Source organism: Schistocerca gregaria, chromosome 2, assembly GCF_023897955.1.
Source record: "Schistocerca gregaria isolate iqSchGreg1 chromosome 2, iqSchGreg1.2, whole genome shotgun sequence".
In the NCBI taxonomy this organism is placed as follows: domain Eukaryota; kingdom Metazoa; phylum Arthropoda; class Insecta; order Orthoptera; family Acrididae; genus Schistocerca; species Schistocerca gregaria.
The window spans coordinates 114,217,252-114,361,430 of NC_064921.1; the positions used below are offsets into that span (position 1 = coordinate 114,217,252).

The following is a 144,179-nucleotide window of genomic DNA, read 5'->3' on the forward strand; positions in this document are numbered from 1 at the left end:
CAGCGTACTGTCCGTGTGTAGAATGGGGAAGACGCGCGATCTACCTGAGTTTAACCGAGGGCGGGTTGTGACAGTCCGGAGGCTCGGCACGAGCATTGCGGAAACTGCACGACTTGTCGGGTGTTCGAGCAGTGATGTGGCGAAACCAATGTAAAACCACGTTCAGACGTTGTGGGGGTGGGTGGCTACCCATCATTACAGATGGGGCGGCGCAGATTGGGAAAACAGTACAGGTGGCAAGCAGTGGTGGATCTAAGATCAGACTTCAGTACTGGACAGAGCACAAGTGTGGCTGAACACACAGTACAACGAATACTCCTAACGATAGGCCGCCGCAGCCGACGGCCCATGCATGTGCCACTGTTAACACCACGACATCGGCAACTACGACTACAATGGGCACGTGACCATCAGCGCTGGACGGTGGCGCAGTGGCAGAGCGTTGCATGGTCTGTGGAATTCCGGTACCTTCTTCATCATGCAGATGAAAGGGGGGCGAATCAATCGTCTTCTAAGGGGACAGTGCCTTGACGCTGGTACGGCGGGCCGTAGACAAGCTGTCGGTGTTCCCATTTTGCTCTGGGGAATATTCACACGGGCATCCATGGGTGCAGTGGATCTCGAGCAAGTGACCATGACAGCCAAGGAGTGTCGTACATTGGTTGTAGACCACTTACACGACGCTCGTGCTTCCCGAAGTCAGTGGCATTTTTCATCAAGATAATGGGTCATTTCACAAGGCCAGACAGTGGCGTGTTCCAACTGATGTCCTGGCCCCCAAACTCGGCAGATCTGAACACTATCGAACACATCTGAGATTTGACTGTAGGTGGCGTCAGGGCTCATCGTCCCCTCCCCAGAATTAGGTGACCTGTGTGTGCAAATGGCACGTCAACTCCCTTCAGCGACCTACCAAAACCTCACTGCTTCAATGCCACCATGCGTCACCGCTGTTATCCGCGCCAAAGGTAGGTGGCCACAATGTTCTGGCTGATCAGAGTACTTATCGAGCACTATGTCACCTGCTCCTCGAATCTCAAGCCCACGTTCCTCTCTTGGCTCCTGCCCTCAACTAAATGTATCAGTTCCTCGTTGGGTAACTTTAGATTACTTGGTAATCATTGTTGCTAAAATCGTCTCAAGGTCGCTGATACCCATTCAGTGTGGACATCCTCAGAGATATCGGGTCTTCTTGTTGCCACTAGATAAAGTATATTTCCATGCTGAGTGCCCTTTCGAAATGTCTTTTCTGTGCGTTAGAGAAGGTATTTGGTATTGTTTCGCAGGATATCTGGTCACGCTTATCACTTAAAAGACAATAATTATCCAACTGTGTAATGATTTAACTCTCCTCCAACGATGTCAGTATGAACGGGGAACGTGCGTTCTAGCGGGCTAAGGTTTTCTCATAGGTGCTGAGCCGCTTCTGGAGATGAGTCTGGTGGGTGATAGAACGATTCAAATTTACGTTTTGCTCGGCCTTGATACTGAGTTTCATCCAGACAAGCAAAAATGGACCTACAGTATCTTTCTCGGTATATTACAGTTTCATTTCTATTGAGGCCAATACACGGCTTCCTTCCCCCTTAGGCAGTCTTTCTGATATTCGATTAGATTTACGCCAAAAGTTTCACCGATATCAGTCGTAGGTTTTAATACTGAACAGCTGGTACGAACACATACAAAGGGTGAACGAAGACTAATCAAATTAGTTTCTGACGATAAACGATATGCAAGAAGAAAGTTGGAAATACCTAAGAAGATATGAAAGGAATCTGTGAGGACGGAACGATCTTAAAAGTCTACTCTGTGAAATGAAGAAGAATATACACTGCTGGAAATTGAAATAAGAACACCGTGCATTCATTGTCACAGGAAGGGGAAACTTTATTGACACATTCCTGGGGTCAGATACATCACATGATCACACTGACAGAACCACAGGCACATAGACACAGGCAACAGAGCATGCACAATGTCGGCACTAGTACAGTGTATATCCACCTTTCGCAGAAATGCAGGCTGCTATTCTCCCATGGAGACGATCGTAGAGATGCTGGATGTAGTCCTGTGGAACGGCTTGCCATGCCATTTCCATCTAGCACCTCAGTTGGACCAGCGTTCGTGCTGGACGTGCAGACCGCGTGAGACGACGCTTCATCCAGTCCCAAACATGCTCAATGGGGGACAGATCCGGAGACCTTGCTGGCCAGGGTAGTTGACTTACACCTTCTAGAGCACGTTGGGTGGCACGGGATACATGCGGACGTGCATTGTCCTGTTTGAACAGCAAGTTCTCTTGCCGGTCTAGGAATGGTAGAACGATGGATTCGATGACGGTTTGGATGAACCGTGCACTATTCAGTGTCCCCTCGACGATCACCAGAGGTGTACGGCCAGTGTAGGAGATCGCTCCCCACACCATGACGCCGGGTGTTGGCCCTGTGTGCCTCGGTCGTATGCAGCCATGATTGTGGCGCTCACCTGCTCAGCGCCAAACACGCCTACGATCATCATTGGCACCAAGGCAGAAGCGACTCTCATCGCTGAAGACGACACGTCTCCATTCGTCCCTCCATTCACGCCTGTCGCGACACCACTGGAGGCGGGCTGCACGATGTTGGGGCGTAAGCGGAAGACCGCCTAACGGTGTGCGGGACCATAGACCAGCTTCATGGAGACGGTTGCGAATGGTCCTCGCCGATACCCCAGGAGCAACAGTGTCCCTAATTTGCTGGGAAGTGGCGGTGCGGTCCCCTACGGCACTGCATAGGATCCTACAGTCTTGGCGTGCATGCGTGCGTCGCTGCGGTCCGGTCCCAGGTCGACGGGCACGTGCACCTTCCGCCGACCACTGGCGACAACATCGATGTACTGTGGAGACATCACGCCCCACGTGTTGAGCAATTCGGCGGTACGTCCACCCTGCCTCCCGCATGCCCACTATACGACCTCGCTCAAAGTCCGTCAAATGCACATACGGTTCACGTCCACAACGTCGCGGCATGCTACCAGTGTTAAAGACTGCGATGGAGCTCCGTATGCCACGGCAAACTGGCTGACACTGACGGCGGCGGTGCACAAACGCTGCGCAGCTAGCGCCATTCGACGGCCAACACCGCGGTTCCTGGTGTGTCCGCTGTGCCGTGCGTGTGATCATTGCTTGTACAGCCCTCTCGCAGTGTCCGGAGCAAGTATGGTGGGTCTGACACACCGGTGTCAAAGTGTTCTTTTTTTCCATTTCCAGGAGTGTAGAAAGAAGAAGCAATTGTCGAGTTGTTCCGTTTGGTTGCACGCCTGAGGAACTTTTATGGAAGATACGGCCTGTTATTTACGTCAGTCAACATGAAATTATTTTATAATCAAGTTTCATCAACGGAGAGGTATTTTATGTTTGACAGCAGGGGAATGGAGTGAGAAAGTAAGGAAGAGGCTGGGAGGGGGAAGCCGTTTAAGATAATGTACAGAATTGTGCAATGACCAAAGGATATTACATCTAATAGAGTATCCCAGTTTTGATTAAAATTATAAAACAAATTTTTAACTCTAGATACCTACAGTTTCTCATCGTCATAATTGACCACAGAGTCGTGAATGCGAAACTTCGCTACTTTACTTGACATACTTATACCCCGATGTATTAAAAAGTTCGCCTCCGTAACTGCGTCTTTAGGACGGGTGATTGCCGTGTGAAGCATCGGGGTTCGACTGGCTTTACTGCGAGGTAAGAAATGGCGAGGTTCTGCTCAGAACCAGAGAGGAAAGGAATATGTGGAAAACACTGATAGGGGACAGGATGACAGAACATCTGTTATGACACGAGGCAATGACTTCTATGGTACAAGAGGGAGCTGTAGAGGGCAAAAACTGTCGAGGCAGACAGAGATTGGAATACATCAAATAATTGAGGACGTAGGTTGGAAGTACTACTCTGAGATGAAGAGGTTGGCACAGGAGAGGAATTCGTGGTGGGCAGCAACAAACCGTTCAGAAGACTGATGACCAAGGGAAAAAAAGAAATTCGTTGGTGGTAGGACTGGAACAGCGTGCACTCTCAGCTTCGTGATGTTATCTGAGTAGCTGCTCGACGTAGCAGTAGCGGCTCCAGGTCACGGAATCTGACAACGGCCGGCAGAGCAATGTGCTGGTCTCAGGCCCCTCCACACCACATCCACTGAGGACACTGGTGGAGGCTGCCACGGTGATCGTTCGGAACCGACTGAAATGGTAGGAGCGGGAGCGGAGTAGGAAGGTGCCATGCCACTGTACAAACATACCTCAAAAACAGATTTACTGTTAGTCCCTTCAAGACTTTAAACACTTGAACATAGATGGTCAGTTCAGAGAACTTTAAACAAACTCTCATAACCACAATTAGTAAACGTTATTAACTCTACAACTCTGACTGTTGACAGTAAAATAATATTGAAAATATGTCCAAAGAATTCCAAGAATCTTGAAGCACGAATTTTTAGCCGTAAACAAATTATTACAACCCACAAGTTAACAAATGGCTGTTATCCTTGAAAATCCATTGACAACGAAGGGATAAACGATAGTACTCAACTTGTGTGTGAGTGTGTGTGTGTGTGGGGGGGGGGGGGGGGGGAGGAGGGGTTATGCGCCACAATATTGATATTAATTTTACAAATGGTGGGTCTTTTAGTGCCGATGCAGGCCTTTTACAATAGTCCGCCACTTTGCCCTACTACGTAGAATAACTTGTGACACGTGTAACAAACCTGTTAGCACCACGCACAGATGAGAAGTCACAGCGCTCAATTAAGATGTTTAATAAAAGCAACAAACATACGTAGTCCCCTTCCCCGTGCACTCGCACACACACACACACACACACACACACACACACACACACACAACAAAAAATTGGCAATTAAAGCAATTATAATTCAGGTTACCTTCCATTCAGAAAGCTGTTGTATTCAGCGACTGTTATATTGCCTTGTAAATTATAGATTGCAGCGATCAGTCGTCCTTTTCACATTTTATTGTGCAGATGTAGATTTCGGATAGAAGCTAGCCATTCTCAATGCACTATTATTTTCGGTCAGTGCAAGTAATGTCTGTTGGCCGGGCTTCATCCACAGTTCACTGAATATTCAATGAACTGCGGACGAAGCCCGGTCAACAGGCATTACGTGCATTGAGTAAAAATAATAGTGCATTGAGAATGGCTAGCTTCCAGCCGAAATCTACATCTGCAAAATAATATTTAGAAAGGATGACTGATGGCTGCAATCTATAATTTACAAGGCAATTATAATTATTAGAATGATCCCTTGGCATTAAACACCACTAATCCACTTGATTTTAACCTCCAAATTCAGCCGTCTGTCAATTGAGCCAATGGATGATTGCTCTCTTCCGGAAAAACTTAACAAACGAACAATATGAATGACTTCCAGACACTCCATGTAAGAAGTAACTATTTTACCAATACAGGCAACAGCCCTTAACTTTATGAAACGATTGTGTATCAATAGCAGTGCAAACAGTTGAAGATTACTCGTATCCACACGCACTTAATAGGTCTACAATTACTTCACAAGCATCTTCTCGGCTTGCGGGAAGCAACAGGGTCATCACAATTAATCGTACTGAATTATAAGCAATTCAGCAATCATCCGCCCGACTAATCTTCACCATAATACGTTTCTTATTCGTGTTTATGTAATTCAATCAAAGTGAAAATTTGTATATTGCACCAGTAAGAGGCCAAATGTCCGAATTGAAGTTTATTATAAAGTCTGTTTTGAGTCGAATTAAAATTCTAAAACAATCACAAGCTTGTCAATCACCAGTGTTCTCGCGCTTCCTATTTCCTTTAAATAAGTATGGTGAGATTGTGATTGTGATTTTCTAAAGAATTGAGTAGTACCACGGTTCACATCGACTTAGTGTAGCAAAAATGTGATTCACACGAAAAGCCGACACATTTCTATTCATCGACAGTCGAAACCCGATGGTAAAAGGAACTCCCTTTAAAGCTCAAAATATCTAAAGTAAGGTAAACAATAACCATAGAAAATGATAGTTCCTTAAATATGAACAGTGTAAAAAATTACAGCCAGCTTAAGTTAAGACATTTCAAAAACGGGCGAAAGAAATTTGAGTACAACGCGAGCAAATTACTAATGTTAAATAACTTAATCCAACCAGCTCTTTCATAATTTATACGCGTCAGTAGCGCAATTCGGTCACAGAATAGTACATAACAGTGTGAACGTACTCGTACTTCAACTGTGCCCAGGCTGTGGGTCACACTAATGCTTTAAACGGCCATTTAGCCACCGAACCAACCAAACCAACAAACGGTCGCCGCTGTTTGAGAACATCGATGCAAATTGGCCCCTCAGACTCGAATACCGTAACCTGGTTGACACCGTGCTCAGGGACCATCCCGACTTCTCACAATCGCAGAAGACAACAGCCCCCTCACTCACAATGCAAACAGCCGCATGACCCGCCACCTGGAGGAGCATCCTCGCACCACCGCCGAATCAAACTTCAATTACTCGAGGACAACCGACAAGCCGCGCGCGCTTAAGTAGTCTTCCAGCCAAAGATCGTCAGACCAGCGTCTCATATCGGAAGACTAAACCGCACGGACGACCATCGATAACCAGAGAGGCAATACTTTGGCCGCGAAGCCAGTGCGCTCGGCTCACCGCTGATCCCTTCGAGGCCAGCGGACTGAGTTTTTAAATCACTCTTGTGTTTTATGAACAAGTAGTCAGCAGAGGTAGTCTTTTTTAAGTTGGAGATGTAAAATCAAAATCAACTCCCAGAGACGAGCTGACGATCTAAATCTTATAAACATTTTTTACAATCAGTATCTGATGTAATATGTTTTGTATTTTGTAGTTTGTATCTGCCCCTATGTATTCCGCAGACCCGCCCATACAGCTTCTTCCACCGTCAAGTCAATCGTTTCTGGTTGTCGTTGTGGATACCCCCATTGAGGAGCCTCCTCTTCAAGTGCCTCTTTGCATGGTCTTCTTTCCTTATTTATTTTCTTTAGTGTCTCTTCATTTCGGATCTTTACTCGAGTATCTTCGTAAAATTCTTTGAGATAAATTTCAGACATATTGTACATTTTCTTTTCCGGATTCGGCAATAACATCTCACATTTCAGCACTGCGGCGTGTACAGCCCCTTTAACGAATTCTATGACTAGAGGTCCATGTCACCAAAACTCTCTGTGACACAACTAAGTGGTGGTGGTTGTTAGTGTTTAACGTCCCGTCGACAACGAGGTCATTAGAGACGGAGCGCAAGCTCGGGTTAGGAAAGGATTGGGAAGGAAATCGGCCGTGCCCTTTCAAAGGAACCATCCCGGCATTTGCCTGAAACGATTTAGGGAAATCATGGAAAACCTAAATCAGGATGGCCGGAGACGCGACTGAACCGTCGTCCTCCCGAATGCGAGTCCAGGGTGCTAACCACTGCGCCACCTCGTTCGGTACACAACTAAGTCTTTGTCATGTAAAGGAAGTGAGGTTTCTATGCTGGAGGACAGACAGCGAATTGTACATGGTGACCCAAAAGTCAGTTAACATTTGAAAATTTAATACTTCGCGGAATAATGTAAGTGGGGAGGTAAAAATTGACAGACATTCATGATATGACATGAGGTTTTATTGAAACCAAAACAGAATGCACACAATAACCAACAGATGGTGCCAAATGTCATACGAAAGCAATGATTAGCATAAAAATTGATGTTTAGCAAAGAGGATGTTTCTTATAACAATTGCTCGCCACGTCGGCCATCATTTCTCAACAGTAGCTGTAGTCTGCGGAGAATGTTTTGAACAGCACAGTACAGTATATTAGCTAGCGTGGTGAGAAACTGCCGTCGGAAGTTGTCTTTTAGCATCCCTATTCAAGATGGACGATCGCGGTGGATAATCCGACTGCAGACAACTCCACAACACGGATTGAGATGTGCGAACCTCGGAGGCCAAACATGACGGAAGTGGCGGCTCAGCACGCGAATCTCAGCGAACGACGTGTCCAGCATGTCTTACATGTAGCAGTATGGGGAGCAGCGCCATCTTGCTTGGAAGTGCTACATTCCACCAGGTGTTTATCAGTCAAGCTAGGGAAGATGCGATTCTGTAAAGTATCGGTGTACCTCACAGCTGTAACGCTGACATTTTACACACGACTCTCATGCGGCGTCGCTGACCTGCTGCTGTCCAGCGCTATCTTTTCGCATCATTTTGCACTCGTCCTTGGTGCCATTTCAGGCACTTGAGTCACATTTTACCCCCCTGCTTACGTTTTTCCGTTAGTAGTGCATTTTCGAAAGTTAAAAAACTTTTGAATGAAGTTTTAAATCGACAAATGGGTTTCCTACGACTTTGTCTAATAACAAGTAAAAGAAAAAGGATGATAGACTCTGTGACTTGGAAAACGAAGTACCAACATTAGAAACATTCGAGCTCAGTGCATGTCTTAGTGATACAGGGTGTAGGATCCTTGTGAAAGGGTTTTACAAGGATTGATGAAGCTGTGATAGTGGGTGGAGAGGGGAAAAAAAAGTGATACCGATCAGGGGTACAGTACTGAGAGTGACTTATTGAGTGGCTGTTAGCAAAATCCATAAGAGAAGGGGGGCACTAAAACTCATGACAGGACCTCTTCTTTAGGTTAAGATCAGTGACCACTGATACAACATTTAAAGAAATCAAGCATAAATAGAAACTCGGAAACGCTGTTACTAAATATACACTCCTAGAAATGGAAAAAAGAACACATTGACACCGGTGTGTCAGACCCACCATACTTGCTCCGGACACTGCGAGAGGGCTGTACAAGCAATGATCACACGCACGGCACAGCGGACACACCAGGAACCGCGGTGTTTGCCGTCGAATGGCGCTAGCTGCGCAGCATTTGTGCACCGCCGCCGCCAGTGTCAGCCAGTTTGCCGTGGCATACGGAGCTCCATCGCAGTCTTTAACACTGGTAGCATGCCGCGACATGGTGGACGTGAACCGTATGTGCAGTTGACGGACTTTGAGCGAGGGCGTATAGTGGGCATGCGGGAGGCCGGGTGGACGTACCGGGGAATTGCTCAACACGGGGGCGTGAGGTCTCCACAGTACATCGATGTTGTCGCCAGTGGTCGGCGGAAGGTGCACGTGCCCGTCGACCTGGGACCGGACCGCAGCGACGCACGGATGCACGCAAAGACCGTAGGATCCTACGCAGTGCCGTAGGGGACCGCACCGCCACTTCCCAGCAAATTAGGGACACTGTTGCTCCTGGGGTATCGGCGAGGACCATTCGCAACCGTCTCCATGAAGCTGGGCTGCGGTCCCGCACACCGTTAGGCCGTCTTCCGCTCACGCCCCAACATCGTGCAGCCCGCCTCCAGTGGTGTCGCGACAGGCGTGAATGGAGGGACGAATGGAGACGTGTCGTCTTCAGCGATGAGAGTCGCTTCTGCCTTTGTGCCAATGATGGTCGTGTGCGTGTTTGGCGCCATGCAGGTGAGCGCCACAATCAGGACTGCATACGACCGAGGCACACAGGGCCAACACCCGGCATCATGGTGTGGGGAGCGATCTCCTACACTGGCCGTACACCTCTGGTGATCGTCGAGGGGACACTGAATAGTGCACGGTACATCCAAACCGTCATCGAACCCATCGTTCTACCATTCCTAGACCGGCAAGGGAACTTGCTGTTCCAACAGGACAATGCACGTCCGCTTGTATCCCGTGCCACCCAACGTGCTCTAGAAGGTGTAAGTCAACTACCCTGGCCAGCAAGATCTCCGGATCTGTCCCCCATTGAGCATGTTTGGGACTGGATGAAGCGTCGTCTCACGCGGTCTGCACGTCCAGCACGAACGCTGGTCCAACTGAGGCGCCAGGTGGAAATGGCATGGCAAGCCGTCCCACAGGACTACATCCAGCATCTCTACGATCGTCTCCATGGGAGAATAGCAGCCTGCATTGCTGCGAAAGGTGGATATACACTGCACTAGTGCCGACATTGTGCATGCTCTGTTGCCTGTGTGTATGTGCCTGTGGTTCTGTCAGTGTGATCATGTGATGTATCTGACCCCAGGAATGTGTCAATAAAGTTTCCCCTTCCTGTGACAATGAATTCACGGTGTTCTTATTTCAATTTCCAGGAGTGTATCAAACTGTCACAAGAATCTTATAAAGGTATAGTGAAAAATAATGTTAGTATATTGCACAAGAATTTCGAGGGATTAAAAAACATAGTAGATGAACTTGTTGTTTGTCTGGAAGATTTAGAAACAGAGAATACAGCATATGTACTACGCCTGTCTGAACATCATATGGTAACTGATATGGAAAAGGGAAATGTAAGTGGGTATAAGCCTTCAGCACATGTAAGTAGAAAGGAGGAGTTGCTATACACACTGATAAGACAAAACATTATGACCATCTTCCTAATAGCATGATTGTCCGTCTTTGTAACAAAATACTTCACTACTTCTGCATATCATGGACCCGTCAATTCGTTGGTAGGTTTGTGGAGGATGCGTCTCATAGCATTTACATCAGGCGAATTTGGTCGCCGAGACATCAACTTGAGTTCTCTATAATGCTACACAAACCGCTGCAGTATGGTTGTGGCATGGGTAGCTGCCCGAGATGATTCTGAACTTGGTTCCACAGTGGCTCTTTTAAGGAGGCTGATGTTCCTCATTCCGGATTTTGATCATCCGTGGAATGTGTGTTTTAAGTGGTTTCCATGCAAATTTTTACTTGTTTTAGTTTACAGTGTCAGCTTTGGAACTGGCTGCGGTTGTGTACGTGCCCGGCAGCCGTTGAGTTAATGGTTTAATCATTTGTCACGGCAGCATTTGGTATGTTTATTTAATGTTGAAAGCGCCTTAAGGCAACTGCAAGTGATCTCTAAGTTTCCTGCTAATTTACTGGGAGACGGGTAATGTTTGAGTTTTGCTCCTTAAGAATTTGGGGGCGTGCTTAATATATATTCCAGTGTGTCTGTGATTTCACCTTGTTTTCATTGCAATCTATTTGTGCTGCAGGTCATTTGTTAAGACTGCTCATTCTCTGGCGTCGGTGTGGTTATGGATCCTTGTCAGGACCACTGATTGTGGTGCCGGTCGGATTATATATAAGTCTATACCGCCTGCTGTGTGACCCTGTGCACAAGCCGTGGAGAGTGAACGCTCGTATTGCCTGCCAGCCGTAGCGTTATTGCTTCCAAACACTGCTGTGGGCCTTAATGTTGTTCTCTGAAGTTAAGTGCAATTTGAGAATCATTCTGAGTCATTATGTTCATTAGTTGAGGCTACCTTGTTGATATTGGCGGGTCTGTAAGTCATTTTATTGGTTGAGTTATTACTAGCAGCTCTTATTTAACACTTATGTTAATCATTTGTGGGTCTTTAATGAACGTGAAGCTTGTTATTATTCCTGCGTGCAAGTTTTGCGTCCATGGTTGGCCCACTATGCATTTTTAGTGCAAGCTTGTTTCACTGTTGACCTTTATGTGGGCAGTTCAGTGTTATTAAGCTTTAAGGTCTCTTTGTTCTTCATGAAGTTGCGGTACTATGTGGCTGTGTCACTTTTGAAGGAAGTGTATAGTGTTAATATCTCTTGAGACATGGTTAAACAAGAACGATTGTTTGTGATTGATTATTCACCGTGCCTACTATCAATGATTTTGTTTGCGGACGGAAAATAATATGTTTCTTATTCGTGTATATGTAATTCAATCAATTTGTATTTTGCATCAGTAAGAGGGCAAATGTACGAATTGAAGTTTATAATGAAGTCTGTTTTGAGTCAAATTAAAATTGTAAAACAATCACAAGCTTGTCCATCACCAGTGATCCCGGGCTTAATATTTCGTTTAAATAACTGTGGTGAGATTGTATTTGTGATTTTCTAAAGAATTGGATAGTACCACGGTTCACATATCTATTCATCGACAGTCGAATCCCGATGGTCCCTTGCCCACTCTAGTCGTAACTGACCATGTCGTTGGGTCAACAAGAGAACGCGTAGCGGTGGTCTGCTGCAGAGCTCCATGTTCATCAATGTAATGAATGGTGTGCTACGAAACATTTCTGGGTGCATCAGCACTGTGATCTTTCCACAGAAATGCGACGGATCACTATATATCCTACTTTACAGGGCAGATAAGCCTTCGAACCCTACCTTCTGTGAAGAGTCGTGGGCGTCCAACCACTTAGCGCCTAGTGGTAGTTTCTCTTCCCACAGATTCTCACAGCAGTAACAGATGAACGTTCGACCAGCTTCGCCGTCTTCGAGATACTCGTTCACAGTCACCCTTTATCAAAGTCGCTTATCACAATGGATTTCCCCATCTGCAGACCGTATCTTCGCTAGGGCGATCCCCTGTCCGTGTCTGCTCCGTTTACAAACTTCCGTTACCGCGTCACGTGCCCGCAACGCCACCAGGCGGCATCCAACGTCACTGTGGGCAGTGTTCATAGTGTTTGGACTCATCAGTCATGTTAAAAGGTATCGTAGTGAGGAAAATTTAGAAACTAAAAAATTTGATGTAGGGCAACATATATAGGGTTTTCCATTAATAGTCACCGGGCCAACTATCTCTCGAAATAAGCATCAAAGGAAAAAACTACAAAGAACAAAAGTCTTCTAGCTTGAAGGGGGAAACCACATGGTGCTATGGTTAGCGCGCTAGATGGCGCTGACATAGGTCAAACGGATATCAACTGCGTGTTCTTTTTTAAGTGGGAACCCCCACTTTTTATTACGTATTCGTGTAGTACGTAAATAAATATGAATGTTTTAGTTGGGCCACTGCCTTTGCTTTGTGATAGATGGCGCTGTAATAGTCACAGACATATGGCTCACAATTTTAGACGAACAGTTGGTAACAGGTCGGTTTTTTAAATTAAAATACAGAACTTAGATACGTTTGAAAATTTTATTTAGGTTGTTCCAATGTGATACATGTACCTTTGTGAACTTATTATTTCTGGGAACGCATGCTGTTACAGCGTTATTACCTGTAAATACCACATTAATGCAATAAATGCTCAAAATGTTGTTGATCAACCTCAAAGCATTTGACAATACGTGTAACGAAATTCCTCTCAACAGCGAGTAGTTCGCCTTCCGTAATGTTCGCACATGCACTGAGAATGCGCTGACGCATATTGTCAGGCGTTGTCGGTGGATCACGATAGCAAACATCCTTCAACTTTCCCCACAGAAAGAGATCAGGGTCAACTATCCCCACAAAAATAAATCCAGGGACCTCAGGTACGGTGAACGTGCGGGTCATGGTATCATGTTTCGACGACCAGTCCACCTGTCATGAAACATGCTATTCAATACCGCTTCAACCGCACGGAGCTATGTGCCGGACATCCATCATGTTGGAAATACATCGCCATTGTGTCATGCTGTGAAACATCTAGTAGTAACACCAGTAGGACATTACGTCGGAAATCAGTATATATTGAACCATTTATATTGCCATGGATAAAATGGGGGCCAATTATCCTTCCTCCCATAATGCCGCATCATACATTAACCAGCCAAGGTCGCTGATGTTCCACTTGTCGCAGCCATCGTGGATTTTCCGTTGCCCAATAGTGCATATTATGCCGGTTTACGTTACCGCTTTTGGTGAATGACGCTTCGTCGCTAAATAGAATTCGTGCAAAAATTTTTCTCTTGTGCCAAGTGGCAGAACTGTACGCGACGTTCAAAGTCGTCGTCATGCAATTTCTGGTGCATAGAAACATGATACGGGTGCAATCGATGTTGATGTAGCACTCGAACACCGACGTTTTTGAGATTCCCGATTCTCGCGCAGTATGCCTGCTACTAATGTGCGGATTAGCCGCGACAGCAGCTAAAACACCTACTTGTGCATCATCATTTATTGTAGGTCGTGGTTGACGTTTCACATGTGGCTGAACATTCCTGTTTCCTTAAATAACGTTAACTATCCGTCGAACGATCGGGACACTAGGATGATGTCCAGGATACCGAGCAGTATACATAGCACACGCCCGTTGGGCATTTTGATCACAATAGTCATACATCAACACGACATCGGCCTTTTCCGCAATTGGTAAACGGTCCATTTTAACACAGGTAATGTATTACGAAGCAACTACCATTCACACTGGCGGAATGTTACGTGATACCAGGTAGTTATACGTTTGTGACTATTACAGCGCCATCTATCACAAAGCGAAAAATGTGGTCCAACTAAAACATTCATATTTCTCTACGTACTAAACGAATATGTAATAAAAATGGGGGTCCCTCTTTAAAAAAAAACGCAGTTGATATCCGTTTGACCTATGGCAGCGCCATCTGGCTGACCAACCATAGCGCCGTCTGGTTTCCCCCTTCAAGGTAGACAAGTTACGTTCCTTGTACTTTTTTCGTTTGATACTTATTTCATGAAATATTTGGCCCGGTCACTATCAGTGGACAACCCTGTACAACTGAAAGTAAATAACGGAAATTTTATAATCGTAGCTGTGTAAGTCCCCTTTCGGAAATATTCATCTATTCCTGAAAAACTTGGATTCATTGTCGTGCCTTCTGTCAGACAGAGGGATGCGAATTATTATTTGTGGGGATATGAGTGTGGATTTTTTGAAAGATTCCTATAGGAAGAATGATCTTGAAATATCACTCAGATCTTTCAATTTGACATCAGTTATTGATTTTCCTACTCGGATATAACATGAAAGCAGCACACTGATAGATAATATTTTCGTAGACCAAGGTGAATTTAATCAAAAAAATATTTATCCTGTTGAGAATGGTCTTCCTAAGCATGACGCACAGCTAGTTAAAATATACGAGTACTACATAGCTCCACAATTGCAAAATAATCCTCCAAAATAGTGCGTTCAGTGAACGATTTAAGTATTTTAAATTTTGGGGAAAGCTTGCAGCAGTTACAATTGGGTGAGGTGTACTGGGAACATGATGCTAATTTAAAATGTAGCTTATTCGTGAGTATTTTTGAAAACAGATTCCCAAAGAAAATAGTGAAATATAATTTTATGAAGCGATGTAAAAACCATGGCTTACAAAAGGGATAAAAATACCTTCTAACTGGAGAAGGGAAAGGTATTTAATAACAAGAAAGAGTAATGACCCAGAAACAGCCAAATATTATAAAGACTACTATATTAAGGAAAATTATTAAAAGGTCCAGAAGGATGTGTATTATGTCTGAGATTAGCAACTCTGATAACAAAATTAAAACAGTTTGGAATATTGTTAAAAGGGAAACAGGGCAACCAAGAGCACAGGAAAAGGTATTACTATCAAAATGAATGAAAAGTGTATTAACAAAAAGTAAGAGCTTGAAAATATTTTTAATAATGATTTTTTAAATGTTGTGGAGAAACTAGTATTGAGATGTTCATTAGAAATGGCAAAGTTATATACATAATAAGCAAAACCAATGCAATCTGATAAAACTAAAGTTCTACACATCTCTCTTTCTGAATTTGGGAAAAGAATAAGGAATTGACGGCTTCTCCAACATAGCACTAATAGCTTGTTCCAAAAGATAAGTAGGATTCTCAGTCACGTATATGATAGCTCATTGAAACAAGGCTGTTGTACTCACAGATTACAATATGCTATTGTTAAACTATTGCGTAAAAAGCGGGATAAGTCTGACGGCAGCAGGTACCAATCAATCTCACTGCTGACAGCTTTATCCAAAATTCGTGAAAAAGTGATGGACTCAAGAGCAGCTTCACTTATTTGCAAAAGTAAAGTACTATCAAAATGCAAATTTGGTTTTCAGAAAGGTTTTTGAACAGAAAATGCTATATGTGCTTCAATGTTCAAATATTTAATGCTCTGAATAACCGAACACATCCATTTGGGATGATCTGTGAGCTCTCAAAGGGTTCTGATTGTGTAATTCTTGGAATTCTTCTAGATAAGCTTAAGTATTCTGGAATGAGTGGGACTGTGCACAAATGTCTTAATTCATATTTAACTGGAAGAGTACAGAAAATTGAAATATAGGGTTGGCATAGTGCCCAAAAATCAGCAAATTCCTCAAGAGTTATCAAGAATAGGGTCCCACAAGATTAATTCTTGGTTTTTAATTGTTCTTAATGTATATTAATGACTTGCAATTCTAAATTAACGAAGATGTGAAGCTATTTCTTTATGCTGATGACGCAACTAAAAAATCAGACCCAACAATAAATAGCTGAGAAAATTGTAAATAATGTCTTTCAGAAAACTATCAAGTGTTCACTGCAAATGAACTGCCATTAAGTTTTGATAAAAACACAGTGAATATATTTCTGTACATTAAATGACACAGCACCATTTATAAACATAGAGATTTAAAATAAGTCTCTGGCCAACGCAGAATATTCCAAATTTTTGGGTTTGTGCTCTGGTGAGACATTGAATTGGAAGAAAAATACCTGCTCAAATGTTTGAGTTCAGCTACTTACACTATTAGGGTTATTGCAAAGTTTGGTTTTGGCGATAAACATATAAACAAATTGACTTACCGTGCCTATTTTCATCCACTGTTTTCGTACAGCATGGTATTTTGGGTTAATTCATCATGGAGGAATAAAGTATTCATTGCACAGAAGCGTGTAGTCAGAATAACAGCTGGAGCTCAGCGAAGAACATCTTGCAAATATTTATTTAAGGAATTAGAGACATTCACAATAGCTTTGAATATTATTTATTCACTTGCGACATTTGTTATTACAAACGTATGCCAATTGAAAAGCAAGAGAGTGCATAGCTACAACACTAGGAGAAGTGCTGATCTTCACTGCTTTGAGTTAAATCTAACTTTGCACAGAAGGGGGTGAATTATGCTCCCAAGGAACCCTTTGGTCACTTGCCAGATTGCATCAAGAGTCGTGCAGATAGCCAACGAACATTTAAAAGTAAATTCAAAGAATTTCGAAATGACAACTCCTTCTACTCAATAGATGAAGTTTTAGATATAAATTAGTAACCTCACAACTTTTAAAAAAAGCAAAAGAAAAAACGAAAAAAGCTAGAATTATGACACGTAAAGACACGTTTCGTTAAACAGAAACGTTCCAAATCATTAGGAAGTGGCGTATTGATAATCTATGGAACAAGTATTAATCTGATCTAACTTAATCTATTAAATTATCAACTTGGTATTATTTCAACTTTATTCTCATATTTTTACCATATGAAAATTGAGAACAAAACCAAATAGTAGTGTTATCTGTCTGATGATAAATAACACCTCGTAAATAATAACTTCAAATTTGTCCACACACGAGCAACAATGTGGAAACCGTTAAAGCTTTTTTTTCGAAATTTGAGAAGTCTCAGTAATTGTCCTTTGCCAATTGACTGTCAGCGTGTGTTGTTTGTAGCTACATTAATCGCGCAGCAACACAGTTATGCTCTCAGGCTTTCTGTGACACACGGAAGTGCAAGTACACACACGCACCCAGTATCTTTTGCGTTGCATATATTTTTGGCCAAGCTTCAACATTTTGTCACTAAAAAAAAAGAAGTATTATGAATAAGTAGGCATCCTTAAAACCAGTGACATGTAGAGTCTAGGGAGAGACGCTCAGGCCACCAGATTCGCCACGAACCTCCTAATTAATCCCCATTTTCAAGAACGACTTTCAGTGCGGCATCAAGGTGGTAGAGTCTGCTCACAGACCGCATCGGTTACAGTCCTCTGCGGACCAGGGGAACCGGACGTGGTAATTGCACAGCAGTGGAGGAGGGGTAGCGCTGAGCAGCGGTATAAAAGATCTCCAGCACCTAGGAGCAGCATCAGTCATTGCTCGCTCCCAGCAGGACACACAAGCAGCAATGAGGATCCTGGTGAGTAGTTTACCTACAGCACTATAGGCTCGTTGTTAAAACTGTAACATCCTTAAGAAATGATACTACATTTCAATGCCACTATAAATCTGCTAGTTTTTGAAACGAATTGCAGCAGAGGTTCAAACTGCGTCGTACTTTCATAAACAGAATGTGATGTTGAGGTCTACAAAACTTTTCTAACCGTTCGTACAGCTCAATCTGACATTCCTTTCTCATTTAAAAGGTCACCGGGAAAGAACTGAAACAAAGCGGGCTGTACTAGTCATAACTGTTCCGGAGTAAATGTGTGAAAAAGGCTCCTATATGAAATTATAAAAACTTTTGGCTTGATGTCTTCGATTCGTAAGACTGATCTTATAAGACCATAACAAATGTTTAAAAAATTCCTGCTCACAGGTACTTCCCTCTTTGTCTTTTTAAATGGGTCTTAAGTGTTCGCCCTGCTAGAGTTGTAAATTTATAACGAAGTACCGGCACAGACTATTTCACATAAAAATAGGAAAACGTGAAATTTGGCAGCAGACGACAGGTGCATATTTGTTAAATCGAAATATGACGTAAAAATATGGCTTTGACAGAACATGCTACCTAAAAATAGTAGTATTCATAAAATTCGTTGAAATACGTTGTCCTCTATGGGCAAATTATTAGTTTGTTCCCATTTGTTTTCATTTTTAAGAGAACGGAGGCAACAGTTGCGTTACCTTTCAGATGGTCCGGATATTACAGTAAATCTTTGCAGTATACCTAACAGGTTATTTTATTGTATTTCCTGTGAACTACGTTTGTTTTATGGTTTTACCTATATTCATACGTATACAAATTTATTTGGAAACATATAGTAATCTGGCCCTTCTTCCTAGTTAGAGGCACTACTTTTCAGACGTATTGCACCAAGCATTTTCATGAGTCTAAGAAACTCTCTCCTTGCTCCCACTTACCACTTGGTCTCTTGGTCTCTTGGTTTCCTTCTCTGCCCCACGACGCATTCACATTCTTTTCCTCTGTTTACAAAATATGAGGAAAGAGGGGCAGCAGCACTGACAGTTAGTAGGAACAATAATTGTATTCAGTGATCCACTACCACTCTTTAAAATGTTGTTCATATTTAAGGGTATTATGTGCAGTGTTTTCCAAAAGTTTGAGACGTCCACCGCCATAAATTTTAGGACGTACAGAAGCAGAATAAGTCACTTTATTACTACATCCTTTATTATCAGTTTCAGTTCCATACTTTCTGTAAGTAAATTCCAACTTAAACATCTGATAAAAGGATTATGTTGTAGCCTTATACATTTAGTAATGTGTGTCCTTTTACAATAAGTTACAGAAGTGAAAAATACACAAAGATCTTGATGCCACCACAGGAATCGTCATCCGTACGATGAGTGCTTCAAAGCACACGCGAAGAAGAAGGCTGTTGCAATGTCTGCCAAACGTTGTGTTACGATACCACGGGTAAAGTATGTACACTACAGAGGAAAAGAATATCAACGAAGTATAAACTTGCAAGGATATACTAAAGAAAGATATTCTTTTACAGTCGAATAAACACTCCAAATGCACTTTCATGTTTCTTTTACTCCCACGACCGTTCTGTCAGTGTACTGTAACGACGGTGTGGAATCCTTACCAGATAAGACTGACGGAGTACATCGAAAAAGTTCAAAGAAAGGCAGCACGTTTTGTGTTATCGCGAAATATGGGAGAGCGTGTCACGGAAATGATACATGGTATGGGCTGGAAATCATTTGAAGAAAAGAGCTTTTTGTTGCGACGTAATCTCCTCGCGAAATTACAATCACCAACTTTCTCCTCCGATTAAGAAAATATTTTGTTGACACCGATCTACATAGGGAGAAACGATCACCTCGATAAAACAAGGGAAATCAGAGCTCGTACGGAAAGGAATAGGTGTTCGTTCTTTATGCGCGCTATACGAGATTGGAATAATATAGACTTGTGAAGGTGGTTCAATGATCCCTCTACCAGGCACTTAAATGTGATTTGGAGAGTATCCTTGTAGATGTAGATGTAGATAGACATACAGCCACTGGAAATGGTACTGCGGCTCGAAACCGGTCGTGAAAATTAAAAGAAAAATAAAAGTGCTACTGGTGTTAACCAGTATTAAAATTTAATCAGTTTTAAGATTATGGAACCTGCCCCACAATGATGGACAAGAAATCAATGATGATGATGAAGTCCCATACTCCTGGACTAAGCGTAAGGGAAATATGCGGGAGACCCGCACCGCCATACTAAGCAAGGTCCTAGTGGAGGTCGTTTGCCATTGCCTTCCTCCGACCGTAATGGGGATGAATGATAATGATGATGATGATGATGACTATGACGACACAACAACATCCAGTCATCTCGAAGCAGGTGAAAATCCCTGATCCCGCGGGAAATCGAACCCGGGATCGCATGCTCGGAAAGCGAGAACGCTTCCGAGAAACCACGAAATTGAAGGATGTTATTCTCTTTACTGCATGCTGAATGGGTAAAGTTCACTGCAAAGTATGTATACAGAACGACGATTCCTGTAGTCGTAAGGAAATGTTGGAATCAATAGCACTTAAAATTAACCTACCTGACAGTTTGTAGTCCGTACTCATGTACCATTTGGCACACAAAGTAGCAGAACCGAATACTTGTTGGAAAATATTTTCCCTTTGTTAAAGAGCAAAACGTCTCATCCATAACGTGTAGAAGAAAGTGATACCAAAGGCCGTATTTTTTTAATAAAATACATAAATTACTACCAGCTTCGACGCTACGTTAGTGTTATCTCCAAACCCCTACGCTGATATCCAACCTACAGCATGAGACCAATAGATATACATGGTGTCTATCGTAATGTTCCGAGGTCTCCAGTTTGCACAGGACGGCGATTGCTGCAGTCGTAGAGAAATGTTGGGATCAATAGCACTGAAAATTAACATACATGACAGTTTGTAGTCCGTATTCATGTATCATTTGGAACGCCAAGTAGCACAGCCGAATACTTGTTGGAAAATATGTTCCTCTTCGTTAAAAAGCAAAACGTCTTTTCCATAACGTGTAGAATAAAGTAATACCAAAAGCTGTATTTTTTAAAAATAAAATACATTAATTACGCGACCAGCTTCGACGCTACGTTAGCGTCATCTCCAGATCCCTCCTCTGATATCCAACCTTCAGCGCATTCTGGCATGAGACCAATAAATATACATTGTACCTACCGTAATGCACCGAGGGTTGAAGTTCACATAGGGGCCTGAATAGGAAACTGAAGTGATGTCGAAACTGGCTGCATAACTAATGTATTTTATAAAAAGTACATCTGTTGGTATTCCTTGTTTCTAGAAGTTTATGACTGGCCACAGTCCTACCTCCACTTCAATGATGGATCATCTCAAACTTCTTGAACGTGTTTGTCAACAGGTGTGCGTGTACTTGTGCGGTCTGGCCCTGGCAGCCCTGGCTGAGGAGAAGCAGGTGAAGGAGAAGCGAGGACTCACTGGCTCTCTGGGAGGCTACGGAGGTGGACTAAGTGGCGGCTATGGTGGTAGCTATGGTGGCATCTACGGAGGCGGTTATGGAGGCGGCTATGGAGGCGGCTATGGAGGTGGTTACGGAGGAGGATTAGGAGGCGGTCTGGGAGGCGGCATCTCAGGTGGTTTTGGTGGTGCCATCGGAGGTGGAGCCCCTCAGGTGACTGTCAACCGAGTCCCCGTCCCTGTCCCAGTGCCTGTCGAGAATACCATCCCAGTTCCAGTGAGGGTTCCAGTGACTGTCCCCGTGGAGCGGCCTGTTCCCGTCCACGTACCGCAGCCGTACCCTGTCCCTGTGGACAACCCTGTGCCCGTCCCCGTCAAGGTCCCCACCCCAGTGTCCGTCCCAGTACCTCAGCCCTACGTCGTTAAGCGTCCAGTGCCCTACGTCGTCAGCGCCGGCCACGGCGGTCTCGGAGGAGGTCTCGGCGGTGGTCTCGGAGGAGGCCTGGGCGGTGGTCTCGGAGGAGGCCTCGGAGGCAAATTCGGTGGAGGCTACAGCGGCGGCTTCGGCGGAGGCTACGGCGGTGGCTTTGGAGGACTCGGGGGCTACGGAAAATATGGCCACTGAAACCTAAGGCTGAACCCAACATCTTGACCTGTACACGCTACCAGGATGTGTCCTGCAAATGGAAATAAACTCATTCAAATAATATTCATGTTTCTCTCTTTCATTGAAAATATTAGTCCTGATTTTGTTTTGTTGACTGTAAAGTGGTTGTTGCTAATGAAACACTTTCTATGAAGGTTTTTCATTGCACACCATACAGTCAAATGTCTCTAAGTACTATGGGACTTAACATCTGAGGTCATCAGTCCCCTAGAATTACAACTACTTAAACCTAACTAACCTAAGGACATCACGCATGCGGGTCGCGGTGGCCAAGCGGTTCTATGTGCTTCAGTCCACAACCACGCTACCGCTACGGTCGCAGGTTGGAATCCTGCCTCGGGAATGGATGTGTGTGATGTCCTTAGGTTAGTTAGGTTTAAGTAGTTCTAAATGACTGATAACCCCAGATGTTAAGTCCCATAGTGCTCAGAGCCATTTTTTGACATCACACACATCCATGCCCAAGGCAGGATTCGAACCTGCGACCGTAGCAGCAACGCGGTTTCGGACTGAAGGGCCTAGAACCGCTCGGCCATAGCAGACGGCACACCATATAGTCATTATCGCGCATAATTTATTTTTATTTTCTCCTTTTGGTGTTGTAGGCTAAGAATACTGCAAGGGATCGACCCTGCTATCATGGAGGTTCCTTGAAGATGCTACTGCAAGCTACTGCAACCTGATGTACACTTGATTGTAACTATGTGGTGTAGAGTTAATGATATACACAAAAGTAGCACTTGAAAACCACGCACGTTTTCTTTAGCTATTGGCTACCTGATTCAGAATGAGGGGAATTCAGGAATCTTAGCACATGATTTACTTGTAAATCTTTATGATGAAACATTAGTGTAGTCTCATGATTTTTTGCAACGTTGAGCAGGGATATGTATTTTGTTTATTTCGTCTGATACTCTGCATTTCAGGCATTTTGGGCAAAAATCAGTTCTCCGTTTACAGTAGGCAGCCATGATTCTTCTAGGGAATCACAGCAGTGTAAAAGAAATAGTATTCGGTAGGTCGTAAGAAGCAAAGGTGACAATTATTTCGCTCGTAATATGAACACTACTCTTCTCACGTTGGCAGTATGGAACAGAATCCTTTCCTTACCGCTCTCCTCTACAACATCCTAAAAGTAGCAAAGAAAAAGAGAGAAGGCAGTGTACTGTTTTCTACGAATCAAGGACAGATGGCTAAAATAATTACAATGCAATAGTTGGTATGACATGTAACTAAGTGAAAACGTAGGACATACGCACAACAAAGATAGAATTACGTAATACAGTTTTCACAATATGTACTCGACCTCAGAACACTTATTAAAGAAGAAGTCATGAAAAATTTTTGAAACAGGTATGTAATGATGTTTATGAGTTCTGTTGCAAGTAATTGAGAATCTTCCTGTGACACTGCTCTCAGCATAGTTAGTTTATTTTGAAGAGGACGACTGCTGATAAAATCTCACTCTCAGAGAGACTAAAGTCGTGAGATCGAGATGGGCTGAAAGCTGTTAAGGATATTTGTCCTCGTTATGAACCCCGTGCGACCTAAGTGTACTGAACACACTGCCACACAACAACAACTAACAACTAGGCCGATAGCCTATACTCTCTGGCTGCAAACATGTCGAATATTTACCTGTGTGCCGCCATAGACTGCAATTAACGAACGTGCTGCTGTTGCAGGGTAGATATCACCAACGACAAAACATTCTGCTCGAAAGTTAGGAGAACGTTTTTGATGGAGCTGATAGCCATGAACACACACATGTCTGTGAAATCTTATGAGACTTAACTGCTAAGGTCATCAGTCCCTAGTCTTACACACTGCTTAACCTAAACTATCCTAAGGACAAACACTCACACTCATGCCCGAGGGAGGACTCGAACCTTCTCCGGGATCAACTGCACAGTCCATGACTGCTGCGCCTCTGACCGCTCGGCTAATCCCGCGCGTAGCCATGAACAATCTATTAAGAAGGTGAGCTGGTGTCATTTAGTTCAGATTCTACAAACACAGAAGAACTGTGTTACGAAATGCTGGACATGTTGGACACATAACAGCTATATTTAAATGTGAATAATCTGAAGATCATGTGTGCAACGAAGAGATTTTTACAAGGTTTAAAAATTCAGGGGAAAATCTAAGAACCGGTATGAAATATGACGGTCAAGTAATACGAGTAGTAAGAAAGACAAATTAAAGCCTTAGATTTTTTTAAATGATTCTGGGAAGTACATCGCTAATAAAGATGGTAGTGAGATAGATTTTGGAATCAGAACCTAAAATTTTAATTTCTAGACGTTGACAATTTCATGTGCACTTTTATTTTTAAATGCGAACTAAAGAATTTAGCGTCACTGACGCTGGTAGAGCGACAAAGACTCGCATAAGGGTTCCATTTTTTCACTTTAAGTGCAGAATTCACATCTGTGTTGTGGCCGTTGGCACCACCTTCAGAAGTGACCTTTATTAGAAGCATCTTTAGATGGAGCTTCCTCCTCACAAATATGTGGAAAACAAGGTATGTCATTATAGTTTTTCACCAAGACGGAGGTAGCTTCAAAATGCCCAAGGAGACGAAATTAGCATGTAAGGAAGCGTGAAACAAAGCATGAAACAAAGCATTTATTTCAAAACTGAAAACAGCCTATGCAAGAAATGAATTCAATGAAAAACTTTTTTAAAACTTTTTTTTGGGGGGGGGGGGGAGGGGGTCCACAGCTTCAACGTGTTCTGAGAATGAGAACGTGGTCCAAGTAGGCTGTACGCTGTTTATTATCCGTGCAATTGGGCTATTTCAATCGTAGGTCATTCTCAAGCACATATGTGAAATAAAGCGTGAAACGTAAAAACTGTCTTTGAAAATTATCCAGTGTTGAAATTGGCCCACAGCGCGAATGACAAACAGATTACAGCCTTCTTGGACCATGTTTTTGTTCTCAATATTTCCTGAATAAAGTTTCACCGGCTGTGGACCCATACACATAGGAGTGCTTGGAAAACTGTTTCAGCATCTGAAGTTCTCCGAAAACGTCCTGGCAGCAGATGCTGGACGAATTCAGACGTACTGCTAGGCTATTAAAAGGTGCTATGGATCATACGCAAATATCAAAGCAGCGTTCATCACTAATTTAAACGGTAATGTTTCATCTTCATGTTTCGGCGACGCGTTGACTGATCCCTCAGATTTCAGGGGTGTAGCCGCACAAATTCAATTTCTCCAACTATTATTTAGGCCGTATATCTGTTTTGAGTCGTAAGTAGAAACGCAGTGAATCATTAAATGAGTAAATTAGAGGCGACTTATTGGGGGGAAAAAAGTTCTGCATCCTACCTGTGAATAAGATAAGAAAGGTTGTGGCGCTTACAGAGGTATCGAGAGAGCTCAACATGCAAATAGACTCTCACCATGCACTGCACGATGGTTTGCGGATTATACATGCTTTCTGACTATTACAGGTACAAACGAATGGGGCAAGAAGTGGGCAATGACACAAACAAATAACTAGAAACGAAGAGTTTAGTCTTCGTATGCGACTGTACAGTTATGTCAACGTTATAAAGCTGTTCATGTCGAAATCTGCGACTTGGATGATGCGTATGTGGTGCATGCATTATGGTGCACTGGCACAGTTTCATGTGGCTGTCCGGGAATACGTAGAACGGATCTTCGAAGCGTACCGGTCGGTTATAATTAAAGGCAGCTACTCACAGAGGTCCAGTGTGGGCTGTTATTATTAGATGGCAGCAGAACGTGGCGTATATTACAACCTGTTAATGCGGAACTGATTTCAGCTGAAAAAAAAATTGGTTCTAATTTTGGCCACCAGGTGCAAATCTGGGGCTGTGAAAGAAATTCGTCCATATGTAATGGATTACGAACGTAAGTGAACAGAAAAGGTCGAACAAATGAGAAAGGAATAATGTTGGTGTCATTATTAACCGCAGTTTGCACGATTTGTTCTATATGAGCACCGAAGACGTACACGAGATGCTGTACAGCATCGCATTTTCACCTGGTTGCCAAAATTTGAACTAATTTTTGAGCGTAAATAGGTTCCGCCTTAACGCATTACAATATCTACCAAGTTTAGCTGCCATGCGATAATTACAGCGACAGTGGACTTCTGAGAGCAGCTGACTTTATAATCTCCGGGTAAATTGGCCGTGACTCACCAATACAACGTACTCCCACGTCCCCGGACTTGAACCCGATGATTTTAATTTATTTATTTTTTGTGTGGGGATATTTCTAGCTTTGGTGTATTCCGACCCTGTTGATAGCACCGACGAACTCCTCAAACGCATTATACATGTTCTTCGAAGCATTCAAAACATCACTGGGACTTTTGAATGTGCACGTGCATCGATGAGGGTTCAAGCTCAAGCCTGCTTGCACATAAACGTGTGACACGTGGAACACTTTTCAAGTGTATCTGCAGTTCGAATCCTCTGGTACTCTGTTATAAAGTGTGCATAGATTCAGTCGTAATACTTTCCGTGTCCAGAACTACGTTCATTAGGATTGTTTTCTTGTATCATTGTCATCTACTTGTCAATTTCATTGTATCTATAATACTGAAACAAAACACTCTGCATATGTGAAAGCAGAATGGTATATTCTCTGTAGATCTACGCTGTTACAGTGCCAAGTTGTGAGTACTTGTATGACAGTCTTCAAATACACGAGGGGCGCTTATTAAATAATACAACATGTTTTCTCTGCTAATTTCGTTTAAAATATGCGATATTTATTGTGTAATATCGTGAAATATTCCCGCTTCAACCCCAATAGTTTCATGTTCTGTACTATACGTAGTCTTCAACATGGCGTCTGTAACGGATTTGCGTTCCAAGCAGAGAACTGTCATTAAGTTTATTTGGCAGAAAACCAAGTTTGGCTTTCCTTAACCTATGTTCACGGATAAATCGCAGGGTCAATACTGCCTTGCGTTTTCCTGCGTTACTCTGGAAACCGAACCCTTCTTCCCCGAGGTTGGCTTTACCATTTTTTTGTTCTTCTGTAAGGAATTTGTGTTAGTGTTTTGCTGCTTTGATGTTTTAAACTGATAGTTCGGTAATTTTCACAGCTGTCAGCAAATACTTTCTTTGGAATTGGAGTATGAGGGTACTATGCCTGTCTCATACATCTTGTACATTAGATGGAAGAGTTTTGACATGGCTGGCTCTCCCAAACCTGCCAGTAGTTTTGAAGGAATGTCGTCTACTCCCGGGCTCTTCTATCGACTTACGTCTATCAGTACGCTGTCAAATTCTCGCAGTATCATTCTCCCACCTCATCCTTATCTACATCCACTTTCGTTTCTATAATATTGCCTTCACATCCCTTGTACAGCTCCTCTACATACTCCTTCCACCTTTCAGCTTTACCTTCTTTGCGTAGGACTGATTTTCCGTCTGAGCTCTTGATTTTCATACAACTGCTCCTCTAGTCCCCAAACGTATATTTAATCTTCCCGTAGTTGCTATCTATCTTTCTCCTAGTGAAATTTACTTCTAAATCCGTACATTTATCCTCCAGCCATTCCTGCTTAACCATTTTGCACTTCCAGCCAATCTCATTTTTTAGGCTTATGTACCCCTTTTTACCAGGTACATTTGCTGTATTTTTACATTTCCTCCTTTCGTCGATTAAATTCAATATCTCCTGTGTTATCTAGTTCTACTACGTCTTGCCGTTTTACCTATTTGATCCTCTGCGGCCTTCATCATTTCATCTCTTAAAGCTACCCATTCGTCTTCTACCTTATCTTTTCCCTTGTTCTAATCAATTGTTGCCTAGTACTCCCTTTGAAAATCTCATTTTACAAACTTCCTAGTACTGCAACAAATCGACAGAACGATGACCTATAAGAAAAGTGAAAATATGAAAGGAAATATATTTACATTCGCAGTTGCTGATGTTGATGTCAAAGTCATCAGGAACGAAGACTAGTTTGATGCTGCTCTCCAAGGTATTCTGCCCAGTGCAGGTCTGATAAAGTATTGGAAAATCACAAAAAGGACTATATCTTACGAAATATATGATAATAGAAATTAAACAGGTCGTTATCAGAATAGCAAACCACTTGAGTCATCACATAGCCGAAACTGGTGTTTGAGTGTAGGATGGCACTTGGGGTAGAGGGCAGAGGCAAGACAACCGAGACAGCCATCTTAATTGAATGGCGTCCAGGTATGTTTGCCAGACGTTCGAGCCTCAATGGCAGCCCATTACCGGATTGGCAGCTTCTTGGACTCAAATAAAGGTATCCACTGTACATGTTTGTTTTCTATTGTTCGTGGACAGTCGCAGCAATTTGCAATCATATGTTCGACATCCAAGAGAGCCAGTCTGTGATTTCGGTTGCAAACCTTATACAAGTTCAGCTAAATATTTTTCGGATCTCCCGCCTCAACTATAAATTAGTACCCAATGAAACTAGGATCATCTTATATAGTTTAACCCTAGAGAGGTCGCGCCTGTGTATATACTCCAACCACAGATAACATTGTCTTCTACCGTTCCATTATTGTTTTACAATTCCAAATCGGTACCAATACCTTCATTATCGCGTGAGCTAACACAGTGATTACTTGTGTTGTCATACAAGTGAGCAGCAGTAATATACGATAAACATCGACCTAGGTGAGACAAAATTTACGTTATGTGCAAGAGAATGCGACAGATACCGAACTAGCAATTATATACGAGATAATTAGTAGTTATGAAAATCGGCGTGACGACGGTTAAGATACAGCACACATACAATCTCGCTGATCCGTTCATGAATTACATCGACATGTATAGCAAATCATGGGGTCTAGCGACTTGCTCGACAGCAGTATTCAAATAAACAGATGGAATAAAAGTAAATAGAACAAATGTTGGATAATCAGTTAATCCAAGATGAAAATTTAATTCTTCCCCTGGTTTTTTCCTTCTCCTGTCTTATCACTGTTATTGAAATCTTAAGCGAAAGTGAAACTACTTTACAATGTCCCGCATTCCCAATCTGATAAATAACGTCAGAGAAATCAGGTCATGCCGACGACTGTTCTTTTTAATGTCCAAACGTGTTTCAGTAGATTTGTGCCATTATCATTTGTGCCATTATTGAGTGCTGTGAATGTGAAGACGTTTTACGTCGTGAATTTGCCTTAAAACATGTTATATCTATTGTGATTATTACGTTCTCTAGAAAGTTAGGTGCAGTAGACCTTCTTTGCATTATTATGCAGGTTGCTATCTACAGCGAAATGATTTTATTTCTGAGTTTCCAAATCATTTTCAATATAAAAACAATTTTGTTGCGTGAAAATATTTTGTGGCTATATTTTGCGGTTAATGACAATTATTTCAATTGTACCTGGACTCATTTACATATCTATTTGTTGAAGAACACGGCTTATTTTGGAGGTTCAAAATAAAACAATGATGACTGATACATAAAGCTTGAAAATCCCTCGCATTGATCTCCTTTATCGTCTAGTCCTCTCTGTAAACTTAACCATTCATTTTGTAGCCTATAACAAAACTGAAACCACAAGGCAATTCCTATCCTTTGACCTTTAAGTGGCAGCACAACGCTGATCTGGATGCTTCTGAACATTCGTAGATCCGCTTTCTCGGTCACCAGTGGTCTGCCTGGAATGCGTGAGATTTTAATTAAACTAGATTGCCGACAGCACCCTATAAGTGTGATATCACATGCGTACAGCGGAGCAGAACTGTGTTGCGTATCGGCTGTTATGCACTAACAATATTAATTAAATAAAAATGTTTTAATTTAATAATCTTTTAAAGCTTGTACTGCAGTTTTCCTTTTACAGTTAGAGCATGACGATTGGTTTCGGTTGCTTTCTACAACACTCTTCAGAGAGAGATGTGAATATGCAATGAAAAATATCATTAACCCAGTCATGCAATGGCATGCATTCGTATTATGTGCCGACATAAGTTTCATCGATCCAAGTAGTAAACCATAATCTCGTGAGATGAAATGCCCATTATTTGGAATTATACACCAGATAATATACAGAGAAAAATATTTGCAAAGGTAACAAAAATTGTCACAGCTTTTCCATAACCTGTCTTACTAAGGAGTGATACAGCTAGGCGTATAAAATAATCTTTATAAAATGTGCACCGGCTGAAGTTTAACATTAAAACGCCATAAGCCCAATGTGAAAACGAATTGAACACATTGCTGCAGGAGGAAATACGAGGGCTAGTCGGAAGTGAGGAACCAACGGTCGCGAAATGGTACCACTGTGAAAATCCGACGAGGCCTTTCGCAGATGTTTTGGGCAGTGTCTCTAGTATGCCCGTCGGTCGCATCAAAACGCTCTTTTCAGTTGTGAGTGCACTGCGAGCGAGTAAATGTGCCTAGAACAACAATGTCTCAGACCAAGTAGGAGGGCCTGCTGAGGGGCTCCGCCTTAATGAATGCAGCCCACCTAACACAACTGCCACACGCTTCCTTCTTCGTGGCATTTCTCAGCCGCACTCTGGAGGGGCAGTGAAGACGCGCCTGCAGCTTTTTCTGTGGGAAGTGTTCGATCACCCACAACACAGCCCTAATTGGCTCGGCGTGAGTATCATCTATGTTCATATGAAACGCTGGATACGAAGACAACATTTGGGCGCAGGCTACGCGCTATGGACCAGCATAGAGAATTATCGGAAAGCACAGGCGACTACCTTCTATGACGATGGTGTTGGAAATGTAGTATAATGCTCCGAAATATGTGTAAGTCGGAGGGCGACTTTGTGGAGAAGTACCTAGAAGGTGTAGCTAAATGTACAAAGAAAACAGTTTTGATTTTCACTGTTGTTCCCATTTTGCGACTGGTCATTCCTTACTTTCCGAACAACCCTCTTACTTGTATTTGACAAGTGAACATATACAGAGGATTCCATGTCAATCACAGGTCGTTCTCTTCAGCGATGAAATATGGTTAGTTTGCAAAATGAAGCAGGAAATGTCTTTGGTGAGAAGTCATTCTTGGAGAAGATGCCATCGAACAAGAGTACGCAAGGGAAACTAGTTCCAGCGCGTCGGCGCGTGGACACTAGTCTAACTCGCCGCCGTTATGGAGTACCTGACAGCTGAGGTACTCGAATCTGACCGGAAACGCGGCCTGCGGCAACAAGAAGACGCGCACCATCCCGCACCACTTGCAGCTCGCAATCCGCAACGACGAGGAGCTCAACAAGATGCTGTCGGGCGCCACGATCGCACAGGGAGGAGTCATGCCCAACATCCATGCCGTGTTGCGGCCAAATAAGACCGAGAGGGAGGCCTAAACGGTGAACGCCACTCGCTCACGGTTAAAAAACAGGTAATGCAACACATTTTTTTACTGAACGCCGGTTGGTTGTATTCAGGATTCCCGTACACCATATTAATCCGCACTCTTTTGGCTACAGAACCTTATTTTTCAATATAATCTGCGTTCCTAAAATTCTCATTTATGCTCCGTCTCAGATACTCAATTTTAGTTGCAATACACGTTTTGCTCACTCTGGATCATCTTCAGATCGAAGTAATTGTATCGGCAACCCGTTTTGTCTACTCAGAGCCACATATCAGAACACTCTATCCAGAGTGATCCAAACATATAATGCAACTAAAAATGTTCAGTAGAGACGAAACAATAAATGAGAATTAACGTAATTACCTAAATAACTGCTGAACGTTAAGGGACGATTATGTCGACTAAAGCAATCTCCGTTCAGTGGGACAGCTTTACTCCGCCTTACTGGGAGAGTATGTATACCCACAGGGTACCACTCTACAGGTTGACGTCTTGCTGCATCAATAATCTCCCCAGCATTCATATTGGTACTGAATCCTTAGGTACAATAGGTACTAATATTGTGTTTTAAAATTTTAAACGCCAGCGGGTAGGATTAATAGAGAGAACGAGAATCTTTAAAGGAGGTCAGTGCCTTTCTTAGCAGGTTCATTTAACAACCACAGAAACTTTTGGAGAGGTTCATAAAATCCTGTGGTACACACTACAAGCTTCGCGTTTTGGATCATGGAAAATTTAGCTCTTCAGTTTCCGAGAACGTACGATCCAAGAAAAATCACTCTACATTCCCCTTTGTCCTATACGCGTCCCACTAAGCGAACATGGCCAGACGTTGTGGCCGACCGGTTCTAGGAGCTTCAGTCCGGAACCTACCACAATTTTGCACGTCAAGGCTCCCAGTGATCGGCAGCCCGCGCGACCACTACGGTAGCAGGTTGGAATCCTGTCTCGGGCATGGAAGGGTGTGATGTCCTTAGGTTAGTTAGGTTTAAGTAGTTCTAAGTTCTAGGGGACTAATGACCACAGCAGTTGAGTCCCATAGTGCTCAAAGCCATTTGAACCATTTTTGAACTCCTAGAATTTGAACTACTTAAACCTAACTAACCTTAGGACATCACGCACATCCATGAGCGAGGCAGGATTCGAACCTGCAACCGTAGCAGCAGCGCGGTTCGGGACTGAAGCGCCTAGAACCGCTGGGCCACAACAGCCGGCTATCCAAAAGATTGTGTAATGATTAAAGTCTCCACCAACGATGACAGTATGAACGGGGAACGTACTTTCTAGCGGGCTAACTTTTTCTCGTAGGTGCTGAGCTGCTTCTGGAGATGAGTCTGGTGGGTGATAGGAAGATTCGAATATACGTTTTGCTCGGACTTGATACTGAGTTTCGTCCAAACAAGCAAAAACTGACCTACAATATCTATCTCGGTATATTACAGTTTCACTTTCATTGAGGTCAATACACCGCTTCCTTCCCCCTTAGGCAGTCTTTCTGATGTTCGGTTAGATTTACGCCAAAAGTTTCACCGATATCAGTCGTAGGTTTTAGTACTGAACAGCTGTTACGAACACACACAAAGGATGAACGACGACTTATCAAATTAGTTTCTGACGATAACCGATATGCAAGAAGAAAGTTGGTAAGACCTAAGAAGACATGGAAGGAATCTGTGACGACGGAACGGTCTTAAAAGTCTACTCTGTGAAATGATGAGGAATATAGAAAGAAGAAGCAATTGTCGAATTGTTCCGTTTGGTTGCACGCTTTATTGAGGATACAGCCTGTTATTTACGTCAGTCAACATTAAATAAACTTATAAGCAAGTTTCATTTACGGAGAGGTATTTTATCTTTGACAGCAGGCAAATGGCGCGGGAAAGTAAGAAAGAGGCTAGGAGAGGGAAGCCGTTTAAGATAATGTACACAATTGTGCAATGACCAGAGGATGGACCAGTTTCTAGGATACGGCAACAATATAACTCTCTAATAGAGTGTCCCACGTCCATTAAAAAGTATGAAACAAACTCGAGGGAATGACTTCCGTGGTACTAGAGGGAGCTGTAGAGGCAAAATCTGTGGAAGACAGAGACTGGAATACATCCAGCAATTAATTGAGGACGTAGGTTGCAAGTGCTACTCTTGAGATGAAGAGGTTGGCACAGGAGAGCAATTCGTGGTGGGCGGCAACAAACCAATCAGAAGACTGATGACCAAGAAAAAAAAATTATCGTTGGCGGGAGGACTGGAAGCGCATGCACTCGGCTTCGTGGTGCTAACTGAGTAGCTGCTTGATGTAGCAGTAGAAGCTCCAGGTCATGGAAACAGGCAACAGGCGACAGAGTGATGTGCTGCTTTCAAACCCCTCCACACCACATCCAATGAAGACACTGGCGGAGGCTGCAACGGTGATCGGTCGGAACCGATTGAAATGTTAGAAGCGGGAGGGAAGTAGAAAACTGCCAAGCCACTGTACAAACATACCTTAAAAACAGATTTACTGTTAGTCTCTTCAAAACTTTAAACACTTGAATATAGATGGTCAGCTCAGAGAACTTTAAACAAACTCTTATAGCTACCATTACAAAAAGGTATTTACTTTACAACTCGGTACAATATGTACAAATAATTCGGAGAATTTTCAAGTACGAATTTTTAACTTTAAAGCAAATTATTACAAGTCACAATTTCACAAATGGCTGTCTCGAGAATTCACTCAAGAGAATCAATTAAACAACAGATACAAATGGCTGTAATCCTTGCGAATACATTGGCAACGAAGGGAATAACGGTAGTACTTTAATTGTGTGTGCATGTGTGTGTGTGTGTGTGTGTGTGTGTGTGTGTGTGTTTTGTGTGTGCGGGGGAGGGAGGGGGCGGTATGCGCCACAATATTGGTATTAATTTTACAGATGGTGGGTATTTCAGTGCAGTTGCTGCCCTTTTATAACAGTCGACCTCTTGACCCTACTGCTTAAACCTGTTAGCACCAGGAGCAGATTAGAAGTCACAGCGCTTAATTAAGATGTTTAATAACAGCAACAAACATGTGTAACCCTTCTGCCCACACACACACACATACACACACACACACACACACACACACACACACACACACACACACACACACACACACACACAACATTTGCAATTAAAGCAATTATAATTCAGCTTACCTTCCATTCAGAAAGCTGTTGCACTCAGCGACTGTTATATTGACTTGTAAATTATAGGCTGCAGCGATCAGTCGTCATTTTTAAATTTTATTATGCATTCTCAATACAGTATTATTTTTTCCTGACCAACAGACATTACATGCACTGAGCAAAAATAATAGTGTATTGAGAACGGCTAGCTTTTAGCCGAAATCTAGATCTGGAAAATAAAATTTAAAAAGGACGTCTGATGGCTGCAATCTATAATTTACTAGGTAATTATAAGTATTAGATATAACTCTTGGCATTAAACACCATTAATCTATTTGATTTTAAACTCTAAATTTAGCCGTCAGTGAATTGAGCCAATGGATGATTGCTCCCTCCCGGACCAACTTAACAAAACAACAAAATGAATGACTTCCAGACATTCCATGTAAGAAGTAACTATATACCAATGCAAAAAAGAGCCCTCAACTTTATGAAACGATTCTGTGTCAACAGCAGTTGAAGGTTACTCGTATTCCACACGCACTTAATAAGTCTACATTTACTTCACAAACACCTTCTCGGCTAACGGGATGCAACAGGGTCATCCCAATTAATCGTACTGGAATTGTAAGCAATTCAGCAATCATCGGTCCAGCTAATCTTCACATAACAGTTGAGTAAAAGGAACTCCCCTTAAAGCCCAAAATCTCTAAATTACGGTAAACAATAACCATAGAAAACGATAGTTAGTTAAATATGAACAGGATAATACATTACAGCCAGCTGAAGTTAAGACATTTCTTAACGGGCGAAAGAAACTTGAGCAGTACAACGCAAGCAAATTACTAATATTAAATCAATTCAACCGGCTTTTTCGTAATTTATATTCGTCAGTAGCGCAATTCGCTGACAGAATAGTATATAACAGTGTGAGTGTATTCGTATTTCTACTGTACCCAGGCTATGGGACACACTAATGCTTTAAACAGCCATTTAGCCACCGAACCCACCAAACCGACGAACGGTCACCGCCGTTTGAGAACATCAATGCAGATTGGCCCCTCAAACTGCGGACACCACGTCCCTCACTGCACGGCCCGTTCGCTCTCTCACTCACAATGCAAACAGCCGCATGACCGGCCGACTCGAGGAGTACCCTCGCACCATCGCTGAATCAAACTTGAAGGACTCGTGGGCAACCGACACGCCACTCGCGCTTAAGTAATCTTCCTGCCAAATATCCTCAGACCAGAGTCTCTGATCGGAAGACAAAACCGCAAGGACGGCCATCGATAAGCAGATGCACTACTCTGGACGCGCAGTCAGTGCGCTCGGCTCACCGATGAGCCCTTCGGGACCTGCGGACGCAGTTTATAAGTTACGCTTGCCTTTTATGAACAAGTAGTCAGAGTAGGTAGTCTTTTTTAAGGTCGAGATCAAAAATCAAAATCCACGTTCAGGGACGAGCTGACGATCTATATCTTCTAAAAAATTTTACATTCAGTATTTTGTAGTTCGTATCTGCCCCAATGTATTCCGCACCGTCCCTATAAAGCTTCTTACACAGTCAAGTTAATCGTGTCCAGCATGTCTTACATGTGGCAGCATGGGGAGGGGCGCCATCTTGCTTGGAAGTGCTACATTCCACCAGGTGTTTATCAGTCAAGCTAGGGAAGATGCGATTCTGTAACGTATCGGTGTACCTCGCAGCTGTAACGCTGACATTTTACACACGACTCTCATGCGGCGTCGCTGACCTGCTGCTGTCCAGCGCTATCTTTTCGCATCATTTTGCACTCGTCCTTGGTGCCATTTCAGGCACCTCCGTTTTGTGATGCTTCTGGTGTGCATATCTCTGTCCGGCACATTTTAACAGACTGCATTTTACCTCTCTTTTTACGGTTTTCCGTTAGTAGTGCATTTTCATATGTTAAAGAACTTTTGAATGAAGTTGTAAATTGATAAATGGGTTTCCTACGACTTTGTCTAATAACAAGTAAAAGAAAAAGGATGATAGACTCTATGACTAGGAAACGAAGTGTCCAACATTAGAAACATTCGAGCTCACAGCATGTCTTAGTGATAGAGGGTGTAGCATCCTTGTGAAAGGGTTTTACAAGGATGGATGATGTTGTGATAGTGGGTGGAGCGGGAAAAAATAGTGATACCGATCAGGGCTACAGTACTGAGAGTGACTTATTAAGTGGCTGTTAGCAAAATCCATAAGAGAAGTGGGGCACTAAAACTCATGACAGGACCTCTTCTTTAGGTTAAGCTCAGTGTCCACTGATACAACATTTAAAGAAATCAAGCATAAATAGAAACTCGGAAACGCAGTAACCAGAATCTTATAAAAGTATAGTGAAAAATAATGTTAGTATGTTGCACCAGAATATCAAGGGATTAAAAAACATAGTAGATGAAATTATTGTTTGTCTGGAAGATTTAGAAACAGAGAATAAATATATGTGCTACGCCTGTCTGAACATCATATGGTCACTGATATGGAAAAGGTAAATGTAAGTGGGTATAAACCTTCAGCACATGTAAGTAGAAAGGAGGAATTGCTATACACACTGATGAGACAAAACATTATGACCATCTGCCCAGTAGCATGCTTGTCCGACTTTGGAACAAAATACTTCACTATTTCTGCATATCATGGACCCGTCAATTCGTTGGTAGATTTGTGGAGGATGGGTCTCATAGCATTTACATCAGGCGAATTTGGTCGCCGAGACATCAACGTGAGTTCGCTATAATGCTACACAAACCGCTGCAGTACGGTTCTGGCTCCGGGACAGCTGTCAGTTTGTCTCCAATTGTTACCAAAGATCCCATGCATACGCAGGAGAATGTCTCCCGTAGCATAATACTGCTTCCAACAGCCTAAGGTCATGGCACTGGACATTTCGAGCCGCTGTTCACCTCGGTGAAGGCCTTTGTGGAGACGACCATCGTGAGCCGTGGCGGGTGGCGCTAGAGTGTTCGATTTGCATCGGCGATATCGATATTCGGCTGTCCTGCTGTCTTCGATTGCTCCCCCGGCGGGTTTTCCGGGCGAATGTGTAACGAGTGAGTCTGCGTTCGGCGTTCAACGAGCCAACTTCAACTGAAAACAAGCCCTCGTCCGTAACCGTGGTGCATGGGCCTCGCCGTTCTCGCCGCCCTTATCTTTTGGTGCGCACCAGATTTACGGCGCCGATAAAATGGCTCTGAGCACTATGGGACTGAGTTCATCAGTCCCCTAGAATTTAGAACTACTTAAACCTACCTAACCTAAGGACATCACGCACATCCATGCCCGAGGCAGGATTCGAACCTGTGACCGTAGCGGTCGTGCTGGGTGGTGATCACTGGGAGCCTTGACGTGCAAAATTGTGGTGTGTTCGTCGTTTCACGCTGAACAGCTTCCTAGCTCGTAATCTTCAAGCTCCAAATCACGTATGACTTCTATTCTGCGTTTAACTGATATTCCTCATTCCGTTTTTGATCATCCCTGGAGCGTGTGTTTTAAGTGGTTTCCATGCAAATTTATACTTGTTTTAGAACACAGTGTCAGCTTTGGGACTGGCTTTGGTATGTTTATTTAATGCTGAAAGTGCCTTAAAGCAACTGCAAGTGATGTCTAAGTTTCCTGCTAATTTACTGGGAGACGGGTAATGTTTGAGTGTTGCTCCTTAAGAAATTGGGGGCGTGCTTAATATATATTCCAGTGTGGCTGTGATTTCACCTTGTTTTCATTCCAATCTATTTGTGCTGCAGGTCATTTGTTAAGACTGCTCATTCTCTGGCGTAGGTGTGGTTATGGATCCTTGTCAACCACAGATTGTAGTGCCGGTGAAAAAAGAACACATTGACACCGGTGTGTCAGACCCACCATACTTGCTCCGGACACTGCGAGAGGGCTGTACAAGCAATGATCACACGCACGGCACAGCGGACACACCAGGAACCGCGGTGTTGGCCGTCGAATGGAGCTAGCTGCGCAGCATTTGTGCACCGTCGCCGTCAGTGTCAGCCAGTTTGCCGTGGCATACGGAGCTTCATCGCAGTCTTTAACACTGGTAGCATGCTGCGACAGCGTGGACGTCAACCGTATGTGCATTTGACGGACTTTGAGCGAGGGTGTATAGTGGGCATGCGGGAGGCCGGATGGACGTACCGCCGAATTGCTCAACACGTGGGGCGTGAGGTCTCCACAGTACATCGGTGTTGTCGCCAGTGGTCGGCGGAAGGTGCACGTGCCCGTCGACCTGGGACCGGACCGCAGCGACGCACGGATGCACGCCAAGACCGTAGGATCCTACGCAGTGCCGTAGGGGACCGCACCGCCACTTCCCAGCAAATTAGGGACACTGTTGCTCCTGGGGTATCGGCGAGGACCATTCGCAACCGTCTCCATGAAGCTGGGCTACGGTCCCGCACACCGTTAGGCCGTCTTCCGCTCACGCCCCAACATCGTGCAGCCCGCCTCCAGTAGTGTCGCGACAGGCGTGAATGGAGGGACGAATGGAGACGTGTCGTCTTCAGCGATCAGAGTCGCTTCTGCCTTGGTGCCAATGATGGTCGTATGCGTGTTTGGCGCCATGCAGGTGAGCGCAACAATCAGGACTGCATACGACCGAGGCACACAGGGCCAACATCCGGCATCATGGTGTGGGGAGCGATCTCCTACACTGGCCCTACACCTCTGGTGATCGTCGAGGGGACACTGAATAGTGCACGGTACATCCAAACCGTCATCGAACCCATCGTTCTACCATTCCTAGACTGGCAAGGGAACTTGCTGTTCCAACAGGACAATGCACGTCCGCTTGTATCCCGTGCCACCCAACGTGCTCTAGAAGGTGTAAGTCAACTACCCTGGCCAGCAAAATCTCCGGATCTGTCCCCCATTGAGCATGTTTGGGACTGGATGAAGCGTCGTCTCACGCGGTGTGCACGTCCAGCACGAACGCTGGTCCAACTGAGGCGCCAGGTGGAAATGGCATGGCAAGCCGTTCCACAGGACTACATCCAGCATCTCTACGATCGTCTCCATGGGAGAATAGCAGCCTGCATTGCTGCGAAAGGTGGATATACACTGTACTAGTGCCGACACTGTGCATGCTCTGTTGCCTGTGTCTATGTGTCTGTGGTTCTGTCAGTGTGATCATGTGATGTATCTGACCCCAGGAATGTGTCAATAAAGTTTCCCCTTCCTGGGACAATGAATTCACGGTGTTCTTATTTCAATTTCCAGGAGTGTATAAGTATATACCGTCTGCTATGTGACCCTGTGCAAATGCCGTGGGGAGTGAACGCCCGTATTGCCTGCCAGCCGTAGCGTTATTGCTTCCAAACACTGCTGTGGGCCTTAACGATGTTCTCTGAAGTTAAGGGCAATTTGAGAATCATTATGCGTCATTATGTCCGTTAGTTGAGGCTACCTTGTTGATATTGGCGGGTCTGTAAGTCATTTTATCGGTTGAGTTATTACTAGCCATTCTTATTTAACACTTATGTTAATCATTTGTGGGTCTTTAATGAACGTGCAGCTTGTTATTATTCCTGTGTGCAAGTTTTGCGTCCTTGGCTGGCTCACTATGCATTTGAATTATAAGCTTGTTTCACTGTTGACCTTTATATCGGCAGCTCAGTTTCATTAAGCTTTAAGGTCTCTTTGTTCTTTATGAAGTTGCGGTATTATGTGGCTGTGTCACTTTGGTTGGAAATGTATAGCGTTAATACTCTCTTGAGACATGGTTACACAAGAACGATTGTTTGTGATTGATTATTCACCGTGCCTACTATCAATGATTTTGGTTGCGGACGCAAAATAATATGTTTCTTATTCGTGTTTGTGTTCCAAATGGCTCTGAGCACTATGCGACTTAACTTCTGAGGTCATCAGTCGCCTATAACTTAGAACTATTGAAACCTAACTAACCTAAGGACATCACACACATTAATGCCCGAGGCACGATTCGAACCTGCGACCGTAGCAGTCGCTCCTTTCCAGACTTTAGCGCCTAGAACCGCACGACCACTCTGGCCGTTTTCGAGATACTGGATTACAGGCACCCTTTATTTTTTATTACATATTCGTGTATTACGTAGAGAAATATGAATGTTTTAGTTGGACCACTTTTCTCGCTTTGTGATAGATGGCCCTGTATCAGTCAAAAAATATGGCTCACAATTTTAGACCAACAGTTGGTAACAGGTCGGTTATTTAAATTAATAGACATAACTTAGGTACGTTTGAAAATTTTATTTTGGTTGTTCCAATGTGATACATGTACCTTTGTGAACTTATCACTTCTGAGAACGCATGCTGTTACAGTGTGATTACCTGTAAATACCACATTAATGCCATAAATTCTCAAAATGCTGTCCTGCAACCTCAATGCATTTGGCAATACGTGTAACGACATTCCTCTCAACAGCGAGTAGTTCGCCTTCCGTAATGTTCGCACATGCATTGACAATGCGCTGACATCGCTGTCAGGCGTCGTCGGCGGATCACGAAAGCAAATATCCTTCAACTTTCCCCACAGAAGGAAATCAGGGTCAACTTTCCCCACAGAAAGAAATGCGGGGACGTCACATCGGGTGAACGTGCGGGCGATGGTATCGTGTTTCGACGACGAGTTCACCTGTCAAGAAATATGCTATTCAATAGCGCTTCAACGACATGGAACTATAAGCCGGACATCCATCATGTTGGAAGTACATCGTCATTCTGTCATGCAGTGAAACATCTTGTAGTAACATCGATAGAGCATGACATAAGAAATCAGCATACGTTGCACCATTTCGATTGCTGTCGATAAAATGGGGCCCAGTTATCCTTCCCCCCATAATGGCACACCATACATTAACCCGCCAAGGTCGCTGATGTTACACTTGTCGTAGCCATCGTGGATTTTCCGTTGCCCAATAGTGTATATTATGCCGGTTTACGTTACCGCTGTTGGTGAAGGACGCTTCGTCGCTAAATAGAACGCGTGCAAAAAATCTCTCATCATCCCGAAATTTCTCTTGTACCTAGTGGCAGCACACGACGCTCAGAGTCGTCGTCATGCAATTTCTGATGCATAGAAATATGGTACGGGTGCAATAGATGTTGACGTACCATTCGAACACCGACGTTTTTGAGATTCTCGATTCTCCCGCATTATGTCTGCTACTGATGTGCGGATTAGCCGCGACAGCAGCTAAAACACCTACTTGAGCATCATCATTTGTTGCAGGCCATGGTTGCCGTTTCACATGTTGCTGAACATTTCCTGTTTCCTTAAATAACGTAACGGTCCGGACACTTGGATGATGTCCTCCAGGATACCGAGCAGCATACGTAGCACACGCCCGTTGGGCATTTTGATCACAATAGCCATACATCAACACGATATCGACCTTTTCCGCAATTGGTAAACGGTCCATTTTAACACAGGTAATGTATCACGAAGCAAATTCCGACCACACTGGCGGAATATTACGTGATACCACGTACTTATACGTTTGTGACTATTACAGCCCCATCTATCACAAAGCGAAAAAAGTGGTCCAACTAAAACATACATATATCTCTACGTACTACACGAATATGTAGTAAAAATGGGGTGTCCTATTTTTTTTAAACGCAGTTGATATCCGTTTGACCTATGGCAGCGCCATCTAGCGGGCCAACCAAAGCACCATCTGGTTTCCATCTTCAAGTTATATAAGTTTGGTTCTTTATATTCGGAAATATTCATCTATTCCTGAAAAATTGGATTTACTGCCGTGCTATCTGTCAGACAGAGGGAAGCGATTTATTATTTGTGGGGATATGAGGGTAGATTTCCTGAAAGATTTCGATCGGAAGAATGATCTTGTAATATTACTCATTTCTTTCAATCTGACATCAGTTATTGATTTTCCTACTAGAATAGTGCATGAAATTAGCACACCAATAGATAATATTTTCATAGACCAAGATAAATTTAATCAAAAAAAATATTTATCCTGTTGAGAATGGTCTTACTAAACATGACGCAGAGCTAGTCAAAATATACAAGTATGACATAGCACCATAAATTAATGCAAAATAATCCTCCAAAATTGTGCGTTGAAAGAACGATTTAACTACTGCAAATATTAGGTAAAGCTTGCAGCAGCTACAATGAGGTGAGGTGTACTGGGAACATGATGCTAATTTAAAATGTAACTTATTCGTAAGTATTTTTGAATACAGTTTCCCAAATGAAATAGTGAAACATAATTTTATGAAGCCATGTAAAAACCATGGCTTGCAAAAGGGATAAAAATACCTTCAAACTGGAGAAGGGAAAGGTATCTAATAACAACAAAGAGTAATGACCCAGAAACAGTAAATATTATAAAGACCACTGTAATACATTAATGAAAGTTATAAAAAAGTCCAGAAGTATGTGTATAATGTCTGAGATTTGCAACTCTGATAACAAAATTAAAACAGTTTGGAATATTGTCAAAAGGGAAATAAGGCTACCAAGAGTACAGGAAAAGCTATTACCGTCAAAATGATGAAAAGCGTATTAACAAAAAGTCAGAGATTGAAAATTTTTAGTAATGATTTTTTTAAATATTGCGGAGAAAATAGTTTCCAGATGTTCATTAGAAAAGGCAAAGATATATACGGAAAAGGCAATACCGATGCAATCAGATGAAACTGAAGTTCTACACATCTCTCTTTCTGAAGTTGGGAAAAGAATAAACCCACTGAAAAGTAAACGCTCGCAAGGAATTTGTGGCATCTCCAACATAGCACTAAAAGCTTGTTCCAAAAGATAAGTAGGAATCTCAGACACATATGTCATAGCTCATTGAGACAAGGCAGTTGTCCTCACAGATTGAAATATGCTACTAGTGTTAAACTATTGCGTAAAAATAGGGACAAGTCTGACGCCAGCAAGTCCCACTCAGTCTCACTTCTGACAGATTTATCCAAAATACTTGAAAAAGTTATGTACTCAAGAGCACCTTCACTTATTTGCAAAAATAAAGTACTAACAAAGTGCCAAATTGGTTTTCAGAAAGGCGTTTCAACAGAAAATGGTATATATGCTTTCAATTGTTCGAATATAAAATGCTCTGAGTAACCGAACATCACCATTTGGGATTTTCCGTGAGCTCTCAAAGGCTTTTGTTTGTGTAAATTTTGGAATTCTTCTAGGTAAGCTTAAGTATTGTGGAATAAGGGGGGCTGCGCACAAATAGCTTAATTCATATTTAACTAGAAGAGTACAGAAAGTTGAAATAAACGGTTGGCATAATGCCCACGAATCAGAAAACTCCTCAAAATGGGAAGGTATCAAGAATGGGGTACCACAAGACTCATCCTTAGGTTTTTTATTGTTCTTAATGTATATTAATGACTGGCAATTCTAAGTTCACGAAGATGTGAAGCTAGTTCTTTTTGCTGATGATACAAGTATAATAAACACATCCAACAATAATTAGCTAAGAAAATTGTAAATAATATCTTTCAGAAAACTGTCAAGTGGTTCTCTGCAAATGGACTCCCATTAAGTTTTGATAAAACACTGGGTATACATTTCTGTACAATAAATGACACAGCACCATTTATAAATATAGAGATTTAAAAGAAGTCTGTGGCCAATACAGAATATTCCAAATTTTAGGGTGTGTGCATTGATGAAAGATGAATTGGAAGAAAAATATTGATGGTCTTCTGAAATGTTTGAGTCAAGCTACTTATACTATTAGGGTTATTGTGAATTTTGCCGATAAAGATATAAACAAATTGACTTACTGTGCCTATTTTCATCCACTGTTTTCGTGTTGCATGATATTTTGGGGCAATTCATCATCAAGGAATAAAGTATTCGTTGCACAAAAGCGTGTAATCAGAATAACAGCTGGAGCTCAGAGAAGATAATATTGCAGACCTTCATTTAAGAAACTAAAGGTATTCAGAACAGCTTCGAAAATTATTTATTCACTTATGAAATTTGTTATTAAAAACATATGTCAGTTCAAAAGCTAGAGCAAAGTGCATAGCTACAACAGTAAGAAAAGTTCTAATCTTCAATATTTTGAATTAAATCTAACTTTGGCACAGAATGGGGTGGATTATGCTGCCACAGAACCCTTTGGTCACTTGCCAGATTGCATCAAGAGTCTCGCAGAAACCTAACCAACATTTGAAAGTAAATTCAAAGATTTTCGAAATGACAACTCCTACTCAATAGATGAAGTTTTAGATATAAATTAGTAACCTCACAACTTTTAATAAAAGCAAAGGAAAAAAAAGATAAAAAGTAGAATTATGACATGTAAAGAAACCTTTTGTTAAACAGACATGTTTCAAATCATTAGGAAGTGAAGTATTCATGATCTATGGAACAAGTATTAATCTAATCTAACTTAATCTATTACATTAATGAGGTTAAAGAAACCTTTTTTAAACAGACACGTTCCAAATCATGAAAATTGAGAACATTATCAAATATGTAGTGTTATATGTCTGACGATAAATGTTACAATATTTCGTAAATAATGAGTTCAGATTTGTGCATATACGAGAGAAAATTGAGAACATCATCAAATATGTAGTGTTATATGCCTGACGATAAATGTTACAATATTTCGTAAATAATGAGTTCAGATTTGTCCATATACGAGGGACAGTGTGGAAACTGTTGAAATATAATTTATTTTTCTAAATAACAGAAGTCTCAGTAACTGTACTTTGCCAAATGCCGCTGAAGTATCTCATTTATGACTGTCAACGTGTTTCATTTGTAGCTACATTAATATTAATCTCGCAGCAACACAGTTCTCCTCTCGGGCATTCCGTGGCACACGGAAGTGCACACATGCACACGCACCCAGTATCTTTTGCGTTGCATATATTGTTGGCCAAACTTCAACATGTTGTCACTAAAAGAAAGGAAGTGTTATGAATAAGTAAGCATCCTTAAAATCAGTGACATGCAGAGTTTAGGGAGAGATGCACAGACCACCAGATTCGCCACGAACCTCTTAATTAGTCCCCATTTTCAAGAACGACTTTCAGTGCTGCATCAAGGTGGCAAAGTCTGCTCACAGACCGAATCGGTTACAGTCATATGCAGACCAGGGAGAACCGGACGTGGTAATTACTCAGCAGTGGAGGAGGGGTAGCGCTGAGCAGCGGTATAAAAGATCTCCATAGCCTAGGAGCAGCATCAGTCATTGCTCGCTCCCAGCAGGACACACAAGCAGCAATGAGGATCCTGGTGAGTAGTTTCCCTATAGCACTATAGGCTCGTTGCTATAACTGTAACATCCTTGAGTAATGATAATACATTTCAATGCCACTATAAATCTGCTAATTTTTGGAACGATATGCAGCAGAGGTTCCAACTTCGCCATACTTTTATAAACAGAATATGATGTTGAGTTCTACAAAACTTTTCTAACCATCGTACAGCTCAATCTGACATTCCTTTGTCATTTGAAAGATCACCGGGAAAGAACAGAAGCAAAGTAGGCTGTACTAGTCATAACTGTTCCGAAGTAAATGTGTGAATTATAAGAACATTTTGCTTGATGTCTTCGATTCGGAAGACTGAATGATAAGTGTTGTAAGCCCCAAACTTATAAGGCCATAAAAACTGTTTAAAAAATTTCTGGTCACAGGTTTTTCCTTCCCTGTCTTTTTAAATGGATCTTAAGTGTTCGTCTTGCTACAGTTGTAAATTAATAACGAAGTGCCGGTACACACCATTTTATATAAAAATAGGAAAACGTGAAATTTGGTAGCAGACGACAGGCGCATATTTGTTAAATAGAAATATGGCGTAAAAATATGTCTTTGAGAGAACATGCACCCTGAAAATCGTATCCTTCTTAAAAATCGTAGAAGTACGTTGTCCCCTATGGGCAAATTATCAATTTGTTTCCATTTGTTCTCATTTTTAAGAGAACAGAAGCAACAGTTACCTTACATTTCAGACGCTCTGGATATTATAATAAATCTTCGCAGTATACCTAACAGGTTATTTTATTGTATTTCCTGTGAAATACTTTTCTTTTATGGTTGTACCTACCATTCATACGCATACAAATTTATTTGGAAACATATAGTGATCTGGCTCTTTTTCCTAGTTAGAGGCATTACTTTTCAGACACATTGCACCGAGAATTTTCATGAGTCTAAGAAACTCTCTCCTTGCTCCCAGTTACCACTTGGTCTCTTAACTGTTTCCTTCCCCCCCCCCCCCCCCCCCACGACGCATACACATCCTCTTCCTCTGTTCTCAAAATATGAAGAAATAGGGGCTGCAGCACCGACAATTAGTAGGAACAATAATTGTATTTAGTGACCCATTACCACTGTTTAAAATGTTGTTCATATTTAAGGTTATTACGTGCAGTGCTTTCCAAAAGTTTCAGTCATTCACCGCCATAAATTTTAGGACGAACAGAAGCAGAACAAGTCACTTCATTACTACATCCTTCATTATCAGATTCAGTTGCATACTTTCTGTAAGTAAAGTCTAACTTAAACATCTGATAAAAGGATTATGTTGCAGCCTTATACATTGAATAATGTGTGTCCCTTTACAATAAGTTACAGTAGCACTGAATGATAAAAAAACAATTCTGCTCATTGTAAACCAAACAGTTTTTTGAAGTGGGAGTGTGGACATTCAAAGCCGTCATAATACATCAGAAAACGTCTTCGATTACTATCTTCATTACTACTGCTCAATATTTAGGTGTGTTTGCAGGGGCAATATTTCACGGTATCCGTATTTTGAACGTGCTTTCATACTCAACACCCACTTGAGTGAAAAATACACAAAGTTCTTGATGCAACCACAGAAATCTTCATTCGTACTATAAGTTCTGGAGAACACACACGTCAGAAGAAGACTGTTGCAATGTCTGCAAAATGTTACGTTGTTTTACTGTAACCTGGTTGAGCAAAGTACACTACAGAGGAAAATAATTTCCAAGAAGTATAATCCTGTAAGGATATCCCAATAAAGGGTATTCTTTTGCAATCGAATAAATTCTGCAAATTCACTTTCATGTTTATTTTACTCCCAAGACCGTTCTGTTTGTGTACTGTAACGACGGTGTGGGATCCTTACCAGATAAGACTGACGGAGTACATCGAAAAAGTTCAAAGAAAGGCAGCACGTTTTGTGTTATCGCGGAATATGGGAGAGAGTGTCACGGAAATGATACATGATATGGGCTGGATATAATTAGAAGAAAGGAGCTTTTCATTGCGACGTAATCTTCTCGCGAAATTACAATCACCAACTTTCTCCTCCGAATGAGAAAACATAGGGAGAAACGATCACCTCGATAAAATAAGGGAAATCAGAGCTCGTACGGAAAGATATAGATGTTCGTTCTTTATGCGCGCTATACGAGATTGGAATAATATAGACTTGTGAAGGTGGTTCGATGATCCCTCTGCCAGGCACTTAAATGTGATTTGGAGAGTATCCATGTAGATGTAGATGTAGATAGACATACATCCACTGGAAAAGGTACTGCGGCTCGAAACCGGTCGTGAAAATTAAAAGAAAAATAAAAGTGCTACTGGTAGGTTAACCAGTATTAAAATTTAATCAGTTTTAAAAATATGGAACCTGCCCCAGAATTATGGACAAGAAATCGATGATGATGATGAAGTGCCATACTCCTTGACAGAGCGTAGGGGAAATATGCGGGAGACCCGCACCACCATACTAAGCAAGGTTTTAGTGGAGGTGGTTTGCCATTGCCTTCCTCCGACCGTAATGGGGATGAATGATAATGATGATGATGATGATTATGAAGACACAACATCATCCAGTCATCTCGAAGCAGGTGAAAATCCCTGATCCCGCCGGAACTCGAACCCGGGACCGCATGCTCGGGAAGCGAGAATGCTTCCGAGAAACCACGAAATTGAAGGATGTTATTCTCTTTACTGCATGCTGAATGGGTAAAGTTCACTGCAAAGTGTGTATACAGGACGACAATTCCTGTAGTCGTAAGGAAATGTTGGAATCAATAGCACTTAAAATTAACCTACCTGACGGATTGTAGTCCGTACTCGTGTACCATTTGGCATACCAAGTAGCAGAACCGAATACTTGTTGGAAAATATTTTCCCTTTGTTAAAGAGCAAAACGTCTCTTCCATAACGTGTAGAATAAAGTAATACCAAAGGCCGTATTTTTTTTAATAAAATACATAAATTACGACCAGCTTCGACGCTACGCTAGTGTCATCTCCAGACCCCTACGCTGATATCCAACCTACAGCATGAGACAAATAAATATACATGGTATCTATCGTAATGTTCCGAGGTCTCCAGATTGCATAGGGGCCTGAAGATAAACTTAAGTGGTGTCGAAACTGGTCGCATAGTTAATGTATTTTATAAAAAGTATATCTGCTGGTATTCCTTGTTTCTAGCAGTTTATGATTGGCCACAGTCCTACCTACACTTCAATGATGGATCATCTCAAACTTCTTGAACGTGTCTGTCAACAGGTGTGCGTGTACTTGTGCGGTCTGGCCCTGGCAGCCCTGGCTGAGGAGAAGCAGGTGAAGGAGAAGCGAGGACTCACTGGCTCTCTGGGAGGCTACGGAGGTGGACTAAGTGGCGGCTATGGTGGTAGCTATGGTGGCATCTACGGAGGCGGCTATGGAGGCGGCTATGGAGGTGGTTACGGAGGAGGATTAGGAGGCGGTCTGGGAGGCGGCATCTCAGGTGGTTTTGGTGGTGCCATCGGAGGTGGAGCCCCTCAGGTGACTGTCAACCGAGTCCCCGTCCCCGTTCCAGTGCCTGTGGAGAATACCATCCCAGTTCCAGTGAGGGTTCCAGTGACAGTCCCCGTGGAGCGGCCCGTTCCCGTCCACGTACCGCAGCCGTACCCTGTCCCTGTGGACAACCCTGTGCCCGTCCCCGTCAAGGTCCCCACCCCAGTGTCCGTCCCAGTACCTCAGCCCTACGTCGTTAAGCGTCCAGTGCCCTACGTCGTCAGCGCCGGCCACGGCGGTCTCGGAGGAGGCCTCGATGGTGGTCTCGGAGGAGGCCTGAGCGGTGGTCTCGGAGGAGGCCTCGGAGGCAAATTCGGTGGAGGCTACAGCGGCGGCTTCGGCGGAGGCTACGGCGGTGGCTTTGGAGGACTCGGGGGCTACGGAAAATATGGCCACTGAAACCTAAGGCTGAACCCAACATCTTGACCTGTACATGCTACCAGGATGTGTCCTGCAAATGGAAATAAACTCATTCAAATAATATTCATGTTTCTGTCTTTCACTGAAAATATTAGTCCTGAATTTGTTTTGACTGTAAAGTGGTTGTTGCTAATGAAACACTTTCTATAAAGGTTTTTCATTGCACACCATACAGTCAAATGTCTCTAAGCACTATGGGACTTAACATCTGAGGTCATCAGTCCCCTACACTTACAACTACTTAAACCTAACTAACCTAAGGACATCACGCATGCGGGTCGCAGTGGCCAAGCGGTTCTATGTGCTTCAGTCCACAACCACGCTACTGCTACGGTCGCAGGTTGGAATCCTGCCTCGGGAATGGATGTGTGTGATGTCCTTAGGTTAGTTAGGTTTAAGTAGTTCTAAATGACTGATAACCCCAGATGTTAAGTCCCATAGTGCTCAGAGCCATTTTTTGACATCACACACATCCATGCCCAAGGCAGGATTCGAACCTGCGACCGTAGCAGCAACGCGGTTTCGGACTGAAGGGCCTAGAACCGCTCGGCCATAGCAGACGGCACACCATATAGTCATTATCGCGCATAATTTATTTTTATTTTCTCCTTTTGGTGTTGTAGGCTAAGAATACTGCAAGGGATCGCCCCTGCTATCATTGAGGTTCCTTGAAGATGCTACTGCAAGCTACTGCAACCTGATGTACACTTGATTGTAACCATGTGGTGTAGAGTTAATGATATACACAAAAGTAGCACTTGAAAACCACGCACGTTTTCTTTAGCTATTGGCTAAATGATTCAGAATCAGGGGAACTCAGGAATCTTAGCTCATGATTTACTTGTAAATCTTTATGATGAAACATCACTGTAGTCTCATGATTTTTTGCTACGTCTGCTTCACGTCTGCTGTGCAGCGAGCTACCTTAATTTAAGTATTATCTGTATTTTTCTTACTTGTCACTTCTTCTGTGTGTTTTTGCTTTTAGGAAGCTTTAATAGTCGAGTGCTATTAAGTGTTCCATAGATCTCGTGTTTGTTTTGAATACAGTCAGAGAGTCCCTTTAGTCAGCCATAGTGTTAGTAGTGCTAGTGTTTGTTTTGAATACAGTCCAGAGACAGGTAGTGCTATTTTCCTTGTTTTCTACAAGAAGTGGTTAGCAATCACAGTTTAGTCAATAATCAACCGCCTTTAGTGAATTAGCAGTCTAGTTAAAAGTTGACTAACACTCTATAGTAAATTGATTTCTTAGGATGGATAGGATGTGTGGCTGCTGTGTACGGACGCAGGAGGAGCTGGCCACTCTTCGCGAACAGCTGAGCGTGTTGATGGCCGCGGTCAGCTGTCTTCAGGCTGCTGGCTCGGATTGTAGTGGCAGTGGTGAGTCTGGTGCGTCGCATGGTGCACCCCTTGTGTTAGATGCTTTACCCACTGTCCCTGCTGTCGAGACATCTTCGCGGGTACCGGGCGCGGTTGGGCCACCCTCTCCCCAAGGGGAGTGGCGGGTTCAGCGGCGTTCGCGGCGCACGAGGCGGAGGGTCAATGTGGAGGCTGTCCGTGTGGCATCACCCGCTCTGCCTGTGAGTGGACATGTGGCCGCTCCTTCAGCAAGGTCCGAGCAGGCACACGGGGGGAGGGGTTTATTAGTTATTGGGAGCTCCAACGTTAGGCGGGTGATGGAGCCCCTTAGGGAAATAGCGGAAAGGTCGGGGAAGAAGGCCAGTGTTCACTCTGTCTGCTTGCCGGGGGGTCTCATCCGAGATGTGGAGGAGGCCCTACCGGCGGCGATAGAGAGCACTGGGTGCACCCGACTGCAAATTGTTGCTCATGTCGGCACCAATGACTCCTGCCGTCTGGGTTCAGAGGTCATCCTCAGTTCGTACAGGCGGTTGGCGGAGTTGGTGAAGGCGGAAAGCCTCGCTCGCGGGGTGGAATCAGAGCTAACTATTTGTAGTATCGTTCCCAGAACCGATCGCGGTCCTCTGGTTTGGAGCCGAGTGGAAGGCTTAAACCATAGGCTCAGACGATTCTGCGGAGAGCTGGGGTGCAAATTTCTCGACCTCCGCTATCGGGTGGAGAAATGTAGGGTCCCCCTGAATAGGTAAGTCGTGCACTACACGCCGGAAGCGGCTACGAGGGTAGCGGAGTACGTGTGGAGTGCACATGGTTTTTTTTTTAGGTTAGTGAATTCCCTCCCAAGCCCGACAAGACGCCTCGTGAGACGCGGCAAGGCAGGAGTAGGCAAAATGCAACAAGGAATAACAATATTAATGTGCTAATAGTAAACTGCAGGAGCGTCTATAGAAAGGTCCCAGAACTGCTCTCATTAATAAACGGTCACAACGCCCATATAGTACTAGGAACAGAAAGTTGGCTGAAACCAGACGTAAACAGGAATGAAATCCTAAACTCTGATTGGAATGTATACCGCAGAGATAGACTGGACAGTGAAGGGGGATGCGTGTTTATAGCGATAAGAAGTGCAATAGTATCGAAGGAAATTGACGGAGATTCGAATTGTGAAATGATTTGGGTGAAGGTCACGGTTAAAGCAGGCTCAGACATGGTAATTGGATGTCTCTATAGGCCCCCGGGCTCAGCAGCTGTTGTGGCTCAGCACCTGAAGAATAATTTGGAAAATATTTCGAGTAGATTTCCCCACCATGTTATAGTTCTGGGTGGAGATTTTAATTTGCCGGATATAGACTGGGAGACTCAAACGTTCATAACGGGTGGCAGGCACAAAGAAACCAGTGAAATATTTTTAAGTGCTTTATCTGAAAACTACCTTGAGCAGTTAAACAGAAAACCGACTCGTGGCGATAACATATTAGAACTTCTGGTGACAAACAGACCCGAACTATTTGAATCATTTAATGCAGAACAGGGAATCAGCGATCATAAAGCGGTTACTGCATCGATGATTTCAGCCGTAAATAGAAATATTAAAAAAGGTAGGAAGATTTTTCTGTTTACCAAAAGTGACAAAAAGCAGATTACAGAGTACCTGACGGCACAACACAAAAGTTTTGTCTCAAGTGCAGATAGTGTTGAGGATCAGTGGACAAAGTTCAAAACCATGGTACAATATGCGTTAGATGAGTATGTGCCAAGCAAGATCGTAAGAGATGGGAAAGAGCCACCGTGGTACAACAACCGAGTCAGAAAACTGCTGCGGAAGCAAAGGGAACTTCACAGCAAACATAAACATAGCCAAAGCCTTGCAGACAAACAAAAATTACGCGAAGCGAAATGTAGTGTGAGGAGGGCTATGCGAGAGGTTTTCAATGAATTCGAAAGTAAAGTTCTATGTACTGACTTGGTAGAAAATCCTAAGAAATTTTGGTCCTATGTCAAAGCGGTAGGTGGATCAAAACAAAATGTCCAGACACTCTGTGACCAAAATGGTACTGAAACAGAGGATGACAGACTAAAGGCCGAAATACTAAATGTCTTCTTCCAAAGCTGTTTCACAGAGGAAGACTGCACTGTGCTTCCTTCTCTAGATTGTCGCAAGGTTGACAAAATGGTAGATATCGAAGTAGACGACAGAGGGATAGAGAAACAATTAAAATCGTTCAAAAGAGGAAAGGCCGCTGGTCCTGATGGGATACCAGTTCGATTTTACACAGAGTACGCGAAGGAACTTGCCCCCCTTCTTGCAGCGGTGTACCGTAGGTCTCTAGAAGAGCGAAGCGTTCCAAAGGATTGGAAAAGGGCACAGGTCATCCCAGTTTTCAAGAAGGGACGTCGAACAGATGTGCAGAACTATAGACCTATATCTCTAACGTCGATCAGTTGTAGAATTTTGGAACACATATTATGTTCGAGTATAATGTCTTTTCTGGAGACTAGAAATCTACTCTGTAGGAATCAGCATGGGTTTCTAAAAAGACGGTCGTGTGAAACCCAGCTCGCGCTATTCGTCCACGAGACTCAGAGGGCCTTAGACACGGGTTCACAGGCAGATGCCGTGTTTCTTGACTTCCACAAGGCGTTTGACACAGTTCCCCACAGTCGTTTAATGAACAAAGTAAGAGCATACGGACTATCAGATCAATTGTGTGATTGGATTGAGGAGTTCCTAGATAACAGAACGCAGCATGTCATTCTCAATGGAGAGAAGTCTTCCGAAGTAAGAGTGATTTCAGGTGTGCCGCAGGGGAGTGTCATAGGACCGTTGCTATTCACAATATACATAAATGACCTGGTGGATGACATCGGAAGTTCACTGAGGCTTTTTGCAGATGATGCTGTGGTGTATCGAGAGGTTGCAACAATGGAAAATTGTACTGAAATGTAGGAGGATCTGCAGCGAATTGACGCATGGTGCACGGAATGGCAATTGAATCTCAATGTAGCGAAGTGTAATGTGATGCGAATACATAGAAAGATAGGTCCTTTATCATTTAGCTACAAAATAGCAGGTCAGCAACTGGAAGCAGTTAATTCCGTAAATTATCTGGGAGTACGCATTAGGAGTGATTTAAAATGGAATGATCATATAAAGTTGATCGTCGGTAAAGCAGATGCCAGACTGAGATTCATTGGAAGAATCCTAAGGAAATGCAATCCGACAACAAAGGAAGTAGGTTACAGTACGCTTGTTCGCCCAGTGCTTGGATACTGCTCAGCAGTGTGGGATCCGCACCAAGTAGGTTTGATAGAAGAGATAGAGAAGATCCAACGGAGAGCAGCGCCCTTCGTTACAGGATCATTTAGTAATTGCGAAAGCGTTACGGAGATGATAGATAAACTCCAGTGGAAGACTCTGCAGGAGAACGCTCAGTAGCTCGGTACGGGCTTTTGTTAAAGTTTCGAGAACATACCTTCACCGAAGTGTCAAGCAGTATATTGCTCCCTCCTACGTATATCTCGCGAAGAGACCATGAGGATAAGATCAGAGAGATTAGAGCCCACACAGAAGCATACCGACAATCCTACTTTCCACGTACAATACGAGACTGGAATAGAAGGGAGAACCGATAGAGGTACTCAGGGTACCCTCCGCCACACACCGTCAGGTGGCTTGCGGAGTACGGATGTAGATGTAGATGTTGAGCAGGGATATGTATTTTGTTTATTTCGTCTGATACGCTGCATTTCAGGCATTTTGGGCAAAAATCAGTTCTCGGTTTACAGTAGGCAGCCATGATTCTTCTAGGGAAACTTCAGTCTTTACGATGGTTTCATAGCAGTGTAAAAGAAATAGTATTCGGTAGGTCGTAAGAAGCAAAGGTGACACTTATTTCGCTCGTAATATGAACACTACTCTTCTCACGTTGGCAGTATGGAACGGAATCTTTTCCTTACCGCTCTCCTCTACAACATCCTAAAAGTAGCAAAGAAAAAGAGAGAAGGCAGTGTACTGTTTTCTACGAATCAAGGACAGATGGCTAAAATAATTACAATGCAATAGTTGGTATGACATGTAACTAAGTGAAAAAGTAGAACATACGCACAACAAATATAGAATTACGTAATACAGTTTTCACAATATGTACTCGACCTCAGAACACTTATTAAAGAAGAAGTGATGAAAAATTTTTGAAACAGGTATGTAATGATGTTTATGAGTTCTGTTGCAAGTAATTGAGAATCTTCCTGTGACACTGCTCTCAGCATAGTTAGTTTATTTTGAAGAGGACGCCTGCTGATAAAATCTCACTCTCAGAGAGACTAAAGTCGTGAGATCGAGATGGGCTGAAAGCTGTTAAGGATATTTGTCCTCGTTATGAACCCCGTGCGACCTAAGTGTACTGAACACACTGCCACACAACAACAACTAACAACTAGGCCGATAGCCTATACTCTCTGGCTGCAAACATGTCGAATATTTACCTGTGTGCCGCCATAGACTGCGATTAACGAACGTGCTGCTGTTGCAGGGTAGCTATCACCAACGACAAAACATTCTGCTCGAAAGTTAGGAGAACGTTTTTGATGGAGCTGATAGCCATGAACACACACATGTCTGTGAAATCTTATGAGACTTAACTGCTAAGGTCATCAGTCCCTAATCTTACACACTGCTTAACCTAAACTATCCTAAGGACAAACACTCACACTCATGCCCGAGGGAGGGCTCGAACCTTCTCCGGGATCAACTGCACAGTCCATGACTGCTGCGCCTCAGACCGCTCGGCTAATCCCGCGTGTAGCCATGAACAATCTATTTAGAAGGTGAGCTGGGATCATTTAGTTCAGATTCTACAAACACAGAAGAACTGTGTTACGAAATGCTGGACATGTTGGACACATAACAGCTATATTTAAATGTGAATAATCTGAAGACCATGTGTGCAACGAAGAGATTTTTACAAGGTTTAAAAATTCACGGGAAAATCTAAGAACAGGTATGAAATATGGCGGTCAAGTAAAACGAGTAGTAATAAAGACGAATTAAAGCCTTAGATTTTTTGAAATGATTCTGGGAAGTACATCGCTAATAAAGATGGTAGTGATATATATTTTGGAATCAGAACCTAAAATTTTGATTTCTAGACGTTGACAATTTCATGTGCACTTTTATTTTTAAATGCGAACTAAAGAATTTAGCGTCACTGACGCTGGTAGAGCGACAAAGACTCGCATAAGGGTTCCATTTTTTCACTTTAAGTGCAGAATTCACATCTGTGTTGTGGCCGTTGGCACCACCTTCAGAAGTGGCCTTTATTAGAAGCATCTTTAGATGGAGCTTCCTCCTCACAAATATGTGGAAAACAAGGTATGTCATTATAGTTTTTCACCAAAACGGAGGTAGCTTCAAAATGCCCAAGGAGACGAAATTAGCATGTAAGGAAGCGTGAAACAAAGCATGAAACAAAGCATTTACTTCAAAACTGAAAACAGCCTATGCAGGAAATGAATTCAATGAAAAACTTTTTTAAAACTTTTTTTTTTTTGGGTTGGGGGGGGTCCACAGCTTCAACGTGTTCTGAGGATGAGAACGTGGTCCAAGTAGGCTGTACGCTGTTTATTATCCCTGCAATTGGGCTATTTCAATCGTGGGTTATTCTCAAGCACATATGTGAAATAAAGCGTGAACCGTAAAAACTGTCTTTGAAAATTATCCACTGTTGAAATTGGCCCACAGCGCGAATGACAAACAGATTACAGCCTTCTTGGACCATGTTTTTGTTCTCAATATTTCCTGAATAAATTTTCACCGACTGTGGACCCATACACATAGGAGTGCTTGGAAAACTGTTTCAGCATCTGAAGTTCTCCGAAAAAGCCCTGGCAGCAGATGCTGGACGAATTCAGACGTACTGCTAGGTTATTAAAAGGTGCTATGGATCATACGCAAATATGACAGCAGCGTTCATCACTAATTTAAACGGTAATGTTTCATCTTCATGTTTCGGCGACGCGTTGACTGATCCCTCAGATTTCAGGGGTGTAGCCGCACAAATTCAATTTCTCCAACTGATATTTAGGCCGTATATCTGTTTTGAGTCGTAAGTAGAAACGCAGTGAATCATTAAATGAGTAAATTAGAGACGACTTATTGGGGGGGGGGGGGGGGGGGGGAAGTTCTGCATCCTACCTGTGAATAAGATAAGAAAGGTTGTGGCGCTTACAGAGGCATCGAGAGAGTCATATTTCCTTCGTTCAACATGCAAATAGACTCTCACCATGCACTGCACAATGGTTTGCGGATTATACATGCTTTCTGACTATTACAAGTACAAACGAATGGGGCAAGAAGTGGGCAATGACACAAACAAATAACTAGAAACGAAGAGTTTAGTCTTCGTATGCGACTGTACAGTTATGTCAACGTTATAAAGCTGTTCATGTCGAAATCTGCGACTTGGATGATGCGTATGTGGTGCATGCATTATGGTGCACTGGCACAGTTTCATGTGGCTGTCCGGGAATACGTAGAACGGATCTTCGAAGCGTACTGGTTGGTTATAATTAAAGGCAGCTACTCACAGAGGTACAGTGTGGGCTGTAATTGTTAGATGGCAGCAAAACGTGGCGTATATTACAACCTGTTAATGCGGAAGTGATTTCAGCTGAAAAAAAATTGGTTCTAATTTTGGCCACCAGGTGCAAATCTGGGGCTGTGAAAGAAAGAAAGACGTATAGAAATTTGACAATATGTAATGGATTACGAACGTAAGTGAACAGAAAAGGTCGAACAAATGAGAAAGGAATAATGTTGGTGTCATTATTAACCGCAGTTTGCACGATTTGTTCTATATGAGCACCGAAGAAGTACACGAGATGCTCTACAGCGCCGCATATTCATCTGGTTGCCAAAATTTGAACTAATTTTTTCAGCGTGAATAGGTTCCGCCTTAACGCATTACAATATCTACCAAGTTTAGCTGCCATGCGATAATTACAGCGACAGTGGACTTCTGAGAGCAGCTGACTTTATAATCTCCGGGTAAATTGGCCGTGACTCACCAATACAACGTACTCCCACGTTCCCGGACTTGTACCCGATGATTTTAATTTATTTATTTATTTGTGTGGGGATATTTCAACCTTTGGTGTATTCCGACCCTGTTGATAGCACCGACGAACTCCTCAAACGCATTATACATGTTCTTCGAAGCATTCAAAACATCACTGGGACTTTTGAATGTGCACTTGCATCGATGAGGATTCAAGCTCAAGCCTGCTTGCACATAAACGTGTGACATGTGGAACACTTTTCAAGTGTATCTGCAGTTCGAATCCTCTGGTACTCTGTTATAAAGTGTGCATAGATTCATTCGTAATACCTTCGGTGTCCAGAACTACGTTCATTAGGATTGTTTTCTTGTATCATTGTCATCTACTTGTCAATTTCATTGTATCTATAATACTGAAACAAAACACTCTGCATATGTGAAAGCAGAATGGCATATTCTCTGTAGATCTACGCTGTTACAGTGCCAAGTTGTGAGTACTTGTATGACAGTCTTCAAATACACGAGGGACGTTTATTAAATAATACAACACTTTTTCTCTGCTAATTTCGTTTAAAAAATGCGATATTTATTGTGTAATACCGTGAAATATTCCCGCTTCAACCCCAATAGTTTCATGTTCTGTCCTATACGTAGTCTTCAACATGGCGTCTGTAACGGATTTGCGTTCCAAGCAGAGAACTGTCATTAAGTTTATTTGGCAGAAAACCAAGTTTGGCTTTCCTTAACCTATGTTCAAGGATAAATCGCAGGGTCAATACTGCCTTGCGTTTTCCTGCGTTACTTTGGAAACCCAACCCTTCTTCCTCGAGGTTGGCTTTACCATTTTTTTGTTCTTCTGTAAGGAATTTGTGTTAGTGTTCTGCTGCTTTGGCGTTTTAAACTGATAGTTCGGTAATTTTCACAGCTGTCAGCAAATACTTTCTTTGGAACTGGAGTATGAGGGTACTATGCCTGTCTCATACATCTTGTACATTAGATGGAAGAGTTTTGACATGGCTGGCTCTCCCAAAGCTGCCAGTAGTTTTGAAGGAATGTCGTCTACTCCCGGGCTCTTCTATGACTTACGTCTATCAGTACGCTGTCAAATTCTCGCAGTATCATTCTCCCACCTCATCCTCATCTACATCCACTTTCGTTTCTATAATATTGCCTTCACATCCCTTGTACAGCTCCTCTACATACTCCTTCCACCTTTCAGCTTTACCTTCTTTGCGTAAGACTGATTTTCCGTCTGAGCTCTTGATTTTCATGCAACTGCTCCTCTAGTCCCCAAACGCATATTTAATCTTCCTGTAGGTGCTATCTATCTTTCTCCTAGTGAAATATACTTCTAAATCCGTACATTTATCCTGTATCCATTCCTGCTTAACCATTTTGCACTTCCAGCCAATCTCATTTTTTAGGCGTATGTACCCCTTTTTACCAGGTACATTTGCTGTATTTTTACATTTCCTCCTTCCGTCGATTAAATTCAATATCTCCTGTGTTATCTAGTTCTACTACGTCTTGCCGTTTTACCTATTTGATCCTCTGCGGCCTTCATCATTTCATCTCTTAAAGCTACCCATTCTTCTACCTTATCTTTTAACCTGTTCTAATCAATTGTTGCCTAGTAGTCCCTTTGAAAATCTCAACAACCTCTGAGCATTCGACTTAACCACATCTTATTTTACAAACTTCCTAATTTTATACCTCTTCGAATATTCTTCACTTGTAATCTACGGTTCAACAGAAAAAAATTAATTGGTACTGGGATAAAAATGTAGTACTGCAACAAATCGACAGAACGATGACCTATAAGAAATGTGAAAATATGAAAGGAAATATATTTACATTCGCAGTTGCTAATGTTGATGTCAAAGTCATCAGGAACGAAGACAAGTTTGAATCTGCTCTCCAAGGTATTCTGCCCAGTGCAGGTCTGATAAAGTATTGAAAAATCACAAAAAGGACAATATCTTACGAAATATATAATAATAGAAGTTAAACAGGTCGTTATCACAATAGCAGACGACTAGTAAAAAAATGCTGCAATCCACTTGAGTCATCACATAGCAGAAACTGTGTGTTTGAGAGTAGGATGGCACTTGGGGTTGAGGGCAGAGGGAAGACAACCGAGACAGCCATCTTAATTGAATGACATCCAGGTATGTTTGCCAGACGACCGACCCTCAATGGCAGCCCATTAGCGGATTGGCAGCTTCTTGGACTCAAACAAAGGTATCCACTGTACATGTTGTTTTCTATTGTTCGTGGACAGTCGCAACAATTTGCAATCATATGTTCGACATCCAAGAGAGCCAGTCTGTGATTTCGGTTGCAACCTTATACAATTTCAGCTAATTTTTTTTTCGGATCTCCCGCCTCAACTATAAATTAGTACCCAATGAAACTAGGATCATCTGATATAGTTTAACCCTAGAGAGGTCGCTCCTGTGTATATACTCCAACCACAGATAACATTGTCTTGTACCGTTCCATTATTGTTTTACAATTCCAAACCGGTACCAATTCCTTCATTATCGCGTGAGCTAACACAGTGATTAGTTGTGTTGACATACAAGCGAGCAGCAGTAATATATGATAAACATTGACCTAGGTGAGACAAAATTTACGTTATGTGAAGAGAATGACACAGATACCGAACTAGCAATTGTATACGAGATAATTAGTAGTTACGCAAATCGGCGTGACGACGGTTAAGATACAGTACACATACAATCTCGCTGATCCGTTCATGAATTACATCGACATGTATAGCAAATCATGGGATCTAGCGATTTGCTCGACAGCAGTATTCAAATAAACAGATGGAATAAAAGTAAATAGAACAAATGTTGGATAATCAGTTAATCCAAGATGAAAATTTAATTCTTCCCCTGATTTTTTCCTTCTCCTATCTTATCACTGTTATTGAAATCTTAAGCGCAAGAGAAACTACTTCACAATGTCCCGTGTTCCCAATCTGATAAATAACGTCAGAGAATTCAGGTGTGCCTGCTATGCCGACGGCTGTTCTTTTTAATATCCAAACGTGTTTCAGTAGATTTGTGCCATTATCATTTGTGCCATTATTCAGTGCTGTGAATGTGAAGACGTTTTACGTAGTGATTAATGGAACGAGAATTTGCCTTAAAACATTTTATATCTATTGTGATTATTACGTTCCCTAGAAAGTTAGGTGCTGTAGATCTTCTTTGCATTATTATGCAGGTTACTATCTATAGCGAAATGATTTTATTTCTGAGTTTCCATATCATTTTCTATATAAAAACAATTTTGTTGCATGAAAATATTTTGTGGCTATATTTTGCGGTTAATGACAATTATTTCAATTGTACCTGGACTCATTTACATTTCTATTTGTTGTAGGACACGGCTTCTTTTGGAAGTTCAAAATAAAACAATGATGACTGAATGCGTGAAATTTTAATTAAACCAGCTAGCCTACAGCACCCTATAAGTGTGATATCACATGCGTACAGCGGAGCAGAGCTGTGTTGCGTATCGGCTGTTATGCGCTCACAATATTGGAAATGCGACTCCATCCCAATTACTGTCCCTCCTTTCTGCAGCAGCAGTGAGGGACAGACATATTGCAGAAAGAAAGATTCAGAAAAATAACAAAGTATATATGAAAGTCATAAAAGTAAATACGAAAGGTGACAAGCAAATGGAGTACATATTTATTAAATAAAAATGTTTTAATATAATAATCTTTCAAAGTTGGTATTGCAGTTTTCGTTCTACAGTTAGAGCATGACAATTAGTTTCGGTTGCTTTCTACAACAATCTTCAGAGAGAGATGTGAATATGCAATGAAAAATATCATTAACTCAGTCATGCAATGACATGCATTCGTATTATGTGCCGACATAACTGGGACAGAATGTAATTAAAAGTTTCATCGACAACGATCCTAGTAGTAAACCATAATCTCGTGAGATGAAATGCCCATTATTTGGAATTATACACCAGACATTATACAGAGAAAAGTATTTGCAAAGTAACAAAAATTGTCACAGCTGTTCCATAACCTGTCTTACTAAGGAGTGATACAGCTAGGCGTATAAATTAATCTTTATAAAATGTGCACCGGCTGAAGATTAAAAGTAAAACGCCATAAGCCCAACGTGAAAACTAATTGAACACATTGCTGCAGGAGGAAATACGAGGGCTATTCGGAAAGTGAGGAACCAACGGTCGCGAAATGGAAACCACTGTGAAAATCCAACGAGGCCTTTCGCAGATGTTTTGGGCAGTGTCTCTAGTATGCCCGTCGGTCGCATCAAGACGCTGTTTTCAGTTATAAGCGCACTGCGAGCGAGAAAAGGTGCCTAGAACAAAAATGTCTCCCACCAAGTAGGAGGGTCTGCTGAGGGGCTCAGCCTTAATGAATGCAGCCGACCTAGCACAACTGCCACGCACTTCCTTCTTCGTGGCATTTCTCAGCCGCACTCTGGAGGGGCAGTGAAGACGCGCCTGCAGCTTTTTCTATGGGAAGTGTTCGATCACCCACAACACAGCCCTAATTGGCTCGGCGTGAGTATCATCTATGTTCATATGAAACGCTGGATACGAAGACAACATTTGGGCGCAGGCTACGCGCTATGACCCAGCATAGAGAATTATCGGAAAGCACAGGCGACTACCTTCTATGACGATGGTGTTGGAAATGTAGTATAATACTCCGAAATATGTCTAAGTCGGAGGGTGACTATGTGGAGAAGTACCTAGAAGGTGTAGCTAAATGTGCAAAGAAAACAGTTTTGATTTTCACTGTGGTTCCCATTCCTTACTTTCCGAACAACCGTCGTACTTGTGTTTGACAAGTGAACATATACAGAGGATTCCATGTCAATGACAGGCCGTTCTCTTCAGCGATGAAATATGGTTAGGTTGCAAAATGAAGCAGGAAACGTATTAGGTGAGAAGCCATTCTTGAAAAGGATGCCATCTAACAAGAGTGCGCAAGAGAAACTAGTCCCAGCGCGTCGGCGCGTGGGCACTAGTCTACCACGCCGGCGTCATAGAGTACCTGAGAGCCGAGGTACTCGAACTGATCAGAAACGCGGCCTGCGGCAACAAGAAGACGCGCACCATCTCACACCACTTGCAGCTCGCAATCCGCAACGACGACGAGCTCAAAAAGCTGCTGTCGGGCGCCACGATCGCACAGGGAGGTGTCCTGCCCAACATCCATGCCGTGTTGCGGCCAAATAAGACCGAGAGGGAGGCCTTAACGGTGAACGCCACAAGCTCACTGTTAAAAAACAAGTAATGCAACACATTTTTTTTACTGAAAGCTGGTTGGTTGTTTTCAGGATTCCCGTATATCATATTAATCCGTACTCTTTTGGCTACATAACCTTTATTTTCAATATAATCTCCATTCCTATAATTCTCATTTGTGCTCCGTCTCAGATGCTCATTTTTAGTTGCAATACACGTTTCGCTCACTCTGGATCATCTTCAGATCGAAGTAGTTGTATCGGCAACCCGTTTTGTCTACTCAGAGCCACATATCAGAACACTCTATCCAGAGTGATCCAAACATATAATGCAACTAAAAATGTTCAGCAGAGACGAAACAATAAATGAGAATTAACGTAATTACCTAAATAACTGCTGAACGTTAAGGGACGATTATGTCGACTAAAGCAATCTCCGTTCAGTGGGACAGCTTTATTCCCCCTTACTGGGAGAGTATGTATACCCACAGGGTACCACTCTACAGGTTGACGTCTTGCTGCATCATTATCTCCCCAGCATTCATATTGGTACTGAATCCTTAGGTACAATAGGTACTAATATTGTGTTTTAAAATTTTAAACGCCAGCAGGTAGGATTAACGGAGAGAACGAGAATCTTTACAGGAGGTCAGTGCCTTTCTTAGCGGGTTCGTTTAACAACCACAAAAACTTTTGGAGAGGTTCATAAAACCCTGTGGTACACACTACAAGCTTGGCGTTTAGGATCACGGAAAGTTTAGCTCTTCAGTTTCCGAGAGTGTACGATCCAAGAAAAATCAGTCTACATGCCACTTTGTCCTATACGCGTCCAGCTAAGCGAACATGGCCAGATGTTGCGGCCGAGCGCTTCTAGGAGCTTCAGTCCGGAACCGCGCTGCTGCTACGGCCGCTGGTTCGAATCCAGCCTCGGGCATGGATGTCCTTAGGTTAGTTAGGTTTCCGGAGTTCTACGTCTAGGGGACTGATGACTTCAGATGTTAAGTCCCATAGTGCTTAGAGCCATTTGAACCATTTTGAAGCGAACATGACGAGAAAATCGCGGGAAGTCTAGGTCATATGGAGGCTTATTGACAGTCGTACTCAGGGAAGGTGACAAACGAGACTGGTATTTAGACTTTCATCCGCTAGACATTGTAAGGTGACTTGCAGAGACTAGATGTAGTTGTGCCACTGAGTTATTTACTTGTTACTCCTAGAATATTTGTAGGTTTACCTATTTTAATTTTTGTCGTCTTATCATCATCAGGTGAAACATTACAAACTACGTTATTAAAATTCAGGTTTTACTAGTATTTCCCTCCGCAGTGGACACCACCTTAACGTAGCACTGTCCGTGAGGGCGAAAAGGTTTCCGTGCTCTGGATCCGGAGGGCTATGCCGGCAGTATCGTAGCTACCAGCAAGGTCACCCATGGCGGCTACGCCAAAGGGGAAGAGCCAGACGAAGTGTGTCCAACAAGGTCCTATCGATAACTTGTCTCCTATCCTATCCTTAGCCCATCCCTTTCCTTGTCAATTTCAATTTTTTTACAACATAGGGCAGGGAGGGCTGTAGAAGCGTGGTAAGGCCAGTCTCCCTAAGGGAATAACCCCGATACAAATCCATTCCCTCCAGGCTGGAGGTTGCTCATAGGGCTAACAACCCCATATCGGAAAAAAACATATTGTTACGATACACAAAGATAGAAACATACAGACTTATGATACTGACGAAGGCCCCATGCAAGAAAAACGACACCGTAATCGGAGTTATGATATATACTTTGCTACTTGGAAGTAAGAACTTTGAACAAACCAGGAGCTCCACTTGGACTCAAACAAGTTGGTAAAGAACTCCAAGTTATCGTCGTGTTAAAGTGTTGTTTGTAAGTTGTGTAGGTGTCACTAAATCACAGTTCATACAAGAGATTCCTTACAACTATTGATTATGATGGAAACAGTTATCTTTAGCAAAATGATCATTAAAAGCACCGAATATCAGCCGCGCACGACACTGACGTATGTCACGCAACTCGTGCCCCATACATCAGCTAGAAAAGTTTGTTATAAGGATCGTGCTATGAACACTGTTTTTAAAGAACCAATCTCTCCGAATTACTTTCATTAAAATGAGTTCGGGACCACCGGTGCAAATTTATTTTTACACATTTTTATTACCTTCGGCATTTACGTCTGCAGAGTTGCGCAATTTGAATTTGTCACTGAGATAATTGTTAAGATGGCGGCAGACAATTGATAGAGACTTTCTATTGTTAGAGAAAATAGGATAAGTATTTGAAATGCTTATTAAACTTTACTTTCGTATTGTCCACCATGTTGACTAATTCTCACCAAGCAATCCTTTGAGATTTTTGTAAGGAAAACAGATAAAAACGCGATACAAATCGCTATCATCAATGGCTGCGCTCCTTCTAGCGGAAAGAAGTAATTAACACAAAAAATGGTTCAAATGGCTCTAAGCACCATTGGACTTAACATCTGAGGTCATCAGTCCCCTAGACTTAGAACTACTTAAACCTAACTAAACTAAGGACATCACACACATCCATGCCCGAGGCTGGATTCGAACCTGCGACCGTAGCAGCAGCGCGGTTCGGGACTGAAGCGAATAGAACCGCTGGGCCACAACAGCCGGCTAGCCAACAGATTGTGTAATGATTAAAGTCTCCTCCAACGATGACAGTATGAACGGGGAACTTACTTTCTAGCCGGCTAACGTTTTCTCATAGGTTATGAGCTGCTTCTGGAGATGGGTCTGGTGGATGATAGGACGATTCGAATTTACGTCTAGCTCGGCCTTGATACTGAGTTTCGTCCAAACAAGCAAAAATTGACCTACAATATCTATCTCGGTATATTACAGTTTCACTTTCATTGAGGTCAATACACCGCTTCCTTCCCCCTTAGGCAGTCTTTCTAATGTTCGGTTAGATTTACGCCATAAGTTTCACCGATATCAGTCGTAGGTTTTAGTACTGAACAGCTGGTACGAACACACACAAAGGATGAACGACGACTTATCAAATTAGTTTCTGACGATAACCGATATGCAAGAAGAAAGTTGGAAACACCTAAGAAGACATGGAAGGAATCTGTGACGACGGAACGGTTTTAAAAGTCTACTCTGTGAAATGATGAGGAATATAGAAAGAAAAAGCAATTGTCGAATTGTTCCGTTTGGTTGCACGCTTTATTGAAGATACAGCTTGTTATTTACGTCAGTCAACATTAAATAATTTTATAAGCAAGTTTCATTTACGGAGAGGTATTTTATCTTTGACAGCAGGCAAATGGCGCGGGAAAGTAAGAATGAGGCTAGGAGAGGGAAGCCGTTTAAGATAATGTACACAATTGTGCAATAACCCAAGGATGGACCAGTCGCTAGGATACGGCAACAGTATAACGCTCTAATAGAGTGTCTCACTTACATTAAAAATTATGAAACAAACTCGAGGGAATGACTTCCCTGGTACTAGTGGGAGCTGTAGAGGCAAAATCTGTGGAAGACAGAGACTGGAATACATCCAGCAATTAATTGAGGACGTAGGTTGCAAATGCTACTCTTGAGATGAAGAGGTTGGCACAGGAGAGCAATTCGTGGTGGGCAGCAACAAACCAGTCAGAAGACTGATGACCAAGAAAAAAAAATATCGTTGGCGGGAGGACTGGAAGCGCATGCACTCGGCTTCATGGTGATAACTGAGTAGCTGCTTGACGTAGCAGTAGAGGCTCCAGGTCATGGAAACAGGCAACGGCCGACAGAGTGATGTGCTGGTTTCAAACCCCTCCACACCGCACCAAATGAAGACACTGGCGGAGGCTGCCACGGTGATCGGTCGGAACCGATTGAAATGTTAGAAGCGGGAGGGAAGTAGAAAACTGCCAAGCCACTGTACAAACATACCTTAAAAACAGATTTACTGTTAGTCTCTTCAAAACTTTAAACACTTGAATATAGATGGTCAGCTCAGAGAACTTTAAACAATCTCTTATAGCTACCATTACAAAAAGGTATTAACTTTACAACTCGGTACAATGTGTACAAATAATTCGGAGAATTTTCAAGTACGAATTTTTAGCTTTAAAACAAATTATTACAACTCACAATTTAACAAATGGCTGTCTCGAGTAATCACTCAAGAGAATCAATTAAACAACAGATACAAATGGCTGTAATCCTTGCGAATCCATTGGCAACGAAGGGATGAACAGTAGTACTTTAATTGTGTGTACAAATAATTCGAAGAATTTTCAAGTACGAATTTTTAGCTTTAAAACAAATTATTACAAATCCCAATTTAACAAATGGCTGTCTCGAGAATTCACTCAAGAGAATCAATTAAACAACAGATACAAATGGCTGTAATCCTTGCGAATACATTGGCAACGAAGGGATAAACGGTAGTACTTTAATTGTGTGTGCATGTGTGTGTGTGTGTGTGTGTGTGTGTGTGTGTGTTTGTGTGTGCGGGGGAGGGAGGGGGCGGAATGCGCCACAATATTGGTATTAATTTTACAAATGGTGGGTCTATCAGTGCAGTTGCTGGCCTTTTACAACAGTCGACCTCTTGACCCTACTGCTTAGAATAACTTATGACACCTGTAACATAAACCTGTCACAGCGCTTAATTAGGATGTTTAGTAACAGCAACAAACATGCGTAAACCCCTCCCCACGCACACATACACACACACACACACACACACACACACACACACACACACACACACACAACATTTGCAATTAAAGCACTTATAATTCAGCTTACCTTCCATTCAGAAAGCTCTTACACTCAGCGACTTTTATATTGACTTGTAAATTATAGATTGCAGCGATCAGTCGTCCTTTTTAAAATTTTATTGTGCATTCTCAGTCTTCATCCACAGTTCTCTGAATATTCAATGAACTGTGGACGAAGCCCGACCAACAGACATTACATGCACTGAGCAAAAATAATAGTACATTGAGAATGGCTAGCTTCTAGCCGAAATCTAGATCTGCAAAATAAAATTTAAAAAGAACGTCTGATGGCTGCAATCTATAATTTACTAGTTAATTATAAGTATTAGAGTTATCTCTTGGCATTAAACACCATTAATCCATTTGATTTTAATCTCTAAATTTAGCCGTCTGTGAATTGAGCCAAAGGATGATTGCTCCCTCCCGGACCAACGTAACAAACCAACAAAATGAATGACTTCCAGACATTCCATGTAAGAAGTAACTATTATACCAATGCAAACAAAGCCCTTAACTTTATGAAATGATTCTGTGTCAACAGCAGTTGAAGGTTACTCGTACTCCACACGCACTTAATAAGTCTACATTTACTTCACAAACACCTTCTCGGCTAACGGGATGCAACAGGGTCATCCCAATTAATCGTACTGGAATTGTAAGCAATTCAGCAACCATACCCGCAGCTAATCTTCACATAACAGTTGAGTAAAAGGAACTCCCTTTAAAGCCCAAAATATCTAAAGTACGGTAAACAATAACCATAGAAAATGATAGTTACTTAAATATGAACAGGGTAAAAAATTACAGCCAGCTGAAGTTTAGACATTTCTTAACGGGCGAAAGAAACTTGAGCAGTACAACGCAAGCAAATTACTAATATTAAATCACTTAATTCAACCGGCTATTTTGTAATTTATACGCGTCAGTAGCGCAATTCGGTCACAGAATAGTATATAACAGTGTGAGTGTATTCGTATTTCTACTGTACCCAGGCTGTGGGACACACTAATGCTTTCAACAGCCATTTAGCCACCGAACCCACCAAACCGACGAACGGTCACCGCCGTTTGAGAACATCAATGCAGATTGGCCCCTCAAACTGCGGACACCACGTCCCTCACTGCTCGGCCCGTTCGCTCTCTCACTCACAATGCAAACAGCCGCATGACCGGCCGACTCGAGGAGTACCCTCGCAACATCGCTGAATCAAACTTGAAGGACTCGTGGGCAACCGACACGCCACTCGCGCTTAAGTAATCTTCCTGCCAAATATCCTCAGACCAGCGTCTCTGATCGGAAGACAAAACCTCACGGACGGTCATCGATAACCAGATGCACTACTCTGGACGCGAAGTCAGTGCGCTCGGCTCACCCTTCGGGACCTGCGGACGCAGTTTATAAGTTACGCTTGTCTTTTATGAACAAGTAGTCAGAGTAGGTAGTCTTTTTTAAGGTCGAGATCAAAAATCAAAATCCACGTTCAGGGACGAGCTGACGATCTATATCTTCTAAAAAATTTTACATTCAGTATTTTGTAGTTCGTATCTGCCCCAATGTATTCCGCACCGTCCCTATAAAGCTTCTTACACAGTCAAGTTAATCGTTTCTGGCTGTCTTTGTGGGTACTCCATTAAGCAGTCTCTTCTTCAATTGACTCTTCGCATGCTCTTCTTTCCTTATTTATTTTCTTTCTCTTCGTTTCGGATCTTTACTCGAGTATATTTTTAACATTCTTCGAGATAAATTTCAGACATTCTGTACATTTTCTTTTCCGGATTCGGCAATAACATCTCACGTTTCAGCACTGCGGCGGGTACAGCCCCTTTAACGAAATATATGACTGGAGGTCCATGTCACCAAAACACTCTGTGACACAACTAAGTCTTCGTCATGTAAAAGAAGTGAGGTTTCTATGCCGGACGACAAACAGCGAATTGTACAGGATGACCCAAAAGTCCGTTAACATTTGAAAATTCAGTACTTCGAGGAATAATGTAAGTGGAGAGGTAACAATTGACAGACATTCATGATATAACATGAGGTTTTATTGAAACCAAAACAGAATGCACAAAATAACGAACTGATGGTGCCCAATGTCATACGAAAGCAATAATTAGTATAACAATTGATGTTTAACGAAGAGGATGTTTCTTATAACAATTGCTCACTATGTCGGCCATGATTTCTCAACAGTACCTGTAGTCTACGGAGAATGTTTTGAACAGCACAGTACAGTATATTGGTGAGGAACTGCCGTCGGAAGTTGTCTTTTAGCATTTCTAATCAGGTTGGACGGTCGCGGTAGATTTCCGACTGCAGACAACTCCACAACATGGATTGAGATGAGCGAACCTCGGAGGCCAAACATGACGGAAGTGGCGGCTCAGCACGCGAATCTCAGTGAACGACGTGTCCAGCATGTCTTACATGTAGCAGTATGGGGAGGAGCGCCATCTTGCTTGGAAGTGCTACATTCCACCAGGTGTTTATCAGTCAAGCTAGGGAAGATGCGATTCTGTAACGTATAGGTGTACCTCGCAGCTGTAACGCTGACATTTTACACACGACTGTCATGCGGTGTCGCTGACCTGTTGGTGACGAGCGCTATCTTTTCGCATCATTTTGCACTCGTCCTTGGTGCCATTTCAGGCACCTGAGTCACATTTTACCTCTCTGCTTACGTTTTTCCGTTAGTAGTGCATTTTCGAAAGTTAAAGAACTTTTGAATGAAGTTGTAAATTGATAAACGGGTTTCCTACGACTTTGTCTAATAACAAGTAAAAGATGAAGGATGATAGACTCTGTGACTTGGAAAACAAAGTGTCCAACATTAGAAACATTCGAGCTCAGCGCATGTCTTAGTCATAGAGGGTGTAGGATCCTTGTGAAAGGGTTTTACAAGGATGGATGATGTTGTGATAGTGGGTGGAGAGGGAAAAAAAGTGATACCGATCAGGGGTACAGTACTGAGAGTGACTTATTGAGTAGCTGTTAGCAAAATCCATAAGTGAAGGGTGGCACTAAAACTCATGACAGTACCTCTTCTTTAGGTTAAGCTCAGTGTCCACTTATACAACATTTAAAGGAATCAAGCATAAATAGAAACTCGGAAACGCAGTAACTAAATACACTCCTGGAAATGGAAAAAAGAACACATTGACACCGGTGTGTCAGACCCACCATACTTGCTCCGGACACTGCGAGAGGGCTGTACAAGCAATGTTCACACGCACGGCACAGCGGACTCACCAGGAACCACGGTGTTGGCCGTCGAATGGTGCTAGCTGCGCAGCATTTGTGCACCGCCGCCGTCAGTGTCAGCCAGTTTGACGTGGCATACGGAGCTCCACCGCAGTCTTTAACACTGGTAGCATGCCGTGACAGCGTGGACGTGAACCGTATGTGCAGTTGACGGACTTAGAGAGAGGGCGTATAGTGGGCATGCGGGAGGCCGGGTGGACGTACCGCCGAATTGCTCAACACGTGGGGCGTGAGGTCTCCACAGTACATCGATGTTGTCGCCAGTGGTCGGCGGAAGGTGCACGTGCCCGTCAACCTGGGACCGGACCGCAGCGACGCAGGGATGCACGCCAACACCGTAGGATCCTACGCAGTGCCACTTCCCAGCAAATTAGGGACACTGTTGCTCCTGGGGTATCGGCGAGGACCATTCGGAACCGTCTCCATGAAGCTGGGCTACGGTCCCGCACACCGTTAGGCCGTCTTCCGCTCACGCCCCAACATCGTGCAGCCCGCCTCCATTGGTGTCGCGACAGGCGTGATTGGAGGGACGAATGGAGACGTGTCGTCTTCAGCGATGAGAGTCGCTTCTGCCTTGGTGCCAATGATGGTCGTATGCGTGTTTGGCACCGTGCAGGTGAGCGCCACAATCAGGACTGCATACGACCGAGGCACACAGGGCCAACACCCGGCATCATGGTGTGGGGGAGCGATCTCCTACACTGGCCGTACACCTCTGGTGATCGTCGAGGGGACACTGAATAGTGCACGGTACATCCAGACCGTGATCGAACCCATCGTTCTACCATTCCTAGACCGGCAAGGGAACTTGCTGTTCCAACAGGACAATGCACGTCCGCATGTATCCCGTGCCACCCAACGTGCTCTAGAAGGTGTAAGTCAACTACCCTGGCCAGCAAGATCTCCGGATCTGTCCCCCATTGAGCATGTTTGGGAATGGATGAAACGTCCTCTCACGCGGTCTGCACGTCCAGCTCGAACGCTGGTCCTACTGAGGCGCCAGGTGGAAATGGCATGGCAAGCCGTTCCGCAGGACTACATCTAGCATCTCTACGATCGTCTCCATGGGGAATAGCAGCCTGCATTGCTGCGAAAGGTGGATATACACTGTACTAGTGCCGACATTGTGCATGTTCTGTTGCCTGTGTCTATGTGCCTGTGGTTCTGTCAGTGTGATCATGTGATGTATCTGACCCCAGGAATGTGTCAATAAAGTTTCCCCTTCCTGGGACAATGAATTCACGGTGTTCTTATTTCAATTTTCAGGAGTGTATATTAAACTGTCACAAGAATCTTACAAAAGTATAGTGAAAAATAATGTTAGTATGTTACACCAGAATATCAAGGGATTAAAAAATATAGTAGATGAACTTATTGCTTGTCTGGAAGATTTAGAAACAGAGAATACAGCATATTTGCTACGCCTGTCTGAACATCATATGGTCACTGATATGGAAAAGGTAAATGTAAGTGGGTATAAGCCTTCAGCACATGTAAGTGGAAAGGAGGAGTTGCTATACACTGATGAGACAAAACATTATGACCATCTGCCTAATAGAATGCTTTTCCGTCTTTGGAACAAAATACTTAACTACTTCTGCATATCATGGACCCGTCAATTCGTTGGTAGATTTGTGGAGGATGGGTCTCATAGCATTTACATCAGGCGAATTTGGTCTCCGAGACATCAACGTGAGTTCACTATAATGCTACACAAACCGCTGCAGTACGGTTCTGGCTTCGGGACAGCTGTCAGTTTGTCTCCAATTGTTACCAAAGATCCCTTGCATACGCAGGAGAATGTCTCCCGTAGCATAATACTGCTTCCAACAGCCTGAGGTCATGGCACTGGACATTTCGAGCCGCTGTTCACCTCGGTGAAGGCCTTTGTGGAGACGACCATCGTGAGCCGTGGCGGGTGGCGCTAGGGTGTTCGATTTGCATCGGCGATATCGATATTCGGCTGTCCTGCTGTCTTCGATTGCTCCCTGGCGGGTTTTCCGGGCGAATGTGTAATGAGTGAGTCTCCGGTCGGTGTTCGACGAGCCAACTTCAATTGAAAACAAGCCCTCGTCCGTAACCGTGGTGCATGGGCCTCGCAGTTCTCGCCGCCCTTGTCTTTTGGTGCGCGCCAGATTTATGGTGCCGATCAAATGGCTCTGAGCACTATGGGCCTGAGTTAATCAGTCCCCTAGAATTTAGAAATACTTAAACCTACCTAACCTAAGGACATCACACACATCCATGCCCGAGGCACGATTCGAACCTGCGACGGTAGCGGTCGCTCGGTTCCAGACTTAAGCGCCTAGAACCGCACGACCACTCTGGCCGACTTTGTGTTTATGTAATTAAATCAAAGTTTAAATTTATATACTGCATCAGTAAGAGGGCAAATTGTGCGATTTGAAGTTTATAATAAAGTCTGTTTTGAGTCAAATTAAAGTTGTAAAACAATCACAAGCTTGTCCATCACCAGTGATTCCGGGCTTCCTATTTCCGTTAAATAACTATGGTGAGATTGTAATTGAGATTTTCTAAAGAGTTGTGTAGTACCACGGTTCACATCGACTTAATGTAGCAAAAATGTGATTCACACGAAGCACCGACACTTTTCTATTCATCGATAGTCGAATCCCGATGGTTGCTTGCCCGCTCTAGTCGTAACTGACGATGTCATTGAGTCAACATGAGAACACGTAGCGGTGGTCTGCTGCAGAGCTCCATGTTCACCAATGTAAATGAATGGTGTGCTACGAAACACTTCTGGGTGTATCAGCACTGTACTCTTTCGGCAGGAATGCCACGGATCACTACATATCATAATTTGCAGATCAGAAAAGCCTTCGGAAGCCGACTTTCTGCGAAGAGTCGTGGACGTTCAACCACTTAGTACCTATTGGTGGTTTCTCTTTCTACAGATGCTCGCAGCAGTGCCTTTCAATCACTGCAGGACCTATACCCGACTGAGGAGATGGTCCACCTGTTACATCACCAACTGTACTTGCTCCAACGGCGGGGTACAGAAGTATCCTTCTGCTGGGTGCCTTGTCATGTCGGCATATGGGGCAATGAACAGTCCGATCGGGCTGCCAAGGAGCCCTGCAGAGAGCAGGATGTGGTCCAGTGTCCTATTCCCTTGCAGTCAGGCATCGCTGCACTCCACAGGAAGTGCATGGAATTGTGGGAAGACGAATGGCTGGCGGTGACGTCCAATAATGTGCGGTTGATAAAGTCAACCACTCGGCCGTGGCGTTCCTCCTGCCGGTTGCTCAGGCGGGAGGAGGTGGCCCTCACATGTCTTCGGATCGGCACTGTCCTCTCACACATAGCTTTTCATTACGGCGGGAGGATCCTCCGTTTTGTGATGCTTGTGGTGTGCACAACTCTGTCCGGCACATTTTAACAGACTGCATTTTATACCGTGATTCGCGGGCAGAAGCACAAGTTGATGGGGATCTGCCTTCTGTTTTAGCTAATGATGAGACGTGTGTGTCTAGGATTTTTAAGTTTTGTGATGTGTCTGGACTCTGGCCTACACTTTTATGCTGGAGGTTTTAGTGTATTGCAGAGTGGCTGACTCCTCCCCTTTTTTCCTTGCGGTCAGGAAACCACTTCCATCTGCTACATTGTTTTAGCTTGCTCTATCATTTTCTTCCTGTATTGTCCATGTTTTACTGCTGACGCTCTGCTTCATCTCACGCTTTGGTGTGGGTGAGCACATGTTTTTCGATTGTTACCCATGTTTTCTGTTCCATTTTATATTCCTGTTATGGGATTTTTCTTGACATCCGTCTATGTTACTGAACGGGCGCTGAAGACCTTGCTGTTGTGCGCCCAAAACCCCTCTACTACTAGTAACGATTAACATTCGACCAGTTTCGCCGTTTTCGAGATACTGGATCACAGGCACCCTTTATGCACCCTTTATCCAAGTCGCTTATTTCAATGGATTTCCCCATCTGCAGCCCGTGTCTTCGTTAGGGTGATCCATCCGTGTCTGCCCCGCTTACATACGTTTGCTACCGCGTAATGTGCCCGGAAAGCCAACAGGAGGCATCCAACGTCGCTGTGGGCAGTGGTCTTAATGTTTTGGTTCATCAGTTATGTTAAAAGTTATCGTAGTGTGTATAATTTAAAAACTGAAATACTTGATTTAGGGCAACATATACAGGGTGGTTCACTGATCGTGACCGGTCCAAATATCTCACGCAATAAGCGTCAAACGAGAAAAGTACAAAGAACGAAACTCGTCTCGCTTGAAGGAGAAAACCAGATGGCGCTATGGTTGGCCCGCTAGATGGCGCTGCCATAGGTCAAACTGATATCAACTGCGTTTCTTTAAAAATAGGAACCCACATTTTTTATTACATATTCGTGTAGTACGTAGAGAAATATGAGTGTTTCAGTTGGACCACTCTTTTCGCTTTGTGATAGATGGCGCTGTAATAGTCACAAAAATATAGCTCACAATTTTAGACCAACAGTTGGTAACAGGTCGGTTTTTTAAATTAAAATACAGAACATAGGTACGTTTGAAAATTTAATTTTCGTTGTTCCAGTGTGATACATGTGCCTTTGTGAACTTATCACTTCTGAGAACGCATTCTGTTACAGTGTGATTACCTGTAAATACCACATTAATGCCATAAATTCTCAAAACGCTGTCCCTCAACCTCACTGCATTTCGCAATACGTGTAACGACATTCCTCTCAACAGCGATTAGTTCGGCTTCCGTAATGTTCGCACATGCATTGACAATGCACTGAAATACGTTGTCAGGCGTCGTCGGCGGATCACGAAAGCAAATATCCTTCAACTTTCCCCACAGAAGGAAATCAGGGTCAACTTTCCCCACAGAAAGAAATGCGGGGACGTCACATCGGGTGAACGTGCGGGCGATGGTATGGTGTTTCGACGACCAGTTCACCTGTCAAGAAATATGCTATTCAATAGCGCTTCAATCACACGGAACTATGTGCCGGACATCCATCATGTTGGAAGTACATCGCCATTCTGTCATGCAGTAAAACATCTTGTAGTAACATCGATAGAGCATGACATAAGAAATCAGCTTACGTTGCACTATTTCGATTGCTATCGATAAAATGGGGCCCTGTTATCCTTCCCCCCATAATGACACACCATACATTAACCCGCCAAGGTCGCTGATGTTCCACTTGTCGTAGCCATCGTGGATTTTCCGTTGCCCAATAGTGCATATTATGCCGGTTTACGTTACCGCTGTTGGTGAAGGACGCTTCGTCGCTAAATGGAACGCGTGCAAAAAATCTCTCGCGTCCCGAAATTTCTCTTGTGCCCAGTGGCAGAACTGTACACGACGTTCAAAGTCGTCGTCATGCAATTTCTGGTGCAAATAAATGTGGTACGGGTGCAATAGATGTTGATGTACCATTCGAACACCGACGTTTTTGAGATTCTCGATCCTCCCGCATTATGTCTGCTACTGATGTGCGGATTAGCCGCGACAGCAGCTAAAACACCTACTTGAGCATCATCATTTGTTGCAGGCCATGGTTGCCGTTTCACATGTTGCTGAACATTTCCTGTTTCCTTAAATAACGTAACGGTCCAGACACTTGGATGATGTCCTCCAGGATACCGAGCAGCATACGTAGCACACGCCCGTTGGGCATTTTGATCACAATAGCCATACATCAACACGATATCGACCTTTTCCGCATTTGGTAAACGGTCCATTTTAACACAGGTAATGTATCACGAAGCAAATTCCGACCACACTGGCGGAATATTACGTGATACCACGTACTTATACGTTTGTGACTATTACAGCGCCATCTATCAAAAAGCGAAAAAAGTGGTCCAACTAAAACATTCATATTTCTCTACGTACTACACGAATATGTAATTAATATGGGGTTTCCTAATTTTTTTAAACGCAGTTGATATCCGTTGGACCTATGGCAGCGCCATCTAGTGGGCGAACCATAGCACCATCTGGTATCCCCCTTCAAGTTATATAAGTTTGGTTCTTTATATTCGGAAATATTCATCTATTCCTGAAAAAAATAGGATTTATTGCCGTGCTATCTGTCAGACAGAGGGAAGCGATTTATTATTTGTGGGGATATGAGCGTAGATTTCCTGAAAGATTTCGATGGGAAGAATGATCTTGAAATATTACTCAGTTCTTTCAATTTGACATCAGTTATTGATTTTCCTACTAGAATAGTGCATGAAAGTGGCACACCGATAGGTAATATTTTCATAGACCAAGATAAATTTAATCAAAAAAATATTTATCCTGTTGAGAATGGTCTTTCTAAACATGACGCAGAGCTAGTTGAAATATACTAGTATGACATAGCTCCATAAATTAATGCAAAATAATCCTCCAAAATTGTGCGTTGAGAGAACGATTTAACTATTGTAAATTTTAGGGAAAGCTTGCAGCAGCTACAATGAGGTGAGGTGTACTGGGAACATGCTGCTAATTTAAAATGTAACTTAATCGTGAGTCTTTTTGAAAACAGTTTCCCAAAGAAAATAGTGAAATATAATTTTATGAAGCCATGTAAAAACCATGACTTACAAAAGCGATAAAAATACCTTCAAACTGGAGAAGGGAAAGGTATCTAATACCAACAAAGAGTAATGACCAAGAAACAGTCAAATATTATAAAGACCACTGTAATACATTAAGGAAAGTTATTAAAAAGTCCAGAAGTGTGTGTATAATGTCTGAGATTTGCAACTCTGATAACAAAATTGAAACAGTTTGGAATATTGTCAAAAGGGAAATAAGGCTACCAAGAGTACAGGAAAAGCTATTACCATAAAAATGAATGGAAAGTGTATTAACAAAAAATCAGAGCTTGAAAATTTTTTTGTAATGATTTTCTTAAATATTGCGGAGAAGATAGTATCCAGATGTTCATTAAAAAAGGCAAAGATATATACAGAAAAGGCAATACCGATGCAATCTGATGAAACTGAAGTTCTACACATCTCTCTTTCTGAATTTGGGAAAAGAATAAACCCACTGAAAAGTAAACGCTCGCAAGGAATTTGTGGCATCTCCAACATAGCACTATAAGCTTGTTCCAAAAGATAAGTAGGAATCTCAGACAAATATGTGATAGCTCATTGAGACAAGGCAGTTGTCCTCACAGATTGAAATATGCTGGCGTTAAACTACTGCGTAAAAAGAGGGATAAGTCTGACGCCAGCAAGTGCCACTCAGTCTCACTTCTGACAGATTTATCCAAAATTCTTGGAAAAGTTATGTACTCAAGAGCAGCTTCACTTATTTGCAAAAATAAAATACTAACAAAGTGCCAAATTGGTTTTCAGAAAGGCTTTTCAACAGAAAATGGTATATCTGCTTTCAATTGTTCGAATATAAAATGCTCTGAATAACCGAACATCACCATTTGGGATTTTCCGTGAGCTCTCAAAGGCTTTTGTTTGTGTAAATTTTGGAATTCTTCTAGGTAAGCTTAAGTATTGTGGAATAAGGGGGGCTGCGCACAAATAGCTTAATTCATATTTAACTAGAAGAGTACAGAAAGTTGAAATAAACGGTTGGCATAATGCCCACGAATCAGAAAATTCCTCAAAATGGGAAGGTATCAAGAATGGGGTACCACAAGACTCATCCTTAGGTTTTTCATTGTTCTTAATGTATATTAATGACTGGCAATTCTAAGTTCACGAAGATGTGAAGCTAGTTCTTTTTGCTGATGATACAAGTATAATAATCACATCCAACAATAATTAGCTGAGAAAATTGTAAATAATATCTTTCAGAAAACTGTCAAGTGGTTCTCTGCAAATGGACTCCCATTAAGTTTTGATAAAACACTGGGTATACATTTCTGTACAATAAATGACACAGCACCATTTATAAATATAGAGATTTAAAACAAGTCTGTGGCCAATACAGAATATTCCAAATTTTTGGGTGTGTGCACTGATGAAAGATGAATTGGAAGAAAAATATTGATGGACTTCTGAAATGTTCGAGTCAAGCTACTTATTCTATTAGGGTTATTGTGAATTTTGCCGATAAAGATATAAACAAATTGACTTACTGTGCCTATTTTCATCCACTGTTTGCGTGTTGCATGATATTTTGGGGCAATTCATCATCAAGGAATAAAGTATTCGTTGCACAAAAGCGTGTAATCAGAATAACAGCTGGAGCTCAGAGATGATAATATTGCAGATTTTCATTTAAGGAACTAAAGGTATTCACAATAGCTTCGAAAATTATTCATTCACTTACGAAATTGGTTATTAAAATATATGCCAGTTCAAAAGCTAGAGCAAGCGCATAGCTACAACAGTAAGAAAAGTTCTAATCTTCACTACTTTGAATTAAATCTAACTTTGGCAGAGAAGGGGGTGAATTATGCTGATACAGAACCCTTTGGTCACTTGCCAGATTGCATCAAGAGTCTCGCAGATAGCCAACCAACATTTAAAAGTAAATTCAAAGAATTTCGAAACGACAACTCCTTCTACTCAATAGATGAAGTTTTAGATATAAATTAGTAACCTCACAACTTTTAATAAAAGCAAAGGAAAAAAAGATAAAAGGTAGAATTATGACACGTAAAGAAACCTTTTGTTAAACAGACACGTTTCAAATCATTAGGAAGTGACGTATTCATAACCTACGGAACAAGTATTAATCTAATCTAACTTAATCTATTACATTAATGAGGTTAAAGAAACCTTTTGTTAAACAGACACGTTCCAAATCATTAGGAAGTGTCGTATTCATGATCTGTTGCACAATTATTAATCTAATATATCTTAATCTATTAAATTACCAACTTGGTACTAAGTATTTCCCCTTACGCACTTTATTTTTATTTTTTTTTTTTTTTACCATATGAAAATTGAGAACATCATCAAATATGTAGTGTTATATGTCTGACGATAAATGCTCAATACCTCGTAAATAATGAGTTCAGATTTGTCCATATACGAGAGACAATGTAGAAACAGTTGAAATTTAATTTAATTTTCGAAATATGAGAAGTCTCACTAACTGTCCTTTGCCAAATGCAGCTGAAGTATCTCATTTATGACTGTCAACGTGTTTCATTTGTAGCTGCATTAATATTAATCTCGCAGCAACACAGTTCTCCTCTCGGGCATTCCGTGGCACACGGAAGTGCACACATGCACACGCACCCAGTATCTTTTGCGTTGCATATATTGTTGGCCAAACTTCAACATGTTGTCACTAAAAGAAAGGAAGTGTTATGAATAAGTAAGCATCCTTAAAATCAGTGACATGCAGAGTTTAGGGAGAGATGCACAGACCACCAGATTCGCCACGAACCTCTTAATTAGTCCCCATTTTCAAGAACGACTTTCAGTGCTGCATCAAGGTGGCAAAGTCTGCTCACAGACCGAATCGGTTACAGTCCTATGCAGACAAGGGAGAACCGGGCGTGGTAATTGCACAGCAGTGGAGGAGGGGTAGCGCTGAGCAGCGGTATAAAAGGTCTCCATAGCCTAGAAGCAGCATCAGTCATTGCTCGCTCGCAGCAGGACACACAAGCAGCAATGAGGATCCTGGTGAGTAGTTTCCCTATAGCACTATAGGCTCGTTGCTATAACTGTAACATCCTTGAGAAATGATAATACATTTCAATGCCACTATAAATCTGCTAATTTTTGGAACTAAATGCAGCAGAGGTTCCAACTTCGCCATACTTTTATAAACAGAATGTGATGTTGAGTTCTACAAAACTTTTCTAACCATCGTACTTCTCAATCTGACATTCCTTTGTCATTTGAAAGATCACCGGGAAAGAACAGAAGCAAAGTAGGCTGTACTAGTCATAACTGTTCCGAAGTAAATGTGTGAATTATAAGAACATTTTGCTTGATGTCTTCGATTCGGAAGACTGAATGATAAGTGTTGTAAGCCCCAAACTTATAAGGCCATAAAAACTGTTTAAAAAATTTCTGCTCACAGGGTTTTCCTTCCCTGTCTTTTTAAGTGGATCTTATGTGTTCGTCTTGCTACAGTTGTAAATTAATAACGAAGTGCCGGTACACACCATTTTATATAAACATAGGAAAACGTGAAATTTGGCAGTAGACGACAGGCGCATATTTGTTAAATCGAAATATGGCGTAAAATAAGGCTTTGACAGAACATGCAATCTGAAAATCGTAGTCTTCTTAAAATTCGTAGAATTACGTTGTCCCCTATCGGCAAATTATCAATTTGTTTCCATTTGTTCTCGTTTTTAAGAGAACAGAAGCAATAGTTACGTTACATTTCAGATGGTCTGGATATTATGGTAAATTTTTTGCAGTATACCTAACAGGTTATTTTATTGTATTTCCTGTGAAATACTTTTCTTTTATGGTTTTGCCTATCATTCATACGTATATAAATTTATTTGGAAACATATAGTGATCTGGCTCTTCTTCCTAGTTAGAGGCATTACTTTTCAGACACATTGCACCGAGAATTTTCATGAGTCTAAGAAACTCTCTCCTTGCTCCCAGTTACCACTAGGTCTCTTAACTGTTTCCTTCCCTCCCCCACGACGCATGCACATCCTCTTCGTCTGTTCTCAAAATATGAAGAAAGAGGGGCTGCAGCACTGACAATTAGTAGGAACAATAATTGTATTTAGTGATCCATTACCACTGTTTAAAATGTTGTGCCTATTTAAGGGTATTACGTGCAGTGCTTTCCAAAAGTTTCAGTCGTTCACCGCCATAAATTTTAAGACGAACAGAAGCAGAACAATTCACTTCATTACTCCGTACTTTATTATCAGATTCAGTTGCATACTTTCTGTAACTAAAGTCTAACTTAAACATCTGATAAAAGGATTACGTTGCAGCCTTATACATTGTATAATGTGTGTCCCTTTACAATAAGTTACAGTAGCACTGAATGATATAAAAACAATTCTGCTCATTGTAAACCAAACAGTTTTTTGAAGTGGGAGTGTTGACATTCAAAGCCGTCATAATACATCAGAAAACGTCTTAGATTACTATCTTCATTACTATTGCTCAATATTTCAGTGTGTTTGCAAGGGCAATATTTCTTGGTATCCGTATTTTGAACGTGCCTTCATACTCAACACCCACTTGAGTGAAAAAAACACAACGTTCTTGATGCCACCACAGGAATCTTCATTCGTACTATAAGTTCTGGAAAGCACAGGCGACAGAAGAAGACTGTTTGCAATGTCTGCAAAATGTTACGTTGTTTTACTGAAACTGGTTGAGCTAAGTACACTACAGAGGATAAGAATTTCCAAGAAGTATAATCCTGTAAGGATATCCTAATAAAGGATATTCTTTTGCAATCGAATAAATTCTGCAAATTCACTTTCATGTTTATTTTACTCCCAAGACCGTTCTGTTTGTGTACTGTAACGACGGAGTACATTGAAAAAGTTCAAAGAGAGGTAGTACGTTTTATATTATCGCGAAATATTGGAGGGAGTGTCACAGAAATGATACAGGATTTGGGCTAGAAATCATTAAAAAAAAAGGCGTTTTTCGTTACAACAGAATCGTCTCACGAAATTCCAATCACCAACTTTTTCCTTCGAATGCGAAAATATTTTGTTGACACCGACCTACATAGGGAGAAACGGACACCACGATAAAATAAGGGAAATCAGAGCTCGTACAGAAAGGTATAGGTGTTCGTTCCTTCCGTGCGCTATACGAGATTGGAATAATAAAGACTTGTCAAGGTGGTTCGATGAACCCTCTGTCAGGCACCTAAATGTGATTTGCAGAGTATCCATGTAGATATAGATGTAGACAGACATACAGCCACTGCAAATGGTACTGTGAGTCGAAACCGGTCGTGGAAACTACAAGAAAAATGAAAGTGCTACTGGTGGGTTAACCAGTATTAAAATGTAATAAGTTTTAAAATTATAGAACCTGCCTCACAATGATGGACAAGAAATGGATGATGATGAAGTCCCATACTCCTTGACAGAGTGTAGGGGAACGATGCGAGAGACCCGCACCGCCATACTAAGCAAGGTCCTAGTGGAGGTGGTTTTCCATTGCCTTCCTCCGACGGTAATGGGGATGAATGATGATGATGATGATGATGATGATGATTATGACAGAATAACACCCAGTCATCTCGAGACAGGTGAAAATCCCTGATCCCGCTGGGAATCGAACCCGTCACCCCAGGCTCGGGAAGCGAGAACGCGACCGCGAAATCACGAAATTAAAGGATGTTATTCTCTTTACTGCTTGCTGAATGGGTAAAGTTCCCTGAAGAGTATGTATACAGGACGGCGATTCCTGCGGTCGTACGGAAATGTTGCAATCAACAGCACTGAAAATTAACATACATGACAGTTTGTAGTCCGTATTCATGTATCATTTGGAACACCAAGTAGCACAGCCGAATACTTGTTGGAAAATATGTTCCTCTTCGTTAAAAAGCAAAAGGTCTTTTCCATAATGTGTAGAATAAAGAAATACCAAAAGCCATATTTTTTAAAAATAAAATACATTAATTACGCGACCAGCTTCGACGCTATGTTAGTGTCATCTCCAGACCCCTACTCTGATATCCAACCTTCAGCGCATTAGGGCATGAGACCAATAAATATACATGGTACCTACCGTAATGCACCGAGGGTTGAAGTTTACATAGGGGACTGAATAGGAAACTGAAGTGATGTCAAAACTGGTCGCAAAACAAATGCATTTTTTAAAAAGTACTTCTTTTGGCATTTCTTATTTCTAGAAGTTTATGACTGGCCACAGTCCTACCTCCACTTCAATGATGGATCATCTCAAACTTCTTGAACGTGTTTGTCAACAGGTGTGCGTGTACTTGTGCGGTCTGGCCCTGGCAGCCCTGGCTGAGGAGAAGCAGGTGAAGGAGAAGCGAGGACTCACCGGCTCTCTGGGAGGCTACGGAGGTGGACTAAGTGGCGGCTATGGTGGTAGCTATGGTGGCATCTACGGAGGCGGTTATGGAGGCGGCTACGGAGGCGGCTATGGAGGTGGTTACGGAGGAGGATTAGGAGGCGGTCTGGGAGGCGGCATCTCAGGTGGTTTTGGTGGTGCCATCGGAGGTGGAGCCCCTCAGGTGACTGTCAACAGAGTCCCCGTCCCTGTCCCAGTGCCTGTGGAGAATACCGTCCCAGTTCCAGTGAGGGTTCCAGTGACAGTACCCGTGGAGCGGCCTGTTCCCGTCCACGTACCGCAGCCGTACCCTGTCCCTGTGGACAACCCTGTGCCCGTCCCCGTCAAGGTCCCCACCCCAGTGTCCGTCCCAGTACCTCAGCCCTACGTCGTTAAGCGTCCAGTGCCCTACGTCGTCAGCGCCGGCCACGGCGGTCTCGGAGGAGGTCTCGGCGGTGGTCTCGGAGGAGGCCTGGGCGGTGGTCTTGGAGGAGGCCTCGGAGGCAAATTCGGTGGAGGCTACGGCGGCGGCTTCGGCGGAGGCTACGGCGGTGGCTTTGGAGGACTCGGGGGCTACGGAAAATATGGCCACTGAAACCTAAGGCTGAACCCAACATCTTCAAATGTACACGCTACCAGGACGTGTCCTGCACATAGAAATAAACTCTTTCAAATAATATTCACGTCTTTGTCTTTCAATGAAACTATTAGTCCTGAATTTGTCATGAAGACTTTAAAGCGGTTGTTGCTAATGAAACACTTTCTATAAAAGTTTTTCATTGCACACCACACAGTCAAATGGCTCTAAGCACTATGGGACTTAACACCTGAGGTCATCAGTCCCCTACACTTACAATTACGTAAACCTAACTAACCTAAGGACATCACACTTGCCGGCATCGATGGCCGAGCGGTTCTAGGCGCTTCAGTCAGGAACCACGCTACTCCTATGGTCGCAGGTTGGAATCCTGCCTCGGAATGGATGTGTGTGATGTCCTTAAGTTAGTTAGGTTTAAGTAGTTCTAGATGACTGATAACCCCAGATGTTAAGTCCCATAGTGCTCAGAGCCATTTTTTGACATCACAAACATCCATGCCCGAGAGAGGATTCGAACCTGCGACCGTAGCAGCAGCGCGGTTTCGGACTGAAGCGCCTTGAACCACTCGGCTGCAGCGGCCGGCGCACCATACAGTCATTATCACGTGTAAGTTATTTTTATATTCTCCTTTTGGTGTTGTAGGCTGATAATACTGTAGGGGATCGCTCCTGATGTCATTAAGGATGCCTGAAGATGCTATGAAGTTAATGTTACTGCAACCTAAAGTACACGTGATTATGACGATGAGGTGTAGAGTTAATGATATACACAAAAGTAGCACTTGCTAACCACGCAGGTTTTCTTTAGCTATTGGCTATCTAATTCAGAATCAGGGACACTCAGGAAACTTTGCACATGATTAACCTGTAAATCTTTGTGATGAAATTTTAATGTAGTCTCATGATTTTTGTAACGTTGTATAGGGATCTGTATTTTCTTTATTTCGTCTGATACGCTGGATGTCAGGCATTTTGGGTGAAAATCAGTTCTTAGTTTGCAGTAAGCAGCCATGATTCTTGTAGGTAAACTTCAGACTTTTTGATGGTTTCGTAGGACTATAAATGAAATAATATTTAGGTTGTAAGCAACAAAGGTGACATTTATTTCTTTCCCAACATTATATGAAAATGAGTTTTCCCTAGGGTCGGCTGTATCGAACGGAGCCTCTCCTCTAGAACATCCTAAAAGTAGCAAAGAAAAAGAACGACGTCAGTGCACTGTTTTCTACGAATCATGAACAGATGGCCAAAATAATCACAACGCGAAAGTCAGTATGACATTAAACTAAGTCAAAACATAGAACATATGCACAACAAATATAGAATTACGTAATACTGTTTTGACAATACGCACTCGACCTTAGAACACTTATTAACGAAGAAGTCATGACAAATTTTTGTAACAGGTATGTAATAGTGTTTATGAGTTCTGTTGTAAGTAAATGAGGATCTTCCTGTGACACTGCTCTCAGGATAGTTAGTCTCTTTTGAAGAGGACGCCTTCTGACAAAAACTCACTCTCAGTAAGATTAAAGTCGTTAAATAGAAATGGGCTGGAAGCTGTTAAAGTTATATGTCCTCGTAATGAAACATGTGTGATCTAAGTGTACTGAACACACTGCCACACAACAACCTCGAAAAACTAGGCCGACAGCCCTTACTCTCTCTCCAATGTGTGGCCACAGATTGCGGTTAACGAACTTGGTGCTATTATAGGGTAGATACCACCAACGACAAAACATTCTACTCTAAAATTAGGACAATGTTTTTGATGGAGCTGATAACCATCAACAGTCTATGTAGAAGATGAGCTGAGATCATTTAGCTCAGATTCTGCAAACACAGCAGAAATGTGGTTATAGGTCAAAAATCATAACAAAATGCAGGGCATGTTGGACAGAAAAACAGCTATATTTAAATGTGAATGATCTGTAGATCACGGGTGCAACGAAGAGATTATTACAAGGTTTAAAAATTTACGAGAAAATCTAAGAAACGATATGAAACAGGGCGATCAAGTAAAACGAGTAGTAAGAAAGATTTTTTGGAATGATTCTGGGAAGTACATCCCTAATGGAAATTACATACAAGATGGTAGTGAGACAGATTTTGGAATCAGAACCTAAAATTAAATTTTAGTCGTTGATCATGTCATGTGCAGATTTATTTTTAAATCTGAACTAAAGGATTTATTTAGCGTGGCTGACGCTGGCAGAGCAACAAACACCAGCGTAAGAGTTGCATTTTTTCACTTTACACTTAGAATTTACATCTGACGCTTATTATAAATACCATTAAATGGAGCTACCTCCTCACAAGAATGTGGAAAACAAGTTATGTGATTATAATTTTCCACCATGACGTAAGTAGCTTCAAAATGGCCAAGGAGAGGAAATCAACTAATAGCATGAAAGAAAGCATGAAACAAAGGATGAACAAAGCGTTTATTTCAAAACTGAAATAAGCCTATGCAGGAAATGACCTCCCTGAAAAACCTTTTAAAATTTTATTTTTGTGGGGGTCCACAGTTTCAACGATTTCTGAGAATGGGAAGATGGTCCAAGTTGGCTGTTTGCTAATTATTACCCGTGTAATTGGGCAATTTCAATTGTGGGTCATTCTCAAGCACATATGTGAAATGAAGCGTGAAGCTTAATAAATGTGTATGAAAATGATCCGTGTTGAAATTGTCCACAGTACGAATAAAAAATAGAATACAGCCTACTTGGACTATGTTTTTATTCTCCAACTGATATTTCGGCAGTATACCTTTTTTGAGCCGTAAGCAGAAGCGCAGTGAATCATTAAATAAGTAAATTGGAGACCAATTATTCGGGGGAAGACAGTTCTGCATACTATCTGAGAATAAGGTAAGAACGGTAGTGGCGCGTACAGAGGCATCGAGAGAGTCATATTTCCTTCGTTCAACATGCAAGTGGACTCTCACCATGCACTGCAAGAACGTTTGCGGATTATACACAATTTTTGACTATTACATGTACAAACAAATGGGGCGAGAAGAGGACAATGACACAAACAAATAACCGTAATAAACATAGATCCACAAGGACTATACAGTTATGTCAACGTTATAATGCTATTCATGTCGAATGTTACGTCTTGGCTTATGATGATTCGTATATGGTGCATGCATGATGGTGCACTGGCACACTTTCATGTGGCTGTCCAGGAAAACGTATATCGGATCTTCGAAGAGTACCAGTTGGTTATAATTAAAGGCAGCTACTCACAGAGCTCTAGTGTGTCTGTAATTAGTAGATGACAGCGAAATTAGCATATATTATAACGTGTTACTGTGGAACTGATTAAGCTGAAAAAAATTGGTTCTAATTTTGGCCATAAGGTGCAAATCTGGGTCTGTGAATGAAAGAAAGGCGTATAGAAATTTGTCCATATGTAATGGATTACGAACGGTAAGTAAGCAGAAAAGGACGTACAAATAAGAAATGAATAATGTTGATGTTATTATTAACCGCAGTTTACACAGTTTGTTCGATATGAGCACCGAAGAAGTCCACGTGATGCATTTGCACCTGTTGGCCAAAATTGTAACTAATTTTTTTCACCGTAAATTTCCGCCTTGACGCATTAGAATATCTGCCAAGTTTACCTCTCATGCGATAATTACAGCCCACAGTGAACCTCTGAGAGCAGCAGGACTTTAATTATAATCTCCAGGTATATTGGCCGTGACTCGTCAATACAAAGTACTTCCAGGTCCCGGTGGTTGAAAGCCATGAATTTTTGTGTGTGAGGGTATTTGCAAGCTTTGGTGTATTCTAGCCCCATTGACAGCGCCGACGAACTCCTCGAATGCATTCATTACATCACTGGGACTTTTGAATGTGAACGGACATCGATGAGGATTCGTGCTGAAGCCTGCTTGACGTAAGCGTGTGACATGTGGAACACTTTTCAAGTGTATCTGCAGGTCGAATCCTCTGGGACTCTGTTATAAAGTGTGAATAGATTCAGTCATAATACCTCCCGTGTCCAGAACTACGTTCATTAGGATTGTTTTCTTGTATCATTGTCATCTACTTGTCTATTTCATTGTATCTATAATACTGAAACAAAACACTCTGCATATGTGAAAGCAGAATGGCATATTCTCTGTAGATCTACGCTGTTACAGTGCAAGGTTGTGAGTACTTGTATGACAGTCTTCAAATACACGAGGGGCGTTTATTAAATAATACAACACTTTTTCTCTGCTAATTTCGTTTAAAAAATGCGAAATTTGCTGTGAAATATCGTGAAATATTCCCGCTTCAGCCCCAATAGTTTTATGTTCGGCCATATATGTAGTCTTCAACATGGCGTCTGTAACGGAGTTGCGTTCCAAGGAGAGAACTGTCATTGAGTTTATTTGGCAGGAAACCAAGTTTGCCTTTCCTTAATCTATGTTCTAGGATAAATCGTAGAATCAATATTGCCTCGCGTGTTCCTGCGTTATTCTGGAACCCGAACCGTTCTTCCCCGAGCTTCGCTTCTACTAGGTTTTCGTTCTTCTGTAAGGAATTCGTGTTAGTATTTTGCAGCCGTGACTTTTTAAACTGAGCGTACGGTAATTTTCAGAGCTGTCAGCAATTACTTTCTTTGGAATTGGAGGTATTACATTCATCTTGAAGTCCGAGGGTATTATGCTTGTCTCATACATCTTGTACACCAGATGGAAGAGTTTTGTCCTGGATTGCTCTCCCAAAGCTATCAGTAGTTTCGAAGGAATGTTGTCTACTCCCGGGCTCTTCTTTCGACTTACGTCTATCGGTACGCTGTCAAATTCTTCTCGCAGTATCATTTCTCCCACAACATCCTCATCTACATCCTCTTTAGTTCCTATAATATTGCCTTCGCATCCCTTGTACAGCTCCTCTGCATATTCCTTCCACGTTTGAGCTTTACCTTCTTTGCCTAGGATTGATCTTCCGTCTGAGCCCTTTTGAGTTCATTCAACTGCTCCTTTAGTCTCCAAACGCAACTTCAATTTTCCTATAGGTGGTATCTATCTTTCTCGTAGCGAAATATGCATCTAAATCCGTACATTTATCCTCTAATCATTCTGCTTAGTCATTTTACACCTTCTGACAATCTCATTTTTTAGACTATGTACACCCTTTTTACCAGGTATATTTGCTGTATTTTTAGATTTCCTCCTTTCGTCGCTTAAAATCAATATCTCCTGTGTTATCTATGGATTTCTAGTTCTACTACGTCTTGCCGTTTTACCTCTGCGGCCTTCACCATTTCATCTCTTAAAGCTACCCATTCGTCTTGTACCTTATCCTTTCCCCTGTTCTAGTCAGTTGTTGCCTAGTACTCCCTCCGAAAATTTCAAAAACCTCTGATATTTCCACTTAACCAGTTTTCATTTTATAAATTTCTAAATTTTGTACCTCTCTTGCAATTTCTTCACTTGTAATCTATAGTTCAACAGGAAAAAAAAATTAATTGAAACTGAGATAAAAATGTAGTACCGCAACAAATCGACAGACCGCTGACCAATAAGAAAGGCGAGAAAATGAAAAAAATCTATTTACATTCGCAGCTTTTGATGTTGATGTCAAAGTCAGCGGAACGAAGACAGGTTTGAAGCTGTCCTGCAAGCTAGACTATCTGGTGGAGGTCAGATAAAGTATTGAAAAATCACAAAAAGGACAATAACTTACGAAATATAATAGAAGCTAAATACTTCGTTATCAGAATTGTTTTAGTTTAGCAAACCACAAGTAAACAAATGCTGCAATCCACGTAAGTCATCTCATAGCCGAAACTGTGTGTTTGAGAGTGGGATGGCACTTGGGATACAGGGGAAAAGGGGAGACAACCGAGACGGCCATCTTAATTGAACGGCACCCAGGTATGTTTGCCAGACGACCGAGCCTCAATGCCAGCCCATTAGTGGATTGGCAGCCTGTTGGGCTCAGACAAAGGTACCCTCTGTACATGTTTGTTTTTCTATTGTTCGTGGACAGTCGCAACAATGTGCAGTGATATATTCGACATCCAAGAGAGCCAGTCTGTGATTTCAGTTGCAACCTTATAGAAGTTCAGTTTAATTTTTTTCGGATCGCCTGCCTCAACTATAAATTAGTACCCAATGAAACTAGGATGATTTGATGCTGTTTAACCCTAGAGAGGTCAGGCATATGTATAAAGTGCTCCAACCACAGATAACATTGTCTTGTACCGTTCCATTATTGCATTACCATTCCAAACCGGTACCTACCCTTCATTATTGTGTGAGCTAACACAGTGATTAGTTGTGTTGTCATACGTCCAAGTGAGCAGCAGTAATATTTGATAAACAGCAACGTAGGTGAGAAAAAATTTACGATATTTGCAAGAGAATGCCCCAGATTCCGAACTAGCAGCAAAATCCCACAATGAGGCAACTGTCTATGAGATAATTAGGAGTTATGTAAATCGGAGGGGCGTCGGTTAAGACCACAGTCTACTGATACAGTACACATAAAATTTCGCCGATCCGGTTATGAATTACATCGATATGTACAGCAAATCGTGGGATCTAGCGATTTGCTCGGCAACAGTATTCAAATAAACAGATGGAATAAATAAACTAAAACAAATGTTGGATAATCAGTTAAACCAAGATGAAAATTTAATTCTTCGCCTGATTTTTCCTTCTCCTATCTAATCACTGTTATTGAAATCTTAAGCGAAAGTGAAACTACTTTACAATGTCCCGCGTTCCCAATCTGATAAATAACGTCAGAGAATTCAGGTCTGCCTGTTATGCCGACGACTGTTCTTTTTAATGTCCAAACGTGTTTCAGTAGATTTGTGCCATTATCATTTGTGCTATTATTCAGTGCTGTAAATGTGAAGAAGTTTTAAGTAATGATTATAGGAACGAAAATTTGCCTTAAAACATGCTATATCTATTGTGATTATTACGTTCTCAGGAAAGTTAGGTGCTGTAGACCTTCTATGCATTATTATGCAGGTTGCTATCTACAGCGAAATGATTTTATTTCTGAGTTTCCAAATCATTTTCTATATAAAAACAATTTTGTTGCGTGAAAATATTTTGTGGCTATATTTTGCTGTTACTAACAATTATTTCAATTGTACCTGGACTCATTTACATTTCTATTTGTTGTAGAACACGGCTTATTTTGGAGGTTCAAAATAAAACAATGATGACTGATACATAAACCTTGAAAAGCCCTCGCATTGGTCTTCTTTATCGTCTAGTCCTCTCTGTAAACTTAACCATTCATTTTGTAGCCCATAATAAAACTAAAACCACAATTCGTATCTTCCTACTCCATGAATTGTGCATTTTCCGTGGTTCCACGTAAAGTCTTTTCCCAATTGGTTGTCTTGAAACTGTTATACTCTCTTACCTGTGATTGGCGGAATATCGTCCCCTCTCATAATCTATATTAGTCTAATATTGCCGAAACACTTTCGCGGCCAGTTGTTTCCTGATTTCTGTGAGATTTCATGTTTTACCCGCTGTGTCTTACCATTGTTCTCCGCTCTCACGTTCCCTCGACCAATTACAGCTACTTCTACGCTTGTCCCGACTTCCTTTGAGCTTTACGTGGTTGCATAATGCTGGTCTGGACGCTACTGAACATTCTTAGCTCCGCTTTCTCTGTCACCAGTGGTCTGTCTATAACGCATGAGACATCACATGCGTTCAGCGGAGTAGAGCAGCGTTGCGTATCGGCTGTTATGCGCTCACAATATTGGAAATGCGACTCCATCCCAATTACAGTCTCTCCTTTCTGCAGCAGCAGGGAGGGACAGACATTTTGCACACAGAAACATTAAGAAAAATAACAAAGTATATATGAAAGCAATAAAAGTAAATACGAAAGGTGACAAGCAAAGGCTGTACACATTTATTAAATAAAAATGTTTTAAAATAAAAATCTTTTAAAGCTTGTACCGCAGTTTTCATTTTACAGTTAGAGCATGACGACTAGTTTCGATTGCTTTCTACAACCATCTTCAGACAGAGAGGTGAATATGCAGTGAAAAATATCATTAGCTCAGTCATGCAATGACATGCATTCGTATTATGTGCCAACATAACTGGGACAGAATGTAATTAAAAGCTTCATCGAGAGTGAGCCGAGTAGTAAACCATAATCTTGCGAGATGAATTGCCCATTATTTGCAATTGTACAGCAGATATTATACTGAGAAATGTATTTGCAACGGTAGCAAAAATTGCCACAGCTGTTCTATAGCCGGTCTTACAAAGAAGTGATACATCTAGGCGTATAAAATAATCTTTATAAAATGTGCACAGGCTGAAGATTAAAAGTAAAACGCCATAAGCCCAATGTGAAAACGAATTGAACACATTGCTGCAGGAGGAAATACGAGGGCTAGTCGGAAAGTGAGGAACCATCGGTCGCGAAATGGAAACCACTGTGAAAATCCGACGAGGCCTTTCGCAGATGTTTTGGGCAGTGTCTCTAGTAGGCCCGTCGGTCGCATCAAAACGCTCTTTTCAGTTGTGAGTGCACTGCGAGCGAGTAAATGTGCCTAGAACAACAATGTCTCAGACCAAGTAGGAGGGCCTGCTGAGGGGCTCCGCCTTAATGAATGCAGCCCACCTAACACAACTGCCACACACTTCCTTCTTCGTGGCATTTCTCAGCCGCACTCTGGAGGGGCAGTGAAGACGCGCCTGCAGCTTTTTCTGTGGGAAGTGTTCGATCACCCACAACACAGCCCTAATTGGCTCGGAGTAAGTATCATCTATGTTCATATGAAACGCTGGATACGAAGACAACATTTGGGCGCAGGCTACGCGCTATGTCCCAGCATAGAGAATTATCGGAAAGCACAGGCGATTGGCTTCTATGACGATGGTGTTGGAAATGTAGTATAATGCTCCGACATATGTCTAAGTCGGAGGGCGACTATGTGTGGAGAAGTACCTAGAAGGTGTAGCTAAATGTGCAAAGAAAACAGTTTTGATTTTCACTGTGGTTCCCATTTCGCGACCGGTCATTCCTTACTTTCCGAACAACCCTCGTACTTGTGTCTGACACGCGAACATATACAGAGGATTCCATGTCAATGACAGGCCGTTCTCTTCAGCGATGAAATATGGTTAGGTTGCAAAATGAAGCAGGAAATGTATTTGGTGAGAAGCCATTCTTGGAAAGGATGCCATCTAACAAGAGTGCGCAAGAGAAACTAGTCCCAGCGCGTCGGCGCGTGGGCACTAGTCTACCCCGCCGCCGTTATGGAGTACCTGAGCGCTGAGGTACTCGAACTGACCGGAAACGCGGCCTGCGACAACAAGAAGACGTGCACCATGCCGCACCACTTGCAGCTCGCAATCCGCAACGACGAGGAGCTCAACAAACGACGAGGGGCTCAAGTTGTCGTCGGGCGCCCCGATCGCACAGGGAAGGTGTCTCTGCCCAACATCCAAGCCGTGCAGCTGCGAAATAAGGCCGAGAGGAAGGCCTAAACGGTGAACGCCATTCGCTCACGCCCAGTCCAGCGCCGCATGCTCCCTGCCCCTCTGTTACAACGAGTAATGCAACACACTTTTTTACTGAAAGCTGGTTGGTTGTATTCAGGATTCCCGTACACTATATTAATCCGCACTCTCTTGGCTACAGAACCTTATTTTTCAATATAATCTCCGTTCCTATAATTCTCATTTATGCTCCGTCTCAGATGCTCATTTTTAGTTACAATACACGTTTCTCTCACTCGGGATCATATTCAGATCGAAGTAGTTGCATCGGCAACCCGTCTTGTCTACTCAGAGCCACATATCAGGACACTCTAATCCAGAGTGATCCAAACATACAATGTAACTAAAAATGTTCAGGAGAGACGAAACAATAAATGAGAATTAACGTAATTACCTAAATAACTGCTGAACGTTAAGGGACGATTATGTCGACTAAAGCAATCTCCGTTCAGTGGGACAGCTTTACTCCACCTTACTGGGGGAGTATGTACACCCACAATGTACCACTCTACAGTGTGACGTCTTACTGCATCAATAATCTCCCCAGCATTCATTTGGTACTGAATCCGGAGGTACAATAGGTACAAATATTGTCTTTTTAAAATTTTAAACCCTAGCAGGTAGGATTTACAGAGAGAAGATAATCAATAAAGGAGGTCAGTGCCCTTCTTAGCAGGTTCGTTTAACAACCACAGATTCATAAAATCGTGTTGTGCACACTACAAGCTTAGCGTTTTGAATTACGCAAAGTTTAGCTCTTCAGTTTCAAAGAGCGTACGATCCAAGAAAAAGCAGTCTACGTGCCACTTCGTCCTATATGCTTCCCGCTAAACGAACATGACGAGAAAATCATGGGACGTCTAGGTCATATGGAAGGTTATTGACAGTCGTACACAGGAAAGTCGACAAAAGAGACTAGTATTTATACTTTCCTCCGCTAAACATTGTAAGGTGACTTTCGGAGAATAGCTGTAGTTGTGTCACTGAGTTATTTACTTGTTACTCCTAGAATATTTGTAGGTTTGCCTACTTTAATTTTTGTCGTCTTATCATCATCAAGTTAAACATTACAAATTACGTTTTTAAAATTCAGGTTTTACTAGCATTTCACGTTATATAAAAAAATTTCTGCTTATAGATTCTTTTTCAAGCAACAGTTACAGCTTTTCAGTTGAAATCACTTGTTGTATTATTTACACATTTTACCCAATCCCTAACTTCCTTTTCGTAGATTATCATCTTTTCCCGCTAAAGCTGTGTCCTTCTAGCCTATTACTAAACTGGACTTACCTCTCTTGTAGCGCATTATACGGTTGTGTCTTAATAATGTTTTCCCCTTTGACTGTCGATAGTGTCAGATATGTTAAATCTAGAAATACCACGGAAATTTTGTAGAAATTTCTTAAAACATCTATCAGATGAAATATGTGCACCTCGCAGCTTCTCATGGCCTTCTTTCTGATAGCAGAGGCGGCAGCATTAAGAGTGCAACAGGAATTCCACGGCTGAGCGCAGGGGAGATAGTGGGTATGTGGAAAGAATACATTGAAGGCCTCTATGAAGGAGCTGTGGGGGGGGGGGGGGGGGAAGGGGGGAGAGAGGAGGGAAGTTTCTGTGACCAGACAGTAGAAGAAATGGGAGTCAATACGGAACACACAGGTGATCCAGTATTAGTGTCTGAGCTTTGGAATATTTGCGAACGAATAACAGACAACATTTGTAAAATCGTTGGCGTAACAGCTAAATGATTACTGAAGCTACTGTGTAAAAAGTATGAGACTGGAGATACATCATAAGATTTTGAAAAATACCCATAAAATTTCGAACATATCTAGATCAGATAAGTGAGGAAAGTATCTCACAATCAGCTTAACATCTCATGCATCCAGATTGTGAGAATAATACGTACAGAAGAATGTAAAATAAAATGAGGTTACTGCTAGATGTTGATGTTTGTGAGGCAGCAGAGTGGCAGTATTGACGTTGCGTTTGATAATGGAAGAAAGGCTTAAAAAGAAAACAAGTTCATTGGATTTGCCGACCTAAGTGTATGAATTCGAATTCTGAGAAATATAGGCTTAAATTATAGGGAAAAAGGGGTTAATATACATTACATACAAGACCCAAGAGAGTCAATACGAATATAAGTCCAAGAATGTAATACTCGGATGAGCAATATGTAAGAAGGAATGAACTCTTTCAACAGTTCATTTTATACATAGAAGGATCTACGATGCACTCTACAACTTGTGTCAATTCATATACAAAATCGTGACATCAAACAACACTGCAAGCCTACATCCCCTTAGTTTCTGTGTTACTTCGCCTCAATAAGACGTACAGGTTTATCTGAGTTTCTGTGTTATTTCGCCTTTATCAAAACGTGCAGCTTTATATAACGGCGTAAACACCGTCGTTTTGCGAAGTAACCTATTACAAATGCAGTTCTCTTAGTAAAAGTTCGCTAGGTTGGAGGGTCTCGATGAAACTCAAAAATGGTTTCAGTCTCAAAGTGGGCAGGTCGATCACAGGTCGAATGTAGATCTAGGAACTATCGGTGTAACAGTTCAAAATAGTCGTATGTGTGTTGGGAAAATACCAGAGCTGCAAGCACTATTAGAAAGCACTGATGCTCAAATCGTTATAGCCACTGAAATGTGGCTAAAGCCGGAGATAAGTTCAGCCGACATATTTGCGAAGGACCTAACGGCACCAGAAAGGATAGGCTAAACACAGTTGGCGGTGGCGTGTTTCTTGCTGTTAGAAGTAATTCATCCTGTAGTTCAATTGAAGTAGATAGTACCTGCGGGTTAGTATGGGTAGAGGTCATTATTGGTATTCGCAATAAAATAATAACTGGACATTTAGCGACTTCCAGCTCAGATGATACAGTTTCTGAAAAGTTCAAAGAAAAATCGAGTCTAATTTTAAAAACGTTCCCGACTCACACAGTTGTAGCTGGTAGTGCCTTCAATTTATCCTCGATATGTTGGCAAAGATGCATGTTTAAATCCGTAGGTATGCATGAAACATCATCTGAAATTGTGATAACGCATTCCCTGAAAATTATTTCTAGCCACTAGTTCATGAACCCACTCGAACACTAAACTACGTTGGAACACACTTGTCCGATTAACAACAAATAATCCCGAGCTAATAATGAGAATCAAAACGGATACAGGGATTAGTGAACACATGGTTGCAAGACTGATTAGCGTAACTGCAAAGCCTACCGAAAACAAACGAAAAATATATCTTTTCAAAACGACATAAACATTCGCTTTACGCCTTCCTGAGAGACAATGTCCACTCCGTCTAAATTAACAATGTAAGTGTAGACTAGATGTGGCTCGAATACAAAGTATCAGTATCGACAGAAGGTGAGAGACTTATAACAAATAAATTAACAAAAGTCTGAGCTAGTACCCCAAGGTACACAAAGCAGGTCAGACCACTGTTGCAGAAACAACGAAAAAAGCATGCCAAATTTAAACGAAAGCAAAATCTTCAAGGTTTTTAATCTTTTACAGAAATTCGAAATTTAGTGCTGAATTCAGTGTGACATGCTTATAATACGAGGGCTCTTCGGAAAGTAAGGTCCGATGGAGAGCGAAATGGAAATCACAGTGGAAATGTGATGAAGCTTTGCGCAGATGTGTTGAGCAGTGTCTCTAGTATGCCCGTCGATCGGTTCACGTTGCTCTTTTCAGTTCTCAGCGCACAGTGAGCAGGTAAATATACTTAGAAAAATACAGTCTCCTGCTAAGTATGAGGGCCTGGTGTGCGATTTCGGTTGATGGCATGCAGCCCACATAACATAACTGCCATACGTTTCCTCCTGCATGACAATTCTCGGCTGCCCTATGAGGGGGCAATGAAGATGCTCCAGCAGCGTCTTCGATGGTAAATGTTTGATCTCCCACAGCAGAACCCGTAACTGACTCTCCCTGAGTTTCATCTCTGCTCACACCAACCGCTAGCTATGAAGGCAACTTTCTTACACAGACAACGAGCTACAGATCAGCGTAGATAATTTGCAGGAAGCACAGGCGGCTTGCTTCTATGACGCGTTTATTGGGAAGGTGTTACAACGATACGACAGATGTCTAAATCGGAGCGGCGACTTTGAGAAGTAGCTGGAAGGTGTAACTAATTGTTGCAAACAAAACATTTTTGATTTTCACAGTGGTTGCCATTCTGCGACCGATCGGACATTACTTTTCGAATAAGCCTCATTGTTTCCTCAACGAAACTCTGTCTCGTAACCTGGCAAAAAATCCAAATGATTCTGGTCGTATATAAAGTATACTAGCGGCAAGACACAGTGAATGTCTTCTCTGAACAAGTTCTAAACACAGCCTTCCGAAAATGCTTCAGCAAAGAAGACACACTAAATGTCCCAGAATCTGAATCAAGAACAGCTGCCTACATGATTAACTTAGAAACAGGTATCCTTGTAGTAGTGAACCAACTTAAATCACTTAATAAAAGGAAGTCTTCCGGTCTAGACTGTATACCACTTAGGTTTCTTTTAGAGTACGCTGATGCAATAGCTCCATACTTGACAATCATATAGAGTCGCTCGCTCGACGAGAGATCCGTACCCAAAGACTGGAAAGTTGTGCAGGTCACACCAATATTCAAGAAAAGCAATAGGAGTAATCCACTAAATTATAGGCACATACCATTAAAGTCGACATGGAGCAGGATTTTGGAACATATATTGTGTGCCACCATTGTGAATTACCTCGAAGTGAACGGACTATTAAAAGTCTATCAACACATAGCCAACACGGATTTAGAAAACATTGTGAAATACAACTAGGTTGCTACTCACACGATGTATTGAGTGCTATCCATAAGGCTTTTCAGTCTGACTCCGTATTTCTACACTTCCAGGAGGCTTTTGATACCGTACGTCATAAGCGGCTTGTAATCAAATTGCGTGCTTACGGAATATCGTCTACTTACGCAACTGGATTCGTAATTATCTGTCAGAGACGTCACAGTTCGTAGTAATTGACAGAATGTCATTGAACAGAATAGAAATAATTTCTAGCGTTCCCCAAGGTTGCGTTCTACGCCCTCTGCTGTTTGCTGTACCTTATCTATAAAAACGATTAAGGAGACTATCTGAGTAGGCGTGTTAGGTTGTTTGCAGATGATGCTTTTGTTAATCGTCTAGTAAAGTCATCAGAAGATCCAACACGAACTGCAAAACGATTTAGATATCTGTATGGTTCGAAAACTTACAAATAACCATGAACAATGAAAATTGTGCGATCATCTAATATGAGTGCGAAAAAGAATCCGTTAAACTTTGTTTACGCGATAAATCAATCAAACCTAAAGGCCGTAAATTCAACTAAATACCTAGGAATTACAATCACGAATAATTTAAACTGAAAAGAAAACATAGAAAATTTTATGGGAAAGGCAAACCAAAGACTGTGTTTGGTTGGAAAAACAGAATTTGCAACAGATCTGCTAACGGAGTAGGATCCTTGCCAGATAGGGTTAACGAAGTACATCGAGAGGGTTCAAAGGGGAGCAGCACGTTTTGTATTATCGAGAAATAGGTCACAGAGTGTCACGGACATGATACAGGATTCGGGGTGTAAATCACTAATACAAAGACGTTTTTCGTTGCAGCGAGATCTTCTCACAAAATTTCAATCAGAAACTTTGTCCTCCGAATACAAAAACTTTCTGTTAAATGTGATCTACATGGGGAGAAGCAGTCATCATAATGAAATAAGGAAAATCTGAGCTCACACATGAATACGTAGGTGTCTGTTTTCCCGCACGCTGTTCTGGAGTGGAATAATAGAGAAATAGAGTGAAGGTGTTTCGATGAACCCTCTGCCAGATACTTGTGTTTGATTTGCTGAATAGCCACGTAGGAACAGATGTATATGTAGGAAAGTAGATAATGTCTATTTATGTTTATGTTTTTGTAGGTCCTGTGAAGGTGTCTCATTTCATAATCACTTTACCATTCTCTCTTGAATGTACCACTAGATTCGGATTTGCGAGTACGCAGGTGAAACAGTTATTAAGACCACTCAAATTAAAAACGCTACAGGTCGACTGGCTCGCAGCCTTGCTTGAACTAACTGACTCGTAACAGTTCGTTGTGTCTTTGGTGGCAACTGCTGCTAGATTGCTACTGCAAATGCAGTACGATACAGAAGAGCCATATGGCGAGTACGATGGTCTTCCATCTCGGTTGTTCCATGCGGCCGTTCGGAACCCTATCTTCTTGTGTACCAACATTCCGGTTACCACCACTGCCAGCACGTAAAGTGGCTACATTATTGCCAAGTCTTTGTACAATATCGTAGATGGAACGGCCAGCTTCTCATATCCCTATTACACGACCTCGTTCAGACTTTGTGAGGTGTTCATAACAGCGTCTTTGTCGCCTTAAAGGCATTCTTAACCAACATCAAATCACCAGGTCTAGTCTCGAAGATCACTAACGCTGTAAACCGTTACAGCGTGTATTTAAAGGAAACCTGACTAACATCTTCGTAGTGGCGCTATTAGCGCCACTCTTATGAAATTAAGGTGGGAATCTAAGGACATGGGATCTGGATAAGCTGAAAGAACCAGAGGTTGTACAGAGTCTCAAGGAGAGAATAAGGGAACAATTGACAGGAATGGGGGAAAGAAACACAGTAGAAGAAGAATGGGTAGCTCTGAAGGATGAAGTAGTGAAGGCAGCAGAGGATAAAGTAGGTAAAAAGATGAGGGCACCTAGAAATCCTTGGGTAACAGAAGAAATATTGAATTTAATTGATGAAAGGAGAAAATATAAAAATGCAGTGAATGCAGCAGGCAAAAAGGAATACAAACGTCTCAAAAATGAGATCGACAGGAAGTGCAAAATGGATAAGCAGAGATGGCTAGAGGACAAAAGTAAGGATGTAGAAGCTTATCTCACTAGGGGTAAGATAGACACTGCCTACAGGAAAATTAAAGAGACCTTTGGAGAGAAGAGAACCACGTGTATGAATATCAAGAGCTCAGATGGCAACCCAGTTCTAAGCAAAGAAGGGAAGGCACAAAGGTGGGAGGAGTATATAGAAGGTTTATACAAGGGCGATGTACTTGAGGACAATATTATGGAAATGTAAGAGGTTGTAGATGAACACGAAATGGGAGATAAGATACTGCGTGAAGAGTTTGACAGAGTACTGAAAGACCTGAGGCGAAACAAGGCGCCCGGAGTAGACAACATTCCATTAGAACTACTGATGGCCTTGGGAGAGCCAGTCATGACAAAACTCTACCAGATGGTAAGCAAGATGTATGAGACAGGCGAAATACCCTCAGACTTCAAGAAGAATATAATAATTCCAATCCCAAAGAAAGCAGGCGCTGACGGATGTGAAAATTACCGAACTATCAGTTTAATAAGTCACAGCTGCAAAATGCTAACGCGAATTCCTTACAGACGAATGAAAAAACTGGTAGATGTGGACCTCGGGGAGGATCAGTTTGGATTCCGTAGAAATGTTGGAACACGTGAGGCAATACTGACCTTACGACTTATCTTAGAAGAAAGATTAAGAAAAGGCAAACCTACGTTTCTAGCATTTGTAGACTTAGAGAAAGCTTTTGACAATGTTGTCTGGAATACTCTCTTTCAAATTCTGAAAGTGGTAGGGGTAAAATACAGGGAGCGAAAGGCTTTTTACAATTTGTACAGAAACCAGATGGCAGTTATTAGAGTCGAGGGGCATGAAAGGGAAGCAGTGGTTGGGAAAGAAGTGAGACAGGGTTGTAGCCTCTCCCCGATGTTATTCAATCTGTGTATTGAGCAAACAGTAAAGGAAACAAAAGAAAAATTCGGAGTAGGTATTAAAATTCATGGAGAAGAAGTAAAAACTTTAAGGTTTGCCGATCACATTGTAATTCTGTTAGAGAAGGTAAAGGACTTGGAAAAGCAGTTGAACGGAATGGACAGTGTCTTGAAAGGAGGATATAAGATGAACATCAACAAAAGCAAAACGAGGATAATGGAATGTAGTCAAATTAAATCGGGTGATGCTGAGGGAATTAGATTAGGAAATGAGACACTTAAAGTAGTAAAGGAGTTTTGCTATTTAGGAAGTAAAATAACTGATGATGGTCGAAGTAGAGAGGATATAAAATGTAGACTGGCAATGGCCAGGAAAGTGTTTCTGAAGAAGAGAAATTTGTTAACATGGAATATAGATTTATGTATCAGGAAGTTGTTTCTGAAAGTATTTGTTTGGAGTGTACCCATGTATGGAAGTGAAACATGGACGATAACTAGTTTGGACAAGAAGAGAATAGAAGCTTTCGAAATGTGGTGCTACAGTAGTATGCTGAAGATAAGGTGGATAGATCACGTAACTAATGAGGAGGTACTGAATAGGATTGGGGAGAAGAGAAGTTTGTGGCACAACTTGACTAGAAGAAGGGATCGGTTAGTAGGACATGTTGTGAGGCATCAAGGGATCACAAATTTAGCACTGGAGGGCAGCGTGGAGGTTAAAAATCGTAGAGGGAGACCAAGAGATAATACACTAAGCAGATTCAGAAGGATGTTGGTTGCAGTAGGTACTGGGAGATGAAGAAGCTTGCACAGGATAGAGTAGCATGGAGAGCTGCATCAAACCAGTCTCAGGACTGAAGACAACAACAACAACTTATGAAATTGGCGCGAAATTGCAGTAGACATCCGTATTTCAGATGTAGAAACACGCCCATCAACTTTCTTTTATGTTTTGGGTGCTGTGATTTTTTTTTTCGTCGGTGTACTTGCCATTTTGCTGGAAACGCTATTCTCTGTTTGAGCTGTCTTTTTTATTTATCGATAATTTTGACTCTTTGTTGCCTCCAGTACATCTTGTACTGATTTGTTTCTTCTCGTCGCCTTGGTTTCCTTTTCCAAAATCTTTCCTTTCAATATGTATGTTGAAAACTTTGCCACAGTCGATTTCAAGCGCAGTTGAAAACGAAGGGGAAGGGAGAGAATACGTAAAAATTATATCTGTTTCATCTTGCTCTGGACAATAGTACCGTGTAAGTATCCATGTTTAGGGTTACAGATGAAGAAGTCAACTACTACAATAACGGACAAAGATGAAAATCTTGGCAGAAAAAGTGGAAACGTCTTTCTTGCTGAGGATGGAAGTAGCGCCAACGGCATCACTACAATGCAGATGGCACAGGCTGTCAATTGGACAGTGACAGTGTCTACTTTTTTGTTGTTGAAATGCATGATGAACACAGTGCTGTCTTGTAAATAAGTTTATTCACGTCCTGTTTCAGTCAGAAGGCCATCTTGACTGTGGAAAAATGTATTTTGTCAAGGCAGCATCAAGTGACAATCATGATCTTAAATACGACAGCAAGAACATTAACAAAAAATTGTTTTGAGCCAATGCTGTACATATGTCTCGTACGTTTTGAAGAGAGACAATATTCTTCATGTCACTTTTAAAAGCGTGAATGTATTTGGTAAAATAATTTTTCCGCTGGGATGATGGTCTTATGAGTGAAAGCGGTTATATAGAACTTGATTTTCCAAAAAGCGTAGTTTTGTGACCCTTCAGGTGCTCCTGACATATTTGTTGGTCTTAACGTCCACGGGCACGGGCACAATATTTCGGCAATCAGACTCTCACTGCCGTCAGCTGGGTTGATGAACTGAGCTCCTGAGCGCCTACGCAGCCACCGCAAGCTGTTCCCTCCGACGTCCGAACCAGAGGGCGCGCGACGGAAGTCGCTGAGACGCTAGCGTTAGCGTCTATGGTAAAGTCGACGTAGCTGCTCTACCTACCCTGGTCACCAGATCGTCATATTTGCTGAGCGTCTTCTTAACTGGACCCAGAGCTGGTTCCTAAACCTTGGTGCTATCACACCAGCAGTCCCGATTCATCAGATTATCCCCGTCCCAGTATTTGGAAGTCTGCGCTAAACTCCTGGTCCGCTCGTATTCCATAACACGATTTTCTGGCAAACAGTACTCTCGGACGGCCGACTTATTGTGGTGCATTAGTCTAGTGTGTCACTGGTGTCCTTGGCATCGATCTTCGATGGTGCACACATTTTATCCAATATATGTCTTGCCATATTGGCACGTAATCTCATATACCCCGGCCTTACGCAAACAGATGTCATCATGACTGTCGCCAATAATGCCGGGGTTTCTGGGAGGGCAAATGCAGTTAATACGAGGTGCTTTTTCAGTATCTGCCCTTATTTTCCGGATAGCGCGCCGGTGAACGGTATAAAGGCTGTGGCTACGTCTTCCTTCGTCATTTTTTTTTCAGTCTCCAGACAGGTTGTGCCGTAGTGGTGGGGTGAAAAGCGCTCTTAATTGGCCATTCTAAGTATCCATTTTTTTTCTTTCTTTGGTGCGCAGTTCTGATGTATCCCAATTTCTAAGACAGACTCTCCGCGTCTACGTAAGCCCTAGTGTACGCCATGTGGTGAACTAGCGCTTTTTAGTACCCCATTCCTCTGCGCAGGTTAGTGACAGCTTCCTTCGAGCAAAGACAGCTCAGTGTGCTTTTTTTTCCCCACCATCGGCGAGGGTAATATGACCTCTTCTCTTGGCCGTGACTTCCATTAATTATAGTGTTCCTTTTTCCTTGATCCCATGAGTGAATTTTATGTTGCGATGTATGCAGGTCACATGTACAAGGAAGTCAAGGAGTTTGTCCCTTCCATAAAGTCAAATGACGATCGTGGCATCCACATAACGGATCAAACAAGTGTTCCCATTTGAATGACTTCACGGCCTTTCCCTGGAAGTGTTCCGAACGAATTCGCAAACGCTGGTGAGAGTAGGCTGCCTGTTGCGACTCGCTCCGTTTGCCCTTAGTATTCTCCACTAAACATTAAATACGTGGAGGTGTAGGACATGCCTGAAAAGGTCAGTAGACGTCTTCAGAATTCTATCCAACGAGTTCCAGTGACTCACGTGGGGGCACAAGTCCTTTAGCCTGAAGCTGTTGAGGCATTTCACTAAATGCACGGAATTTGTGATTGGTTGTGGGCATTTACCTGCATGGGTATTTAGTACCTCTGTCAGGAATTTGGCCAATATGTGTGTAGTATCTCTGATGTTGCTGATGATTGGCGTAACGGTACCCCATCTTTGTGGACTCAGGGAGCCCATCAAGTCTTGGTGCTACAGGTCCCTCTGGTAACTCCGATTCACTGACAAGCGCCCTGATGTTATTCTCCACCTTACTGGCGAGGTAGCGTTCAACTCCCTGCAAATATTCTTCATTCAGTATTCTCTGCATCTTCTCAGTGCAGTCCTTTGGGGGAAGAACAAAAGTAGCATTGCCTTTGTCAACAGGTGAGGTAACAGTTTTAATTCGCTCTCTCAGTTTCTGAATGGCCGCCCTCTTTTTCCAGGTAATTTTTGACTCCGTAGTCTCGCAGGAACACGACAATTTTCACGACACACTTCTTCTACTGCTTCAGGCTGTAGTCTCACGGAAACCTATTCAACTGCACTGACGATTTCCGCGACCGGTGTGGACTTGGGTGCGAAATTAAGTTGCCTCTCCAAAACAGGAACCACATCAGCACTGAGCTGCATATCAAATTGATCATAATGTTGCACGGCGCCTCCAATTACGGTTTGTCAATGACCTTGAAAAATTTAATGTTTGACGTTCTGTAGTCTTCCTATGGACTGCCACATGAGTAACACCATTAATCTAGTCTCAGCTTCAAGACCTAAAATGACTGGCCAGTTGTAAATGTAGTTTAAAAAGGGGAGTGTAGTAGGAGCGTTTCTATTCACAATATATATAGAACGTAGGAAGTTCACTGAGGCTTTTTGCTGATGATGCTGTAGTATTTCGAGAGGTTATAACAATGGAAAATTGTACTGAAATGCAGGAGGATCTGCAACGAATTGACGCATGGTGCAGGGAATGGCAATTGAATCTCAATGTAGACAAGTGTAATGAGCTGCAAACACATAGAAAGATAGATCATTTATTTTTTAGTTACGATATAGAAGGTCATCAACTGGAAGCAGTTGATTCCATAAATTATCTGGGAGTAGGCATTAGGATTGATTTAAAATGGAATGACCATATAAAATTAATCGTCGGTAAAGCAGATGCCAGACTGAGATTCATTGGAAGAATCCTAAAGAAATGCAGTCCGAAAACAAAGGAAGTAGGCTAAAGAACACTTGTTCGCCCACTGCTTGAATACTGCTCACCGGTGTGGGATCCGTACCAGATAGTGTTGATAGAAGATATAGAGAATATCCAACGTTGAGCAGTGCGCTTCGTTACAGGATAATTTAGTAATCGCGAAAGCGTTACGGATATGATAGATAAACTCCAGTGGGAGACTCTGCAAGAGAGACGCTCATTAGCTCGGTACGGGCCTTTGTTGAAGTTTAGAGAACATAGCTTCACCGAAGAGTCAAGCTGTTTATTGCTCCCTCCTACGTATATCTCGCGGAGAGACCATGAGGATATAATCAGAGAGATTAGAGCCCACACAGAGACATACCGAAAATCTTTCTTTCCACGAATAATACGAGACTGGAATAGAAGGGAGAAGCGATACAGGTACTCAAGGTACCCTCCGTCACACACCGTCAGGTGGCTTGCGTAGTATGGATGTAGATATAGATGTAGATGTAAGTCATGCCACACGAACAAAGTATTTTTTTAATTCCAGCCTACCGCAATAACAAGTCGTCCTTCACTGAGACCGAAAGGTCTGCAGTCTTAGATGGTGGACGGAAAATCACTTTCACTTGAAATTTACAAAGGATTGTTGCTTTTAAAGCGCAATGTTGCCTACAAAAGGCAGAAAAGCGGAAGACAGTGTCAGCATGTTCTCGTCTTTATCCACTTCCTGATCCTTAATTTTTGCTGACAGTGCCCTGCTAATCTGCTGGGTGGACTATCGATTCTTTCTAAATAACGTCTTTACGAGGACAAGCCCTATAGTTAAACCATCTAGATCCTAGACAGCGTGAGCTCTGTGTACGAGTTAAGTACGCTCGTAGTTTGCGACGGGTGATGACAACTTGATACTTGCAGATACTAATCATAAGTGGGCTTACGATAAACTGAATGCGCTAGAGAACTACCATTCTTCAATCAAGAGCCGGCCGCGGTGGAATAGCGGTTCTAGGTGCTTCAGTCCGGAACCGCGCGACTGCTACGGTCGCAGGTTCGAATCCTGCCTCCGCCATGGATGTGTGTGATGTCCTTAATGTTGTGTATGAGGCGGAACTATGGGCCTCATGGATAAAGGGTGAGCCGGCTGAGTCACCATTATTGCACGCGTTGATCATGTAGGCTGACGTGAGGATCAATGAACTTTACTTGACGGGATGTATCTGGAACAATTAGTTGATTAGAAATTAGTAGACAAGAATACAATAAAATACTTAGCTTTAATTCAGCATCAGCGGTGAATGCCCATCTTGGCTTTGTACAATAATACAGTATTTACAAGTGCAGTTATAGACTGAACTGCGAATACTGCTTTACAATTCTGATTGCTTCACACATAGAGATCAATTGGCAATTCATAAACTGTATGTGGCGCCTGGCTAGGTCGTAGCTACTGACTTAGCTGAAGGCTATGCTAACTAGCACCTCTGCAGTTGAGATCTCTGAATCTGTAACGATTGAACCATTCCTATTAAATTCGGCTGTAGAACTGGGCAGTGCGCTCGTAAGGCCAGCCGAGTGACTGCGCTCGGTCTGCTAGAGTCAACAGTGGCGACTCGCGGGTCCGATGTGTACTGACGGACCGCGGCCGATTTGAAGCCTAAAACCTAGCATTTGTGGTGACTTGCGGTGACACCACACTTAAGTTAGTTAAGTTTAAGTAGTTCTAAGTTCTAGGGGACTGATGACCTCAGATGTTAAGTCCCATAGTGCTCAGAGCCATTTGAACCATTTTCTAATCAAGACATTCGAGAAAGGCATACAACCATCTTTCTTTAGTTTCATGGTGAACCGAATGTTCTTATGAATCGACTGAAGGAGAAGAAGAAACTCCGTCAGTTTACCTATAAGGTCACATTATGAATGTATAGTCCACATATCTACAAAATATCGTTAAAGGGCAGATGATTGGGGTTGCGTTGGATGATTTGGAGGGAGGAGACCAAACTGCAACGTCATCGGTCTCATCGGATTGGGAAAAGAAGTCGGCCTTGCCTATTCAAAAGAAACATCCCAGCATTTGCCTGAAGCGATTTAGGAAAATCGCGAAAAACCTAAATCATGGTGGTCGGACGCGGGATTGAGCCGTCGTCCTCCCGATTGCGAGTCCAGTGTGCTAACCACTGCACGATTCAAGTGCACGTTTTCCCCTTATCGTTGTTTATGGCCGCAGTCTTCATTTACTATGTACAACATCGACGAAAAGGAGGGAATTATTTGGTCCTCGGATACGCCAGTGTGTTCACTGTACGGAAGCGGGACCGGCTCGTCCAGTTTCTCACCGCCACGGGCCGCAGACGTCACGGAACGCTTGGTGCTCAGGAGGAGCCGAAGTTTGTGTGGCAGGGGCGGCCGCCGGGCGGCTTCTTTCCACTGTCCGTCCGTCTGTTAGTATTTGCATCGAAATTGTTCGGCGTCAGTCTGACTTCCCCTCCTGCCGCCAGCCAGATCGATAGCGTACCGACGGACTGGACCACACGTCTCAGCATCATTTCAGATCTCCTGAAATATTACGCCTTCTGCATTGTTATTTAGGAAACGTCACAGAAATTTAAGATCGCTCAGGGAGATTTAGAAGGGATGGTTCGTGTTTATGGTAGTCCTATGTTGCAACCGAATTAACTAAATTTTGCTACACCGGTTCATGGGGTAAAAGGAAAAGGTCAGTAATCAAACGGCGATTGCCGAAACTAAGTAAGTACGTTGGTTACCGATTATTAAAGACAGCAAAACACCATCAGAAAGAGCACCCAGCAGCTGGGAGTGGAAGTTGCCAGACCGAGAAAATATTTATCCCCCCCCCCCCCCCCCCCACAAAAAAAAAATTATTTTATAATTATTTTATTTTTGAAGGCAGTATTGCACCAAAACAACGAAATCTGTTCAAGTTTAGTGCCGCTAGGCTTAACGATAAGTACAAGGAATTAATTACGTGTCATATCGGAACAGAAGGGGTTAATAACAACGTGCTCTACTGCAGGCAGTTTACGATCAAGATCTGTTAGCAAGCCTGGACACACAATCCACCTGCCAAAATTTCACGCAGTAATTGACCTCACATAGTAACTACAACATTGGGGAAGAAGCTCCCGTAAAACATGTAGTAATAAAACATGTAAAAACAGACAACATCAGATTACACATAGATCATGTAAACTCGAAAAATTTCAGAGCTATGAATAAATATTTGTGAAAACACAGGTAATATTTGTTGTATTTTTACAGTAATATTTTATATAATCTGTTGTAGACGTTATCTAATCGCGCATGTAATTGAAAATTCGTTGCCTTCTGTGAAATATTGTGATCGAATATTAAATGAAAATAGCGATGAAAGCCATGTCCTTTTCTTAGTAACACTTTCATAACCTTGATTACATTGTTCACTAAATAGCATGAAACAGCAATTTAATTGTAAAATGACTTCAGTCACAAGTTGCGTTTATTTTCTGCACTATGCATTTCGAGGCCTAGAGGCTCATCTTCAGGTGCTTCTTAGTGATTTACATCAGGTTTCTTTAAATAGTTGTTTACAGTTTAACATTGCATGATATCTGCTTCTGTTGTGCAATTGGTATACACGATATACATCTTTAATTTTGCAGTTTTGTTTTGGTGCAATACTACCTTCAAAAACAAAATAATTTGTTTCTTTGGGATAAATGTTTTCTCGGTCTGGCAACTTCCACTCCCAGCTACTAGGTGTTCTTTCCGATGCAGTACATACTGCAAAATTAAAGATGTATATCGTGTATACCAACTGCACAACAGAAGCGGACATCATACAATATTAAACTGCAAATGCATAGTGCAGTAAATAAACGCCACGTGTGACTGTAGGCGGTTTGTTCTTCATTTTACGAAAGTAAAACAGCCGCAGACCAAACACTGAAAAACAATGGATAAAATTAAAGAAATTAATTGTTCTTTACTTAAAAAGTGCAGCAAAATTTCTGTCTCCTGTTAATATCCCAACAAAGCAATATTACTTCTTAGTGTGCGGATTGTTTATTGAACCTGGGACCTAGAAACGACAGAGAGGCTTCCTCTGTAGCCCTCAGTGGTACACAGACCCAAACAGGCCACTGCAGTCAACCCACCCCATCGTCGCCTCACACCGAACCCAGGGTTATTGTGCGGTTCGGCCCCCAGTGGCTACAAATAGGCCGGAACTTATCGACAACGTCAGTACAGAAAAGGGAACTAGCGATCATGAAGTCATTATAGCAAATATGGTTACAAAAGTTAATAAATCACTCAAGAACGCTAGAAGAGTATTTCTGCTAGAAAGAGTAGATAAATACACTCCTGGAAATTGAAATAAGAACACCGTCAATTCATTGTCCCAGGAAGGGGAAAATTTATTGACACATTCCTGGGGTCAGACACATCACATGATCACACTGACAGAACCACAGGCACATAGACACAGGCAACAGAGCATGCACAATGTTGGCACTAGTACAGTGTATATCCACCTTTCGCAGCAATGCAGGCTGCTATTCTCCCATGGAGACGATCGTAGAGTTGCTGGATGTAGTCCTGTGGAACGGCTTGCCATGCCATTTCCACCTGGCGCCTCAGTTGGACCAGCGTTCGTGCTGGACGTGCAGACCGCGTGAGACGACGCTTCATCCAGTCCCAAACATGCTCAATGGGGGACAGATCCGGAGATTTTGCTGGCCAGGGTAGTTGACTTACACCTTCTAGAGCATGTTGGGTGGCACGGGATACATGCGGACGTGCATTGTCCTGTTGGAACAGCAAGTTCCCTTGCCGGTCTAGGAATGGTAGAACGATGGTTTCGATGACGGTTTGGATGTACCGTGCACTATTCAGTGTCCCCTCGACGATCACCAGAGGTGTACGGCCAGTGTAGGAGATCGCTCCCCACACCATGATGCCGGGTGTTGGCCCTGTGTGCCTCGGTCGTATGCAGTACTGATTGTGGCGCTCACCTGCACGGCGCCAAACACGCATACGACCATCATTGGCACCAAGGCAGAAGCGACTCTCATCGCTGAAGACGACACGTCTCCATTCGTCCCTCCATTCACGCCTGTCGCGACACCACTGGAGGCGGGCTGCACGATGTTGGGGCGTGAGCGGAAGACGGCCTAATGGTGTGCGGGTCCGTAGCCCAGCTTCATGGAGGCGGTTGCGAATGGTCCTCGCCGATACCCCAGGAGCAACAGTGTCCCTAATTTGCTGGGAAGTGGCGGTGCGGTCCCCTACGGCACTGCGTAGGATCCTACGGTCTTGGCGTGCATCCGTGCGTCGCTGCGGTCTAGTCCCAGGTCGACGGGCACGTGCACCTTCCGCCGACCACTGGCGACAACATCGATGTACTGTGGAGACCTCACGCCCCCGTGTTTAGCAATTCGGGGGTACGTACACCCGCCCCCCGCATGCCCACTATACGCCCTCGCTCAAAGTCCGTCAACTGCACATACGGTTCACGTCCACGCTTCGCAGCATGCTACCAGTGTTAAAGACTGCGATGGAGCTCCGTATGCCACGGCAAACTGGCTGACACTGACGGCGGCGGTGCACAAATGCTGCGCAGCTAGCGCCATTCGACGGCCAACACCGCGGTTCCTGGTGTGTCCGCTGTGCCGTGGGTGTGATCATTGCTTGTACAGCCCTCTCGCAGTGTCCGGAGCAAGTATGGTGGGTCTGACACACCGGTGTCAATGTGTTCTTTTTTCCGTTTCCAGGAGTGTAGTTCTTAGCATCCCTCTTAGACAATCAGCTGACGTCACTTAGTTCCAGTAGGATGGACGTAGAGAAATTATGAGTAAAGTTCAAGGAGATAGTAAACTGTGCTCTGGAAAATTATGTGCCTAGTAAATGTATTAAGGAAGGAAAAGACCCATCATGCTTTAATAACAACATTCGGAAACTGATGAGGAAATAGAGGCTGTTGCACCGTCGGTTCAAAAGAGAACGCACAAGCGACGACAAGCAAAGGTTAGTAGAGATTCATGCGTCTTTGAAAAGTTCTATGCGCGAAGCATGCAACCAATAACACGGCAAAAGATCTGACGCAGAACTCAAGAAAATTCTGGTCCCACGTAAAATTGCTAACGGGTCAAAGGATTTATCTAATCATTTGTTGAGCAGTCTGGTGTGGCAGCGAAGACACAAGAAACGAAAACTGCAGTCGAAAATTTCGCGTTCAAGAAATTCGTTCACACAGGAGAATCGTACAAACATACCGTCGTTTGACCGTCGAGCAGGCCCTCGTATGGACGGCATTGCAATAAGCATCCCTGGCATATAAAAACAACTGCAGAAGTTGAAAACAAATAAGTCACCACGTGCGGATTATTACAAGAAGCCGTAGCAGAAGGAAAGGGTATAATAAATGAGCGCGAATGATTTTCAAAGAGTGCGCTGTTGGCCCCATACTTAACTTACCCGGCCCAAAGTCCCATGCGACTGGAAAGAAGCATAGACTTTGGATTGCTGCAGAACCCTTGAACATATTCTCAGTTAGAAAACGAAAAAAAATATTGAGAAGGTTATGTCCACGAATCAGCATGGTTTTAGAAAGCATCGCTCTTGAGAAATTCAACTTGCTCTTTTCTCGCATAATATACTGCGAACTATGGATTAAGGGCAACAGGGAGACTCCATATTTCTAGATTTCTGGGAAACGTTTGACAAGGTACGACCATATGGAACTGGTTCATAGATATGTGAGTGGCTGGAAGACTTCTTAAGTTATTGGACTCAATATTTTGTCCTCGACGGCGAATGTTCGTCGGACATACGGGTACCGTCAGGAGTGCCCCAGGGAAGTGTGATAGCACCGCTGTTGTTCTTTACATACACAAATGATTTGGCTAACAGGGTGCGCAGCATTCTGCGGTTGTTTGCTGATGATGTCTTGGTTTACGGTAAGGTCTCGAGTTACTGTAGGAGAATGCAACATAATGTAGGCAAATTTCTAGCTGGTGTGAAGACTGGCAGCTTGCTCTAAATATAGGACAACGAAAATGTAAGTTAATGCGGTTGAGTAGGAAAAACAAACCCGCAATGTTCGCATACAGCATTAGTAGTGTCCTGCTTGGCACAGTCACGTCGCTTAAATACCTACGCGTAACGCTGCAGAGCGATATGAAAATGTGTGGATTCCGGTAGAAAAAGGCGAAATGTCGACTCGGTTTATTGGGAGAACTGTAGGATTGTATGGTTCATCTGCAAAGAAGAACGCATGTAGGAGGCTAGTGCGAAAAAGTAGAAAAAGGCGAAATGTCGACTCGGTTTATTGGGAGAACTGTAGGATTGTATGGTTCATCTGCAAAGAAGAACGCATGTAGGAGGCTAGTGCGACCTGTTCTTGAGTATTGCTCAAGGGTTTGGGATCCGTAGCGGGCCGGGTTAAAGGAAGACAACGAACCAATCCAGAGACGGGCTGGTAGTCAGATTTCGTACAACATGTAAGTGTTACGGAAATTCTTCAGGAACTAAAATGTGAAACCCTGGAGGGAAGGCGACATTTTTTTCGAGGAAAACTATTGTATATACAAGCGAGCTTTGTCAACTAAGCAACACAGTTTTAGAAATTGACGTTAATGTGAACACATTGTTTTAAGCACATACTGTGTTTGAGGTGTGTGTGTGTGTGTGTTTGTGTGTGTGTGTGTGTGTGCGTGAGAGTGTGAGTTTAAGAGAGAGGGGGAGGGAGAGACAGGGAGAGGAGTGGGGGGGGGGGGGGGGGAAGATGGTGAGGGGAGCATCAGTTCTGTTTGGCTTTATATGAGTTTGGAATTACCGACAGTTCTCTGATAACAGAGAGCATAATTCTAATAGCAGACACATGTGCACTCATATATTATTCCCTTTTCTTCTGCTACGCCTCTTTGTAATAATAAGCATATTAATAATAAGAATGTAATAATAACAATAATCATAATCATATGTAATCTATGTCAGCTCCGCTCACCATGAAGTACTAAAAATTAAAGCTGATGGCATTTGTGAAAACTGAATTACATCAGACATAGAGAGTGACCGCACATAACTCTTGAAAACAGCAAATTTAAATTACTTCAACTGTAGCGACGTTGAGTATTGTAGTTTCTGTACTTAAATTTGGCTGTTCCAACGCCTCTCTAGGAGAACGAAATATGGATCATAAAGATAGGAGCAGAATTCTAGTTGTGACTGGGAAGGTGTTCACAGCGTCAAAGAATCTGCAGTAAATAAATGAGAACACACTCTGAAGTGCCAAAGAAACTGGTATCGGCAGGCGCACTCAAATTCAGAGACACGTGAACAGGCAGATTTCGGCACTGCGGTCGGCAATACCTATGTACGACAATAAGTGTCTGGCGCAGTCGTTAGGTCGGCTGCTGCTGATACAATAGTAAGTTATCAAGATTTAAGTGAGTATCAAAGTGGTGTTACAGTCGGCGCACGAGAGATGGGACACAGCATCTCCGAGGTAGAGATGACGGGGGTTTTGCCGTACGACCTTTTCATGAGCGTATCGTCAATATCAGAAATACGCTAAAACATCGAGTCTCCGACCCGCTCGTGTACCCTTGATGACTGCACGACACAAAGCTTTACCTCTCGCCTAGACCCGTCAGTACCGACATTTCACTGTAGATGACTGGAAACTTGTTGTCCGGAGGAGTCTCGTTTCAAATTGTGTTTAGCGGATGGACGTCTACTGGTATGGAGACAACCTCATGTCAGCAGGGGACTGTTCGAGCTAGTGGAGGCTCTGTAATTGTGCGGGACGTGTGCAGTTGCAGTAATATGGGACCCCTGATACCTCTAGACACAACTCTGACACATCATGTGTACGCAAGCGTCCTGTCTGATCACCTGCACCCATTCATGTCAATTGTACATTCTGACCGCCGTGGGCAATTCCAGCAGGACAATGCGACACCCCGCACGTCCATAAATTACTACATAGTGACTCCAGGAACACTCTTTCGAGTTTAAACACTTCAGCTTGCCACCAAACTACCCAGACATGAACATTATTGAGCATATCTGGGATGCCTTGCAAGGTGCTGTTCAGAAGAGATCTCCACTTCCCCATACTTTTAAGGATTTGTGGACAGGCCTGCAGGATTCATAGTGTCAGTTCCGTCCAGCATTACTTCAGACATTAGTCGAGTCCATGCCACGTCGAGCTGCGGCACTTCTATGTGCTCGCGGAGACCCTACACGATATTAGGGAGGTGTACCAGTTTCTTTGGCCCTTCAGTGTAGTTAAGGTTTTTAGTAATTGAAACATAGAAGAAAACAGTTGAAAACGATATAACCATGTACTTTGATTGCGCTGTATATATCATACAAAGCAATTTAAACTATATCGGCTGAAAGAAATGGACTGACACACGAAAAGAATAACGGCTAACCAAGCGACAAATGGAATGGTGATGAAGATGCTACATCATTACACCAATTGTCCTTTCTTTAGAACTTTCCCCGAAACATCTAAAACGTGTTTCGGAAATCTGGCTTAACAAAATTCCTAGCTTATGATGAAATATTAGTTCTGGAAAACAAGGACTGACCAAATAGCTGATGTGTAAGCAGAAAGGTAATGCCCTCAACAACTGCTTACATTTCGTCAGGAAAAAATTAAACGAGAGATGGCTGTGGATGGTGATTTAATCCCTCAGTGACCAGTCATACGTCGACAAGGAAACCATTAACTAACAGCTGACGATAAAATAATATCAACTCTACTTCCCTCTACTGACACGTGTACATTCAGGAAACACGTAGGCGATGTGGGTCATACTTTGAACGTGTGAGCAGTTGCTCCATCTTGTTGGAATACTGCTTACAGCTTTTCTGCATCTGTTAACTATGCGTAGAAATAGTCTAAGATCTCTAGAGATCTACCTCTGTGTAAGGTGTAACTGAAGTTATTGGACCAATAATGCACATAAAGCACACCAGACACCTATCTTGTCTGAGTGGAGAGGTTCTTCATACAGAATTGTGGGACCAGTGTATGCGACCACTTGCAGCTATTGTCCACATTTGTCTTTTATGAAGATTTGAGAGGAGCGAAAATTACAATAAACTTTCTAGTTCACTTATCTTTTCACGCAAAGTTGGCTCCAGACCTCCTTGTCTAGGGATCTGACTCCTGAAGCTGAAATTCTCACATTATTTTAGGTCTTCATGGTTGAACTGATCTAAATAAATTTGGAGATTTTTTGCAGAATTTTTGTTGATAGGGTTAATATATTTTGTCTCTCGTTAGTGTATCATACAATATTTTGATTTTTCACGTTAACAAAGCCGAAATTACATTGTTCTCACAAAATAAAAAAATACATCCGAATACATCACAGGCGTGCTTGCTACTACTCAGTCAGCGGAGATAACGATATTTCAAAGGGTTTGCAATTATTCTTCACAAATGAATTTCTATTAGATTCTGTTACATTTTTACTTTTGATTATTTAGTCATAAATGAATCCAGAAATAAACATATTAACTAGGAGATTATTGCGTAATTAATAATATAAACTTTAAGTCTGCCAATAGGTCTTAATTTCAAATGTTCAAAAATGGCTCTGAGCACTATGGGACTTAACATCTGTGGTCATCAGTCCCCTAGAACTTAGAAATACTTAAACCTAACTAACCTAAGGACATCACACACATCCATGCCCTAGGCAGGATTCGAACCTGGGACCGCAGCAGTCGTGCGGTTCCGGACTGAGCGCCTAGAGCCGCTAGACCACCACGGCCGGCCGATTTCAAATGTTCCTAAAAGAAAATAATTTTAACTCTACTGTCAGAACTAGCACTTACCGACTGTAACATCGAAAATAAAGTAATTCCTTTTCATAAATTTTAACTGGAAATATAACATATTGTGTATAAAATTATATGAAAGCTTTCAGAAAAGAGGCTGAGATGATATTTTCCCGTCCAAAATTAGAAAAATAATACTGGTATCGACAACTACTGTTGAGTAAAAGTAATGCCGGAGGATGATGTCCCGTTACAGGGTCCAAGTATCCATTAGCAATTGATGTTAACAGCCAGTAATAATAATGAACTCTTTTTCACTGATCCTCAGATTTCAGCTCTTGCACGACAATCACACGACAGGCTTCTAATTTCATATCTTTTGGTACACGATAACAAGTTGTACGGAATACACTAACCTGCTGCCATAACCTCTTTACCAGCTTGCGGAGACTTCTCGTATTATCCGTATGAATTCTGTCTGAAGTTTCATGCGTCCTCAGTTCGGTCGCCTATTCCTCTCAACATTCTGAACGAATCCCACAACAATCCATTTCTTGTACAGTTCTTGAATAGTATTGGTCGTGGGGAGTTTTTTGCTAGGATACTTCTGTTGAAACATTTCTTTCCATTTCTTGATGGTGCCTGACTTTATGTAACATTCCACAATATGGATTCGCTGTCCTATTGCAAACTGCCCCATTTCGGTAACAACCCAGCAATACGACCTTCTCATACAACTGACAAATGAACACACAGCTGCACTCAACTTTCCATGGAATGCAGTGTAGCCAACTTTCTAGACAGCACATTTCGACTAGAGATGATTAACCGGTACGTGAGGCGTACCTGTCTTACGTGAAACATCCTTTAAACTTGCAGACGCAGTAAGTAAAATTCTATTAGTTTACATCCCTACGGGTGCTGAATTTTAATGGTCAACAGAGGAGAGCTATTGGAGACATAGTATTCGCAGACGCAAACTTCATGTTATTAGGTTAGAATATGAGCACAATGCAAATTCGAGTAACACGGAAAAATTCCGTAAGGGCTATATTTCATCGACAGCATTTAGTAGTAGAAAGCACGGAACAATAACAAAATTGTATCTTATATCATTTATGATGTTACTGGTTAAGAAAAAAGCTTAACGAAGAGAAATTTATCCATAAAAGAATCCGATCGCCAGTAGGTACTACCAGATATTTACTTCCCATTTTGACTGTCTAAGATCACTGTTATTTTTATTAGACAACAAAAGATGGCCTGTCTATTCGTTCACCAGACTAAGAGTTGTCGTTGCTTTTCGGTAGTGTACCGTCCATCAGTTTAATGAAACTTTCATTCTGCTGTCATTCTCCCAACTGTGGGGCAGTTGCACACTGTATGAGAAGCTGACGAACACACAAAACTTGTTTATGTCCCTTTATATGATACATAGGAGAATAGGCACTTTTCGGTGCACAAGTTCACCACCATTCTTTATATGAACCCCTTTTGAAAGTATTCTCTATCCAAAAATTCCTCATATCGATTCTTTTTAAACACGTCACCTCTCACTCTCTCGCTCTCAGCACTGAGGGCGTGTCCGTCTCAACGATACTTTTCTGCACGTATCTTAAAAATTACTGAAGACAAAGAGTTGCTCTGGAGGTAAGCCGCTGTGATGTTTCACGTCTCTCTGTCTTTCTCTCTCTCTCTGGCTGCTAATGAAACTCGATGCGTTTTCTTTAAACACCCCTGTAACAATGCGAGCCTCGTGACTCAGTGGTGTATTTGCTGCGCCCGACGTTCTTTCTAATTTGATTTCGGCAATTCAAGCGCAGTTTGCAATAGAAAAGAGCCACTCAGCACTCCACCGTCGGCGCTGCGTGAAACACGAGAAATAAAAAGTTTCTCTCGACGATTCCAATTAATCAGACAACTACTTCTTTCGTCGAGGATTCCTCTTATCCAATTACGATCGTAGTAGAGGCGCACTTCTGGCTTCAATTAAGGGCTAGTTAAAGCAGTGTCAGTACTCAGGAATGTGAAATGCAGACATTCCGGAAGGAGGCAATCTACGGGCCGATCATTAAAGTAGCCAATTTTTTCCTTTTCTTTTTTTTTTTGCATCGGTCTAGATAAAAGCTCGTCTTTCGTGAACTAAATCTATTAATTTTTTATTTGGATTAAATGTATTATCGACAACTCATTAAACAATGAAAGTCTCCATGAAGCGACAGACAATGTAGTAGTCCTTAAGCTTCAGTGACGGAAGGCTGAGAAGCTGAAATTTGGATGACATGTGAGCATTTCAAACGAATTTGCGACAAACGAGTAGGTGAGACATGAATTGAAATATAGCTTGTCTTCCAACATTATTTGTAAGAAGAACAATTCTCAAATTTTGTAGGTACTTTATAAAGCAATATGTCAGTAGTGCTTTGACATTAAAGGAATGGTGTTTAAGACTCACTGTTTAGAAGAATTGGAACCCGTTACATTCAGTAACCATATACAAACTATAAAAGTAAGTTTTTTTTAATGCCAAATAAATGTTGTGTTTAGTTCTCTGGGGTAAATGACGAAGCAAAGAACACAAAACTCCAACCTGTTCTGCCATGAGCTCGTTCGAGTACCTTGAATACTGCAGCCAATACAGGTAGACAATCCTTTCATCTGGGAGACATTTCCACCGCCTTTCCTGAACTCAGGTGCTTCGCCTGGAAGTTACCCGAGCAGCTGATATTAGTATTTAATACTCCACTGCATGTTATGCCAAAATACAGGAGCGGGTAAAGAGCAATGGGAAGCAAGATAATTAACAGTATTGTCTACGCTTAAGACGCAGAACGAAAGGGAAAACAAATGAAATCGATGGAAACAAAAGCGCTTTAAACCGTACTAGACAATGGCATTGAAAGTTAGTGTTAGCAGACTGGAAATTTACTGAAATGAATCTTACCGACTGGAAAGACAGGGAGCGAAGTCTTCAAGACTGTAAGTAGGCACCTTACCCCACGTTTAAAGTAGCCAGATGTTTATTTTAGGAGCGGAATAGGAAAGTGATTTTCCGAACATATAGGGAGCATTTTTGCCTCTTACAACAAGTTTTTTTACTTCCAGCACTAAACGAACACAGCATACAGAAAAACGAGTGATATATGTGGATATACGTAGCAACAACGAACAATAGATCATAAACAAAATCAGTAGTAAGGCAAACATCGAATAACACACAATACACGTATCTAACTTGGAACCCTTTGCCTCATGATAATTTTCACCACTGTGATTTTCACTATATGCACTTGTCACAATAACATCACAAGGTTTTATTACGTTTGTTTCTTTTTTCTTCCATCGTAGAATCTGCCTACACACTGTGAGAACAGTAAAAATATCCATTTAAAATTATCTCTGAGGTATTCAATTGAAAAAACGAAACATTCACGCTTTGTCAAGTAATAGAAAATACATCTGTGTGAGCTTCTATTTGCAACGATGATCTAGTTGACTACTTAGAGTTCGTATGTTGACGGGTATTTTGAAGAGGCTAACAGTTGCAAAGTAAGTTTTGAAGGTGGTGCTCCACAGCTCGTTCAAAAGCTCAGATTTCAGAACCGTCAAGAGCTGCTGATAAATAAAGCGTTTTTAATTAACAATTTCGACCACTTGATGATCTTCTGGTCTCGTAAAACAATTTACAGAAGCCTGTACGACAACCTTCTAACCGTGGTTTCAGATAAAATTGTGTACTCTCCAAACAACAGAATGGAATTCGTTCATGACAATCTAAGAAAATTAATTATCTCGATCACTAGATTTTACCGTTGACCGTATAAGAAATTTCTGAACATTTTCAAATTAAAAGACAAGCGAGACAAGGTGATGAACTCTCTCTATTATTTTTTAAATGTGTCATAGAAAAATTAATACAGGTGTGTCAGAAACTGAAATCAGAGCTCAAAATTGACCAATCAGACAAATTAGGAAGAAGTAATATTAGGATAAACTGCTTCGCTTTCTCAGATGGCTGGCAATTCTACGACAGGTCATTAAACCAGTAGTGGTAAAGATGGTTTAACGGGGACCCCACTTTGTTTTTTTTATATGACACCTTTCATTTTTAATATAATCACGTGAAATTAACATAAAACATTTCTCTAGTATGTCCTGCAATACTTACGACATGTTTGATTCAACTTTTTAATATTTAAAAACAAATTTCATTTTTTCCTGATAGTATGCATTTTTTTGCATCAAGATTTTGTGCTGGTATTTTGGGACCCAGGGTAGTTTGAAATAAAAAGAAACAAAAATTTGAAAAAAAATAATTTTATTTAATTTTTGTTTATAATGAAAGAAAGATTCACTCCGAACATTGTTAATTAGTCTACTGGTGGGATGATTTTCACAGCCTACACCTAGTCTCTTTACAATAGTCACACACATAAGCATCTTTTTCGCATCCAGTGGAGTTGTTGTGAGCCCACATCTCACAGGCTGTACACTGGACCCAAAGTTCACCTTTTGTGTCCTTTGGAAAATAACTCTTCATAAAATAGACATACAGCGTCGTCAACATCAGGGACAGAAACACCAACTACAATGTCTGGGAGGGGTTCTCCCGAATCAAAACCTACACTTGCCTCTTCACCTTCTTCATCTGATTCATATTCATACACTAACTTATTTCTCCTACTTCTTCTAGAATTTGGTTGTTTTACATTGCCGCCGTTCTTCATTGTACTGCTCTTTTCTTTTCCACTTCTTCCTTATTAGTTTTCTTACTTTTCTTTTCTTCTACCTCTTCTAGTGTATGTTTGTAAGGAGAAGAAGTTAGAACAGCACAAGTAATGGGTTTAGGCCCTTTGTTTGTCAATTTCGTTTTTGGTCTTTGTATCGGCAATACGTCTTGGGGAGAAACATGACCAAAAAGTTGTTGAGAAGAGCATCCAGAGGGCCCAGCTTCTGCCAAGTCTCTTACAGATGTTGTAGTTAATGTCGATGATGTGCCACGATGAATGCAATGAGCTGACTGTCTTGAAGGCTTGTCCTTAGGAGTTCGCCCTTTACTGGCTTTCAGAGCATCAGTCTTTGAACGTCAATATCTTCAGGGGGAGGAAAATCAATATCATTAAACACTTCGCGATTTATAGGAAAAATTCCTGTGACTATGAACCCTGAAATGGCTATTTCAGCTGTCTGACATTTCAAGAATGCTTTCCCAAGTAGCTCATCAATATCGTACGGTCTTATAGTCGCGCAGCATCGATTGCATTATGCAGTCACTATAATGATTCTTAAGGGATCCCATGAAGCTCCTATCTAGTATTTGCAGCTTGTGTGTAGTGTCCGAAGGCAAGCTAACTATGTAACGTGGTGTTCACGAGCTATGTCAATTACGTCAATATTCTTTGTGTGGGTATGGTGGCCATCTAAAATAAGCAAAATAGGATCATCTTTTGATGGTTTTATTTTAGAGATAAAATGGATTACCCGATCAGTGATAAGGTTGCTCTGAATCCAACCAGAGGGATGACACCTTCCTTTAGAGCGAGGTGGAGCCCCTTCCATCAGTGTATCCGTCGTATCTTTACTGGGGAAAATTAGCATTCGTGGTACGATAGTACCAGACGCGCTCATGCAGAACACACACGTTACAAGTGATCCTCTTTCAGCTGCAGATAATGCACCAACTTTCCTTTTTCCCCACAGGCCAATGACACGAGAAATTTTGCTTCGAACGACACTAAGGAGCTTCAAGTAAATTGAAATAATTGTCGACAGCTTGTTTATTAAGCCCATTAGCACGTGAAATCGAAGTTGCAGATGGCTCCAAAATAGAATATTTTTCTGCCGTGACATAAAATGGTCAAACCAAGCTCGACCAGTAACTTCGCTCTTTACAAATGCGTGAGGGATTTTATTTCTTTTGCAAAGCTGGTAGGTCTTGCGCCTGACGGCATTTCTGGCAAGGCCACAAAATTTGTATTCCATAATGAGAAACATATTTAACCAGTTCGTCCTCAAGTCCCCGTGTTAAAACCGGTGGACGGCCCAGTTTAATATTAACTATTTCTTCGACCGGTTTATCGATTCGTGAAAGCCTTTGGAGCGTAGAACGAGGGACTTTAACCGCTTTTCTCAACCCCATTTTTTCTCTTTAATGCTTTGTCCCACGATTGACGTTTCGATTTTTTTGGGGGTAAAAGATGCCTTCAAAGCATCTGAAACATAAAGTGTAGCAATATTTGTAAATGGTCACCTCGAATCTGACTGATTTTACGGGGCCCATAATACCAGCAGCAAAACGGGGCCCATATATCCACCCTCTCCACCTTGGGAAAAACGATTTTGCCTACGGTTAGTTTGGTTCATAATCGACGTTAATTAATGTAAAACGGCATCCCAACAACAAGCCAAATACGTACCTTACCTTAGTTATACTAATAACATGTTAGAAATTTGAGATTTATTCAAGTAAACACTAACCTTTCAAACTTTTATTGACAGCGAAAAAATTCACAGCACAGCTACTCACAAACCGTGGCAGCTACTACGTCTGCGCCCTCTGCAGTGGAAATTGGCTACTAGTTCTAGTAGTTCATGTGGTCTCCACTAGAATTCGTGGCCTGTACTTCCAAATATGTTGTTGTGGTCTTCAGACCTGAGACTGGTTTGATGCAGGTCTCCATGTTACTCTATCCTGTGCAAGCTTCTTCATCTCCCAGTACCTACTGCAGCCTACATCCTCCTGAATCTGCTTGGTCTCCCTCTACGATTTTTACCCTCCACGCTGCCCTCCAATACTACATTGGTGATCCCTCGATGTCTCAGAATATGTCCAACCAACCGATTCCTTCTTCTAGTCAAGTTGTGCCAAAAGCTCCTCTTCTCCACAATTCTATTCAATACTTCCTCATTAGTTATGTGATCTACCCATCTAATCTTCAGCATTCTTCTGTAGCACCACATTTCGAAAGCTTCTATTCTCTTCTTGTCCAAACTATTTATCGTTCACGTTTCACTTTCATGCATGGCTACATTCCAAACAAATACTTTCAGAAACGACTTCCTGACATTTAAATCTATACTTGATGTTAACAAATTTTTCTTCTTCAGAAACGCTTTCCTTTCCATTGCCAGTCCATCAGCATCACCCGACTTAATTCGACTACATTCCATTATCCTCATTTTGCTTTTGTTGATGTTCATCTTATACCCTCCTTTCAAGACACTGTTCATTACGTTCAACAGCTCTTCCAAGAACTTTGCTGTCTCTGACAGAATTACAATGTCATCGGTGAACCTCAAAGTTTTTTATGTTCTCCATGGATTTCAATACCTCCTCCGAACTTTTCTTTTGTTTCCTTCGCTGCATGCTCAATATACAGATTGAATAACATCGGGGATAGGCTACAACCCTGTCACACTCCCTTCCCAACCACTGCTTCCCTTTCATACCCCTCGACTCTTATAACTGCCATCTGGTTTCTGTTGTTGTTGTTGTGGTCTTCAGTCCTGAGACTGGTTTGATGCAGCTCTCCATGTTACTCTATCCTGTGCAAGCCTCTTCATCTCCCAGTACCCACTGCAAAATACAACCTTCTGAATCTGGGTAGTGTAGTCATCTCTTGGTCTCCCTCTACGACTTTTACCCTCCACGCTGCCCTCCAGTACTAAATTGGTGATCCCTTGATGCCTCAGAACATGTCCTACCAACCCCTTCTTCTGGTCAAGTTGTGCCACAAACTTCTTTTCTCCCCAATCCTATTCAATACTTCCTCATTAGTTATGTGATCTTCCCATCTACTCTTCAGCATTCTTCTGTAGCACCACATTTCGAAAGCTTCTATTCTCATCTTGTCCAAACTATTTATCGTCGATGTTTCACTTCCATACATGGCTACACTCCATACAAATACTTTCAGAAATGTCTTCCTGACACTTAAATCTACATTCGATGTTAACAAATTTCTCTTCTTCAGAAACGCTTTCCTTGCCATTGCCAGTCTACATTTTATATCCTCTCTACTTCGACCATCATCAGTTATTTTGCTCCACAAATAGCAAAACTCCTTTACTACTTTAAGTGTCTCATTTCCTAATCTAGTCCCCTCAGCATGACCCGACTTAATTCGACTACATTCCATTATCCTAGTTTTGCTTTTGTTGATGTTCATCTTATATCCTCCTTTCAAGACACTATCCAATCCGTTTAACTGCTCTTCCAAGTCCTTACCTGTCTCTGACAGAATTACAATGTCATCGGCGAACCTCAAAGTTTTTATTTCTTCTCCGTGGATTTTAATACCTACTCCGAATCTTCCTTTTATTTCATTCACTGCATGCTCAATTTACAGATTGAATAACATCGGGGATAGGCTGCAACCCTGTCTCACTCCCTTCCCAACCACTGCTTCCCTTTCATGTCCCTCGACTCTTATAACTGCCGTCTGGTTTCTGTACAAGTTGAAAATAGCCTTTCGCACCCCGTATTTTACCCCTGCCACCTTCAGAATTTGAGAGAGTGTATTCCAGATAACATTGTCAAAAGCTTTCTCTAAGTCTACAAATGCTAGAAACGTAGGTTTGCCCTTCCTTAATCAAGTTTCTAAGATAAGTCGTAGGGTCAGTATTGCCTCACGTGTTCCAATATTTCTACGGAATCCAAACTGAACTTCCCCGAGGTCGGCTTCTACTAGTTTTTCCATTCGTCTGTAAAGAATTCGCGTTAGTATTTTGCAGCTGTGACTTCTTAAACTGATAGTTCGGTAATTTTCACATCTGTCAACACCTGCTTTCTTTGGGATTGGAATTATTACATTCTTCTTGAAGTCTGAAGGTATATCGCCTGTTTCATACATCTTGCTCACCAGATGGTAGAGTTTTGTCAGGACTGGCTCTCCCAAGGCCGTCAGTAGTTGCAATGGTAAGTTGTCTACTCCGGGGGCCTTGTTTCGACTCAGGTCTTTCAGTGCTCTGTCAAACTCTTCACGCAGTATCGTATGTCCCATTTCATCTTCATCTACGTTCTCTTCCATTTCCATAATATTGTCCTCAAGTACATCGCCTTTGTATAGACCCTCTATATACTCCTTCCACCTTTCTGCTTTCCCTTCTTTGCTTAGAACTGGGTTTCCATCTGAGGTCTTGATGTTCATGCAAGTGGTTCTCTTTTCTCCAAAGGTCTCTTTAATTTTCCTGTAGGGAGTATCTATCTTACCCCTAGTGAGATAAGCCTCTACATCCTTAAGTTTGTCCTCCAGCCATCCCTGCTTAGCCATTTTGCACTTCCTGTCGATCTCATTTTTGAGACATCTGTATTCCCTTTTGCCTGCTTCATTTACTGCATTTTTATATTTTCTCCTTTCATCAATTAAATTCAATATTTCTTCTGTTACCCAAAGATTTCTACTAGCCCTCGTCTTTTTACCTACTTGATCGTCTGCTGTCTTCACTACTTCATCCCTCAAAGCTACCCATTCTTCTTCTAGTGTATATCTTTCCCCATTCCTGTCAATTGCTCCCTTATGCTCTCCCTGAAACTCTGTACAACGTCTGGTTCTTTTAGTTTATCCATGTCCCATCTCCTTAAATTCCCACCTTTTTGCAGTTTCTTGAGTTTTAATCTACAGGCCATAACCAATAGATTATGGTCGGAGTCCACATCTTCCCCCGAAAATGTCTTACAATTTAAAACCTGGTTCCTAAATCTATTTGATAACTTTTAGTATCTCCAGGGTTCTTCCATGTATACAACCTTCTTTCATGATTCTTGAACCAAGTGTTAGCTATGATTAAGTTATGCTCTGCGCAAAATTCTACCAGGCGGCTTCCTCTTTCATTTCTTAGCCCCAATCCATATTCCCCTACAATGTTTCCTTCTCTCCCTTTTCCTACTTTCGAATTCCAATCACCCATGACTATTACTTCTCGTCTCCCTTCACTACCTGAATAATTTCTTTTATCTCACCGTACACTTCTTCAACTTCTTCGTCATCTACAGAGCTAGTTGGCATATAAACTTGTACTGCAGTAGGCGTGGGCTTCGTGTGTATCTTGGCCACACTAATAAGTTCACTATGCTTTTTGTAGTAGCTTACCTGCACTCCTATTTTTTTATTCATTACTAAACCGACTCCATCATTAGTCATATTTGATTTTGTATTTATAACCCTATATTCACCTGACCAAAAAGGCTTGTTCCTCCTGCCACCGAACTTCACTAACTCCCACTATATCTAACTTTATCCTATCCATTTCCCATTTTAAATTTTCTAATCTACCTGCCCGATTAAGGGATCTGACATTCCACGCTCCGACCCGTAGAACGCCAGTTTTCTTCCTCCTGATAACGACGTCCTCCTGAGTAGTACGCGCCCGGAGATCTGAATGGGGGACTATCTTACCTCCGGAATAGTTTACCCAAGAGGACGCCAACATCATTTTATCATACAGTAAAGCTGCATGCCCTCGGGAAAAATTATGGCTGTAGTTTCCCCTTGCTTTCAGCCGTTCGCAGTACCAGAACAGCAATGCCATTTTGGTTAGTGTTGCAACGCCAGATCAGTCAATCATCCAGACTGTTGCCCCTGCAACTACTGCAAAGGCTGCTGCTCCTCTTCAGGAATCACACGTTTGTCTGGCCTCTCAACAGATACCCCTCAGTTGTGGTTGTACCTACGGTACCGCTATCCGTATCATTGAGGCACGGCAAGCCTCCCCACCAACGGCAAGGTCCATGGTTCATGGGGGAGGGGGGGGGGGTCAAAATATTTGTGTGTGTGTACAACTATAGCCTAGCACCCGCAATTCCAAAATCTAATAGTGGAACAATCGAGGGAGGTTTCCAGTTCAAATATTTAGGTGAATCTAGTCAAGAAACTGGCCTGGAAAAATTGGTTACGAAATTCGGAATCACAAGAACAATAAAAAACGGGTAGTATGCTGCGGTCACAAACGGACGAAAAGAAAGTTTATGTTCCTCCAAGAACCGACAGAATATTCCATAAATAAATATATCTTTATAGACAAGTCTTGGCAGTTGTGAAATATGGCGTTTATGGCTAACAACTGTGGCCGAAATATAAAGCTCTACAAGTGGGCAGTAAAATATGATGATACAGGCATCTCCACAAATTATATATGAGGTAAGAGATAAAAATAAAGTAACTTTGTTTTCAAACGTGAGTTTAATTCGACTATATCAGAGATGGTAATAAAAGGATCATTCCTATGAAACTAAAAATATAACTATAATCTGAATTAAACGATTAGATTAGATTAGATTTATTTTCATTCTAATTGGTCCGTAGTGAGGAGGTCCTCCAGGACGAAGAACATGCCAAAAAAACAATTATAAACGACAACTATTTACAACCGAAACAAATAAGCTAATGTACCTTCCACAGGTTCCAAGTGGCATTCTCGTCAATTTTTTTAATGAACACTATATGAAAGAATCATTTTTCAAGCACTCGTTTACTACGATCGTATTAATTCACTGAAGTTAAAAAAAATGTTTTTTCTTTTTTAATTTATTAGGTATTAAACTCATAATAGAACTGCTACAATACTTATTTACAATGAACACATTACTGCACTGAGATGGTGCAGAAGTTAGATTCAAAAATTCAAATGGCTCTGAGCACTATGGGACGTAACATCTGAGGTCATAATTCCCCTAGACTTAGACCTACTTAAACCGAACTAATCTAAGGACATGAAACACATCCATGCCCGAGGCAGGATTCGAACCTGCGACCGTGGTTCCGGACTGAAGCGCCTAGAACCACTCGACTACAGCGGTTAACGAAGTTAGATTGTGCTTATATACACAAAAAAACACACACACACACATATTTAAATGAACAGATGGTTGTTGTTGTTGTTATTGTTGTGGTCTTCAGTCTTGAGACTGGTTTGATGCAGCTCTCCATGCTACTCTATCCTGTGCAAGCTTCTTCATCTCCTAGTACTTACTGCAACCTACATCCTTCTCAATCTAATGCACTAAAATAGTGTAGAAGTTAGATTCTACTTATACAACAAAATAATAACCAAAATAAAAATCATCTGTTGGACAACGCACATCATTTCACATTTGTGATGCAAAATCTGCTGCTGAGTAATATTCAGTACAGAACTGCTCCACATCATGCACTGCAACGCGCTAGGATCCTCCTTGGCATGCTGACCACAAGGTGATTGAGACACTGCTGCCTAAGTTTGTCAGCCGCGCGGGATTAGCCGAGCGGTCGAGGCCGCTACAGTCATGGACTGTGCGGTTGGTCCCGGCGGAGGTTCGAGTCCTCCCTCGGCCATGGATGTGTGTGTTTGTTCTTAGGATAATTTACGTTAAGTAGTGTGTAAGCTTAGGGACTGATGACCTTGGCAGTTAAGTCCCATATTCACACTCATTTGAACATTTTTTTAAGTTTGTCAGCCTCATCGACCGCGTCTCTCCTACAGTAAGCTGTGTGTGGGGAGACTTCCTGTGACGATATCCTTCAACTGGTCTCATGCGTAATCAATCAGGTCGATGTTACAAATACCGCAGGTCATTCAATTCTATTGATTTCCGCGTCTTGGAGGAAGAAGTTCATGAGATGACTGTGGTGTACTCGTGCATTGCTGTCTTGCTGTCCCAATTTTGACTGTAGAGCTGGACAATAATTTCAAAGTGATACGTTCGTATCGATATATGTCTGGGTAAGTTAGTGACGGTACTTTACTTGGTGCTTCTTCGGCAAGCCGCTAGAGCAAACCTCTTTCGGACGGATGATCTTAAGACGCCACACTAGCGTGAAAGTGATGTGTGGGGCCTGAACGGACAGTGGCGGCCAGTTCACTAGCAGCTGAACACGCGATAGTTGCCTTGGACAGTGGAGAGTGTGGATTTGGATAGGAAGTAGGTTTTTATCTTTAGACGTCGCTACGTGATGCGTATCACAGCCAAATTAGTTGCTGGCGTGGAACATTGAAGTGGACGAAGCTAGGTTGTTTCGCCACGAAGGTACTGCTTGGAGAGCGTGTATCCGTTATCATCATCACAAAACGAGTTAATGCTGAGCTACAGTCTACTGTATTGGGTAATAATTGAGTTGTGCGAAAGGTGGGTGACTTTAGTAGCTGTCGGACATGTTCCATTGTCACATCACTGAAGTGTAACTTTATTCAAAATTCTAAGGGACTGTCAGCGGTAACTAGTGTGAGCTTTAGGTGATTTATGTATCTGAAAATACTGCACACCGAATGGTATTTTGCCATCCGCTTTTAGGAAAGACTGTATATGCTATGTTGCCAATGTTACATGATCAAACTTCGTGAACCATTATCTTGGAAATTTTTTCCAATTTTTCTTAATTAATGAGTATATTTTGTTCATATATTTAACTAGAATTGTCAATGATAAAACCCTACATTTGCAAAAATTGTTTACTTCTAAAAGGGAAAAAACAGGCTGGTTTCGGGACATATGTCCAGTCTTGAGGTGCCTATTAAAATGTGAGTCCTAAGGATACATAACTAAGGTTAAAATAGCTTAAAATATGTTAAAATATGCATCCTTGTGGACTCACATTTCAATATCCATATGAAGATGGGACATCTGTCCTGCAGCTCGATACTGTTTCCCTATTTAGAAATAATAATTTTTAGATCCGTAGCGTATTTCATCACTGACATTGAATAACAGTTGTGGGTGTTGTAATGGTTCTTTATTTACGTGACCATTACGGCACTCCAACCCCAGTTCTCGATATCAGTAATATCATACTACTTTTCTGCGAAGTAACAGACGTATTTTTGTTACAATATTCATGTTTGGTTTATTAATGTATAGATACTCCGATGTATCGATATATTACAGCGATATGGTTGTTGTTTGTATTCATTTCTGTGAGTCTGTCATAATCTCTGACATACTTGTAACCGTTATGGCGCAAATGCGCACAGAGCAGTCTTTTCTTCACTTTGCAGAAGTTGAGTTGTTATTTCGCTTTGTAAAAAAAGAACAGTCAAGTCTTGTGTTTGATTAAAACGGAAAGTAAATATATGAAGATTAATACAAAACTGTTTTCTTGATGATGTGACAATTAAGAAGAAGTATATGTGAATTTACAAGAAGTTTAATAAAAATGTGGATCCTGAACACCAAGTCAAAAATTATTTCTGCCATACCATTGTTCTGATCTGAGATTGTTTGATAATTAAGAATTTCCTGAAAAACGCATTTTTAGGTCTTCAAATATTGCAAAAAATACAGATCTGGACCTTCTAGCAGTCAAAGTGGAATCACCCTAGAATCAAAAAGTAGGCCGTAACAACTTCGACGAAATCTACGTGGGAATCCATTCAAGATAAGTGCAAAAATTAATGACTTTTTTAAAGTGACTTCATTATTTCCATTCTGACGACACCACCCACAGTTAATAACATTGTTGTTGCCCGATAAAGCGAACATATGCTGTGTGAGCAACATTATTAATCTGATTTCTAACTTACTTTGCAAGTGGTGGTATTGTTAGTGTGTCCAGTGAAGAGGAACGAATGTCAATTGGAATTAATGTAAAAATTGTATTTAGAGGCGCGTTACTATCTCTTTCTCTAATTTATAATTTTTATGGCGGAATTCGGTAAATAAATGAATGTAAAAACTTAATATTATTATTCTCTTTCCATAAGTGTTGAAAGTATTCTTGTTATTATTTGAAAATTTCGTGTTACTACCTTCAGTACTTTTTGAGGTTATTTTTCATTTATAGGAAGAAAAGTAATTTCGAGATATTGGCATTCAAAACTTTTTAATCGCCAGCTTCAATATAGACTAATGGTTCTGACTCTTTCTTGAACCAGAATCGTCCTGGACCATTATCTGTGACCTCTTCAGTGGCACAGTCGCCCGATGCGTGACTTCGTTTTTTCTTTATTGTTGCCTTTGTCATTTGCAGAGCAGCAAACTCTCCTTGTCCTACAGGAAGAACCTCTAGTTCTCGCAGACCTCTAACTTTGTTCTGCCCTAATCTCACTCCTACCTTCTCCATCACCGTCAGTCTTTTATAGTTTCCGTCGTTAAAAGTTAGTACAGCATCAGACACTGCTAACTTTAGAGTTATTTTGCCATAGAACATTAGTGAAGACTTCATTCACGTTCTGGGTCTTTCCATGAAAACATTCCTTCATTAGCTCTGGATTTAACAAATCTTTGAATATGTTGGATTGCCACTGATAAGGTTACTAGAAAATTTAGGTTGTCTACACTTAACATCAAGCACTAGGGGACGTTAATTCATATTATCTCGTTATTTACACTTCCTCCACTGTTTACGTACGTGTTTTTTACAACTACAGATGCAAATTTGGACCTGACATATCTGTTTCCCTAAATTCATGTTTCTTAAATATACTTTTATGCTGGGTATTTTATATGTAAATGTAAATGAGCTGTATTTGCAAGTACACAACAGAAATCGTATATAGCCTAGTGCCAGAAACAAAGCATTGGTTTGTTTATTCGCAATGCCAACTTCCGACACATAACAATGGCATCAAAACAAGACAATCCACAGGCTTCTAGACTAAAGTGTTCTCAAGATATGACTATTCAACTCTGGCAGTGTATGCGAGATGCTGACAACTGTGTGTCGCTTATCGAACTGAAAAATATTATTGAAGGTCTTAAAACTGCCTGATTTTAGTATATGATGTACAAAACGTCCAGCAGAGTTTAAAGCACTTTATCGAATAGGAAACAGGAAACGTCAAATTTCATCTAATTTGAAGTACAATCTCCTATAGAATCGCCTCAGTTGGCACTAGCTTCAGTGTGTGCTGTGTGGCCAGAAGGTCATGTAATAGCAGATTATTATTTGCGAAATTAATTCACTCAGTTAAGCGATTCAAAATATGTAAAGCTGATTCTTTACCTCAAAAAACTTGTAATAGTTTTCAAGGCACTGGTACGTGTTGTTGTAACATTGCAATTTTTCTCTTTTAGGACTCTGAAACTTAAGCGTTTACATTACGCCTGTGTAAAAATTAGCGGGATGTCCTGTTGGGAGCGATGTCGAATGTAAAACAAGCTTCTGGACAAGGTTTCCAAGGCGAGGTCTTGGGATTCATCGTCAGTTACTGTCTGAGGATTTTGGTATAAACCAAGCACTGTAACATAACCTTTGTCAAAGGAATCCTGCGGCGATGAAGTTTGCCTTCGAGGCTTATACATGTGGATCATTATTGGCTCATTTAAAATAATTTTTTTGTATTAATGCTCAAGGGTGCCTTTCAACTATTTTGATGTTTAACTAGTGACGCATTTTAATTTTGAAGTCACAGTGTTTTTTTTAAATTCAGGTCTTGGCACCTTTTAATTATTTTTAGCTATTCATAGACATCCAGTTATTTCAGAGATTCTTTCATTTAATACTTTGTGAGTTCCTATGACTGTAGTAAGAGTTTTTGACTTAAAACATTAAATTCGTTCAAGTTACTAGCGTGTGCCTTGTGTAAATTATTTTGTGAAGCAACTAATTTGCCAGTTTTGCTTCTGAGACTGCGCTCACTCGTTTACCAGTCCCGGATCCCCGCATCCTGTAGGGTTTCAGAAAAATGCTGTCTCGATACTGCAAAACCGACAAATTATTCTCGACTGCGATGACAGGCGTCCGACATCCGTGCATGATATCTGCCCGAAATATGACTGAACCACCCCAACTGTGACACCATGGTACAGCGTGACTGAGATGTGCGTTGCTACTTGGCTCCCTCCACACTGTGCTACAACGATCTTCAGCCTTTAGACAAAAGGCAGGACATGCAGCTTTACTGTATGATTAAATGATGATGGCATCCTCTTGGGTAACATATTCCGGAGGTAAAATAGTCCCCCATTCGGATCTCCGGGCGGGGACTACTCAGGAGGATGTCGTTATCAGGAGAAAGAAAACTGGCGTTCTAAGGATCGGAGCGTGGAATGTCAGATCCCTTAATCGGGCAGGTAGGTTAGAAAATTTAAAAAGGGAAATGGATAGGTTGAAGTTAGATATAGTGGGAATTAGTGAAGTTCGGTGGCAGGAGGAACAGGACTTCTGGTCAGGTGACTGCAGGGTTATAAACACAAGATCAAATAGGGGTAATGCAGGAGTAGGTTTAATAATGAATAGGAAAATAGGAATGCGGATAAGCTACTACAAACAGCATAGTGAACGCATTGTTGTGGCCAAGATAGATACGAAGCCCACACCTACTACAGTAGTACAAGTTTATATGCCAACTAGCTCTGCAGATGATGAAGAAATTGAAGAAATGTACGATGAAATAAAAGAAATTATTCAGATAGTGAAGGGAGACGAAAATTTAATAATAATGGGTGACTGGAATTCGATTGTAGGAAAAGGGAGAGAAGGAAACATAGTAGGGGAGTATGGATTGGGGCTAAGAAATGAAAGAGGAAGCCGCCTAGTAGAATTTTGCACAGAGCACAACTTAATCATAGCTAACACTTGGTTTAAGAATCATGAAAGAAGATTGTATACGTGGAAGAACCCTGGAGATACTAAAAGGTATCAGATAGATTATATAATGGTAAGACAGAGATTTAGGAACCAGGTTTTAAGTTGTAAGACATTTCCAGGGGCAGATGTGGACTCTGACCACAATCTATTGGTTATGACCTGTAGATTAAAACTGAAGAAACTGCAAAAATGTGGGAAATTAAGAAGATGGGACCTGGGGAAACTGAAAGAACCAGAGGTTGCACAGAGTTTCAGGGAGAGCATAAGGGAACAATTGACAGGAATAGGGGAAAGAAATACAGTAGAAGAAGAATGGGTAGTTCTGAGGGATGAAGTAGTGAAGGCAGCAGAGGATAAAGTAGGTACAAAGACGAGGGCTGCTAGAAATCCTTGGGTAACAGAAGAAATATTGAATTTAATTGATGAAAGGAGAAAATATAAAAATGCAGTAAATGAAGTAGGCAAAAAGGAATACAAACGTCTCAAAAATGAGATCGACAGGAAGTGCAAAATGGCTGAACAGGGATGGCTAGAGGACAAATGTAAGGATTTAGAAGCTTATCTCACTAGGGGTAAGATAGATACTGTCTACAGGATAATTAAAGAGACCTTTGGAGAGAAGAGAACCATGTGTATGAATATCAAGAGCTCAGATGGCAGCCCAGTTCTAAGCAAAGAAGGGAAGGCAGAAAGGTGGAAGGAGTATATAGAAGGTTTATACAAGGGCGATGTACTTGAGGACAATATTATGGAAATGGAAGAGGATGTAGATGAAGACGAAATGGGAGATACGATACTGCGTGAAGAGTTTGACAGAGCACTGAAAGACCTGAGTCGAAACAAGGCCCCCGGAGTAGACAACATTCCATTACAACTACTGACGGCCTTGGGAGAACCAGTCCTGACAAAACTCTACCAGCTGGTGAGCAAGATGTATGAGACAGGCGTAATACCCTCAGACTTCAAGAAGAATATAATAATTCCAATCCCAAAGAAAGCAGGTGCTGACAGATGTGAAAATTACCGAACTATCAGTTTAATAAGCCACGGCTGCAAAATACTAACGCGAATTCTTTACAGACGAATGGAAAAACTGGTAGATGCAGACCTCGTGGAGGATCAGTTTGGATTCCGTCGAAATGTTGGAACACGTGAGGCAATACTGACCTTACGACTTATCTTAGAAGAAAGGTTAAGAAAAGGCAAACCTACGTTTCTAGCATTTGTAGACTTAGAGAAAGCTTTCGACAATGTTGACTGGAATACTCTCTTTCAAATTCTGAAAGTGGCAGGGGTAAAATACAGGGAGCGAAAGGCTATTTACAATTTATACAGAAACCAGATGACAGTTATAAGAGTCGAGGGGCATGAAAGGGAAGCAGTGGTTGGGAAAGAAGTGAGACAGGGTTGTAGCTTCTCCCCGATGTTATTCAATCTGTATATTGAGCAAGCACTAAAGGAAACAAAAGAAAAATTTGGAGGAGGTATTAAAATTCATGGAGAAGAAGTAAAAACTTTGAGGTTCGCCGATGACATTGTAATTCTGTCAGAGACGGCAAAGGATTTGGAAGAGCAGTTGAACGGAATGGACAGTGCCTTGAAAAGAGGATATAAGATGAACATCAACAAAAGCAAAACTAGGATAATGGAATGTAGTCAAATTAAATCGGGTGATGCTGAGAGAATTAGATTAGGAAATGAGACACTTAAAGTAGTGAAGGAGTTTTGCTATTTAGGAAGTAAAATAACTGATGATGGTCGAAATAGAGAGGATATAAAATGTAGACTGGCAATGGCAAGGAAAGCGTTTCTGAAGAAGAGAAATTTCTTAACACCGAATATAGATGTATGTATCAGGAAGTCGTTTCTGAAAGTATTTGTTTGGAGTGTAGCCATGTATGGAAGTGAAACATGGACGATAACTAGTTTGGACAAGAAGAGAATAGAAGCTTTCGAAATGTGGTGCTACAGAAGAATGCTGAAGATTACATGGGTAGATCACATAACTAATGAGGAGGTATTGAATAGGATTGGAGAGAAGAGAAGTTTGTGGCACAACTTGACTAGAAGAAGGGATCGGTTGATAGGACATGTTTTGAGGCATCAAGGGATCACAAATTTAGCATTGGAGAGCAGAGTGGAGGGTAAAAATCGTAGAGGGAGACCGAGAGATGAGTACACTAAGCAGATTCAGAAGGATGTAGGTTGCAGTAGGTACTGGGAGATGAAGCAGCTTGCACAGGATAGAGTAGCATGGAGAGCTGCATCAAACCAGTCTCAGGACTGAAGACAACAACAACAGACAAAAGCGGCTCTCATCGGTCTCATCGGTGAAGAGAACCAGACAAAGGCTACATCCCGAGTATTCCCTTTCACAAGTGTTTCGTGCTCCAGTGTGTTTCAGTATTTTTACTGTTGTCCATAACGAATTCCTAGAGAGCAAATCATCAGTGATGTGGCAGATTGAATCGTCAGATATAGTCATTGCTCCCATAAGAGGGCAGATTCGAATACAGCTCCTACTTTATGTTCATACCCTAGGAGTGACAATGTGACTAACGTTGGGTCTTGCCTACTAGTCGCTAATAGGGTGCCTACGGGATGCAGCGTTCTCGGAATGCTATACAATAATTCAAAGAAATAACATTAGTAGTTTTATTTCTGGAAAACAATTGACAATTCTTAAATTTGCTGTGGTAAATGTCGCTAGCGAGAGGCGACATGAAAACAGTACAGTTCTTGTTATGCATAGAGTCCTAGGAAACACTTGATGCAAATAACGACAGTCTGACAGCGTAGCACTAATCACGTTGCAGAGTACCACGTTCAGCTGTCAAAGTAAAGAATATTGTTCATCCACACGACCATCACAGTTCAGACTGCCGCAGACTGAATGAGTCATTCTGGAACGTATAAGGATCATTCCATGCCCGATCATGTGATTTTCATCCCTTCATCCTCCCAGCACTGACATAATTACCCTTAGTCGAAGATGAAGGTAGATTAGGGTTTTTAGGTCCTACCGACGTCAACCTTCAGTGATGACTCGTGCTTCAAACTGAGCCCCAGTGACCGGTGAAGACGTGTCTGGAGAAGCCTCAGAAAGCGGTGGGTTTCCAATCAGACTATCACCGCCATACGGCCCAAGGCCAGGATTGGTGGTCTAGGGTACCGTTTGTTTTCAAAGCAGGACCCCTTTGGTTGTTGTCCACGGTACCCGTACAGCGCAGCGGTACGTCGACGATATTCTACGCCCCGTTTTATTTCCCTTCGTGGCAAGCCATCCTCAGTTTACATTTCAGCAAGATAATGCTTGCCCGCACAGGGTGAGAGTTTCTACTGCTCGTCTTCGTACTTGCCAAACCCTGCCTTGGCCAGCACGTACACCAACTGAGAACCTTTGAACTATTGTGAGAAGGGCCCTGCAACTACCTCGGGATTTTGAAGTTATATCACGTCAGTTGGACAGGATTTGGCACGATATCCCTCAGGAGTAAATCCAACAAATCTGTCAATAAATGTCAAGTCGGATAACTGCTTGCATAAGGGTCGCAGATGGACCAATGGTCAGTTTGTGATGCTCTTTTTCTTGAATAAATTATCCAGTATTTCTGAAATTGTAACCGTTTCTTTGTCTGAACAGGTGCATCTACCATTATTCGTCCCATTCAAATAATTCTTTCCTGGTGCGTCGTTTTGTGTGTGTGTGTGTGTGTCTTAGAGTGTATGCAAAGCCCTTCTCCCGAATGCGAGTTCAGTATCTCACCTCTGCACCACCTCTATCCGTATCCCTCAGTAAAACTGTGAATACTTTTGTACTTTTTCTAAAGAGATAAATATCAAGAGTGACTTTTATTAAGTGTAAGTTTTATGCTTTTTGACTTCTGGCTTCCGTCAATGTGTTCATGGTTGTCGCAACAAATACCTCACTCTGCAAGTTTTCTTCTTTCTAAGTTCGTATCTGCTTAAATGTCGAAGGTAATGTTTCAAAAGGGCGTGCTTTTACCTTTGCATCTCAGTGAAGCCTTTTGACTGTAACCTGACTGTGTACTTGATGTAACTTTATGCTCACTAGTGGGTGTTTGTAACCATTACTTGTGCTGTAGATGAAAATTCTGTGCTTAAGGTACCTACCTGTTCCATTACCTACATTAAATGCAACCGTTATCAACAATACGCAACTGATCTACCACAAATGAATAATATCACTTACTTTAGAGACTTTATACGTAATCTGAATATTTACATTTCCAATACATCACATTTGCAGACACTGGACTAAATAACACCAGAAAGTGAAAGGGATATAAATGGATAATCTTTGTACCCCAAGTGCCTAAACAATATTCAACACTGGCTCTATTAACCACTTTGGCATACCCGTGCCGCAACAGATATCTAAGCCAACGCTTGTAGACGGATTCCACTGTTGCAAGCTGAAAAAATATTACTTCAATAGTTCTTGGGATGTGTAATGCAAGTACACGGCAGCATAACACATTTAACAGTCGGATACTACGAACAGCACTGCGAGTCCAGAATACTTTTTTAAAAAACTTTTGAGTGACAAGTTGTATATGGAAGTCTAATCTCGAATTATTTGATAAATAATTAAACTTCTCTTTCGTTTTCATTAATCAAATTAGAAAACGTGAGCAGAGGAACGTACATCATTGGCTATTCTCATTGCCAAATTGTTATTCTTTGGAAATAAACAGAAAGTTTACAAAGCTTTCATGAAAATTAGTTCATTAAAAAAGTTTACATTGAGAATTTGAAAATGAAAAGGAGAAAATAGTGACGTAGTTCTTTCCGGACTTTATGCATTATCGACGTACTGAAACAACAATACCAAATAGTCAAACAATGCGAGCTATGAAAATTTACAAAGCAGAAACTGAAAATTTTCCTTAAATGTGACATCCCACTATCTACAAAACTAGTGCAGGCTGCAAATTACCTATTTTTAACTTGTTCCAAAGTACAGCAACAGCATTCCAAAATCAGTGCTCTACACCACCAACTCGCTCTCGCAGACGAACTGAATACTTGACAACAACATAGATTTTGTAATCCAGGGATTGTAATTTATGCATATATCCTGGAAAAGTTTTGTCTGTGGCCAATGTCACTTACAAAACCGCCACTTCTTATGTTGTAACTACATTCCTAATTTTGGTGAATGTAAGTATTGAGTTAGCGAAGATTGCTGTTTCCTCACAGACAGGTAAAACAATGGATTTTAATGACGAGTATGATTGTTGCATGCGTTTACCGTAACTATAATATCTTGTTTGTGGCCATGTCGTTATTCATTTCCTTCCGTAAAACTAGTTCTGAGTTGATCCATTCTGATTTGAGGCAACCGGAAGTTCAATTATCCTCGTTCCTGAAGTCAACATAGCTGTAGTGATGTCACTCCAAGCTGCACTGCGTAATACATGCATTCTGAGCTATAGTTAAAACACACACACGCACACACACTATGTCACCACCAACATCACCTCCGCCAATGCACATTTATGTACAACGCGTGACGCTATTTACTTGACACTGTTGGTGAAGTGAATTGCATTGACCAAAGTAGGAATTCGCTGTTCTCTCTTAATTGCTTTCGTAATTCGCTCCATTGCCGTCAGTTTACAGTGTGATTAACATGGACAAACTATTCTGCGTCTCTACCGCTGAATTTGAACGACGCGGGCTCTGAAAACAGTCGCTACTGAACATACGTTTGTGGATGTATGTAGGGCCCATTTACGGTAACTATCGGACATTTAAATGCAAATGAGAGACATTTACAATGAAAGACGTTTATTCGATTGTCGGTTTCAGCTGTTAACATGCATCTTTTTAGCATGTAACGAATGTTAAAAACTGAGCAGTAAAAAGTAATTTTCCCGGATTGCAATTATGCATCTGAGATCCTTTCCATTATGAAATATTTAAATTCGCTTGGTATATCAGTGGTACGTCTCAGTAGCTGCCGAACCAATGCGGCAGGTTGCTAACCGAATGCCAGCCGGGTTGGAGAATTTCTCTGCCGGGGGTCTGGGTGTTCTGATGTCCTCACATTCGTATCATCATAACTGACATGACAGTCGCCTCCAACAAACTGTCGTATTGTCGTACCACCATTGAGATTCGCTACGGGCACGACCCGAAAGCCAGTATTACAAACAATTGCAAGTTCTTGCAAGCAAAAATTTGTCCCTCCCATAACAAAACCCGAAAATTGTATATGGGAATATATGACCCCGTAACGAAAGTGGTATTGTGTTGAAACAGAACAGTGCACCAAGAACAGACCATCTGAAAGTGTAAATAAAAATGAATAACAAAATTTCAAAATACCAGGGAAGACCCGTAGATGCATCTTCTGAAACAGTATATGCTCACACAAAGCATTCAGCGTGATACGCTCTAAGGACACGTAGCATTGAACTAAATACATAAAGTAATTCTTTGTTTCTTTTGAGTCATCAGTCTGAGTGGTTCGATGCAGCCGGCCACAAATTTTCTTCTTGTGCCAACCTCCTCATGTCAGAATAGTATGTGCACCCTAGTACTTGCACCGTAAGTCCTCAATTATTTGTTTAAAGTAATCCGATCTCTGCCTTCCCATACCGTTTTACTTTCAACAGTTCAATCTAGTCTCGTGGAAGTTATTGCCTAATGCCTTACAGATGACCTGTTATCCTGTCCCATCTTCTTGTCAGTGTGCCGTTCTTCGTCGATTCTGCAGAGAACCTTATTTCCTATCTAATTTTCAACATCCTTCTGTAGGACCATGTCTCTTCTTTTACGGTTTTGTCATAGTCCACGATTCACCTCTGAACAACGCTATGCTTAAATGCATATTCTCAGAATTATCTTCCTCAAGTTGGGGCTGATTTAAGCAGCATGGATAGCCGTGCACGTTACAGCGCCGCTTCCGGGACGGGGAGTTACACAGGCCCCGGGTCGAATGCGCCTTCCACATTAACAACGAGGGTTGTAATTCCGGCAAACCTGGATGTGTTTTTTAAGCGGTTTTCCACATACCATAAAGATGAATACCGGACTGGTACTCGCCGGCCGTTGTGGCCGAGGGGTTCTAGGCGCTTCAGGCTGTAACCGCGCTACCGCTACGGTCGCAGGTTCGAATCTTGCATCGTGCATTGATGTGTGTGATGTCCTTAGGTTAGTTAGGTTTAAGTAGTTCTAAGTTCTAGCGGACTGATGACCTCACATGTTAAGTCCCAAAGTGCTCAGAGCCATTTTTTTGGACTGGTACTGAAGTCCCGCCTCAGTTACACGGTTCGGTAATGGGGATAGCAACAGGAAGAGCATCTGCCTACCCCTTAAATTAACCGTGCCAAATTCATTGATAACGATGTCACCCTGTTCTGATGCTCGACAAAGGCATAAGATGGAGAAATTAGAGCTGACCTTCGATACTAGTATGTTTTCTTTGACCAGAAATGCTCTCGTCGCTTATACTAGACTGCTGTTTATCTCCTCCTTCCTTCATCCGTGTTATTTTGCTTCCAATGGAGCAGAATTCTGTCACTTCGTCTGCATTGTGATACCAAATTTACACGTTTAGCATATAGCTAATCTCAGACCTGCTGCTCTGCAGTCGTTAGTATTTCTTCTGTTTACTCTCAGCACTCACTAGACCATATTACAGGTCCTAGCGTTACTCCTCAGTTTCAATGAGGATAGCAACGTCATCGGCGAAACTTATTTTTGTCACTTCCTTTGCACGCTTTGTGGCTCTTCATTGAATACAGCAGCGAGCAACAGATGCCGTTCATGGGTATAGAATTCAGATATTAATTTATTCTGCATCTAATATCAAATAAGTAATACATAACATTGGTTGTTGTGGTCGGAGCATTAGTTGCTAACAGTAGATTTGAACGCTGAAGTACGAGGGTCGTTCAATCATTAATGCCCCACATTTTTTTCTCAGAAGATATTTATTGTTAAGAGTCAGAATTTGCTGACAACATACATCAATATGTCTGGTCCATGTCCTATTTTTCTACGTAGTGTTCATCACGTTCTATGGCCCTACGCCAACGTTATGGAAAAGCATGTACTCCCTGCTGGTAAAAGCTCTTGTCGTGCAGGCGTAACCATGTTTTCACTACATGACTGACAGCTCTCGTCATCTTCAAAATATGTTTCCCGCAGAGAATCTTTAAGTGGTCCAGAGATATGGAAGTCAGAGGGTACCAGGTCTGGACTGTGGGATGGATGAGGCAATGATGCCCAACACAATTTGGCGACGTGTTCTGTTTCTGCATTTCCTGAGGCTGTAACTTTCTTTACCCATCGCCCAACTGTACTCCTGCCAACTGCAGCATCGCCATACACTGCACACAAACCTTTATGGATGTTGACCACGGTTTCTTTTTCTGCACACAAGAATTTCTGCACGCTGCTTGTAACGTGAATCGTATGTAGACGCCATTTTGACGCTGTACTGCGGCTCTGCCATCAGCCAGGACGGTTCGAAACTTCATCAGCGCGTAAAACAAGCACAAAATGTGAAACATCTGTGTATATTAACGGCTTTTTTTTAATGTGGAGCATTGATTATTGAACGACCCTCGTAGGTACAAAGGTTATAATTTGCTTGCAGCGGCGTAAGCGTTCGTGGCAGCGCCCTCACGCAGCGGCTGTAGGAAACGCGGCGGCATAACTGCAGGCACGCGTGTTATAAGCCACGACCGACATGATGGCGACTGATACCGCACGTATCATTGATGTTCCTGCACACTGAAGCTTGATGCCACTCCTGAAACTTTCTTTTGTTTCCGACAATCGAGCAGACAACAACCTTATCTTAATTATTTGGTAATCCCAGCACTTTGCTCTTGACCTTGCGTTCCTGTTTTTCCCTCGTGATTCTTGTACATTTCGTATGCTATTCGTCTTCCCCTACAACTTACACCTATTTTTCACTAAATTTCGAATGTCTTGCCCTTTCTACATTGCCGAATGCTTTTTGTAAAGCGGCAAATTCCATGAATAATTTAAACCAGTATCATAAAGGAGATAAGAGTGACACTTCTGGAAGTTCAATTAATAAAAAGCAGTCAAAATTGATGAATACCTCACTTATTAAAATGACCAGATTCGGCAACGGACCATTTTAAGAAATATGTTCTGCTATTATGACTGTTTTTACTAACTCAAATTCAATAAAGTATTAACGCTGTTTCTCAACTCTAACTTTCATTACTAAGTGTAACGTCAGACCTGCACTATGGTGCCTTCACCTTTCCTAAAACGAAACAGATCGTCGTCTAACATATCCTCAGA

General features: G+C 42.1%; 1 protein-coding gene across 1 annotated transcript; it reads left to right on the forward strand.

Moving 5' to 3' along the window:
- Positions 1 to 17,809: 17,809 nt before the first annotated feature.
- On the forward strand, positions 17,810 to 84,993 carry LOC126335665 (uncharacterized). The gene is made up of 6 exons (XM_049999120.1): positions 17,810 to 17,882; positions 21,312 to 21,984; positions 39,750 to 39,753; positions 45,645 to 45,753; positions 49,019 to 49,190; positions 84,329 to 84,993. The coding sequence occupies exons 1-6, from the start codon at positions 17,871 to 17,873 to the stop codon at positions 84,907 to 84,909; spliced, it is 1,551 nt and encodes a 516-aa protein (XP_049855077.1). The 5' UTR covers positions 17,810 to 17,870; the 3' UTR covers positions 84,910 to 84,993.
- Positions 84,994 to 144,179: the final 59,186 nt, after the last annotated feature.

Excerpts from the sequence above, each read along its gene's own strand:
- LOC126335665 (XM_049999120.1), top strand. Across the intron at positions 45,754-49,018 it reads AAGCAGCAATGAGGATCCTG|GTGTGCGTGTACTTGTGCGG; the intron begins GTGAGTAGTTTC and ends GTCTGTCAACAG. Across the intron at positions 49,191-84,328 it reads CTATGGAGGCGGCTATGGAG|GTGGACTAAGTGGCGGCTAT; the intron begins GTGGTTACGGAG and ends GAGGCTACGGAG.